General features: G+C 37.5%; 14 protein-coding genes across 16 annotated transcripts in view; 4 read left to right on the top strand and 10 right to left on the bottom strand.

Annotated features, from left to right (window-relative positions):
• Positions 1 to 529, bottom strand: part of LOC121784113 (agamous-like MADS-box protein AGL104) — a 3,826-nt gene extending 3,297 nt beyond the window's left edge. The window contains exons 1-2 of the mRNA XM_042182293.1: positions 345 to 529; positions 4 to 57 (exon numbers count right to left, since the gene is read on the bottom strand). Coding sequence (XP_042038227.1) covers positions 4 to 57; positions 345 to 529 — 239 coding nt within the window. The remainder of the gene's footprint in view (positions 1 to 3; positions 58 to 344) is intronic.
• A 17,465-nt stretch (positions 530 to 17,994) lies between these two features.
• On the bottom strand, positions 17,995 to 18,665 carry LOC121784114 (prostatic spermine-binding protein-like). The gene is made up of 2 exons (XM_042182294.1): positions 18,660 to 18,665; positions 17,995 to 18,564 (listed from the first exon to the last, which is right to left on the bottom strand). The coding sequence occupies exons 1-2, from the start codon at positions 18,663 to 18,665 to the stop codon at positions 17,995 to 17,997; spliced, it is 576 nt and encodes a 191-aa protein (XP_042038228.1).
• A 155-nt stretch (positions 18,666 to 18,820) lies between these two features.
• On the bottom strand, positions 18,821 to 19,798 carry LOC121784115 (prostatic spermine-binding protein-like). Its single transcript, XM_042182296.1, has 2 exons — positions 19,375 to 19,798; positions 18,821 to 19,104 (listed from the first exon to the last, which is right to left on the bottom strand). The coding sequence occupies exons 1-2, from the start codon at positions 19,796 to 19,798 to the stop codon at positions 18,821 to 18,823; spliced, it is 708 nt and encodes a 235-aa protein (XP_042038230.1).
• Positions 19,799 to 24,215: 4,417 nt separating this feature from the next.
• Positions 24,216 to 35,892, bottom strand: LOC121784116 (agamous-like MADS-box protein AGL104). The gene is made up of 11 exons (XM_042182297.1): positions 35,708 to 35,892; positions 35,350 to 35,403; positions 35,223 to 35,241; positions 35,064 to 35,125; positions 34,913 to 34,919; positions 34,587 to 34,648; positions 34,396 to 34,495; positions 33,740 to 33,790; positions 32,542 to 32,615; positions 32,374 to 32,460; positions 24,216 to 24,663 (listed from the first exon to the last, which is right to left on the bottom strand). The coding sequence occupies exons 1-11, from the start codon at positions 35,890 to 35,892 to the stop codon at positions 24,216 to 24,218; spliced, it is 1,149 nt and encodes a 382-aa protein (XP_042038231.1).
• A 4,561-nt stretch (positions 35,893 to 40,453) lies between these two features.
• LOC121784117 (leucine-rich repeat extensin-like protein 3) lies at positions 40,454 to 40,927 on the top strand. Its single transcript, XM_042182298.1, has one exon. The coding sequence runs from the start codon at positions 40,454 to 40,456 to the stop codon at positions 40,925 to 40,927; it is 474 nt and encodes a 157-aa protein (XP_042038232.1).
• Positions 40,928 to 43,278: 2,351 nt separating this feature from the next.
• On the top strand, positions 43,279 to 49,619 carry LOC121783302 (peroxisome biogenesis protein 22-like). The gene is made up of 9 exons (XM_042181333.1): positions 43,279 to 43,536; positions 43,871 to 44,107; positions 44,185 to 44,232; positions 46,102 to 46,158; positions 46,247 to 46,348; positions 47,243 to 47,308; positions 47,764 to 47,865; positions 48,768 to 48,884; positions 48,966 to 49,619. Exons 1-8 carry the CDS (start codon positions 43,453 to 43,455, stop codon positions 48,870 to 48,872), a joined length of 801 nt encoding a protein of 266 aa, XP_042037267.1. The 5' UTR covers positions 43,279 to 43,452; the 3' UTR covers positions 48,873 to 48,884; positions 48,966 to 49,619.
• A 3,208-nt stretch (positions 49,620 to 52,827) lies between these two features.
• Positions 52,828 to 55,604, bottom strand: LOC121783822 (syntaxin-132-like). Its single transcript, XM_042181999.1, has 12 exons — positions 55,408 to 55,604; positions 54,677 to 54,790; positions 54,543 to 54,599; positions 54,308 to 54,356; positions 54,147 to 54,235; positions 53,989 to 54,062; positions 53,878 to 53,920; positions 53,751 to 53,811; positions 53,548 to 53,573; positions 53,392 to 53,469; positions 53,221 to 53,301; positions 52,828 to 53,147 (listed from the first exon to the last, which is right to left on the bottom strand). Exons 1-12 carry the CDS (start codon positions 55,423 to 55,425, stop codon positions 53,043 to 53,045), a joined length of 795 nt encoding a protein of 264 aa, XP_042037933.1. The 5' UTR covers positions 55,426 to 55,604; the 3' UTR covers positions 52,828 to 53,042.
• Positions 55,605 to 67,345: 11,741 nt separating this feature from the next.
• LOC121784012 (vascular-related unknown protein 1-like) lies at positions 67,346 to 68,486 on the bottom strand. The gene is made up of 3 exons (XM_042182192.1): positions 68,143 to 68,486; positions 67,690 to 67,761; positions 67,346 to 67,576 (listed from the first exon to the last, which is right to left on the bottom strand). Exons 1-3 carry the CDS (start codon positions 68,401 to 68,403, stop codon positions 67,415 to 67,417), a joined length of 495 nt encoding a protein of 164 aa, XP_042038126.1. The 5' UTR covers positions 68,404 to 68,486; the 3' UTR covers positions 67,346 to 67,414.
• A 1,073-nt stretch (positions 68,487 to 69,559) lies between these two features.
• LOC121784857 (glutamate receptor 3.4-like) lies at positions 69,560 to 74,220 on the bottom strand. The gene is made up of 7 exons (XM_042183111.1): positions 74,062 to 74,220; positions 73,363 to 73,673; positions 71,697 to 73,027; positions 71,307 to 71,584; positions 70,971 to 71,002; positions 70,482 to 70,891; positions 69,560 to 70,272 (listed from the first exon to the last, which is right to left on the bottom strand). Exons 2-7 carry the CDS (start codon positions 73,631 to 73,633, stop codon positions 69,823 to 69,825), a joined length of 2,772 nt encoding a protein of 923 aa, XP_042039045.1. The 5' UTR covers positions 73,634 to 73,673; positions 74,062 to 74,220; the 3' UTR covers positions 69,560 to 69,822.
• Positions 74,221 to 77,939: 3,719 nt separating this feature from the next.
• Positions 77,940 to 82,161, bottom strand: LOC121785010 (glutamate receptor 3.7-like). Of its 3 annotated transcripts, XM_042183333.1 has the most exons (7): positions 82,020 to 82,161; positions 81,676 to 81,941; positions 79,978 to 81,278; positions 79,616 to 79,893; positions 79,507 to 79,538; positions 79,029 to 79,435; positions 77,940 to 78,658 (listed from the first exon to the last, which is right to left on the bottom strand). In XM_042183333.1, exons 2-7 carry the CDS (start codon positions 81,938 to 81,940, stop codon positions 78,224 to 78,226), a joined length of 2,718 nt encoding a protein of 905 aa, XP_042039267.1. In that variant the 5' UTR covers position 81,941; positions 82,020 to 82,161; the 3' UTR covers positions 77,940 to 78,223. The 3 variants fall into 3 exon arrangements, with proteins under 3 accessions (XP_042039267.1, XP_042039268.1, XP_042039266.1); XM_042183334.1 differs by having other exon boundaries at positions 79,978 to 81,263; positions 81,676 to 82,150; XM_042183332.1 differs by having other exon boundaries at positions 81,676 to 82,148.
• Positions 82,162 to 87,686: 5,525 nt separating this feature from the next.
• LOC121783514 (membrane metalloprotease ARASP, chloroplastic-like) lies at positions 87,687 to 89,469 on the top strand. Its single transcript, XM_042181606.1, has one exon. The coding sequence runs from the start codon at positions 87,833 to 87,835 to the stop codon at positions 89,168 to 89,170; it is 1,338 nt and encodes a 445-aa protein (XP_042037540.1). The 5' UTR covers positions 87,687 to 87,832; the 3' UTR covers positions 89,171 to 89,469.
• A 531-nt stretch (positions 89,470 to 90,000) lies between these two features.
• Positions 90,001 to 91,247, bottom strand: LOC121784118 (glycine-rich cell wall structural protein 1-like). The gene is made up of 3 exons (XM_042182300.1): positions 90,914 to 91,247; positions 90,501 to 90,839; positions 90,001 to 90,416 (listed from the first exon to the last, which is right to left on the bottom strand). The coding sequence occupies exons 1-3, from the start codon at positions 91,245 to 91,247 to the stop codon at positions 90,001 to 90,003; spliced, it is 1,089 nt and encodes a 362-aa protein (XP_042038234.1).
• Positions 91,248 to 93,449: 2,202 nt separating this feature from the next.
• LOC121784119 (dirigent protein 22-like) lies at positions 93,450 to 93,983 on the bottom strand. Its single transcript, XM_042182301.1, has one exon. The coding sequence runs from the start codon at positions 93,981 to 93,983 to the stop codon at positions 93,450 to 93,452; it is 534 nt and encodes a 177-aa protein (XP_042038235.1).
• A 19,902-nt stretch (positions 93,984 to 113,885) lies between these two features.
• Positions 113,886 to 117,453, top strand: LOC121784120. Its single transcript, XM_042182303.1, has 3 exons — positions 113,886 to 115,754; positions 115,833 to 115,997; positions 117,409 to 117,453. Exons 1-3 carry the CDS (start codon positions 113,886 to 113,888, stop codon positions 117,451 to 117,453), a joined length of 2,079 nt encoding a protein of 692 aa, XP_042038237.1.
• The last annotated feature ends 26,726 nt before the right edge of the window (positions 117,454 to 144,179 follow it).

A 144,179-nucleotide genomic window follows, 5' to 3' on the forward strand; every position in this document is an offset into this window, starting at 1 on the left:
TACCCTCCTCTAAGCTCATCTGGCCTGTCAACAAATCGAAGTAGTATATCCTCAATTCTGCAAGGAAAAAAATTAAAAAAAAAATAAAAAGAATTAGTTCAATTGTAACATCATGTATTAAAATTGTAAATCATTTCTCACTTTTAAAACTATTCAGATCTGAGTCATTCTCGTTACCCTAACTCTTCTTACTAAATTTTATTTCAAATAGGCAAGCATTAATTTTACCTCGTTGGCTAGATACGTAATCCTACTAATATCATCAACCTAACTCCATTTCTAGCATTTTTTCTTGCAATTAACATAAAAAATTAAATAAAAGATATATAAATAAAGATGAAAACCTTCCATTGCTAGCAAAACTAGCAAGGCGGCCGGACGGTGCAAACATGATGAGGGCGACGTCGGTGTCACACAGCACTGCAAGCTCGCCGGCCTTCTTGATGATGCCCTCCTTGCGCTTCGTATAAGTGAGTTGTCTGGAGGTGGGGTTTTCGATCAGCCTCATGGAGAGCTTCTTCCGTCCCATGGTTGGAGAGTCGCTGAGAAAAAAGGAGAAGGAGATGGGGAAGACTTAGAAAAGGAAGATGAAGAAGAGAACAAAATGTGAAGAACAATGTGATTTTTGTAGCGTTTTATGCAAATAAAAGGGTATATCTATGCGGCCACATTATGGAGGGCCAGAAATGGTATGTTAGTAAATATTGAAGTTATGAATAATAATAATAATTTCATTGTCTTATTATTAATGTTTTTGCTATTTTCGTATTATACATTTTATTATAGTATCATGACATTATTTTTTTTAAATTATCATTATTTCAGTTTTAACATATTTAATAATTATTAATTTTAATCTTCAAACGTTAATTCCGAATTTTGCTCCATATCACTACAATTACATTAATGTAACATATAATAATAATAATAATAATAATAATAATAATAATAATAATAATATTATTATTATTATTATTATAATTATGATTATTATTATTATTATTATTATTATTATTATTATAGTGTAAAACATGACACGACACTAGTACACTATACAATAAAATGAATTTCAATAATTAACTATAATATCATATTATAGTATATTTATTTAATCTTGTTAACAAAAACTGAAAAGGAAAGATAAGCAAATATAACAGGGTAAACATCTTCTAATTAGCAATAAAAACATTCCTTGGTTGAATTAAGTAAAGGGTAGAATAGTCCTAAATAGATGATACTTTCTAGGTACATTAAATTTCATTAGTCTCATCCAGTTATCTAGATGACCAGCTATAATATGACAATTTAGCACAACTCAATGAAATTAGCCTATAAAGTTTGTATGACCAAATGAAATAAATGTTGAGCTTAGCCATAGTGCAAATGCACTATTTTAGTGCATTTGAGGGAATCCGCTTTGGCAGCGTATTTGAGCTAGGTTTTCAATAATATTTTAAGAGGAAATATATACTCCCTACGTCCCATTGAAGATAACTCACTTTCCTTTTTGGTTTGTCTCAACTAAGATGACTCAATATTAAAATTGGAAAAACCTTTATCTCTACTTTAATCCTTCTCTCTTACTTTACTTTCTCCACTTCACACACAAAATAAAGTTGCACAAATTCTCGTGCCGCCCAAGGAAGGGGTCATCTTCCTTGGGATGGAGGGAGTAATTTCTAATTGATTCTAATTAAATATACAATATTGAAAAATCAAAACCAGATTTGAAAAGCACTTGGTTTTAAACATAAAATCTAAATGTGAGGGGGGTGGATGCTCCAATGGGTTTATGTCATGTGAATTTTGTAAATATTATTTTCTACTTTTCAAAGTGTATAAATATGCTATTTTTTTGTTATTGAATTTTTAATAATTAAGGTCTTTGTGTATTACTAGTAAAAATATTATTCAACCACATATAAAAATTATTAACAAACAAGCATTTGATTCAATTACACATTTTGTTTCGGTGCAACCTTTGTATCTAGATTAAACGCATGATTATTGCACTTTATTTTATTCGTATATTCGTATATAAAAAATTTAAGGTAATATGGTAAATGTCACACGCGCGTGTGTAACAATAGGATCAAATACGGATAAAATCACAATAGTACGACATACGACATTAAAATGCGACAAAAACATAACAATTATATGCAAGATCTAATGTGATGTGGCAATTTGACGCATATTTAACAATACTACAAGAGAGATCACATATGGACAAAACATAACAATGCGACAAAGTATTAGCTTCTACGAATTATTCTTGTATTTTACTTTATCGGAAGATTGTTATACTACATTTAAGATCTAATGCAATGTGGTAATCTAAAGTGTGACAATGTGACATAAAGAATGCAAAATGCGACAAAAACACAACATTTATATGTAAGATCTAATGTGATGACATAATCTCACATGTATTTAACAATATAACAGAAGATACTAGAAACATATAAAAATTTAACAATACGACAAAACATATCATTTATATGTAAGATCTAATCTGATGTCGCACTCTCAAGTAACAATACAACAAAAGATATCAGAAAGATAAATTAGTATAACAATAAAACTTGAATGTGTCAAAAGTATCGCCGTCAAAATATGGCTTTTGTATTTTACTTTATTCGTGAATTTAATAATATAACATAAGATATTAGAAACATACAAATACAACAATACGAATACGACAAAACATATATTTTATATGTAAAATCTAATGTGATGTCGCAATTTTGCGTGCACTTAACAATACAACAGATGATATCAGAAAGATTCAATAATATAATAATATGACAAAGAAAATTTAAATGAGTCAAAAATATCGGCGTAAAAATATGGCTTTTGCATTTTACTTTATCCGTACGCATTAATAAGACAAAACGAGACGCAGTACGTCATAAGAGTTTGAAATGTGACACATACATATATTCATCTAAGATCAAATGTGGGTATATAAGAATAATAGAACATACAACATCAACATATTAAATAATAAAATAACAATGTATAACTGATTGAAATATGAAAAAATCTTAGTAGATGCCCTCTCTCATCTTGTTATCTTATAGTTTCACTTTTGACTTGCTAAAAAAGTCAAGATAATTTTTATTTTCTATTGAGAAAAGATAAGTTAATAAAATTTTCCTGAACAATGACATAAAGCCTATGCAAAATGACGACGTATTATTGACCTCCAATTTTAGTTAATCCATCTACGGAGAAACACGTTTAGCTGAATCTTCACCGCTTCCATAAATGTCGTTACCATGCTCTTCCTTCTCATCCATCCAAAGAAAGCTGACATGCTTCGATCTGAAACCAGAGCCCCTTACATACTGAGAAGAATTATTTATATCACATTACATTTTATTATTATAAATTAATTGCACAAAAGAGTTCAAATATTATGCATTGTAGAGTAAATGATGATTACATCATCACTAAAGGTCTCTTATATGGTTCTTGTATACATAAATTAATTTTCACTACCAAAATCAGAAATGGAATGCATATCATTAAAGGTTATTGTGTCAAGCTTAAAATCACCTAACCTTAGGATGACGAATAACACTAATGTTGTATAACATTAAAAGGACCATAGTGAGATAAATCTTTATTGTTGGCTACTGAAAAACGAGATATGAGATATTATTATTTCTAAACTAATGTACATCTCCAAACACCGAAGAAACCACTAAGGGTAATTTTTTTTCAAAAAAATTGTTCTCTTATGTTAATTTTCTGAAATTGGGCCTATGTTGGCCCATTTGAGCAATCTTATTTTTGTATTTAAAATTTATAAGTCTCCCTTCTACCCATTGTTCTATTAACTACTAGTAATAGTTAATAAAAATTATGATATGATTATTGTTTAAAATTACAGGATTGACCAATATTTTATCTGCATTTATATTTTTGTGGCAATTTTTTCTAAACCATAATTTATTTTTGTTAGGAATAATTATTAAAATACATTTTATTATTTTTTTGACCGCACGTTGATCTAATCCTGGATACGCTATTGGTCCGTTGTGTCAGCGTTCTGTAAGAACTGTCGAATTGATCTAGAGTGTCATTGTACATTAGCTGACGTATCATTGTCGTGCACTCCTACGGCATCAAGTGTCCCCGTGTTCAAGACTTGATGTGCATATGAAACCATCGTTTAAATACATTTACACTCATTGTGGCCTCATTAGGGAAATAATCCTCAACAAGGTGTTGCATTTTCACGCTCTCAGCGAACATCACATAACCTCATATATTCCGAAAGGAATTACCTTATACATTGCATACTACAATATGAGGTGATCCCTTCCGCATATATTCCTATCTCAAATAAAATTGGTCTATCTATACTCTTTAACAATTCAACCTCATTATCTTCACATGTATTCATGACAGCTAAATTATAAACACATACTACTTGTATTTTCTTAGTTCAATTAAAAAACACATGAACCATACTCTATAATCTATTGAAAATGCCCATCCTACATAACATACAATTCAAATTTTAAATGAAACATTTCAACATTACCTGAAAAGGAAGTATTAATAGACTAGGGTGATATTCTAAATCTCGAATCATATAATTTTGTAGATTTGGGCTGAATAGTTCATTAAATTGAAGAATTGGGGTGAAATTTTGTAATATTGATAAAATTTCAATTTAATTACTTTCGCAATTTGAATAAGACTGACCCAAAATAAAATGTGCTGCTCTATGGATTAGATATATTGATAAAAGTGTGAACTTTATATGGAAAAATTACATTTTAGATATCCAAATTGAAAAAAAAAACACATTAAAGATGTCTGAATTAACAATTTCGGCCATGAATTAGCTCATTTTATGATACTATTTGAGTGACACATGAAATTATGTAATTTAATATTATATGATGTTGTTTCACTGTTTAAAACATGAGTAGTTTTGGTTGACGTTCGATAATGTCATATAAGTATGCTATCAAGTTATGTTAGTGCTGAAATCTCGATCAGTTGCATAATCAGAATAAATCAATAGTTAGTGCAAAAATTGAACTAATCGACAGATTGGTAATTTGTAGATGATGTTGAATTTTGTATGCGAAACTAAAATTTAGCAAAAGTTCAGAAATTTAAAGATAACTTACCCAAATACTCGTGGAGTATTATCAAACGTCATAGTATTATCTAAATGTCATATTTGATAAAAGGATAAATGCAGTAGTAGTAGTATTTAATTTATTTGAGTTAAAAATATATAATTACAAAATGCAAAGTGAACATACACGAATAATGTCACACTAAAAATAAGTCAACAAGTGCGTGCATGCATGTGTAGAAAAATACAATTTCATGAATAATAACAATATTTGTGTCACGACCCAATTCTCATTAAGGATAACAAGAATGAGTGATTCGCGACTCATGGGGGATTTAAGAAGCGGGGATAGAAAAGGGGTAAAATCTGAAGAACTTGTCGAAGGACAAATGTGATATTACCAAAATAACAGTCGAGTATTTGGTACAATCTCAAAATAGAATGTTTGATGTGTCAACTGAATCAGAGTTCAATGATGAGACAATACTATTCTCATTCAACAAAACACAGCGGAATAGGTCCCAACTGAACGACTTCGTGTATGAAGACACGAATCGTCGAGATATCCACAGGCTTATTTAATAGCATCGACTCCGATCAATCTTTACTCCATCCTGACATTCAACCTGCACGTTTATAAATACATGCAGGGCTGAGTACAGGAGTACTCAGTGGACACATGCCGAAAACAAAACATACAATATAAGTTGTCATCCATCCACAGTATCACCCGGGGGTTTTTCTTAAAAGGCCCGAGCATACTAAATTCTTTTGTGATCTTAAAAGTCCGACTGCAGTCTAAGTTCTTTTGTATTCTGCCATGTCTGAGAAACTAGTGTGCCGTGAAGGTGGCCACCTTCAACGAATACCCTCGCCGGCCAACCTCTCTCTAGGATGGCTCACAGCTCTTGTGCACTTAATTCCGAATAGGATTTGCGGTCCTATTGGGAACCGAATTCGTTACTAACCTTTTGGCATCGCCGAAAGTCTCGGCATATAGCCCTATCAGACAGGTCTCAAAAACAAATATTTTCTGGCATGACAACAACTTTAAAAGAGGCGATCACATTTTCATTTTTCAGAAAAGATATTTCATACTTCAAAACATTTGCTTTATATCCACACTATAGTGCTGGATATTAAAAGAAAGCCCACCTCTTGTGCTTATCTTCACTTAAATTCCTCGTTAGGCCTCTCTTGCCCTTGACTGTTTTCTTCCTTGAAAATAGCGTAACACGCTAATTAGTACTTGAACTGTTTTTCTGAAAAAGAATGCATGCATCCTACAGGATGGCATCTATCTCTTAGTCTCGGCTTATAGGATTTTTCTTAAATCCTAACTCGGCTTTATTGCTCTATAGCACTTAATAATTCTCTTTACTTCTTCTGGAGAAATTCTACTTTCTCAATAAAATACGGATTCTCAAAATCCCTCCTTAAATTTCTTCTTCTTCGGATTTTTCTTAAGGCTTCTTAAGACCTCTTAAGGCCGCCCATGGCGTCGCGGGGCGACGCCGGTCGGCTTTCGCGTCTCTGCTTTAACACCTTTCCATTTTTTTATTCCTTATTCGGGAATTAATATATTAAGCTCCAAGCTCAATTCCAAATTAAATTCCCATCAACGGCACTTAGACCTTAAGTCTAACCATTATTCATGCCTTGGCCCAAATCAAAAAAGAAAAAGGCCCAACCCTCAAATTTATATACTCCCTATCCACCGTGACTTTCTCTTCCCCCATTCTTTACTCCAATAGGCCCAACTTACTTTTTAAATTTCGCAGGTTCACTTCTCAGCAAATGAAATGGCCCTCTGCCAATTAATTAGTAGTCCACTTAATTAACTAAAAGGCCCATCAACAAAACAAAATGGCACTAGCCCAATTCTTTCCCCATGCCATCGGTACTCTTTCCCCAAATCACATTTCCTCTCAAATCCCTAAATTCATACCGCAACTTATCCCCTTCTTTTTCCAATTCTGCAATTGCAGATGAAAACCAGCGGCGTTCCTCCCCTCTCCTCTTCTTCTCGGCGACATCGCCGTCGGAATTCAGGGAGGCAGCGCCTCCGTCTAACGCGTTCTCTCTCTCGGCGAAATCACAGGAGAGCTCTCGGTCTCCCCGTCGCGCCGCTGACCAGATTCGCCGGTCGGCCCTCGCGAGGCAGTCACCACGCTCGCCGACAACTCACGGCGGCTTCGGTCGCTCCACGGCGTGCTCCGCGGCAGAGGGGTGGCACCGCCTCCTTCTCCCTCCGTAGCAGCCCGCAGCCGCCTCGCGCCGCCCCGGTCACTGCCGAAAACGGGCATGCTCCGAGACGCGCCACTGCCATTTCGTGCCTCTGCTCCAGCGGCGTCGTCGGCTCTCCGTGGTCAAGCTAAGTCCCTTCCCCCTTCCCCTTTTATTCCGTTAATTTCAGAGTTCTCGATTGATTATCGCTTTCGATGCTTGGGTGTTCAACGTTTGGGGATTGTACTGCTTAATTCTAGCAGCCTATATTGCCATTTACACAGCTTGATTCTTGATCACTGAGTCATTCTTATTGTTGCTACGAGATGAGATTCCTATTGAAAAAGTCTATGTTCTTGTGCTATCTTATTTGTTCTATGTGATGCGAGAGTGATGGTGTTGGGGGAATTACCTTGGTTTGGACAGTTTCTTCGGTTATAGCCTGATCTCTTGCTGCCCTTGCTCCTCTTCCCTCCCCTTCGCTGCACTTCTTGCGATAGTGTCGAAAATAGTATGGGAAGGAGGGAATGGTGAGGGGGCTGTTTATATAGCTCTCATAATATTGGCATCTTGTGCCTGATTTTTTTTTTGGAAGGCTGTGATGCTAATTTGGGGTTGTTTCCCCAGCTCCTTTGCAAGCTTGTTGTTTAGGCTCTCTGCCTACTTTGGTGTAATTCTTGAAGACAAAAGAGCTGATTCCTAGCTCTAATTTTGGGCGTGTACAGTGGCTCCTTCCACTATGATCCCTTGTTTGACTTCTTCTTTGGTGTAATTGGAATGGTCAATATGGCTGATCTCACAGCCAATTTCAGCAGCCTCTTGGCTATGCCATTTGCCTATTACTTCTATCCTCTTAATCGAGCTTGCCTCCCCCTCCCCCTTTTTTTGTGTTTCAAATTTCTAACCCCCTTTTTGGTGTAAATTTGTAGGTACACAGCTGCCCTCTTTGGCTCTTTGTGCATCTCCCAAGATCGAGGAAGATGGGGGAGAAAGAAGAAGGATTTGCTTACACAATTTTGTCCTATTCCCCTACTCATTCTAGTTTAGAGATAGGTTGAAGGTTGTACTTCCATTTTCATGAAACACTTGAATTTGTAGCTCAAGGAGTGGGGTGTAGTATTCCCTTAATTAAGCATCATGATGTAATAATTGTATGTATCACCTTTCTCAATGAAAGTATTTCATTTATACCTTATTCTTGGAATGAGTCTCTTTGCACTTTTAATTCTCCCAACAAGATACTTTGTTTATTTTTGAAGTCGGATATTAAAATGGAAAATTCTACACCCTCCCAAAGAGTATTAATCGAGCTAATAATCCGACTTAATTATAAATAAGAGGATTAAAAGTCCGGGGCGTCACAATTTTAATATAAAAAAGAACTGAAAACATAATTCGAATTTTTGTAAATGTGAATCGAAAAAATTAGAAACATAAATCTAATTTGGCAAGAGTGAAAGAAACAACAACGGCGAATGAGTTAAAAAAAGAAAAGAATTTCGCAAGTGAAAAAATAATTGAGGTTAAAGCACAAACCCAATTATTATCTTTTGTACAAATAATATATCAATAAAACTTTTTACAGCCAATTCAAGTAGTAAATGAATATTGAATATACATTGCCTCCACCTCTATTTAAATTTTGAATAAATAAATCATGCATATCATAGTTGAAAATGGCAGATTAAATATGAAAAGAAAAACGGATCAGAAATTTATAATATGCCGAGTCTACTCTTTACGAGTATATATGCATCAATTTGTATATTAGTATATTTTACTATCTTTTAAAATAAAAGTGGTTATTGTATGCGTAAAATTATTAAAGTTATTAATTACGTTAAACATTGTAATTTAGTTTATTAGCTTATTAAATTAGCTTAATCATAAGATATATCTATATATATATATAGTATAATAAATTAAACTAATCATAAGTTAAAGTGTGTGGACGTATGTGAGATATATATAAAGTTTACAAATATATATACGTATATATATTTAGAACATGTGTGTGCATGTGAAATAATTGTGTGAAAATGTGATAGTGATAGTATAGGTAAAAATAAAAGAAGATACATAATGCATGGATTCAAGTTTATATGTACATTAGGATATGCGTATTTAATGAGAATTGGGTATTTCAATTTGTTTAACATTCTGAAAGATTTTTATAATGTTGTATCATTTTTTATAATTTAGATAAATCTTTGGGTGGTGGTATAAACGTGGCATTATATGAAGTCTTTTGTGATGACACTTCATAAATAATATTAGGCTATACAAAGTTTCCGACTTGAACTTTTAGATAAATATATATAATATCAATATGTGTTAGAAGAAAGAGGGAGAGAAGGGTCACACAAGAGTACGATTAGCTAGACTCAAAGGGATAGACTTTTTCTTCAGCGGATATAAACGTGATATGATAAATGAGAGAAAATAATTTTGAAAGGAGTAGAGAGTAGAACCAGAAGCTCGGCTAAATTATTTGTCGGATTAAGGTGGTGAGGTGGTGTGTATATCACACTTTTAATTTTACATATGTTACGCAATTGATTGCTATATACTAGATTGGAATGAATATTTGGGTTGTATGATGTGAGCCTAAGGTAGTTATGCATGATTTGGAATTATTTTGTGCAATATGATATGGATATGTGAGTGGTGCAATTGATATGTTTTACATATGATAGTGTGATACAGACCAAACATGAGAACTCATCCCAAAAGACTATCCTGTTAGGAGAGAGAACTCATTTAGTCTATATACCACACATCAGTTGTTCTTACAACCGATGATGCAGTATTGGAAGATTAAACTTGGAGACTAATCAAGTTATATTTTTGGTTTTATTTATTACCTAGTTAATAGAATTAGTAGACGGAAAAAATATTAGGAGTAATTGTTTTCCTTCTACCAAGTTAGATTTTTCTTTTTTGCTTATTTTCCTTTTAGTTATTTTCCTTCTAGTTTTATTTTCTATAAGTTTAGAATTTCTCTTTGCCTATATAAAGGCCTAATGTTGATCTTAAAAGAAAGACTTTGATTAATAATAGAGTATTATTTTCGTTTTTCACATAAACTAGGGTTTCTTTGATTAATTCTCCGTTCAGTCTGTTTTCTCCATACGTTTTGCATCAACCGATGTGGAAATTGAGTCCGTAACATTCGATCCTCCTTTAAGCGCCAACGTCCTTGTTGGTCACGGCTGGTTCTTTGCCAGGCTACTACTCTGAGTTCTCGTTGGTCACGTCGGATTCTTTGTCCGGCCACCACTCCATGGGTCACCACTCCGAGTCGGCCCCAAACGTACTTGTTGGTCATGACGAGTTCGTTGCCCGGCCACCACTCCAAGCCGTTTGGGCTCTCAATGAAAGCACCAATTGATACAGACCAAACAGGAGAACTCATCCCAAAAGACTAGCATGTTAGAAGAGATAGCTCATTTAGTCTATATATGATACGATTCCCCAATGCACGAATGATGAGGCGGAGGTGGACGCGTCGGAGGAGCACGGGACGACTCCGCAATGCACGAACGACGCGTCAGAAGAGCTTGGAACAGGCGACGTAGCGCGCGAAGAGCAATCTATCGCGAGATCGAAGCCCACGAGGAACCGACGCCCTCCCGAGAGGCTCGGCGACTTTGTTCCTAAATAAGTCGTTTTTTTTATTTTATTTAATTTTATAGTTTTATTTGTCGGTTTATTTTATTGCAAAAACAATTGCTTTTGCTATTTAATTTACGTAAGTGTCGAGCGTAACTATAAGCTCCGTTTCGGGTTTTCTTTGTTGGTTCTTTCCCGAGATGAATTAGGATTAGGAGTCGAACCAACCCTAGGGTCCTTAGTCTATAAATAGGGCGTTTTGTTCATTATTTCCATCGTGAATAAAATTATTAATTTGGCCCAAGTATCGTTTACTATCTAAACCTAATTGACGCCCTGCCCGACGGGAGAAGCATCCCGCGCACAGGAGCTGATCAACGTCCGCCGACCCAACCTTGGGCGCCGGAGAGTGACTGTTCATCGACGACAGTGATCGTCGAAGCGTTGAGGGAGCAAAACCCTTAACATCTGGTGCTTTCATCCGTGAATTCATGAGTCGTTTCAATAATTTCGGTAAGTCTGCATGGGGCGGTAGTCGCCCGGATACGTTTCATAATGGGGCCTCTCGTCGCCCGAATTATAATATTCGACGCAACGAGATCTTTCAACGTCAGGAGACCGACGATGGCGAATTGGAGGGTCGCCCAACTGGGGAGTCGCTTCGTCAGGACCCCATGAACGAGAAACTTGATCGGTTACTTGACAAAATGGAGAAGTTCGATCAATGGAGGGATACTGCGGATCGCCGTTTCGAGAGTATGGATCGATCGGCGCCTCGCGCGACCAACCCCACCCTAGGGTTCGACGACGGGGACGAAGAGGAGTACGAGGAGCTCAGACGGGGGAAGTCGACAGAGATTGGCGCTCGCGCGAGAAACCCTAATTTTGAATTTCGCGACTATGCGCCGGATGAGAGGGTTCGACGCACGGCAAGGGGATACGGAGGCTCCGACTGGGACCCACCAGGGAATCGTTATGGTCGAACGTGTTGGGACCCCCCCCAACGATTTCAGCCAGCAGCTTCGCGATTGGACAGGAACCAAGTATCGATGAAACCCCCCCGGTTTGATGGGAGCGAGGCTACGAATTGGATTGCCAGAGTTCAGTATTACTTCAATCACCTCATGATGCCGGACGCACAACGCCTTCACTACGCAGTCATGTTGTTCGATCCCCCAGCATCGGAATGGGTATTTAATTATTGCGCGAATAACGAGTTTGTGACGTGGCAGGAATTTCTGGAGGACGTGCGACATCGTTTCGACAGACAGAGCTTCAAGGACTATTTTGGCTTGATCGCTAAGCTGACTCAGACAGGAACAGTTCTGGAATACCATGATACTTTCGAAAAGTACCTAAATCGGGTCCAGGGGGTTCCGGAGGCAAAACTGTTTACTCTGTTCGTGGCGGGCCTGAAACCAGAGATACAGGAACGTCTCACATTACACCGCCCAACATCTTTGGCGGCAGCCATGGCACTGGCATTAGAGATTTCGGATACACATTCGGAACGAGCAAGTCCGCATCCTAGTTCCACTTTCCAGCGCAGACAGTGGAATGGACGTGAAAACCGTCCCTCTGCGGGCCCATCAGGATCACAACTGCCGTCGACAACGGCAGCCGGAGTGAGCCCCGCTCAGGTTCAACCACAACGGCAGAAGGACCAGCCACGCCAGCCAATGATAAGGGTGTCACAAGCAGAGCGATCCGAACGATCACGGCTGGGTCTATGTTGGCACTGCCCCGAAAAATGGGTCATTGGGCACGTGTGCAAGCAGCGGATGCTTTGTTATGCGGACGAGGATGAGGAGGCGTTTGAAGAGGGCGAGTGCGATAGAGGAGATGAGGAGGCGCCGACGGAGGTGGCGCATATTCATTCCCTTGATGGAGGACGGCGTGTGAGACCACTTAGGGTGGTGGGTCAGATTCAGGGACGTGACATCTCTATACTTGTGGACACAGGAAGTGATAGGGACTTCCTCCACCCGGACGTCGCGGAGCGTCTACATCTGCCATTATCCCCGGTCCGCCCCTTTCGAGTCTTTGTAGGGAATGGAGCTGCCTTATTGTGTACTCACATAGCGAAGCAAACAAGGCTGAAGTTACAGGATGCCGTTTTCATGGTGGACCTTCATATTTTACCGATTCATGGCCCGGATGTGATTTTGGGAATGGATTGGCTGGAGTCGCTAGGCAAGATCTCAGCAAATTTCGCTAGCAAGACCTTGGAGTTCGTTCACAACGGCCAGCCGTTCACCCTCCAAGGTATCACGGTCCCACCGCGGAGACTGGCAGCTCATTCTGTAGTAGCATTGCATTCTTCATCAGATGTGTCCGTTTGTTTTGAGATAGTTATGTTGGATCTCGATTCGGAGACCCCGGAGTTGGAGGCGTTCCCTGCGGATTTACCGGTAGGGATAGCGAGGGTGTTGGAGAGTTTTCGATCGGTATTCCGCGTACCTACGGAGATGCCACCAATACGGCAATATGACCACCGAATCCATTTGTTACCGGGGTCCAAACCGGTTAATGTGCGACCTTACCGATATCCGTATTTTCAGAAGAACGAGATAGAACGGCAAGTACGTGAGATGCTGGAACAAGGAATTATTCAACGCAGCAACAGTCCTTTTTCGTCACCTGTCCTGTTAATAAGGAAGAAAGACGGTTCTTTTCGATTCTGCATTGATTACCGAGCGTTGAACCATGCCACAATCCCCGATCACTTTCCAATCCCTACAGCAGATGAACTCTTTGATGAATTAGGGAAAGCACGAATATTTTCGAAATTGGATTTAAGATCGGGCTATCACCAGATTCGGATGCATGAGGAGGACGTATTCAAAACAGCTTTCCGCACCCATGATGGCCACTTCGAGTTCTTGGTGATGCCGTTCGGATTGACTAATGCGCCTTCCACTTTCCAGGCCGCCATGAACTCGATATTTCAGCCTATGCTCCGTAAGTTCGTGATTGTATTCTTTGATGATATCCTGATTTACAGCCCCACCGTCCAAGATCACGAAGCGCATATATCAGCAGTGCTAGCAGTATTGCGGGAGCATAGTTTCTTCGTCAAACTGTCAAAATGCTCTTTTTGTAGCTCGACGGTGGAATACCTTGGTCACCTAATCACGGACGGTTCCCTAAAAGCAGATCCGACGAAAATTGAGGCGATGACAGCATGGCCTGTGCCCCGAACAGTCAAGCAGTTAAGAGGATTTTTGGGTTTAACGGGCTATTACAGGAGATTCATTGCTCATTACGCCTTGATTGCCGCCCCGCTTACTGATCTCCTCAAAAAGGAGGCGTTTTGTTGGTCACCGGCCGCGGACGAGGCTTTCCTGTCGTTGAAGGAGGCAATGACAAAGACCCCAGTACTCCGTTTGCCTGATTTTGAGAAACCTTTTTGCATTGAGACTGATGCCTCGGATTCAGGGATTGGAGCAGTATTATTACAAGACAATCACCCAATCGCGTTCTACAGTAAAAAGTTGGGACCACGTCGCAGGGTTGCCTCAACGTATCATAAAGAACTGTATGCTATTGTCGAGGCTGTTCAGAAGTGGAGACAATATCTTTTGGGCCGTGAATTCGTAATTCGCAGTGATCAGAAGAGTTTGAAAGAGTTGCTTCAGCAGGTAGTTCAGACTCCGGATCAACAGTTGTACGTGCGAAAGCTCATGGGATATAAGTTCACTATAGAGTATAAGAAAGGGAGTTTGAATAGGGCGGCGGACGCCTTATCCCGTCGGGAGGAGTCCCAGGTGACAGCCGACGCCGCATGTGTGGAGGACGACGCAGCTCAGTACTGTCAGGAGCTGATTGCTGTCTCGCAACCAATCCCCGAACTCCTGGACCTGCTTCGCCGAGAGACAGCCTCGTCGCCAGAAATGCGAGAGCTGACTGCGGCTATTCGAGGGGGAACGGCACCCCCACACCTTCACTTCGTCGACGGGCTGGTATACCATAAACGTCGCATTTTTGTTGGGTCCCGATCGTCCGCACGAGCCATGATACTCACGGAATATCACAGCTCTCCGTCAGCGGGACATCCGGGATTTGAGCGCACTTTGCGACGAATAGGAGCAGATTTTTATTGGCCGCGGTTAAAGAAGGAAGTTAAGAAGTTTGTGGAAGCGTGTATGACGTGTCAGACGACAAAATATTCAACGCAGAAACCGGCAGGTCTTCTGCAGCCGCTCCCGGTACCCACACAAGTTTGGGAGGACGTATCAATGGATTTCATTACAGGGTTACCACAGTCTAGAGGTTATACAGCGATTATGGTTGTGGTGGACCGATTATCGAAATATGCCCATTTCGCGCCACTCCCAAATCGTTTTGACGCTCTGCGGGTGGCTCATTTATTTGTCAATATGGTAGTTCGTCACCATGGATTCCCCGCGACATTGGTGTCGGACAGAGATCCGATATTTCTAAACCAAGTGTGGCGGGAATTGATGCGTTTAAGTGGAACCAAGTTGAACTTCTCTACCGCGTATCACCCACAATCGGATGGGCAGACGGAGGTTCGCAATAGGGGCCTGGAGCAATACCTTCGAGCATTCACTGCGGATCGGCCTTCTAAGTGGGCCAATTTCCTTCCTTGGGCGGAGCTTGCTCTTAACTGTTTTCACCACGCCGGATTAGGCGTTTCTCCTTTTAAGGCATTGTATGGTCGTGATCCTCCAAATTTGGTGTTTGCAACTCCATCGAATTCTACCCCCCCTTCAGTGGCCGAGATTATTCGTCAGCGGAGCGAACTTCTGGTCAAGTTGCGGCATAATTTGAAGAAAGCTCAGCAACGTATGCGCGAGGCAGCAAACAAACATCGTCGACACGTGGAGTTTGAGATAGGGGACTCGGTGCTGTTGAAACTTCGCCCATATAGGCAGCATTCGGTGGCTCGCCCCCAGTCGGCAAAATTGGCTAGGCGATACTACGGGCCTTTTGAGGTGATAGAACGCGTGGGTCCGGTCGCTTACAGACTACGCTTGCCAGAAGGGAGTCGAATACATAATGTGTTCCATGTTAGCCTTCTTCGGCCGTTTGTGTCAGGTGACGCAGAGGGAGTAGGCATGCAGCTGCCAACCGAGTTTTTTGGTGATCACCCAGTGGTCTACCCAGTCCGGGTGCTGGATCGAAAAGTCCTATGGCACGATGGCCGACCCATGGAACACGTTTTAGTACGATGGTCCGACGGGACCGATTCGCCTACGTGGGAGCCGACCGAGTTGGTGCAGAAACGTTTTCCTAATGTGCTCCTTGAGGACAAGGAGGTTGCTTTGGGGGAGGGGGTTGATACGATTCCCCAATGCACGAATGATGAGGCGGAGGTGGACGCGTCGGAGGAGCACGGGACGACTCCGCAATGCACGAACGACGCGTCAGAAGAGCTTGGAACAGGCGACGTAGCGCGCGAAGAGCAATCTATCGCGAGATCGAAGCCCACGAGGAACCGACGCCCTCCCGAGAGGCTCGGCGACTTTGTTCCTAAATAAGTCGTTTTTTTTATTTTATTTAATTTTATAGTTTTATTTGTCGGTTTATTTTATTGCAAAAACAATTGCTTTTGCTATTTATTTTACGTAAGTGTCGAGCGTAATTATAAGCTCCGTTTCGGGTTTTCTTTGTTGGTTCTTTCCCGAGATGAATTAGGATTAGGAGTCGAACCAACCCTAGGGTCCTTAGTCTATAAATAGGGCGTTTTGTTCATTATTTCCATCGTGAATAAAATTATTAATTTGGCCCAAGTATCGTTTACTATCTAAACCTAATTGACGCCCTGCCCGACGGGAGAAGCATCCCGCGCACAGGAGCTGATCAACGTCCGCCGACCCAACCTTGGGCGCCGGAGAGTGACTGTTCATCGACGACAGTGATCGTCGAAGCGTTGAGGGAGCAAAACCCTTAACAATATACCCCAACCGATGTGGGAATTGAGTCTGTAACATAGTGAAAGTACATGAATCATGTGACTAAAGAGGATCTGTGATTGCCTTGCACTAGATTTGAAATTATAGAGAGACCTATGAGTCCAATACAGAGGAACCTTTGAGTCCAAGTACAGAGGGACCTTCGGGTCATAGAGGAATCCCAGGCAGATACCAGACTTGATTTGCCACAGAATAATTAATTGAATATAGAGGCATATGCATATGGATTGAAACTGATTATGGTTATGGGTGCTGATTTAGAATATTTTGTAAATAAGCTAATAAATGAACTATAGTATTTGGATGGAAGCTAATAAATGATGGATTTTGTAACTATAGTATTTGGATTGTGATGTAATCAATATGTGATTTATTTATTCTAATCTGTATTTGTTTATTATAAGCACATAAGTTAGAGGGGTTGGGATGTGACATTTCGATGGTATCAGAGCGGGGATAGATTCCTGCTGGGCATGACCTTCATGGATACAATAGTAGATGTTTTGGTTATAAAGTGCATTTGAATTTGAATTATCATGAACTTGTGTTATCCAAGAGAGTGTGGTCATCCATAGTACATCAATGTTTAATTATACGAGTATTTAGTACTATTTGTTGTATCACATGGAAGAGATAGACAAGACATTTTTGTGAAGAACACAATTTACAGTTGGTATTGATTTTTTCTAAACTATGAAGAATGGATATCCAGTCATGTAATAAGTTCCAAAATGTTTACCTGAAAACGAGCATCATGTGAACTTATATAGTTTCGTGGACCTTGTGTCAATCTCTCGAAGCTAAGAATTTTTTTTTTTTATAATATGATTTCTTTAAATGTCTTTGTTGAAACTATTTTTGTGTTTATTTCATGTCAAAGGATTATCAAAGTGTGGAGTAGAGTTCTCTACGACAGAGTAGGAATTCCATACGATCCAAATCTTTATAAGGGCAACTTTTTTTTCAAATTGTTCAATGTAGTTGGTAAAAGTATTAATGACTTATGATGGACATAATTAAGCAATATGAGAAACTAAGAAAAATATGTTTTTTTTCACATATGATATTGGTCAATAATTTATTTGATATATGAGAATAATGAATTTTCGGCTCTCATTGCCATCCCTTCTTATTTTCACTCTCATTTTCATTCCCTTTCGGCTTTTCGTCATCCACTTTCGGCTTTCCGTCATCCTCTTTCGGCTCTTCCTCATCATCAATCGGGACGACTTCCTCATTCGGCTCGTCGTCCGCCCCTTTCGGCCCGTCGTCATCCCCTTTCGGCTCATCCTTCTTAGTATCACTCTCATTGTTATCCCCTTTCGGCTTGTCGTCATCCCCTTTATGCTTTCCGTCATCCTCTTTCAGCTCTTCCTCAACGTCAATCGGCGTGACGTCCTCATTTGGCTCGTCGTCCTCCCCTTTCAGCCCGTTGTCATCCCATTTCGGCTCGTCCTTCTTAGTATCACTCTCATTGTCATCCCCTTTCGGCTTGTCGTCATCCCATTTTGGCTTTCCGTCATCCTCTTTCGGCTCTTCCTCATCATCAATCGGCGCGACGTCCTCATTCGGCTCGTCGTCCTCCCCTTTCAGCCCATCGTCATCCCCTTTCGGCTCATCCTTCTTAGTATCACTCTCATTGTCATCCCCTTTTGGCTTTCTGTCATCCTCTTTCTGCTCTTCCTAATCATCAATCGGCGTGACTTCCTCAACCTGCTAGTCGTCATCCCCTTTCAGCCTGTCGTCATCCCCTTTTGGCTCATCCTTCTTAGTATCACTCTCATTGTTATCCCCTTTCAGCTTGTCGTCATCCCCTTTCGACTTTCCGTCATCCTCTTTCGGCTCTTCCTAATCATCAATCGGCGCGACGTCGTCATTCGGCTCGTAGTCCTCCTCTTTCGGCATATCGTCATCCCCTTTCGGCTCATCCTTCTTAGTATCACTCATAGTTATCCCCTTTCGGCTTGTCGTCATCCCCTTTCGGCTTTCCGTCATCCTCTTTCGGCTCTTCCTCATCATCAATCAGCGTGACGTCCTCATTCGGCTCGTCGTCCTCCCCTTTCGCCCCGTCGTCATCCCCTTTCGGCTCATCCTTCTTAGTATCATTCTCATTCTCATCCCCTTTCGGCTTTCCATCATCCTCTTTCGGCTCTTCCTCATCATCAATCGGAGCGACGTCATCAACCGGCTCGTCTTCCTCCCCTTTCGGCTCGTCGTCATCCCCTTTCGGTTATCCTTCTTAGTATCACTCTCATTGTCATCCCCTTTCGGCTTGTCGTGATCCACTTTCGGCTTTCCGTCATCCTCTTTCGGCTCTTCCTCATCATCAATCGGCGCGGCGTCCTCATTTGGCTCGTTGTCCTCCCCTTTGGGCCCGTTGTCATCCCTTTTCGACTAATCCTTCTTAGTATAACTCTCATTGTCATCCCCTTTCGGCTTTCTGTCATCCTCTTTCGGATCTTCCTCATCATCAATAAGTGCGACTTCCTCAACCGACTCGTCGTCCTCCCCATTTCGGGTCGTCATCCCCTTTCGGCTCGTCCTTCTTAGTATCACTCTCATTGTCAACCCCTTTCGGCTTGTCCTTCTTAGTATCACTCTCATTGTCAACCCCTTTCGGCTTGTCGTCATCCACTTTCAGCTTTCCGTCATCCTCCTTCGGTCCTTCCTCATCATCAATCGGCGCGACTTCCTCAACCGGCTCGTCGTCCTGCCCTTTCTGCCCGTCATCATCCCCTTTCGGCTCGTCCTTCTTAGTATCACTCTCATTGTCATCCCCTTTCGGCTTGTCGTCATCTACTTTCGGCTTCGTCACAGTATCATTCCCATTACCATTCCTATTCGGTAGCTCAGCCGCGGTCGTGATTTGCTCGTTGGAGTTGCTCTGGACGAAGACAGCTCGTTTGGTCTCCTTCATAAATCCTAGCCTTGCATTTGAATATGTAAAAATTGTGAGAAAGATACCGTGATTTTTATGGATGCCATTCTCTTCAAATTTGAAAAGGTAAATGAAGATTGTGTTTAATTTGTCTGTGATTTTGTTATAACTTGTTTAGACTTATTTATAGACTTGTAGTGTTTAGTAAAGCAATCAAGATTGATATCGATGCTGATTCAATTCTTGCAAGAACCTTAGAGTGCACCATATCCGGTAGAAATAATAAAAAAACGATTTGCCAACTATTTATAGTTGACATCCTTCAATGGTTGTCATTACTGATAAATAGTACAAGATAAAAGTTATTTTAAAAACCTAAGGTGAATCCATGTCATAAACATAGCATGAAGAACTTAGAAACACGTATGCTTAGGGACACATTAGACCGAGTTGCCAATGATATGAAGTTCCTTTCATCTTTGATTGAGTATGGCTTGACGTTTTGATTTGATGGTTTGGTGAAAAAGTGCATAATTAGTGAGTAGCTTGTTCGCCTTGAATCATGTTTATACCTTCTGAGATTTGAGCCTAATTTCTTTCTTGTGTGATTTATCTGCATGCATGTATATGTTTCTAGAACTTGCTCCTAGTCTGCCTAAGTTTACATAGTGTTTAAGTTGATAGAGGAGGATGTTAGGTCATCTTTTCTTAGCTACTTTTATTCCAAAAAATTTCGACCCTCTAAATTTTTTCCATTTGGAGCTAATTTTGAGACTTTAAGCTTATTTTTCGGAAGCCAAATAAATTGGGACAATTCCTTGGGTTAGTATAGTTTTAAAATATCTTTTGTAAAAGAATTGGAGAGATAAGGAGGAAAGTTATAAAAAGTAGTGTGCTTAATATAGAAAAAGTGCAAGTTGTGAAATAGAAGAAAATTCAAAATGTGTGCTTGATCTAGAAAGGATGCTTATGAAAAAGAAAAGAAAAGAAAGAAAAGTGATGAAAAAGAAGAAAAGAAAAAGAAAAGTTGTGATAAGAAAAAAAAAATCAAAGGATTGGAAAGTGAGTAGAAGTAGAAAAATAAGTGTTAGACGTGTCTTAGGTTTTTAGAAAAGTGGAGTCATTTTAACTCTATTTGGGATATTTTTGAGTCACTTTTTAGCCAAATAATCATCACCTACCAAAGAGCCTACATTACAACAAAAAATAAAGACATTTCGGACTTTTGATGCTTAATCACATCTAGTAGAGGAGTGATTAGACTTTGAGCAAGCATATGGTAAACTTTGCATGATGCATGATTTGAGGGCTTATACACATTATCTTTATACACTTTGAGAGTGAGAGATAAATCACTTCCCATCTTTAAAAGTTTGCCACATGAAAGCGCACGAATTCAAGGTGTTCTACAGGTTAGTAATGAAAGTGCACTAATAAACCTTGCTTGATTTGATTGCGTTAATTTATGCTTAATCTATCTTTTTCATACTTTGAGGCAATTATGACATCTAGTCCCTGTGCATTCTGTACGTCTATCTTGTGTCTTTATTTTTTTGTTTGAGGACAAACAAAAAATAAGTTTGGGGGGAGTTGATACGCTTGGATTTTGCACTGTTTTAAGGCCTTTATTTGGTTCGTTTTTAATGTCAAAATCACAATTCATGTCCATATTTTGCATATTTTTATCTATTTTGGTATTTTTACGTGTTTTGTGAGAAATGTATATATTTGAGCCTAAAAAGGCAGCAAAAAGTTGAACTTGGAAATCTGGTGCTTTCGAGACGCCCAACGGTCCTCTGCAACACAGCCAGCGACCGCTGGGGCCCAACGACCGCTGAGCCAATAGCGGCCCACTCCGGAGAAAGACGTGCTGAAATAAAGAACACGCCCAACGACCGCTCCAAATGGTCCAGAAGCTACGAGACGATTTCCAGAGACCGCTAGGATGAAGTGTAGCGACCGCTACCCAAGAGGCAGATGCTACAGATCAACATGCAGCGACCGCTGGCCAAGGTGCAGCGGCCCGCTGGAAAAATGCGGCGCACAGAATTTACGTACATTCTCCCCAAGATTTACCAAACTTAGCCATTTTTTGCCTTATTTGCTGATGGATGAATTTTCCCCTATAAATACCCCCTCAAACCTCTTCATTAAGGATCCTCTTTTTGCCATTTAATTCTAGAGCATAAATTTGAGAGTTCTTCATTGTGCAAGGGGTTGAAGAAGGAAGTAAGAGATCATCAAAGAGCTACAAGGATTCAACTTTTGGGTTTTATTTGCTTTAGCACTTATGTTCATTTTGTTTTCCCTACAATCTATGTTTTTAGCTTATTCAATTATGTGTAACTAAAATCATAGGATTCTAGGGATGTGTTAGTAACGACTTTGGTTATACAATTCCGTTTTCTATTTAATACCCGTTTTATTTGTACTACGTTTCTTCCCTAAGTTGTTGGATAATGCTTCACGTTTGAGTGACACATTCTGTGATGATTTAATATAACTTGCTACATAATCGTGAGAGGAGGTTGGCGAGTTAGGTCCACTTAGTAGACACTACAATTAGGTTCCCTTAAAACGGTACTGTTAATTGAGAGTCTGGACTTTACGAGGGTCTTAGGAGCTTTTGGGAGTTACGGATCTATGATTGACAACCGTAGTGTTAGTAATCTGCGCTTGTGCCGCATGGGCAAAATTTATGTGACTCGTTCTATCGAAGTAAAGACTGTGCTAGGGTATTGTAGTTGGAATTTGTATAATCATAACTGTGAACGCACATCCCTGGAATTCCCTTATCGCTCACATTTTACCTCTTTAATTACTTGCAATTAGTTGTGTACTTGCTTTTAAATTGTTTTTATTTTCAAAATTTCAAAAATTCTTCGGTTTTCCAAATAGTGAAAGAAGCTTAGTAGGAGGTAGCTAATTTGTGATTGTTTTCCCCATGTTCGATATCCCGGTACTGACCTCTATCTATGTTAGATCTACTCTGTATACTTGCGGGTTTATTTAGTGCTAATAAAAAGTGTTTCACAAGGCAACGAAAGATCGTGAAGATCAAAAGAGTGTTTATCACATGTCACTCGTTACTAAACATTGTTTTTATGAACCATCAAGTACAAAATACTACAATCATGCCCAGCGGAAGGAATTACAACCACATGGTCATATGTACGAAGACACATGCCATGAAAACCCTACAAAAGAGATTAGACAACCACCAACTCCACTCAGCCACCATTTTATCACTTTTCAACCTGCACATTTAGAAATACATGCAGGGTTGAGCACGGGGTACTTAGTGAACACATTGCTAAAAGATACATATATAAGAATGTTGGGAGGAATGACCTAATTCTGAGGCGCAGCGGATAAACAAACCTCCCCAATTGCAAGAATATGATGGAGCACAATACATAGCATGATGTGGAAAAATCAATAATATGATAATGAGAAGCGATAATTGAAAATATCAACACCAAGATTTTACGTGGAAAACTCTCTTCAATGTGAAGAGATATAAAACACACGAGACTCACTGGTCTACCAAATCCACTATCACCAGGGAGAGAATACAACCAAGAAGTTTACAATGATATCTAATCCTTAACAACACAACGAAGGCACTAGATAATCAATACAACTTCAACATAGATGAAACAAACATCTCAAGAAACTGCAGTCACGTTCGGAAATTTATAACTGAAGATCTAACCGTTCAAATTCAAATTCCTTCGGTTAGAATGAATAACCACGAGTCTTCTACCACCAGTTAAAATGTCAAGCCGATTGGATAACGTTTGGACCTCCGATCAAGACAAAACCCGAGACTGCGCAGTGCAGAAACTTGGAGAACACTCTTTTTCCCCTTCTTTCGTTCTACACGTTTTTCTCTCTCTCTTCTCTCAATATTGGCGGCTCCTACACTCTTGGTAGGTATTTATAGGTTCTCTATTGACCTATTTAAGTAAATAAATGAGTCAATAATATATGGGTCTTTTTTTCCACAAGTTGGGAGCCATAACCCAACAAATCTCCCCTCTTACAACTGTGTGGAGGATCTTGCCATTCCGGCAAGAGAACAACAAACTTCAAACTTGCATCTTCGCAAAATCTCGGTCATCAATTGACCAAACTCACAATGGTCACAACTAGTCTTCGTGTAGCCTTGTTGCCTCATCACAGACTCACATTTCTTGTACCATTGTTTCGAAGCATGCTTTAAACCGTACAAGCTCTTTTTCAACTTGCACACATAATCCTCTTTAACTTTCACCCTAAACCCTTTTGATTTCTCTATGCAAATTTCTTCAATCAAATAACTATGAAGAAATGCAGTCTTCACATACATTTGCTCAATCTCCAAATCAAGGCTTGCAGCTAGCCCCAACACAACTCGGATTGAAGACATCTTTACCTCGGGTGGAAAAATCTCATCAAAATCAACTCCCTTTATCTAACTGAAACCATTAACAACCAATCTTGCCTTATATCTTGGTTTGGAAGAGTTCTCTTCTTGTTTCAGTCTGTAGATCCACCTATTCTTCAAAGCTCTCTTACCCTTCGGTAACGACATCAAATCAAAAGTATCATTATCACGAAAAGCCTTCATCTCATATTCCATTGCAAGAAACCAGTTTTGCTTGACTACACCTTCCATAGCTTCTTTAAAGTACTCGGGCTCTCCCCCATCAGTCAAGAGGAGATACTCATTTGAAGAATATCTAGTAGACTGTTGTCTATCTTTGGTAGACCTTCTGGGTTCAACATCTTGTGGATCATTATTATCAATATTTGGAGGATTTTCCAAATTTTCATCTTGCTGGGCATCAGCAAAATCATTAAGCTGCATCTCAGCTTCAACTGCATTACCACCATCTGTAGTAGGCAAGTGTGGTATAAAACTTAGATCAATATCAATGAGGTCATCATGAGGTCATTATCATTCCATCACAGTAACACACGTGGATTTTTCTTAAAGACCCGAGCTTACTAAGTTCATTTTCATAAAGTTCGCCTGATCAGACTAAGTTCATTCCAGCAATCCGCCATATCTGATGGTTCATTGTGTGTCGGGAAGGTAGCCACCTTCCACGAGCACATTGACCGGCCAACCCTTACGATGACTCACGGTCCATTCCTTTGTGTACACTAACTCGAATAGGATCTTGGTCCTATTGGAGTCCGAATTCGATTTATTCATTCATTTGGCATCGCCAAACAGATAGGCATCATAAACAAATATTGTATGGCACGATAATATTTGAAAAAAAAGAAAGTGCAATTTTATTAAACAAAAATCATTTCATATATTTGATAATTTTATCCACACTTAATGTGTTGGATATAAAGCCCACCTCAAAGCTTCCAAATCTCAACAAAAACTTGACCCTGGAAATCAAACTCCGCGAACACGCCCTTCTTGAAAGAGGATATTGATTTCATTAGTCTTAAGTAAGCGTATAAGGTGTATGACATGAAATGATCCTACATGGAATATGCATCCTATGTTCGAGGTTCGATCAAGATAGCTTCATTCCAACTAAACTTACTGTTCTCTAATTTAAAAGAGACTTCAAAGTGGTTGACGAAAATTGAGAGAGAACTCATTAAGCTCATATGTGTCTATCTTTAAGAAATTAATTAAGGAGTAAAATAATTAAATCTAGAGGTTCAACTAGAAAGAAAATCATTAATCTTAAAATCAATTATATAATCACCCCAAACAACTTAACAAACAAACCCAAATACTCCCTCCGTCCCACAAAGATTGTCCAATTTTTCTATTTTTGTCCGTCCCACAAAATTTATCACATTTCATTTTTTACCATTTTTTATAGTGGACCCCATATTCCACTAACTCATTCCTACCCACACTTTATTATAAAACTAATATATAAAAGTAAGACTCACGTTCCACTAACTTTTTCAACTCACTTTTCATTACATTTCTTAAAACTCGTGTCCGGTAAAAGTGAGACAATCTTTATGAAACGGAAGGAGTATAAAATACCAATCCCAACTATTAAGTAAAGTAAAAGTTGATTCCTTAATTAGCCCTAAACAAAATAAATAAAAAGTTCAACTCACTCTTACTCTTCCAATTTTTTTTACCATAACAAAGAGGACCCCTACATAAACAAATAAACCCAAAAAGAGGCTCAAAAGTGTGGAGCCCAAAGAGCATCCGCAACGCGTCTCGCCCCCGTCTCGGTCTCTTCTCGGAGAGACGAGACGGCAGCGAGACGCCGATGCAACGCCGATGCAGCCCTCCGTCTCATCCCGGTCTCGTCCCCTGTCTCATCCCGGAGGGTGGGTTCACGAGACAGCTCGCCACATAGCGCGCGCTAGGCGTCGTCATGCTGATGCAATAAATCATTTTTTTAATTCAATTTTAATAAAAAAATTAAAATAAAAAACGGTAATATTACCGTTGAACGGTATTTTTTTATTTTTTATTTTTTTTTCTTTTTTTATTCTATAAATACTCATCTTTCATTCTCATTATATACACAAACACACATCTATTCTTCTCAAATCATCTCTCTTTCCTCTCCAATTTTCATCTCAAAATATCCGGCGACGGAAACTCTAGCGGCTCCGGCGGCTATGACTTGACCACGTTTGGCGACTGGGGGCATGTACAATGTCTTGGGTGCTTCCCGTTCCGGTTCGTCGACGCCTGGCACCCAAGGCTCGTCGACGCCGGCGGCGTACCAACCACCCTATTTTGACGTGGATGCATACTCTCGTCCCCCCGCCCCGATGTATGATCAATAGCAGGGATTATCCCAAATTAGGGAAGATTTTCCGGCTGAACCCACTCTGGAAGGAGGACGAGGCGGTGGAAGCTCCACTTTTTTATTATGTGTTTTTATTTTTTTTCCACTTTTTTATTTTTTTAGGATTTTAAATTTAAATTTTATTTTATTTAATGAATTGTGTTTTTATTAATTGAATTTGTTGGAAATAAAAATAAAAAATAAAATTGAATGAATAGTTAAGTGATGAGATGATTAAGAGATGGAGGGTTGCAGGTGCCGCCTCGGCCGGCATTGGCGTCGCCGGCGAGCGACGATGGCCGCCGCCACCTCGTCATTATCTCTCTATCACGGCTTCTCTCTCTATCTCAACTTCTCTCTTTCTCTCTCTTCTTTCTCTACTCTCTCGACTCTCTTTCTCTCCTCGTTGATCTGCCGGAGACGGCCACCGCCGGTCGCGACGGCGCCGGCTGACCTCCAGCACCGCCGCCTCCCTTCCCCCTTCCTCCTTCTTCTTCTTTACTTCGCTCTCGGTCTCCCTCTGTTCTGCCGGAGGCGGCTGCTCCCGCCGCTGTACTGCCGTCGCCGTTGCTGGGCTGCTGCCGTAGCTGCCGCCGGTCTGCCGAACGCAGCAGCTGCGCGCATGTGGCTGTCGAGAGGGCAGCAAGGTGTGGCTGCCTCGTGACATCAGCAGCGGCATCGTTCGGCAGTGGCGTCAGCTTTATCAATTCTAAGCTATACTCTCTTCTTATGGTTTCAAACTTAACACCTTCTTGTCTATTACTCCCTCCGTCCCACTTTAATAGTCTCGGTTACCATTTTTGAGTGTCCCACTCTAGGAGTCCTGGTTGGAATATTCCATAAATAGTATTAGGCCCCACATTCCAGTAACATTTTTCTACTCACATTTTATTATAAAACTAATATAATAAAGTATGACTCACATTTCACTATCTTTTTTTCACCAACTTTCCTTTATATTTCTTAAAACCTATGCCGAACTCAACCAGGACTCCTAAAGTGGGACAGAGCGAGTATTTGTTAAGTCTTGAAATCTTTGGAGGAGGAGAAATAATGGATTTAAATACTAGAGTATTTGATATGAAATTTTATATCAAAGTTGGTCCAAGCCGTGACAATGTATTGAAAAGAGTATTTCAAGAGTAATGACTAATGTGACTAATGTTTGGGTCTATTGATGTTGATAAGGAAGAGAATAGTTGGAAAGAAATTCAATATCATGGTGTGATTGAATTATGCAAAATGTGATGTAAAACTAGGAAATCAAAATGGTTTAGAGGTGGATACCTTGAGGAAAAGATGAAAGCAAGGTAGTGTGTAGAAACTTGACTTCCTTCTTCCAGTACTTACTTGCATCCTCACCATGAGATAATTTTTGTTTAGGGATTTTGTGGAGGAACAAAAGAATTAAGGGTAGAGATGGAGCACTATAAATAGTGGAAAAGGGTACATGGAAAAATATGGTCAATTCCCTAATTCATGGAAGCAAACTAATACACAAGAGATAATGACTTTTTGCTAAAAGGGGTAAGTTGGTAAATCAATCATTCTTAATACCATAAATGGCAAGAATATTATATCTTGTCATCTAAAATGAAAGCTACCAAGTACTGCGGTCGTTTGGAAACCGTGTGTCGTCATTTGAAAACCGTGCATGATGTGATGTGATTTTTGTCAAATGTCTCGTCTTGAATTGACATGCTTCTTATCCTTTCGTGTAGGTATCGGGGTTCAAAGCGTGACTATTGAGCAAGGTCCGGAGGGCATGGAAAGTATACTTTATTTTTATTCTAGTGTTGAACTCGATGTAAAAACGTCTATGAACTTTCATTTGAAACTCGAACTTCACAAACGGACTATAAGAAAATTAAATACTAATCCCTGCGTCACAAGATATTAGACTCGTATACCACTTTGGGGTGTCCCAACATACTTGAGTCATTTCTATTTATGATAAAAATCTACTTTATTACCAACTCCACTTACACTACTAAACAACACCTCCTAAATTCTTGTGCCAAAAGAAATGAGTCTAATATCTTGGGATGGAGGGAGTATATGTTTTGCATTCTTTATGTCACATTGTCACACTTTAGATTACCACATTGCATTAGATCTTAAATGTAGTATAACAATCTTCTGATAATGTAGTATAACAAAAACATAACATTTATATGTAAGATCTAATGTGATGACACAATCTCACATGTATTTAACAATATAACAGAAGATACTAGAAACATACAAAAATATACCAATACGACAAAATATATCATTTATATGTAAAATCTATTGTGATGTCGCACTCTCAAGTAACAATACAACAAAAGATATCAGAAAGATACATTAGTATAACAATACGACAAAGAAAACTTAAATGCGTCAATATTATCGGCGTCAAAATATGGCTTTTGTATTTTACTTTATTCGTGAATTTAATAATATAACAGAAGATATTAGAAATATACAAATATAACTATACGACAAAGAAATTTAAATACGACAAAACATATCTTTTATATGTAAAATCTAATGTGATGTCGCAATGTTACGTGCACTTAACAATACAACAGATGATATCAGAATATTTAAACGACTCAAAAGTATCGGCGTCAAAATAAGGCTTTTGTGTTTTACTTTATCCGTGCGCAATAATACCACAAAATGAGACGCAGTACGTCATAAGAGTTTGAAATGTGACACATACATATATCCATCTAAGATCAAACGTGGACATATAAGAATAATAGAACATACAACATTAAAATATTAAATAATAAAATAACAATGTATAACTGATTTGAAATATGAAAAATCTTAGTAGATGCCCTCTTTCTGCATTAAACTCATCTTGTTATCTTATAGTTTCACTTTTGACTTGCTAAAAAGTCAAGATAATGTATTTTTTTCTATTAGGAAAAGAAAAGTTAATAAAATTTTCCTAAACAATGACATAAAGCATATGCAAAATGACGACGTATTATTGACCTCCAAGTTTAGTTAATCCAACAACGGAGAAGCACGTTCAGCTGAATCTCCACCGCTTCCATAAATGTCGTTACCATGCTTTTCCTTCTCATCTCCATCCGAAGAATGCAAACCTGCTTCGATCCGAAACCAGAGCCCCTTACACACGGAGAAGAATTATTTATATCACATTACATTTTATTATTTTATATTAATTGCACAAAAGAGTTCAAATACTATGCATTGTAGAGTAAATGGTGATTACATCATCACTAAAGGTCAATTATTTGGTTCTTGCATAAATAAATTAATATTCATAACCAAAATCGGAAATGGGATACCTATCATTGAAGGTTAGAGTGTCAAGCTTAAAATCAGCTAACCTTAGGATGACGAATAACACTAATGCGGTATAACATTAAAATGACCATAATGAGATAAATCTTTGTGTTGGTTACTGAATGACGAGAGATTATTATTTCTAAACTAATGTACATCGCCAAACACCGAAGGGACCACTAAGGGCCAAGCCACCACTCCAGCTACGGCTTGGCCGGCGCCGGAACCCTCCCCCTAGTAACTGGGTGCTGACCCCACGCCGTTCGCACTCGTGCCCCATCTTTAATCTAGCTTCAGGCGGCAACGCCATTTTTTTAATAAAAGCTGCTTTCTTATATTAATCTTCTGAAATTGGGCATATGTTGGCCCATTTGATCAATCTTCTGAAATTGGGCATATGTTGGCCCATTTGATCAATCTTATTTTTTATATAAAATTTATAAGTCCGCCTTCCACCCATTGTTCTATTAACTACTAGTAATAGTTAATAAAAATTATGATATGATTATTGTTTAAAATTACAAGATTGACCAATATTTGATCTGCATTTATATTTTTGTGGCAATTTTCCCTAAACCGTAATGTATTTTTGTTATGAATAATTATTAAAATATATTTTATTATTTTTTTTACTGCACGTTGATCTAATCCTGGATACGCTATTGGTCCGTTGTGTCAGCGTTGTGTAGGAACTGTCGAATTGATCTAGAGTGTCATTGTACATTGGCTGACGTACCACTGTCGTGCACTCCTACGGCATCAAGTGTCCCCGTGTCCAAGACTATTGATGCGCATATGAAACCATCGTTTAAATACATTTACACTCAGTGTGGCCTCATCAGAGAAATAATCCTCAATAAGGTGCTTCATTTTCACGCTCTCAATGCACGTCTCAAAACCTCATATATTCCGAAAGGAATTACCTTATACATTGCATACTATAATATGAGATGATCCTTCCGCATATATTCCCATCTCAAATAAAATTGACATATATATACCCTTAACAATTCAACCTCATTATCTTCACAAGTATTCATGACATCTAAACTATAAACACATACTACTGGTATTTTCTTATTTCAAGTAAAAAATACATGAACCATATTCTATATATAATCTATTAAGAATTCCCATCCCACATAACATAGGATTCAAATTTTAAATGAAACATTTTAACATTACCTCAAAAAGGAAGTATTAATAGACTAGAGTGATATTCTAAATCTCGAATCATATAATTTTGTAGATTTGGGCCGAATAGTTCATTAAATTGAAGAATTGGGGTGAAAATTTGTAGTATTGATAAAATTTCAATTTAATTACTTTAGCAATTAGAATTGGACTGACCCAAAATAAAATGGGCTACTCTATGGATTGGATATATTGGTAAAAGTGTGGTAAAATTACATTTTAGATATCCAAATTGAAAAAACACACACATTAAAGATGTCTGAATTAACAATTTTGACCATGAATGGATTAACAAATTTTCCATGAATGGGCTCATTTTATGATACTATTTGAGTAACACATGAAATTATTTAATTTAATATTATACAACGTTGTTTCACTTTTAAAACATGAGTAGATTTGGTTGACATTTGATAATGTCATATAAGTCAGCTATCAAGTTATGTTAGTGCTGAAATCTCGATTAGTTGCATAATCAGAATAAATCAATAGTTAGATGCAAAATTAGAACTAATCGACAGATTGGTAATTTGTAGATGTTGTTGAATTTGGTATGTGAAACTAAAATTTAGCAAAAGTTCAGAAGTTTAAAGATAACTAACCCAAATACTCGTGGAGTATTATCAAACATCATAGTATTATCTAAATGCCATATTTGATAAAAAAGTAAAATGTAGTAATAGTATTTAATTTATTTGAGTTAAAAATATATAATTACAAAATGCAAAGTGAGCATACACGAATAATGTCACACTAAAAATAAGTCAACTAGTGCGTGCATGTGTAGAAAAATACAATTTCATAAATAATAACAATATTTGAATATAAAGAAAAACTGAAAACATAATTCGAATTTTGTAAATGTAAATCGAAAAAATTAGAAACATAAATCTAATTTTGCAAGAATGAAAGAAACAACAACGGCGAATGAGTGAAAAAAAAAAGAAGAAAAGAATTTCGCAAGTGAAAAAAATAATTGAGCTTAAAGCACCAACCTAATTATTATCTTTTGTACAAATAATATATCAATAAAACTTTTTTCAGCCAATTCAAGTAGGAAATGAATATTGAATATACATCGCCTCCACCTCTATTTAAATTTCGAATAAATAAATCATGCATATCATAGTTGAAAATGACAGATTAAATATGAAAAGAATATCTGATCAGAAATTTATGATATGCCGAGTCTACTCTTTACGAGTATTTTTGCACGACAATAATTATTGAGTTTTAATAGTACTTGCAATGGCATAGTTAAACAAAAATAAAATCAATGTTTTACAGTATTTGTTTTATTAAATTTTTATTTAAAATCAGCAACATCCAAACCTCAATGCTTCATATATTCCATGACTTATTCCACATCCTGCAGCTGAGCTTGATCCACTTTGATTTTCATCCATATTTAACCTCATCCTGAAAAAATCAATTTTAATTTGATAATTTAATAAGTATTATTCATCTATGTTATTTTATTTTAAAATAAATAAAAATTACCAGGCATGGTTTCCCTCAGCAGAGTGACCAGTCAATGAAACTGCATCATCCATTCGCATCGTTGCAGCCTGCACCTAAATATTTTTTTTTCATGTACTACAAATTATAATTAGGATCTGGTACATTTAATAAGTATTATCCATTTGCATCGTTGAAATTGAAATGGAAGGAATTGAATTAAAATTTAATTTCAAATCCTTTGTTTGGCAAAATGAAATAATTGATACGAAATTGAATTTGAAAAATTACACGTGCACACACCACACGTTGCACAATCATTAATTACATACACGCACTCACTAATAACATACTACGCGCGCACACACACTACACACAATCAATAAAAACACACTATGTGCGCGCGCATACACACACACTACATACAATCACTAAAAACACACTACGCGCGCACGCGCACACACACAACTCACTATATATACACACTACACCACTCACAATACACATACTACGTGTAATGTGTGTAGGAGTGTGCATGTGTGCAATGTGTATGTGCGCACGCAGTGTGCAAGAATGTGTGTGTGTGCAGTGTGTGTGTGAATGCGTGTGCAAGAATGTGTGCAGTGTGTGTGTGTGTGAATTTGTGCAGTGTGAGTGAATATGTGTGTAAGAATGTGTGCAATTTGTGTGAATAGTGCAGTTGTGTAAGAATGTGTGCAATGTGTGTGTAATTTAATAAGTATTTGAAATTCCATTACCTTTGATATAGAATTCAAATTGTGGAATTGGAGGATTTGAAATTGTAATTCAATCCAAATCTAAGAACTTTTATGATATAAAATGCTTCAATTCCAATTCCACACCTCCAATTCCGTATACCAAAAGGAGCCTTAGGTAAGTGTGTATAGATAAATTGAAAATTTAAGGTGTCTTTGCATCAAATACTCATGTTTATTGCACTTTCTATACATAAAAAAAAAAAGAAAGGTTATCTTCAATACAAAAACTTACAAACGTGCATATATCTAAGCTAATATATAAAACAAATGCGAATTAAATTTTGCTAGATACTTGATTCGAAAATTATGAAAATTAGAATTTGCGATTAAAAGATCTGGTTACAAACCCTAATTCTTGTGAGCCTCAGTTCGTTGAAAAAATTGATACGAGCTATTAAATAAGCAACATATATATATACATGTTACTCCATAATAAAAGAATATATCAAATATTGTGTTACCTCAACATTCTCGGTCCTTTCGTGACCAAGTTGATTGCCTAGCAGCTTGGCCTATAAACAAGATCAATGCAAAGTTGATTATCCAAATTAAAATTTTGAAAAAATATAGCACATGCAATAATAAAGTAGCTTTAAAATCACATCACATTGTTTGTTATTAATTTTTACTAAAACATCCTTGAATTCAGTTCAATTAACATCATATAAAGCTGGATTTTGCTCACTCAAGTTTATTTAGCTCTTAGATTAGAGTAAATCAAAGGAAAATATGTAAATCAAGAATGCATATTTCTCATTTATCTTTTTAAAAAAAGGTAAATGCACCCTCTGAAAAAGTAGTAAAGAATTTCAAGAAAATAAGATAAATAAAAAGAGGTAAAGTAAATAAATACCATATTTATTTTTTTTAAATTGAATAAGACATATAATATACACCGTCTGAAATATATTTCCCATTCAAGAATGAGTATTTATAAAGAAAAAATAAATATGATAGTTATTTCTCTTTTCCTCTTTACTTGAAATTGCTCATATCCTTATTCTCTTATTCATATCTATTCCATTGGAAATTAGTAATCAATGAAAATTTTAATGAAAATTTCTGTTGGCTGATTTCAGAGATCGTAAAAATCGATATTATAATTTAAAATAATTACCTTTGATGTCTGGATACGTTGAATAGCAGTTGTAAGAAACTGCTGGTAAACTCCTGCTTCAAGAGCTGAATTGATTTTTTTAACATTAGGTTCGTAATATCTGCACATAATTAAAAAATTAAAATTAATTATTTAATTATGAAGAAGAAAAGTAAAGGAAAATATATATTAATACAATTAAAATATCTAACCTCATTTTTTCCTTAGACTCACGTTGTTTCCTAGTGAGTTTGTCCAGTTTCCCTTCAAGTTCCTGTAATTAGCCAATTCAAATTAATATAGTTAAAATCAATAATATGTTTGTACAATCACCAATAACATTTAAAAAAGTTGTAGGACAATTTATAATTAAATGAAATTTACTTAATTAAATATTTTGAGGTATTCCTTGAAGATTGAAGAGTTCGTTTAAATAGTATTCAAAAGAAGACCACAGACACACATAAAATAATATATAAACAATTAAATTTCAATTTAAATTGAATTGAAGTATATGCAAATAGTTAGTGTTAATTACCTCAATACTGAAGTTGTTTGACCAGCAAATTAGCAGGTGAATGAAGATCCATGTCAAGAAACGAAACAATATCATTAAAAATAACAATAATTTGTTTTTGTAAGAATAATAGTTACTTTTAAACTTGTTAAAGTGAAGACAAAGTCCTTACACTGCTATCTTCTCCAGCATTTCACCTTCATACTTCAATTGTTTCAATTTTTGAGACAAAAACTACAAAATAAAATTGATTTGTCAATACTAATAAAAACAGATGAATTCTTCAATTGAAATACAACAATTTTTTAAAGCATGGGAAATCTGTATGCACCTCTTCGTGATTGATAGGCCTGCAATGGAAACAAAAATTGCTAGGAATCTTCTTAAAAATTTAAAGAAAAGAAATGTATTTTATGGAAAAAAAAAATTAGTAAATGGAAAATCTAACAACAACTTACCCTCCTCTAAGCTCATCTGGCCTGTCAACAAATCGAAGTAGTATATCCTCAATTCTGCAAGGAAAAATAAATAAAAATAAATAAAAGTTCAGTTGTAACACCATGTACAAATATACATAGATCTATTAAAATTGTAAATCTTTTCTCACTTTCAAAACTATTCAGATTTGAAAGTCATTCTCGTTACCCTAAATCTTCTTACTAAATTTTGCTTCAAATAGGCAAGCATTAATCTTACCTCGTTGGCTAGATACGTGATCCTACTAATATCTTCAACCTAACTCCATTTTTAGCATTTTTTTTCTTGCAATTAACATAAAAAAAATTAAATAAAAGATATATAAACAAAGATGAAAACCTTCGGTTGCTAGCGAAGCTAGCAAGGCGGCCGGAGGGTGCAAACATGATGAGGGCGACGTCGGTGTCACACAACACTGCAAGCTCGCCGGCCTTCTTGATGATGCCCTCCTTGCGCTTCGTATAAGTGAGTTGACGGGAGGTGGGGTTCTCGATCAGCCTCATTGAGAGCTTCTTCCGTCCCATGGTTGGAGAGTCGCTGAGGAAAAAGGAGAAGGATATGGGAAGACCTAGAAAAGGAAGATGAGGAAGAGAACAAAATGTGAAGAACAATGTGATTTTTGTAGCGTTTTATGCAAATAATAGAGTAAATCTATGCAGCCACGTTATGAGGCTAGAAATGGTATTTTAGTAAATATTGAAGTTATGAATAATAATAATAATTTCATTGTCTTATTTAATGCTAAAATAAATTGACATTATTACCCTTTCTACTTAATTATAGTATTTGAATTATATGTTTCTTTTTTATAATAATTTGCTATTCAGTTACTAATTTATTTTATTATATTATACGTAATCTTACTTTTATTTTTTTTACTAGTTTAGATTAATTTATATTAGTACTTACACTATAATTTTTACAATAGTTCGCATATATAATTGAGGTATTACAATTATTTTCACATTATCCATTGGGGACTTGATTCAGTTAATAAAAATTCAAATTTATTTAAATAGAGCTCAATAAGGAAATGTAAATTCGATTGAATCTAAGATCTCTTTAACTGACGATGAATTGTAAATTTGCACTATGCTAATCATATAATTGACTTACTATTTCTTAAATATTGATTTGTATAGTACCATATTATTTCACACCTCACTATTAACAAAGCTTGTTCATTTTTAAATTATCATACAATGTCACATTTTAAGTAAAGGCTAGAATAGTCCTAAATAGCAGATACTTTCTAGGTGCATTAATAGTGTGATCCAGTTTTCTATTAAAAAAACTAAATATGATCATTTAGCATTACTCAACGAAATTAGCCTATAAAGTATGTATGACCAAATGAAATAAATGTTGAGCTTAGCCATAGTATAAATGCACTCTTCTAGTGTATTTGAGGGAATCTGCTTTGGCCGAGTATTCGAGATTTGGTTGCTTAACAAGTGTTGCTTGGTTTTCAATAATCGTTTTAGAGGAAAAATATAATTTCTAATTGGATCTAATTAAATATAAAATATTGAAAAATCAAAACCAGATTTGAATAGCACTTGGTTTTAAACATAAAATCTAAATGTGAGGGGTGGATGCTCCAACGGCTCTATTTCATGTGAATTTTGTATATATTGTTTTCTACCTTTCAAAGGGTATAAATATGTTATTTTTTTATTATTGAATATTTAATAATAAATGTATCTTTGTGTATTACTAGTAAGAACATTATTCAACCACATATAAACATCATTAATAAATAAGCATTTGATTTAATTACATATTTTGTTTCAGTACAACCTTTGTATCTAGATTAAACGCATGAATATGAACTTTATTTTATTCGTATATTCTTATATATAAAATTTAATGCGATATGGTAAATGTCACACGCGCGTGTCTAACAATAGGACAAAATACGAATAAAAATATAATAGTACGACATACGACATAAAAATGCGACAAAAACATAATAATTATATGCAAGATCTAATGTGAAGTGGTAATCTCACGTGTATGAAACAATACTACAAGAGAGATCATACATGGACAAAACATAACAATGCGACAAAGTATTAGCTTCTAGGTATGATTCTTGTATTTTACTTTATTGGAAGATTGTTATACTACATTTAAGATCTAATGCAATGTGGTAATCTAAAGCGTGACAATGTGACATAAAGAATGCAAAATGCGACAAAAACATAACATCTATATGTAAGATCTAACGTGATGACACAATCTTACATGTATTTAACAATATAACAGAAGATACTAGAAAACATATCATTTATATGTAAGATCTAATGTGATGTCGCACTCTCAAGTGCACTTAACAATACAACAAAAGATATCAGAAAGATACATTAGTAATATGACAAAGAAAATTTAAATGCGTCAAAAGTATTGGCGTCAAAATATGGCTTTTGTATTTACTTTATTCATGTATTTAATAACTAACAGAAGATATTAGAAACATACAAAATACTATAACAATACGACAAAGAAATTTAAATACGAAAAAACATACTCCCTCCGTCTCATGTTACTTGCACTGTTGCTTTTCGGCTCTTCACAAACTCCTTACACTATTTATTGTTTAAGTTAGAATTAATGCATTTAATTAATATGTTAGTTTAAGTTAAGAGCTCATTTATTAAGTGATGTCTCATTACACTTAAAATTCTAATTTAATTACACTAAAAAATCAATCCTAAATTTACGGCCTAAAATGAAATGTGCGAGTAACATGGGACGGATGGAGTACCATTTATATGTAAGATCTAATGTTATGTCACAATTTCACGTGTACTTAACAATACAACATATGATATCATAAAGATACAATAATATAATAATACGATAAAAAAAATTTAAATGAGTCAAAAGTATCGGCGTCAAAATATGGCTTGTGTATTTTACTTTATTCGTACGCAATAATACGACAAAACGAGATGCAATACGTCATAAGAGTTTGAAATATGACACTTACATATATCCATCTAAGATCAAATGTGGGCATATAAGAATAATAGAACATACAACATCAAAATATTAAATAATAAAATAACAAAATAGCATAACTGATTGAAATATGAAAAATCTTAATAGATGCCCTGTATTAAACTCATCTTGTTATCTTGTTATCCTATAGTTTCACTTTTGACTTGCTAAAAAGTCAAGATAATTTTTTTTTCAATTGGGAAAAGATAAGTTAATAAAATTTTCTAGAATAAAGACATAAAGCCTATGCAAAATGACGACGTATATTGACCTCCAATTTAAGTTAATCCATCAACGGAGAAACAAGTTCAGTTGAATCTCCATCGCTTCCATAAATGTTGTTACCATGCTCTTCCTTCTCATCTCCATCCAAAGAACGCAAACCTGCTTTGATCCAAAACCAGAGCCCCTAACATATTGAGAAAAATTATTTATATCACATTACATTTTATTATCATATTTTAATTGCACAAAAGAGTTCAAATATTATACATTGTAGAGTAAATGGTGATTACATCGTCACTAAAGGTCTCTTATCTAGTTCTTGCATAAATAAATTAATATTCACAACTAAAATTGGAAATGAGATACCTATCATTAAAGGTTGTAGTGTCAAGCTTAAAATCTCCTAACCTTAGGATGACGAATAACACTTACCTGGTAGTATAACATTAAAAGGACCATAGTGAGATAAATCTTTGTTGTTGGTTAGTAAAACACGAGATATAAGAAATTATTATTTCTAAACTAATGTACATCGCGAAACACCGACGGAACCACTGAGGGCCAAGCCATCGCGCCAGCGACGGCTTGGCCGGTGCTAGAAAACCGCTGCTGACCCCACGCTGTTCGCACTCGTACCCCATCTTCAATCCAGCTTCAGGCGGCGGAGCCATTTTTTTTGCAGAAAAGCTGCTTTCTCTTTCTTATGTTTATTTTCTGAAATTGGGCCTATGTTGGCCCATTTGAGCAATTTAAAATTTGAAAGTCCCCTTTCCATCCATTGTTCTATTAACTACCAGTAACAGTTAATAAAAATTATAATATGATTATTGTTTAAAATTACAAGATTGACCAATATTTGATCAACATTTATACTTTTGTGGCAATTTTCCCTACACCATAATGTATTTCTGTTAAGAATAATTATTTAAATATATTTTTTATTATTTTTTGACCGCACGATGATCTAATCCTGGCTACGCTATTGGTCTGTTGTGTCGGCGATGTGTAGGAATTGTCGAATTGATCTTGAGTGTTATTGTACATTAGCTGACGTACCACTGTCGTGCACTCCTACGGTGTCAAGTGTCTCTGTGTCCAAGACTATTCATGCGCATATGAAACCATCGTTTAAATACATTTACACTCAATATGCCTCATTAGGGAAATATTCCTCAACAAGGTGTTGCATTTTCACGCTCTCAATAAACATCACAGAACCCCATATATTCTATAAGGAATTACCTCATACATTACATACTACAATACAAGATGATCCCTTTCGCATATATTCATATCTCAAATAAACTGACCTATCTATACCTTTAACAATTCGACCTCATTATCTTCACAGGTATTCATGCCACCTAAATTATAAACCCATACTACTAATATTTTCTCAGTTCAATTAAAAAACACATGAACCATACTCTATAATCTATTGAAAATGCCCACCCCACAAAACATAGGGTTCTATTTATAATAATATTCTCTCACTAATTTAAATGAAAAATTTCAGCATTACCTCAAAAAGGAAGTATTAATAAATGTAGAAACATCCAAAAATCACAGCGTATTCTCCTTCAATGGCCTTCACGTGATAACTTCCTCAATCGTCTCCTTCACTCCACCAATGCACAAATCCAAGAAGAAGAAAAGAAAATAATACATACATATATTATATATACATACCTACAATTGCAAACCACCATTTCTTTCCTCTATGCATAAATACAAAAAGCACACTCACACACCAACTCATCATTGCCCCCACAAATTCTCAATTGTCTTTCCTTAACTGCATAATTTCAGCAAAAATTCAATTCACCAATAGAAACTCCAACCGAAAATTCGATTAAAATGTGCTTCGTTGGCAAAGCCACGAAGATCTTCGTCTTCATCGTCGCGATTCTCGTCGTCACCGGACTCGTCCTAGGGTTCACGCTGCTCAGGCATCACGGAATTCGCAAAAAATCGAACGATTGCAGCTCAGATTCGTGCACGGAGACTGCTCCGATCGTCATCCCCTCCCCCGATTCCAATCCGAGCCTAAATCCGCCCGCTACTTCTAATCCTTCCGGCAACTTCAATCCGCCGCCGCCGCCGCCGAGTGAGAGCTCAGGCTCGAGTGTTCCGGATTCGCCGCCGCCGCCGCCGAGTGATAATTCAACTCCTAGTGTTCCAGATTTATCTCCGCCTCCTCCGGCATTGTTTTCTCCGCCTCCTCCGACGGCTTACCCGCCGCCTTCAGCAGTCGTCTCGGTGGCTCCGCCTCCGACGTTTACTCCGCCCAATCCAGTACCGGCGGCGCCAGGTCCAGTGAATAATTCATAATTCTGCTCTTTTTGATTCGTTTATTGCTTATTAATTTGACATCTGCTTATTTTTTCGAGAATTTTGTTTGTTCTCCCATTGATCTTCGATGAATTGATATTGTACAGTAGAATTGGGATTTTTCTATTTTTTCAGAATTTTGATAGAATTGGATGATTTTTTTTCTACTAAAAGACTAAACCACGAATAAATTTATTTATGCAGCTATTTTTAAATATTGGAGTATTTGTGTTCATGTATATTTGGATATCTCAATATATTTTGCCAAAATAATTAATCCTTGATATTTTATTTTTCACATCACTGTCCAACTTTGGTAGTTTGATGCTTTAATCTAACAGAAAAGTTAGTTGTTTTATAAATAATTTTTAACTTTAGTAAACAATTTTGTGGTATTCAAATGTTAGATTTTCGTGACATTTGTAAATTTGTAAATTAAGGAAAGGAATGGTAAAAACAGTCAAATTCTTAGAGGATGAATAATTATCAGTTGCAACTAAACTAACGACATATGCAAAATTGTTGATTCAATTATAAATTGTATTTTGATTGCTTCATTACTAAAATATCAAATGAGGATGAGGTCCCATTTTCTATCTTGGGGTGTAATAGCCAAACTATTTTAATAAAGTTTTTCAATGTTTCAAGATTATTAAGCATGAAGCATCTATTCATTCTACTTTTTGACAATAAGTAGACATCATTTCAATTAGGTGGTCGCTTCGCTTTAGCAATATTCTCGTTTGTATATAATTGTGCTTTTTCTATTATTGTATAAATAAATGAAGGTCTTGACTAGTTTATATATCCGCAATATGAAGTATACAAATTTTGGTGATTCTGAACAAATTTGTGCGATTCTACGATACTGATTTATAACACATATTATTAATTTTAATGCATCAAACATACACGGTATTAATCTCATATTTTATTCCACACTAATTAGAGATAGGGTATAGAAATCTCAAAGATTGAGGAAAAGGCTATATATCATATATTCATACAACATTTCTAGCAATCAACCTTCGAATCCAAAGCCTCTTTGGCTAACTGGCTAAGAAAACTCAAATTCCACATGTAAAATTTTTTATGCTCATCGATTTTATTGAAGAAATAGATGTATATATGAGTACTTATTTAAAGTAGCAGTTGTCGTACCAGATGACAACTACCTAGTTGTTATTATGGGAGGGGATCCTCTGCTGTACTGAAAAGCACAGCAGCCCCTGCTGCCTCACACAAAACATTAAAATAATATATTTATTTAATTAAATTTATTTTTATTTATTTGATTATTTTATTTTTTGGGTGAGGCAGCAGGGGCTGCTGTGCTTTTCAGCACAGCAGAGGATCCCCACCCTTGTTATTATGCCCCGACCTAGTCCACGTTATGTGACACAGTCGTTGATAGAGACATCGCCACAATAGAGGGTGATGGCATGGGCCGAAGCTTCGGGAAAATTCGAGAAGACTAACCTAAAAGCCCGTGGGATGGGTCTTGAGATAGAGTTGGCTGAAGTGGTCATATTACTCATATCCATAAATCAGTATAGAATAAAATCAGTGTAAAACTTAAATGCCAATTTTGACAACAGAGTCGATTTGTTTGACATTTCTATAATTTTTGTATGATCTTTAGGAAAAATATTATCAAATTCTACCAATGAAAGCCTTTTGATATTAAATATTCTAAACAATATTTTAAAGTTCTAAAACGAATTAACAAGCTCAAGAAAAAATATTACAACCATGTCCAAAAATCACTCTAAAATTTGAAATCTTAATCAAAAGTAATGAAAATTCTCAACCAACATAGTACTACTAATCTTCGCAAATAATTCAATTGCTTTTTTTTTCATGTTCTAGTTTTTACTCCATATCTTAATCAATCTCTTAATAATTAATCCCTTCATCTCATTCCAAGTAAAGTATTTTTTTTCCAGACACAATGTTTTATGTAGTATTATTTTGTGTATTAATTGGACTAAGAATAAAGTACAAAAATAAATAAATTAAAGAGAGCTGAGTTTCTATTTCAAAATATAAGGAGTATATGTTACTTTTGAGTGAGACACCCAAGAAAAAGAATACACATCACTTTAAATGAGACAAATTTTATCTCTTATTTTTATTTCATTTCCAGTTTTTAGTACTCCTATTTGTTAAATAATCTTGAATACATAGTTTAACTAAAAATACAAAATTTATTTAAATAATTACATATTTAAAACCATTTACAATATTTAATTTTACAAATTATATAATTAAAAATCCTAAAATTACATAACTAAAATTGTGAAAAGCATATGATTGAAATTACATTAAATTCCTATTGCATATCCAAATCTTCTTTATTTTTTACTCATCAAAAAAATCCTGAGTGTATCTCCCTCGATCTGCTAGCTAACCTTCGCCACTGTTCAATAAATCCTTGAGCTACAAATGCAACTTCAATTTTAGCGCAACTCAATCGGTTTCTGATCAATTGGTATAGGCAGAACACAAATCTCTCTCAAATCGCAATGGCTGATAATGCCCAGGACGATCTTCTGCAGTTGATCAAACGTGTTGGAGCTTTCCTCTCTCTCAAGTTTCCCCGCGACCTGGTTCGTTTCGATTCTCTCTCATCCAATTTTCGTCTAATTTTTCGCTTTTGACCGTTTTGCGAATTATCGACCATCATTTCTGTTTTGTTTAGTGCCGATATGTTTTAATAAATCGATTTTTCATGTGTTAATTTGTGATTCGTGCCATCTATTTTTGGGGCTAATTTTCAATATTGGATGCTGGTGTAAACTTTGAAGTGGGGATTAGTTAATTGTTGTTAAAACGTATAAAAGGACTAAATTTGATAGCTGGAAGAGTGTTTTTTATTGATTATGCTGAGTTGTTGATTTGGAATCGTTTTGGCTGACAAAAAAAGAGAATGTTACGTTGCAGGATTCTCGATCAGTTGGGGCCATAGCAGGGTTAGCATTTGCTTTGGTGTTCACTTGGAGATTATTGAGAGCACCTAGTGAACCTCAAAGAAGGCAATCAAAACGGCAAGCTCCGTCAGCGAGTAGTTCTGGTGTTCGTAGTGCTGAGACAGTGAATGTTTCGTCTCAGGGGGCTATCAATCTTGCAGAGGATTCGAGAACCCAGAATGCTATCGATGAGTTCTTTCAGCCTGTAAAAGTCGGTTTTCTCTTCACCCTTTTCAGTTGTTGGTAACTTGGTAAAGAGAAAAAGTGACATTTTTCATCCTACTGCAGCCAACCCTTGGACAAATTGTTAGGCAAAGATTGAGCGAAGGAAGGAAGGTAATGTTTCGAACAATACTTTTCATTGGTAGTGTAACCAATCTATACTTAAATGTCCCTTTTCTATTCTATGCGCTTGTTATGTCGTGTGCTTACTCAGCTTTCAAACATTGGAGTCTCTTTATTCTTTTGTTTGAGCATATTATCTTTGCCTAATATATTTATGCTTCCTTAAAATGTAATCGGAGTACTTTGATATGTCTTGTTCCCATGTTAACGGGCCATTAATTTGGGATGATGTTGAAGAATGAAGCAATGAAGACGAAGTTGTTGTCGACACAATGATTCTAAGAAAATGTAATAAGAATGCTGATAGATTCTCAAATGAAGGCCCTTTTCCTTCACAGAAAGCCTCAGCTACACTTGCAGGCCCTACAGGCTACAAACAAACACAATAATCCAAAGCATAGTCCCGTCAAAACTCAAGGACAACTATTTACCATCCTACTAGAAAATAAGTAAGTAATATAAACATAATTGCAATAACTAGCACCAACAGCTCCACTCCTCCCATCTTCTGGTAACCACCGCCCACTCACTCTCCCAATAATCCAACATCAATAACATCTGTCAACACCCTTTTCCTTCCCGATCTTCAATCTTTTCATTCACTGTAATGGAGACACTAACTTCCCCTCCATGAACCTTCTGCACTTCGACTTCTCCTCCACAAACCTCCTGCACTTTGGCTTTTCCTTCATAGCTCCTTCATGAGTAATGCGTATCAAATGACATCTACTAGCATTCGGCTATTGTAAAAGTTTAAAATTTTCGATTTTGGGCTACGCAGGACCTATTATGTAACTTTGAGCCATCAAGAGACTTTCCTAGACTGACCGGATGAATTAAGTTACTTGGAGAATTTTTATCAGAAAACCTTGAGATGACCGTGCAGCCGAAGAAATGCTGCCTAAGATTTCGTTATCATCCCTAATCAGATGATACTTTACGATAGAGTTAACTGAACTGTAGTGTACTGGTGTTTGCGACTCATGCTTCATGGCTGAACTGTTGTTACATTCATTTCTGTAAAATGTGTTACATTCATGGCGCACGAGGTGAGGCTGGAATGGCCCCATGGTGGCTGGGTCGAGTGAGGTGCAGGGGATGTGGCTGGGGTAAGGCTATGGCGTTGTGACAAATCAAAGTGCACACATTTATACCTCTACATCCTACACCCCCTCCTTTGGATTTGATCCTCCCAATCTCTCTCTCTCTCCCTCTCTCCTTCTTTAATTTGCCAAACCTTGGGGACCTATACTCATTTATATCTCTTCACCCTCCTTTATAGTTGATCCTCCGAATGTCTCTCACGCAGTCCATAACTGCTTGACAACATCAGTGTTGTTAATGTCTGCTTTACTCCATTTTCACATTTCTCTATTAATGTGTCAGATCATGGGGACACCATATTCATTCATACCTCTACACCCTCACTAATATGTACTATACTCATTTGTATCTCTACACCCTACATACATACAATTTCGAACCATTAATGCAAACTTCTCTTCTTCAAATTGCATTAATGCTCCCCGATTCATGGGACATGCACCCCATTGCCCCACGCCCTGGATTTTACCTAACCCCCCCGGTGTGCCCCACACTCCTAACAACACTGGTACATTTTTGGTATGCTTTGGACAGGCATTCTGTCAATTATCAATCAAGTTTGATTGTCTCTATGTGTGTGTAAGTGTGTTGTGCCTGAGAGTCTGAATTGAACAATGTTTGGGGTTATTAAATAAAAAATGGTGTTAAATGTGTGATTCATGTCAGAGACAGCAATATTGTGGTTTGGGATTTGTGAAATACTGACCTCCATGTAAATTACATTCACCTTTTTTTTCTATTACTTGAATTGTGCAGGTAACATGTAGGTTGCTTGGTGTTATTCTCGAGGAGAACACTCCCGAGGAACTACAGGTTGTTATATTCATCTTCAAGTCTATAGCATATCAAAATCATCATTGCAAAATTACTGATTCGTGTGGTTAACGAATTTCTTTCCCAGAAGCAAGCAACTGTAAGATCATCTGTGCTGGAGGTGCTGCTTGAGATCACAAAATTTTGTGACCTTTATCTGATGGAAAGGGTGCTTGATGATGAGAGTGAAGTAAAACATCCTGTTCTTATTGTTTACCATTCATTTATTTTCATATGGTGAAACTCTTTTTCCAGTTGAATGTTGATTTCATTATCTGTGATAATTGAAGAACTTCTACATCTTGCAAGAATCATGTCAATACATCTCTCTCTTCCTGTTTATTATGATGTTAAAAAAATCCTAGTACTACTTTTTAGTCCCGGCTTATACTTTTTGGTCTTACAACACATTAGGATGTACTCTTAAAGAAACATTTATTTCTGGGGTTTACTTATTAAGAAAAATTATCTTGTTTCTCTTATTGATCACTTGGATTTGGTTTAACCACATTTATGTCTTATAGATTGTATAGTAGCTTTGTTATCTGAACTAGTGTCACAAATTTGTTTTGTACGAATGATCTGTATTTATGTTGTGTGATGTTATGCCTCTACTCGCTAGATTATATATTGATGCCTATCTGTTCGTTTCTTGATATTATCTTTCATCTATAATCTTGTCCTCAAATTACTTATTTATTTGGTTTACTTATTATGGCTTCAAAATGCTGATGACATGAACAAGTAATTATACTTCTAGGTCTTTCAATAATTGTTTATTTATTCTGACTTTCAAAAAAAGGAAAAATAACAACAAAACAGTACTCCGGACTCTTCTTTTTCTACAATCTTTTATTGAGATATGTTAGGAGCTTTTCTTGGTGCAGTCAACCATCTTAATTATAAGAATAGTATCTCTTGAATCCCATATAAATGGGGAACAAATCACCATGACTTAGAAGTTTGGTGTGTGTTGTTCATTTCTCATTATGTGGTGTATTTTTTGTTTTATGTTTGCTATATGGTGAAATTTACTCCAAGTCCAAGATCACCAGTTAGTTTTTTGTCATTTTTGTCATTGCAGAAGAAAGTCCTAGAGGCCCTGAAAGATGCTGGGTTTTTTACATCAGGTGGCTTAGTCAAAGATAAGGTACTCGTGGGCCTTCAATTATTTTTCTTCTTATATACACCCTCTGACTATGAAAAATAGTCTCATTTTTCCATTTTGGTTCGTCCACCAAAATCAGTCTCATTTCTGTTTATGGGAACTTTCCACCACTTCTCTCTCTCTCTCCCCCCTGCATTACCAATGGTGCATTAAAACTCGTGCCGTCAAGGCGTCAACAAATGAGACTATTTTTCGTGGACAGAGGGAGTATTTGATAATCTGTGCTATTATCTGGAGTACAACTTGATTTAGGTGATTGTTTGTTGGAAGAATAACCATTTGAAGGTGTCAGTTGAAAATTTGTTGTGTGGTTATGCAGTTAAGAAAAATTAATGTGCATTTATGTAGCATTACATTGTTCTTAGAAACTTTCTTATTCTTGTCCACAAGGTAAGTTTGTAAGCTTGCATGCAGCTCTTACAGAACTGAGCTTGCAGGTTCTTTTCTGCGGCACGGAGAATGGACGGACATCTTTTGTCAGACAGTTGGAACCAGATTGGCACATAGACTCGAATCCTGAAATTACTACCCAGTTAGCTGTATGTTCCAACTCTTCCTTAACTTTTGTTGTCTTCTGTTCTATCCAACATAAGATAAGTATTTATCTTGGTAAACTAATGAAAACTTGAAGAAAGAAGTCCATGAAATTTGCGTTAATCAGATATACTCCTTTTTGGTAAAGCCTATTATAACAAAGTAGAAACACCTTTTTTGGTCTGAAGTAATCTTAATTTACATTTTAGATTTTGTTACTTGATTTTGACCATAAACTAGTTCTTATTCTTCTGATAAGTTTAATAATCAGTTTTTTTACTTTTCATCTAAGTTGAATGGAGAAAGGTGATATCTTGTACAGTTTTTTTCAATAGTTTGGAGTTCAACATCTCTGCTGTTATCTATATGTGGATGTTGTGTTTCTACTTTTAGTATGTGAACTGTGATGGAAAATAGGGAAAGACATATCTTGACTAATAAATGTTTAGTCGCGTTTTTCTGATATATTGTGAGTTCAACATTATTTGTGATTTTTCTGAGACACTGCGGATCCTCTGCTTATACTGTCTATTGCATTTGTTATTGTTTAAACTAAGTTCTGGTTTTCTGAGTAAATATTATTTGCGTCGTATTATCGCCACTGATAATAAAAGAATCGTATTCTTTCTTGAAATAGGGGTGCCGGATTTAAGAAAACCGTACATTCAACAAAATACACATTTGCTATGATTCTATTGGAAGAAATGGATACATATAACTTTGTAGGATGGCTTTTATGCTTAATCATTCCTCCACTTCTTTTTATGAAAATATTATTTCACATAATAGCTTGGCATCTATTGTCTTCTTTGTCTTTTAGGCTGCATACATCGTGGTTACACCTGTTTCTTTGGAGTATCGTTTCACATCATAGCTTGAAATTCATTATCTTCTGTATCGTTTTCAGAGATTCATAAAATATCAGCTTCACGTCTCATCTGTCAAGCTCGAACGACCTGCCTCTAATGTCTTTACAGCGCCATCCTTGGAACAGTTCTTTGGATGTGTCTAATGTGCAATATAGGTATTCATTGTTGTTTATTTATTTGCTTTTTATCCTCTCTCGGGTTCATTGTTATTTACATTGTTCGTTGATCACCTGCAGTTGCTGATATTCAGAAGGGCAGCATTTTATTGTCTTAAAAGCAACAAACCCCGTGATACAAACAAGTACAGAACTTCACCCAAAACTGATTCCTTTTCTCCTCAAAACCTTCAGAAAATTTCGTCTGTGTACTTTTATATGGTGTAGCATTATTTAGAAATAACTCCATTCCGTGGAAATTCCAACCTTATAACAGTGTTAGGATTTAACCCCTGTTGTATTTCGTGTGACCATTGTTTATGCCATTCTGATTGGCCCTGTTTCATCGAGAGGTGAAACCCAATGCTCTCGTCTGATGCAGCAGGAAAGATCGAAATTTGCTCTCTGCCATGAGAAAGATCAGCACAAGTTGTTATTGATTTAAACAAAAGCGTGTTCCCAGGTCATGTTTTTGTTTAAGTTTGTACGCCTCACGCTATCTATCCCGTTTCCATTAGTTTGACCGAGATTGCCCGTTGATTAAGCTCTGTATCGACCTTTTTTGTTGCTGGTCTGTGAAAGCCCTTGTAGCATCAAATTGGGAGGTAAACTTTGTTTGAATTTGAATGTTAAATGTCGTCTTATTCCATCTCTTTGCTGAGACTCAACTACTGTTTGTGTTAAGATGGTTGTATATGAGTTTTATTTTATTTTATTTATATTGCACTATCAAAAGTTTGGCCCGAGACATTATATCTTGGTCTGTCTTTATATCAAGATCGTATTATATCTCATGATTAACGAACCGTATGCCACTTAATTATTTTCAATCGGACGAAAACTTCAACTTATGATTACTCGTTAAGATGCATATTTCCATCAAATACATTTCACAATTGAAATACACAACTGAAATACGCGTATTATAAGGTACATTTTCAAAATCAAGAGAAATACATGGAGTATAAAACAAATGTCCTAACTTATGAAAATTGGCTTGCAAATTAATTTTGAAAAGCTTATGTACTACTACTATTTCTTCCACGGTTTGAGAATAGAAAGCACGATAATGATTGCAATAGCCAACATTAAAATAATGGCAATCATCATGCATTTTCTTGATTTTTTCTGCAGATCTTTTGCTGTTTGAAGAGCATCCGTACCCATGGTCACGTGATCCACTGCGTTTTTCACCTATAACCATAATTCAACAAACGAATTAAATAATTAAACAAAGAAAACAAGATCAATTAACTACATCAATTACTTTTCTTTTTAATTTATCCCAACAAAAATATCATATTTCTATTTTTTAAAAATAATCATTAATATATTCTGTAATCATTATTACTTCAATAAGTATTTTTTTCATCTCTTGTTAATACATGTAATTATTTTTCTCTCAATCTAATTAACACAAATTTTCTGATCCTAGAATTTAGTTTATGATTACTATAGATTTACATGGACCTTAAGTTCATACAAAATCCAAAACAAGATATGGGCCTTAAATCTTACTCCTACAAAACAATTCCTATCCAAAACCAAGCCCAAGCGTTTGAGAAAAGCAGAACCTTCTTTAATTTATTGGAAAATTATAAATTTATTATGAAAAAATAAAATAAAGAAAGAAAGAATAAAGAGATGCTAATTTGTTATTTTTTGGTATTAGTGGAAATATTTTTTGAGAATGTTAGGAATATATATTTAGTTCACTAAAAATTGCATGCCAAGTTCTTGAAAGCAAAGCAAAGATGCGAACTTGCCAATGTACAATATTTAAATTAGTAAGACATTTTTTGTCCAATCAATAGGTTCTAAGTTCAGTCTTCTGTGACAAGTGGGTATGTTGTGTGTTTGAGACTGAGTAGTAACTCACAAAAAAAGCCAAGGCATGAAGAGAGTACTTTTACCTTAAAATTAATGATATGATAAAAATATAAATATAAGCTCTAAGAGCATCCACGTCTATGCTATTAGGCAAGAGCATGTATGTGGATCCGGACTCACTTTTATTCACTTTTTACTTTTTGCTCTTCTGCAAAAGCACAACACCCACATCCATGTTCTTCAGCAAGAGCATGCTCAATGGTCCCACCATTCGATTATTCAATTTAAATACTTCAATTACTAAAAATAATCCCACAATATTAAAATTCATTAAAAATACCCGAAGCACTGTTACAAATTACAAAAAAAATAAAAATTACATAATTAAATCCTAAAAAATAAAAATTACATACTTAAAATCCTAAAAAATAAAGAGTGAACTACAAAAATGGTCCATGGACTATGAGTTTATCTCACCCATAATCCATGGATTTTAAAAATATCGTCAGACATCCCTGAACTAAGGGTTGATCTCGAAAATGGTCTTTTTCACTGTTTTCGGTCGAAAATACCCTTGGGGTGGGCAATTTGGTCTTTTTATACTTTTAACATTTTAAATCTGATATTATTTCAGTTATGTACTAAATCTGATATTATTTCAAAATTATCATTCTTCTCCCCCTTTTGTCATCCTTCACTTTGTTTCTTTATTTCAATATTAGATTTAATTTTACAAAATTAAATTTTAAATTTTATTTTTTAAATATCAATAAAAAATTTTAATTATAAAAATTATTAAATAATAAAAATTAATAGTCATAATCAATATTTGATAGTGTCTAATATTTAATCAATAAGGTATGACAACGCCTTAGTTTTAATCAATATTTAATAGCTTTAATCATAAATAGATCATATAACACGATTTATTCTAAAATAAATATGCATTTAATGTAAGACTAATATACTTTTCGTTTATTAATTTGAAAACAATCAAAATTTAATAGAAAATTTCAACAAAAATACTCCTATATAAAATTTTTAGTAGGATCAAATTTTTAGTTAACTTCATAATATTCAATCACAAGCAATTATAACAACCGAACGAAGGCTAAATAGAATAGCTCTTATTTTTCCATCATGATTAATATTATTTTTCTGTACTTCTTCAATTCAGCTGAATATTATATTAAATAACAAAAATTAATAGTTTTAATCAATATTTATAGTGTCCATGAATTAATAGTTTTAATTAAAAAAATTTATTGATATTTAAAAATCAAAATTTAAAATTTAATTTATAAAATTAAATCTAATATTGAAATAAAGAAACAAAGTGAAGGATAACAAAAGGGAAGAAGAATGATAATTTTGAAATAATATCAGATTTAGTACATAACTGAAATAATATCAGATTTAAATGTTAAAAGTGTAAAAAGACCAAATTGCTCAAACCCCCCAAAAGGGTATTCTCGACCGAAAACAGTGAAAAATGACCATTTTCGAGATAAACCCTTAGTCCAGGGATGTCTGACGATATTTTTAAATTCCAGGGACTATGGGCGAGATAAACCCATAGTCCAGGGACCATTTTTGTAGTTCACTCAAAAATAAAAATTACATACATAGATGAAAATGTGAAAATGTGAATTTTGAGATAAAAATAATGAAAAATAAATTAAAAGTGAAGAAAAACAGATATATTTTATTGGGAAGTAGGAAAATATTTTTTTTACTTTAAAACTGATTTTTTTATATTTTTTGAATTTTTTTTAAAAAAAAGGAAATAGCAAACGGCTTTGCTGTTGGACAATCAATACATGCCACGTCGCCCTGCTGTTTGGCATGGCGGTGCTCGATGCTAATAGTAGGGTCGTGCCGTCGGCAAGAGCACAGCGGCGAGCAAGGTACTCGTCGTGCCGACGGCACGGCGCCTGCTCTTCCGCATGAGCACCGATGCGAATGCTCTAAGGCAAGCAATTGGCTATCCCTTTGTCCTAGATATTATACTCTTTCGTAATAATGTCGTAGAAACTATTGACCACTTATTTATACACGTAAGTATCAATAAATTTCTCAAACGCATTCAAACAATTTTTTCGCTAACTAAGGTTTATTGGTAGCTACGTTTTTTGCACTATGGACCAAACTAAGAACTATAATAACTCCAATTACTAATGGCAATGCACATGCAGTTTTCTCGCGTTCTGAAGCGCAGTGACTGAACATGGTCGACTGCGTTCGTTACCTGAACGAGAGCCTCGTCAACATGCAGCAACACACACCACATCTTTCTATTCATACCCCAATTTTGCATATATCTAGGAATCATATAACATCATTACAAGTTTGGGAAAACAAATTAACCTGGCTCTCAATGTTGTCCAAAATGTCTCCTTGAGCTTCGACTAGCACGGCCATATCTAAGTAAATCTACAAACAGAGATCAACGCATGTCAAGAATATCGTAACGTGATCCAACAACATTAGTTAGATCGCGGTGTACCTGATGAAGGCCGAGAAGCTTCTTCTCGATCTCCTTTACAGCATCGTGCCTCTCTTGAATCTCCTCCAAAGTGTTCATCACCTACACAATGTGACACATAAAAACGTAAAATATTTCGTTCTTCACATGAATAAATATTTTTTACTAGTTCTCAAAATAATGAAAAAGTACCTGGCCTCGTCCGGATTGTTGCATCGCTTGCTGGAATATCTGTTCACTGTTTCCGGTTTCAATGAGAGTATTGATAGTCTGTTAGTCATCGAGCTCCAAAATGAATATCGTCGACATGTTGCAGATTTCAAGTGTTGCATTGCAAGGACGGCTTACCTCTTCATCCGGTCTACTTCCAGTAACTGAAGGACGAAAGAATTCAAGGCGTACGCATTAGATTCAAAAACATGAAACGAAACAAATATCGAAAGAAAATACTCCCTCTGTCCCTTAAAATACGCACTTTCAACTAACAGTCTTAAACAATTTTAAGGGACGGAGGGAGTAAACATAAAAGAAAAAATAAATACGAATATGACCTGTTACTACTCGTCGCTCAACAACCTCGCGATACTCCTCTTCAATCCTCTGTCTCAATGTCTGTTCAAACAAACAAAACATCTCAAAAACTCAATGTGTCGAAAAAGAGAATCATCATCAACGGACCTGAAACTCAGTCATGAGGTCTCTAAATTTCTTCATCAAGGCGCTGCAGGGAACGAGGCGTTGTTAAATTACGCCTACCAAAACATAGAGAAGTTACATTTATATACTTACCTTGTCATGTTTGTTCTTGACCTATCAACGGCTGTTCCCTTTCCGCAGCCAGGCTTCTGCCGGTTAGTTAAGTTCTGAGAAGCATTCGGATAAATCAGATCACAGCACAGAAACAGCCAAAGAGAGATACTGAGATGTGAAAATGGTATGAGCTATACATCTTTGTTCATTGTCTCGATTTTCACTTTTATACCGCGTGCTATCTTTCCCACTTCATCGACATCTTTCTCCATCCGTTTCCTGATAGCTGGAACGAATACGACGTGCTACATTAGTACTAAAAATCTATAAGGCATTATGAAAAGGAGAAGGATTGCACCTTTCATTGAAGATGCTTTTGTAACCGATTTTGACTCCTCGTTCGCTTCCTGACAAAAGGATGGTATGCATAGAATCAAACGACATACCAAGCAATAGTCGCTTAAGAAAACACGATACATATTTCGCTTGCAAGTGTCGTCTACAGATGAAACTACATAACCTACAATAGTCGTTTAAGATAACACGTTTCACTTGTAAGCGCATAGTCTATCAATGAAAGGCCGTATTCATACCTTAAGGTTCTGTAGCAAACCGGAGAGCTTGTCCACATGCTTCTCGATCTCTTGTATCTGCCAGCAACGATAAGGATGAAAATCTATGTAGATAAAGAGAAGGAAACGGACCATGACTTCTTTTTGGCACGCACCTGCTTATGGAAGGATTCCAGAGCCACATCAGAGTTACTCCTAGGAAGCCGAGGGCCCATCTCGATGTCGGATTCTCTGGACGTGTTGCCTTTGGCATCTCCAACGAACGAGTCCTGAAATGCACGCAAGACTCAAATGACTAGTCAAGCTTCAAGAACCATAAAAACACATTATGTCTCATTTATTAAGAGAATTTCTCTTGTAACATTTCAAGAAAAGCACAACCACCATAGCTCACAAAGCATAGTATTTCTAAACTAGATTTTTGTTTTAAGCTAAAATCATAGTGTTTCTATTTTACTCCACAGCATTTTTTCTAGTAAATATGAAGCTAATTATAGTCAAACAACATGATCTTAGCATTTGCAATATAATAGTAAAACATAACAGAAAATATTAATTCATACTACATTAGATAAAACAGAAAAAACTTGACATCAACAACATGATCAAGCAAACAAACCACCTCCAAATATTTAAATATTAATTCTTAAACACTAATAAAAAGTATAAGTAAATAAAAATTTAACTTTGTTTTTCTTTATACAAAATTTTAGACTACTAACTCGAAACATACAGCAATATATATGAATATTTTTAATATCATTTCACCTAATATTCAGCTTAAACATAAATTCTTAAACTCTATATTTATAATACAAAAAAAACAAAAAATTACTAAAATCAGCAGGCAAAAACAACAAAAAATCAAAGAAACAGAAACACTAACCGTGAGAAGATCGTTCATATTCAAAAAAGCTAGAAAATGGTTTTTTGAAAAGTGGAGAAGAAATAAAACTGTTTGTTGGAATTTATTGTGGGGAGCATTCGGCCGGCGACGGGAAAGACGAGAAAAAGAGAATAAAAATTGGAGTTTTCACAGTTTTTTTCGATGAAGAAATTAAGGAGGCCGATCAAAGCGTTAGAATCGACAATCAACACTAAATTAGTAGTGTTTAGTCAAAAACAAAGATGGATTTGGACTCAATTAACGACTAATCCCAGTGATTGTGACGTGAATTATTATTGAATATCTGTCGTGTGAAGACAACGCTAAGAATTTGTTTGGTTCGTGAATTTGTTGTATGCTTTATTCGTCTATGAATGGTTGTCCACAAAGAATATTTGCTAAGATAAAGAGAGAATTTATATTCTAGTTTTGGAAATATACCCCTTCCTCTCATTCTACACGATCTAAAATTTATTTTTAAGTTTTCCCATTTACAATAAAATGTTTTAAGAAGTAGAAACAAATGAATTCCTTTATTACAAAAGATTGCTTAATATTAATGCTCGGAATATTTGAGTCATGCAAAATGGGAAAACGTGAATATCAAATATTTTCGTTAGAACCCACTATCAATATTTGATTTGAAGTGCACTCTAAGTAAAGTCACACGTAACTAGTTCAGCTTTTGAACTATGCATTTGAGAGTGGTAAATAATAATTCATGCAAAATGTTTCACCTTATTTCATATTAATACAAAATGTTTGAGTTTACATAATCTAACAAAAAGATTCATTCGTATTTCAGTTTAGTACATTCCGTTAATTTTTGTTTAAACGGAGTTAACTTTTTACTTAAGTGACGTTGTTGGTTATATTGGGCTGTTATGTGGTGGACTATTATTTGGGCCTGGGAATTAATTGGCCCGATTGATGTGTATTGGGTCTGTGCTTGTCCTAGCCCAATTGGCTGCTGATATACCCCCACTCCTCTCACCCTCGCCGCATTCATTCGACATTCTCTCATTTCTCTCTCTGCTCTCTCGAGTCTGTTGTGATTCCCTTGCTTCTTTCTTCTTCTCCGATGAATCTCTGGTAGTTTACAATGATCTATCACGGTTATTATAGTGATTGATGTTGTGTGAGTGTGGAAGAAAGCAACTGGTTCGGTTGCTTGTGTTCTGGAGAAACTAGGGTTTCTGTTTTGAGAGGTTTTCTTGAGTTTGTGGTCGGTGAGGGTTTAGATCCGGTGTTGAGGAGTGTTTTGGGGTTGGTATCCGGTGTGTGAGGTTAATCACTTGAGGAACCGGTTGTGCTCCCTTGGATCTTGGTCTTTGGTGAATAGATCTGTACTATTAGCGGGTGGCTGAGCCATAACTACGAGATCTATTCGAATCCTTTGTGTTCTCTCTTATTTCTGTATGTTTTGTTTAGATCCGAGAGGATCTCTCCTTGTCTACTAACTAGGGTTTTCAAGTGTGCAGGGTTCTCGGAGGCTTGTGGATGCATTCGGTTGATGATTGCATGGTCCGAGATCATTAGCTAGTTACCATTGTAATAGCTAGTATTTGTATTTGTGTAAATCAGTCGTGTGGGTGATAGTTTGACTGAGCTATCTTGTACAAGACCAAAGAGGTCTCAGTAATTAGTGAATCCGGATAGTCTGATCCCTGCAGATGCAAAAACCATATACCAATATTGAAATTTTTTGTATCAATATGAAACAATGATAAAAAATTTTGTACCAACATGAAACAATTATGAAACATTTTGTACTTCACAAGACAAAGAGTTAACGACACTCAAACAAAAATAACGGAATATACTAAACTAAACAAGAATGATACTTTTTGTGTGATTTATGTAAACTTCAAACTTTTTGTACTAATATGAAACAAAAGTGAAACATTTTGTATGAGTTATATATTTACCCCAATTGAGATCATGACAAATCCCTTGTGTAATTTGTATATTGTTCAAAGTTTTCTTATATGGTAACTAGTGTTACACTGCTTAATTGATTTTTCTATTTGCAGTAATTTAAAAATGTGAATTCACATTTATCAAATGAGAAACAATATTATTATATATATCTAAGTTCCAAACACACACATATATACACAATAATAATTTAATATACCAATGTAAACTCATATAATAAGTTTCAATCTCTGCTACGCTTGTCGATTATGAAAATGAGACAAAGAAATTATGCATTGGGACATGATTGATGTCTGCAAATCCAAGTTAAAACATCTTAAGTTAGATCAACTCATTAAAGTGAAAATTGATTTTTTGGAATTCTTAATTCTAGCCAACTCCATATTTTATTGTTGCTGCCGGCCTACGAATAATCAAATACGTAATTACTTAATTCTTCAATCTCTCTTTAAAATATACAAAAATAAGAGATATGAGACAACGTCCAAGTCCAACGACATTATTCTCCTTGACATTAATTAATTTTTTTTTATTGAAAATCTAGTTTGATTGACGGTTAGAATACTATATTTTCGTGAGTAAATCGATATTTGAGGCAGAATTGTGATCTTTTTTAACACAAGAATTAGGATTGTTCATTAATTACATAACAAATAGTCCTTTGCACTTTGTCACGGGAATATTACGGGAAGCATGCTGCATAATGTAATAAAGTCTAAAAAATTTGGGCAAATATTTCTATATTTAATTAGACTATTGAAACTTCTTCTTGTCCTAAATGATAAATTGACGATTCTCTAACTCCTCTATGATAAGATCTTTTAAAGGATTCCCTTTTAGGCCACTCACATATATGTTTAGCTAGGGTTGAGAGCTGTCTAGCCTTGGGTCTGTCCCTATGTTAGTTTTGGGTTGGGGGTCTGCCTAATCCCCACAGTAATGTCGCGTTGTTTGCCTCCAGTCAAATCTCATCGAGCTCTTGGAGTTCGAGCTTTCTCTCCTTTTCACACTTGCTTGGCTCCATGTTCATCTTTTGAACAATCAAATATGCGAGAAGAGACACGTCTTGCCAAAAATGAGGCGATATGGAGACATGTCAATTGACGTTTGGTACACTGTCGATGAATTGAGAATAAAACTCATATTTAATTTAAATAAATACTGTGTACATATACAAATTAATTTACAAGGAACACGACACGATACTTTTCTAACTAAGAGAATGAATTTGCTTGTAGGTAATTAAGCAAACCAAGCATGTTCCACTAAAATCATGAAAGATTGTCAATAATCTCATCATAGTCGCCGTCAAAACATGTCAAAGTTATCGTTAAGTGCGAAGGCGTGCATTTCTTGAAAATGAACTCATTCAATTGCGAGTCACTTTCCTTTTTAGGATATCCCACCATAATCATAAGTAAGTTATTTTCCTTTTAAATACAAATTATATATCTTACTTTATTCTTCTCACCTACTTTATTCTTTTTATAACTTTACTTTTCCCTCTCTGCATACTTTACTCTCTCCATTTTAATTCTTTCGATATCAACTTTTAAAATTCCGTGCCCAAAAGAAGTAACTAGCTTATGGTGGGACGGGGTTCTTTAGCGACTATTCGGGCCCACCCCCAAAAACACTAAACCAAGAAAAAGAATAGTTAAGCAAAGCTGGCTTTCATGTTTAAAGCTTAATTATTATTAAAGCATTGGTCCCTGAAACTTGTATTCTTTTCTATTTGAATTAATTGGTTAGATTATATCCTCCATACAATATGAGCATTAGGAATGTCAATTCAATCCGAAACTCATTAAGTGACCCAAATAACCCGATAGTTTCATTTGATAAAAGTAGGTTTTTGGAATAGGTTTTTCTCATTCACACTAAAGAGTACATTCTACACGCCTCTTTATAGGCTAAAGATTACAAACCAGTGTAAGATCATTCTCCCAAATTTAATCTTCTATACAAGGTAAAATCAATTAATTTAATTCCTAATCTCCTCATTTAATTGTGATTGCAGGGAATCGGGTCCTTGATTCTTGAGGATCTTCTCTCCAACACTCCCCCTCAAGTTAAGTAATGGGATCCCCAATACTTAACTTGTCTAGTACACTTCGAAACGAGTGTGAACTCACTGCTTTTGTTAGGATGTCCGCTAGTTGATCCTCTGACTTGACGTATGGTAACTCCACCACTTTTGCATCAATTGTATCCTTTATAAAGTGTCGATCTACCTCAACATGTTTGGTTCGGTCGTGTTGCACTGGATTTTCGGATATGCTAATAGCAGCCTTGTTGTCACACAGTAGGCGACATGGTTGGACGGACTTGAGGTCGAGTTCGGTCATAAGTCTTCTGAGCCACAAAACTTCAGTCAATCCACTCTTTATCCCCCGAAATTCTGCCTCGGCACTTGATAATGCCACCACCTTCTGCTTCTTACTCCTCCATGTCACCAAATTACCTCCCACAAAGGTAAAATATCCCGAAGTCGATTTTCTGTCATTTGGATTTCCTGCCCAATCTGCATCCGTGTAGCCATGGATCTCTAAGTGCCCGTGTTTCTTGAACAATACTCCATGTCCCGGTGTTCCTTTCAAGTACCGCACTATTCTTAACACTGCCTCCCAGTGTTCTTCTTGGGGGGCATGCATAAACTGACTTACAATCCCAACGGCGTAAGCAAGATCTGGTCTGGTGTGTGATAGATAGATGAGTTTTCCGACCAATCGCTGATATCTCCCCCTGTCCGCCAATTTGGCTCCTTCCCGAATCTGAAGTCCATGATTTTGGACCATTGGAGTGTCTACTGGCTTGCAGTCCATCATCCCTGTCTCTGCTAGGATGTCAAGCACGTACTTCCTCTGATTGATAAAAATTCCTTGTTTTGATCTAAGTACCTCTATTCCTAAGAAGTACTTCAAGTGACCAAGATCCTTCATCTCGAATTCCTTGGACAGATTCTTCTTCAGCTGGCCTATCTCTTCCTCATCATCTCCTGTAATAATCATATCATCAACATAAATGATGAGACATGTAATCTTACCATTCCTCTTTTTCAGGAACAGGGTGTGATCTGAGTTGCTTTGGTGGTAGTCATATTTCTTCATCACCTCAGTGAACCTCCCGAACCATGCTCTAGGAGATTGTTTGAGTCCATACAACGTTTTTTTGAGCTTGCAGACGTCTCCGCTTTGGAAGTCTCCGCTAAACCCAGGTGGGGGAACCATATAGACAGGTTTGGATAACTCTCCGTGTAGGAAAGCATTGGTGACGTCGAACTGATGTAGGGGCCAATCTCGATTAGCTGCTATCGAGAAAAGTACTCTTACTGTATTAATCTTGGCAACTGGTGAGAAGGTTTCTGCATAGTCGATGCCGTAAGTCTGCGTATATCCTTTTGCCACTAGCCTCGCCTTATATCGGTCAATAGAGCCATCGGGTCTCCTCTTGATTGTAAATACCCACCTACATCCCACAGTTGATGCTCCTTTTGGCAAGTCACTGACTTCCCAGGTCTTGTTCTTTAATAGAGCATTCATTTCTACGGTCATTGCGTCTCTCCAATGTTTAACCTGCATTGCTTCTTCGGCTGTATAGGGAATCTCCTCTTCCTCGTAAAGGGCAGCCTCAAATGCCCTAGCCATCTTGGTTAGATTTCCCTTCACAAAGTTTGCCACCGCATACTGGCTTTTCCTCCCGATCTTTTCGGGTGAGAACCGCTTTGGTGGTACTCCACGAGTACTTCGTGGTGGAAGTATATATCGACCCGTGTTTTCATCCAAGGCTGAGTCTATAATCTCTGCATCAGTAGGATCAGTAATAGAGATACTTTCTTGAGGTGTATCAGGAATTACCTCAGGTGCCTCGGATATCGGTTGAGGAGAGACACTTGGAGGCGGTTGTTGATGAGACTCTGTTGTGGTTGAGATTTGCTCGGCGACAGTGCTAACCTTTTCTGTTGGGTCCTCTTTGGAGAGATTTGACTCAGGCACAAACCAACTTAGGTAGTCCACTGTGTTTCGTGACTCACTCTCCCCCTGACTACCAAGGTGGGTGTGGTAATAGAATTCTGTTTCCAAGAAGTTACAATTCATTGTGGTTACTACCCGTTTTGTAGTTGGATCAAAGCATCTATATCCCTTCTGGTTAATCCCATATCCCACAAAGACACACCTAGTTGCACACGGGGATAGTTTTGTTCTTTCATGTTTTGGAATATGGACATAGACAGTACATCCGAAAACTTTGGGTTGAAGGTTGAGGTGTTCAGGTATTTTGGTGAGTTTGGAAAGGATATCAAGGGGAGTTTTTTTGTTTAGGATTTTAGTGGGAAGTCGGTTCATAAGGTAAATGGCGGTGGCAACAGCTTCGGGCCAAAAGTGGGTAGGTACTTTAGATTCAAGCATCAATGCTCTGGTAATTTCGAGGATGGTTCGGTTTTTTCTTTCTGCCACCCCATTCTGTTCTGGTGTATAAGGGCAAGAGGTTTGATGGATTAGGCCTTTTTGGGTAAAGAAGTCTGTCATTCTTTGGTTGACGAATTCACGCCCATTGTCGGATCGAAGGGTTTTAATTGTGGTTTGAAATTGGGTTTGGATGAGGTTAAAGAAAAGGATAAATTTATCAAATACCTCAGATTTGTGTTTTAGGAAATAGATCCATGTCATCCTAGTACAATCATCTACAAAAATCACAAAATATCGCAAACCATTCCCCCCCGGCAATAGGTGCAGGCCCCCACACATCAGCATGCACAAGGGAAAAAACAGAATTCATACGAGTATGCGTAGATTTAAATGATTGTCTGTGGCTCTTGGCCAAAACGCAAGTCTCACAAGAAAAGTCTGTTGGAATAGAAAGTTTAGGAAATAATAACTTAAAATAACCAGGAGATGGGTGTCCCAGTCGTTGGTGCCAAAGCCAAATTTCTCTGTTAGTGGACCCGTGAGCCAGCATCGCACTGCCTTGTTGAGCTATCTCGTCCACATAGTAGAGTCCTTGACTTTCAGTGCCACGCCCAAGTATCCTCCTCGTCCGAATATCCTGCAAAATACAGAAGTCGGGGTGCATCAGTAAGGTGCAATTCAACTCTTTCGTTACATGGCTTATAGACATCAGTCTCTGAGACAAGGTCGGGACATAGAGACAGTTTGATAATTTCAAGGTTGGGGATATTTCAATGGTACCCGCCCCCGCCACAGTAATCAATTCACCACTTGCGGTCTCGATATAAGATTTAGTAATACTACTAAAGTTAACAAAATCATCTTTATTAGGGGTCATAGTGTCTGTGGCTCCACAATCAAATATCCATCCTCTTTTGTCTCCCAAATTATCCCTTTTAACGGTAAATGCAGCGGAAATACGGTCCAAGGGCTCAAATTGATTTCTAAGTAATATAGGGCTTAATTGCTTAAATGGCCGAAAATCTGGGGGTTTTTCACAATAATTCATAATCTGGGGTTCATTATGTAATTTTCCAGGAGTGGGGTGGCTGGCATGCAATTTCCGGGGTGAGCATTCTAATTTCATAGAGTCCAGGGGGGGTTTGTAATTTACTGAAACTTAATTCTATATTTGGGAAATTAGGGTTAGGGATTTCATCCCCTAACCCGTTACCTCCTTCGCCGCCTCCCCAATTTCGATTCTCTGTTCTTCCGGCAAAATTGCCGGCGCCGATCAGTCCACCTCCGTTCCCACCTCCGCTGGGGGCCTCCGGTTCCTCCCTCTGCTTGCCTCGACCGGTTGTCGCCTCCCGATTTCCGATCACCATTTTCTCCATCTCTCGGTTGACCGAGATTCCGGTCGCCATCTTGGCTTTCGCCGTTTGCCTTTCCTCCCACCATTCGGGATATCCGTGCAATTGAAAGCACGTTTCCCGTGTATGCTTTTGCATCCCACAGTGAGAGCACCAAAGCTTTGATTTATCCACCGGTTTGTTCCCCGGGCGATGAGCGGTGGTGGTGCTGTTCTGGCGTGGGGTTCCGCTTCGGTAGCCTTGTCGTTGCCCCTGCGCCGCTAACCCATGTCCGATTCCTTCTCCTCCGTGGCCGTGGGTGCTGGTTTTTTGGGATTCCGGTGGCCCTAACCGTCGTCGGGCCGCCTCCTTCTTAACCCACCCGTATGCGGTTTCCAGTGGGGGCGGTGACACCTCCTTGAGGATGTCGCGTCTGACTCCTTCGTGCTCCTCGTTAAGGCCGGCCAGAAAGCGGAGTAATCGCTTGGTGTTGGTGTAGACTCTGAATTGATTCACCCCTTTCTCACAGCAGTCGACCGGTTGCTTCTGGCACCGGTCGATGTTGATCCACATACCGTGGATTTTGCGGTAATACGTCTCGAGATCCATACTCCCCTGTCTAATTGTGTTTGCTTGATCTTCCAGGTCATACATGAGATAGAGGTCGGCCTCGCTCTCGAATGTGGTGGCTAGGCTATCCCATATAGCCTTCGCCGATTGGTGGTGGGCAAAATCTGCTATAATATCGTTCTCGATATTATCCACGATCCAAGAAAAAACGATTAGGTCTGTTTCTTCCCAATCGTCGTAGTCCTTGGTTCCCGGCAGTGGTGGAGCCGGCTTTCCGGTTATGTGGGAGTAGCCTCCCCTGCTCCCAATCGCAACCTTCATTAGCCGCGACCATAACGGGTAATTCCATCCATTGAGTTTGAACGCAACAGTTACGTTCTTACTCGCTCGAATCTTACTGCTTGATGACTCTGATTCTGATTCTGTCGGTTTCTTATCGTCTGACATTTTGATGTTTGTTGGGATACTGATTTGGGTTTGTTTGCTCTCTGATTTTGGTGAATTGGCCGAGTTTGGTATGGAACGGGCAGTGATGAAGCTATATTCTGAGCCCTAGTTCGAACCTGCTCTTGATGCCATGATAAAAGTAGGTTTTTGGAATAGGTTTTTCTCATTCACACTAAAGAGTACATTCTACACGCCTCTTTATTGGCTAAAGATTACAAACCAGTGTAAGATCATTCTCTCAAATTTAATCTTCTATACAAGGTAAAAATCAATTAATTTAATTCCTAATCTCCTCATTTAATTGTGATTGCAGGGAATCGGGTCCTTGATTCTTGAGGATCTTCTCTCCAACATCATTAAGTCAAACTTGCAAAATTTTAACTAGAAAAATCACAACTTGAATTGCCCTCAACCGAATAGCCCACAACCTGGTATGAATAACCCCAAATGAAACCGAACCCCATAGGGTTAGCCCAAAATGAGATAATTCTCATTATTTAATTTTCAATTATAATTACTTAGTTCAAATTTTTAAAAGTTAGTCCAATAATTTTTTTCAAATACACTTAAAAATATATTTTGATTTGATAACATTAACTTTATTTATTTTATTTTATACTTCATCCCAAAATAAGTGTTTTATTTTGCTATTTTCATTCGTCTACCGATAAATGTTCCATTTGTTTTTTTACTATTTTTAGTAATGTATCTCACGTTCCACTAACTTTATTGAACTCACATTTCATTATAAAACTAATATATTAATGTAGAATCCACCTTCCACTAACATTTTTTCCTCTCACTTTCTACTACATTTTTAAAAATCCGTGCCTAATCAAATTGGCCTTGCATTAGTGGACGGATGAAGTATATTTTTTCAATTCTAATAACTTAAAACATCATTAAATTTATAAATTGTGTAAAATATTTATCGTCAACGTCATTATTATCAGCATCATTCAATTAATTTATTTAAATTTATAAGGAGATACTACCTCCGTCCCACAATAAGAGTCACATTTCACTTTTACCATAAATGGTAAGTAAACCCCACATTCCACAAACCAATTCTACTCACATTTTATTATAAACCTAATATATATAAGTGGGGCTCATAATCCATTAACTTATTCAACCCACTTTTCTTTACATTTCTTTAAACCCGTGCTCACACTAAATGTGACACTTAATGTAGAATGGGGGTAGTACATAAATTAATAGTGCTACGTAAGGTATGCAGTTCTCGACATACATAAGTCAGGTGGTCAAGAGACTTATGTCTTTACCATGCTATTTTTCTAGAGCCTTTAAATTTATCCAATTATTTTGCAAAATCACTAGACTAATAATAAAGTAATTAATTATCTAAAAATATCTTTTTAAATAAAATTTTGGAAGTATAAAACCTTTTTTTTCTATAGACCAAATTACTCGGTATTCCAAATCGTTGATTTTCTTTTATACTACTAAACGGTTAAGTGAAAAAACGCATGCAGCTATACAATTCGAATATAAAATTATGATCATGTCTGAAAAAAAACTAAATTTAATCCAACAAGGGCCAAAAATTATACTGCTACTATATCAAGTCATTTTAAATGCAATGAACTGATAGAATAATGACTACCTACCAGCTACAATAAATTTGTTTTTCGTTCAATTCAGCAAGTGGTTAATAATGATGTGATATTTAAATCCATTTCAAATAGAGTATAAACTTACATATCGCATCACACTTCATAATTCTAACCAATCGGTCATAAATAACAATTCGTGCCAAAAAATAGTTATTCGGTTCAATGCACTAAACAAATAAATTAATAAATAAAACACATGAATACTATTTAAAAAAACAATTAAATTAATATTGCTACAAATAGCCATCGTCATACATCTCATCTCCTTGGTAAATCTACTTGTTTCAATTTTAATTAATTATCTTATGAGAGAAAAAACAAAATAAGGGATAAAATAAAGAGTCCAAATAATTATCTAAGAAATGCTGAATCCAATGAATGTTATTAATCCTAAATAATTGCAAATTCATCTCCCTTGATCCCTATGCACATAGTCTGAAATCATAATTTTAGTTACTATCCGTTTTGTATTAGTTGAATCCAACTAGAAATAGAGGTTAACCACATAGTAATGCTGGATTTAATTAATTTGTAGATTGGAGTTATTGTTTTAATGAAAATAATACGGCAATACTGTTAGCATTTCTATAAAAGGTAAACAAAATAAAATCATGGTAAAAACTAAAAAGGAAGAACAATTAATAGTGGGTTGGAGTTAACGTGCATTGGAACAATCTTTGATTAATAGTTTCAACAATGAAAATTGTGTCGATTACTTTTAGAAAAATATTAATACTTTCTTCCGTGGCAGAGGTAATTTATGCATTTTAGCAAAAAAACAAATAATTAATGCGTTTTAGTAAAATAAAAAAAATATTCTTGTTAGTTTGATAATCTTGAGAGATCCTTTCTTGTTAAGACGTCACATTATCATTAATTAGATCGAAAATCCTCCACCACTTGTAATTAAACGTGGAAACAGTTTGGCCATCATTTAGCAATAAAATATTAATTAAGTTTACTCTAAATTTATTACCCCCTCCGTCCCAAGGAAGATGACCCCTTCTTTGGGCGGTACGAGATTTTATGCAATTTTATTTTGTGTGTTAAGTGAAGAGAGGAAAGTAAGAGAAGAAATAAAGTAAAGAGTAAGGTGTTTCCGTTTTTGGTAATGAGTCATCTTGGTCGGGACAAACTAAAAAAAAGTGGGTCATCTTCAATGGGACAGATGAAGTATAATTGAGTCTAATTAGACTACCATTAATATATTTATGAGGAGCCAGATTTTATTTTTCTTTTGAGGAAAGATTGTTTTATTTAATGGATCAAAACGAAATTTACACAAATTCAGGCTGTGATTCACTACAAACCCTTATTATATTTGTGACGAGCTCAAGTTGAGTTCAAAGCTTTTAGGATTAGTCGTTGGAATAAAGCAATCAAATCAAGCAATCCTGTCACAACACGAGATCGAAACAAGTGTAAAACTTTTTATTCAATGCATGAGAGCTAAATAGATAAATTTGATGTATATGCTCTTACTAACAAGATGTATTTTCTTTTTTTTTTATTTTCATTTTTACATTCACCATGTGGAAGGAAATGTCGATGAAAATTATTAGTTAATCTAACCAAATTTCTTTTATTATCATTACACACTGTAATATATACTAGTAGTATGTTACTAATTTTGACATTAAAGTGTGTGAAAAGATCGATACAGAAACTATAGTAATTAACCAATATAATTCATCAAAGCTGACATTGGCACTAAACATAATCCTCTCTTCCTTAGCTCCATATATTGATCGCTAGTTTCGTTGTCAATAACAATATTCTTCGTATTTCTCTCTTCTCTTTCAGGTTTCAAGAAATTCTTTGAATTTGACTGCTGACCCTAAAAGAATAGAATTAAATAAAATTAGTTAAAAGGGCACGATCATATTAAAAAAAACTTATATACCCTATATATATATAGAAGTAAATTAATCAAATACTACAAGTTGTTACCATGAAATCGCAGGAAGCAACATCATCCATCTTTCTGTGGTTGACCTCCATATGCTTCATCATCGTGCTAACCTATTCAACAAAATATTAACATAATTAATTAATCTCTTTTTCAAAAAAATAGGTGCAAAAATTTCAAAATTAGGAATGTTGCTTTGATTATAAATAAACCATTACATCTTTCCCTTTTTCGAAAAAAAAAACTACTGCCAATTTTCTAAAACCAACAAACTAATTATTCATGACATAAAAATCTATCTTAAATCAAACTAAAATTTACCTATCTCTTGAAACAAGAAACTCAAAACAATTTTCTAAAATCAATAAATTAATTATTTTCTCACACACACCTACATACATCGTATTTGTAGTAGAAAAAATCGAACCAAGAATTAAAAATAAAATAAAATAAAAAGAAATACTATAAAGAAAAGAAGGATAAGTGATGATCACCTTAGGGCTATGAACGGGAGAGCTAGCCGTATCCTCTAAAGCATCGTCGTATTCATACGTGTATTTCCTTCTTCGGTTCAACTTCTTCAAATTCAGCTTTTTGATTGTATCGGAGGAGCCATTCCACGCTGCGTCCGAGACCATAGAAGAGCTACTTATGAAGGTGTCGTTGTTGCAAGAGAAGTCCTCCAAATACTTGGTCCATCCGCTCTCCTCCTCCTCCTCGATGTTTTTCTCGTTGATCGACGAGTTCATCGCCATGGATGAAAGCTTGAAGAATTTTTGTGGGATGTGAATATTTCTTTGGAAGAATTTTTAGGTGTTTAGAATGAGAGAGTTGAGGATGATTGTTGATGAAGGAATTTATAAATTGTTTGGGTGTGAATGTAGGGAAATAAGGGTGCCCACAAAGTGGAATCCTAGGGTGGGACCCTTTGGAGTCGAGGTAGTTAAGATCGGTTGGGAGAGTGGGGATTTTCAATTTTGAATTAATTAAATTGAAAAAGTGGCAAGAAAAGGAGTTGGTTAACAAAAGTGTTTGTTTTAATTTTTTAAAGAATATTCTTAAACTATAATGCAAACATTAAACTTGTAATAATTTTGTAGTTTAAACTTACTAAAATATTATAAATGTGATGTTTATTTATATTTGAGGTATGGAGTAATTAATACTTCATCCGTTCCATTGAAGATGACCCACTTTTCTTTTTAGTTTGTCCCAACTAAGATGACTCATTACTAAAAACAGAAATACATTTCTCTCTACTTTATTCATTATCTCTTACTTTACTCTCTCCACTTCACACACAAAATAAAGTTACATAAATTTTCGTGTCGTCCAAGTCATACATAATGTAAAATCATACTCCATACTTCAATGAAATTAATTATATTACTCCATATGATTTGCCATTTATTGTTGTTGTTGATTAAATTCATAGAAACTAATAAATAAATTGGTTAAATTTATGGTTATAGAATATCTTCCATCAGTACCTTATAAAAATATTATTCTCAACCCAGATAGATGTGGACGATCTTTAGTGAACGATTGCTAGTATGAACATTAAGTTATTTCTATTTTGGATAATTTGTGTGGATAAACACCAAGTACGAGATCTTGGTGATTATTTATTTCTAAATGTATAGAAGTAATTAACAGTGAGCATACAATGTTGGTTATACACAATGTTGGTTATATGCTGTTACGATTTGTCAGTATGTTTGAGTATTTCGTAACATAATTATAGGTTTATAAAATTGATCAAACTTCTTGCACTATTTGGCAGTTATCTCTGAACAAAATATGAGATTAGTAGGTTTCAAAAAATAGGTGCTGTATTTTAGATTAGTGGAACATAATGTGGCATGGTTAGTGGCTATATTTTTTAAGCTGTAGAACTAAAACTCAACAAGATAAATCAAAACTATAATAAGTGAATAATATCACTAATTACAATAATATACACCTCTTCTATATCACATTTCTTTCTTTTTTTTCCTTCTCTAACATATTTTGCTAGTATTATGTTGTATAGCATAAGTACTAGATTCTTTATCACCAGACATGTTCCAATCTCGTATTTCACTTCACAACCTAATGCACGTGCGCAGCACGATAAAACACGAGACTGAAACACGACAGAAGAGAATAGACGAATCGAGCCCCGAAACAAACCTTCAACTGCCCTGTCCATCACAAACTTGGCTCGGATGCCTCTTCGAATCCCCACTATTCTTCCTGAACAGCTCCTTTATCTCCGTCTCTTTCTTGTCAACAAAATCTATGAGGTTCTTGAAGCTCGTCGTGGGCAAGATGCGCCTGCTCGGCCGTGCTGGCTCGGCTGCCTCGATGTTCTGCTGCACCACCTCGCTGCTGTATCTGCTGAACTGCAAGCAGACTCTGCAGAAGAAGACGACCAAGGCGATGAAGCAAGCAATGCCGCATATGAGGAAGAGGCCCCAGAAGCTCTTCAGCGAGAGGCGGTTGTCGTCTATGGGGTTTGTTTGGACGGAGCATGTGTCCTTCGAAAGCCATTTGTCGTGGATTCTTTGCAGCTCACCGTTCTCGGAGAGCTCCAGGATCGCGGTCGAGAGGTCGATTGCGAGTGGTGAGTCTCGTTGGAATGCCTGCGGAAGCATCAGAATTCGGTAAATAATTCAGATTTTGGTTTTGTTCTGCCAAACCAGAGAGATCTGAAAATCCAAATTTTGGAGTTCGCAAGATTCAATATTTCGGTTTGGTTTGGTTTGGTTCGATCAATAATATTTGCTCATTCTCAGTGAGGATAGAAAACAAGGCGAAAATGGAGAAAACTGTGATAGAGAATAGTACTTACGAATCCCCATCCGCTCTTGGTGAACTCTCTTCCGACGATGCTGAATTGGCACTTAGTGCTGGCGAGGAAGAGCTCGACATAAGGAAGCTCATCGACAATGGCAGCGACGCCACCCTCGTTCGGACCACTTTGAAGGTAGCGAACGTAATCGTCGTGGCTCTTCATCACCCGGATTCTCGATTGAGCTATATTCAGCTCGTTGACAAGGTAGTTATATGCGAACGAGCCATCTTGGATACCAATAGGGTCGGAGCTCGAGATCAACGAGTCGATTCCTTGAACTCTCGACGAGAGCTGTTGCACGGTGAGGATGGATGTCAAACTAGCTGTGTAGCTTGAATTGATGATCAATACCACAAAGAGCCACAGGATCAAAACAAGACGCCCCAGCGTGCTCACTGTGTTTTCTCCTACATAAAATCGACTCCAGTCAAATTTAACCGTTGTAGAAAAAGACTGCGAAAGCGTACATTAGCGAAAAACACTTACTGTGTGCAAAAAACATCGTGGAGAAGCTAAACCTGAAAGGGAAAGATATGAAATGAGTGGCATTGCTCACAAAATCAAAGATGGAATATACTTTCAAATCAAATCAACTATCAAGGAAAGTTTTAGGCTAATTTTAGTCCTTTTTGTTGCAACAATGCTAGCTCGTATGATATTCCCATATCGCCCATGGTGACTCGAACCCCGACCTATTTGTTGGGGGAAAGCGTCTAACGATCTAAATTGCACTTCGTAGTGTCAATTCATTCTCTGCTTTATCGTTATCGGATGCATTCATCGAAATAATATTTGGGAAGTGAAGATTGGGAGAATACTAACCAGAAAACCGTCATGATCTGTTGCCTTGGAGGGCCACGGAACTCAGTATTTGTCCGATGCTCAAGAATCCAAACGACAGTTCCGACAAAGAGAAAGAAGATGCCAGTGACACCCCACATTTGCCAAGTGAACGGCATAAGGAATGACCACGGCTTGGATTTGACCTGCTTGACAGGGGCGAGCACGACAAGGCCGGATTCCATGAAAGGCTGTGTGAAGTCCACCATCCGCGTCCTGTTTGTCGTGATAGTGATGTCCCCGACTGCTGCGTCATATTTCTGCACAGACAAAGTAAACCAGTCACACACACAGAGAGAAAGAAGTTCATCATCTCTATAAAGAATGCCTCGAATTCAATACTGGGAACAGATTTAAACAATGGACACTCACATTTTGTGCTACATCGCTCACAAGATTGCCAAACGAGGGGTTCCGTTTACCGTCTCCGTACATGATATATTGATGAGGAACTGCGTAAGGCAACAAGTCGACAGCAGCTTCAAATACATCGATGCAGTAGCCTCTGGCCCCCAATGGCCCTTTATCTTTCGTCACAACATCCGGATATGTTATCCTGTAAGGCACAGCGATCTGCAAAGGCTTCCCGTTATTTGGAAAAACCCATCCTCGAGGCTTCACTGTAGTCTCTCCCGGCCATAGGACACTATAGAGACGCTGGTCACTCTTGTTGGCTCGTTCTGCGTATAGTTTTTCCGGGGGAACGACGGACAGACCTGAGTGATTCGACCAAAAACCGATCCTCCGAATTCCAGTCCCACCGATGTTGAGAACATCGAACGCAGGGCGGACCAAGTTCTTGTCTGAATCAAACTGAACTTGTCCACTCAAACCGGTGAAGTTTGACGAAGTGAGAAGCTGCAGTAGCTTAGGGCCTTGGTCAAAGATCTGGAGGGACGTCAAACGGAGGGAGCTATCTTTGGTGTCGCGCAGTTTTGGATCGTCTGAGAAACTGATATTCCCACCTGCAAGGAAGAAAGCATCGAGAGCCCGGGCTACTAGCCACACAGAATCGTAAGCATATAGAGCATACGAATTGAACATCGGGTACTCTTTGTTCTTGACCTTCCCCCATCGAGAACTGAACCTTGTCTTGAGATCAGAATCCGGAGTATGGTGACGAAGCGCGAGCACGCCTTGCAGATGATCCGCGGTTTGGGGTTCAATCGTTTCTTTGGAATCCAAAACACAAGGAAGCCAATCAGTAGCAATCCAAACATAGCTCTTGCTCATCATTCCGAGCCTGTTTGCTACAGCAAATATATCAAGACCGGTATCAGGATTCACGTGCACAACATACACTCGCGACTCCATCAGGTTCACCTCAACCAACAAGTTGTCAATGTCGCTCCTGGGAGCACCTGGAGTGAGCGCAGCCTTGTAAGAAATCTTGGCACGTTTCTTTGACAGTGCGTCGCCCAATACAGAAATCCCGTTCCTGCCGTTATCATCATCTACAAAGATGGCAATCACCTCCCTCCATTCGAAATACTCGACCAGATCAGCAATCGCCTGCATCTGGTAGTGATCATTAGTCACGCCACGGATGAAGTAGGGGTACTGCAGAGACGAGAGAGTGGGATCCGTGGAAAATGACAAGAGCGGGACATGAAGCTCATTAACAACGTGGGAGATCACATGTGCTATCCCAGACGATTGTGGACCAAGCGCCGCGACAACTTGCTTCCCCACAATCTGCATTGCTACACGAGTAAGGACAACCTGTCAAAGATGCCTTATTCCCCCTCATGCTCCACTAAAACTATGCACCATTCATTCATGCCTGAGCTTAGACAATAAGGAAATTTCTCAAGATTTTCTAAAGAATCTCTAGATTATACTAATAGAAAAAATGGCCTACTACATCAATATTCCTTCTATCCCAATTAACATCATTATTACACAATTTGTTTTTCAAGAATTCTCCATAACATAACCAATCCACACACCATTAATCAAAATTCACAAATTAAAAAGCAAAATATACCTTTAAAACAAAACCATCCAATCCAAGAGCAAGAAAAAAAGAAAAAAATACCTTCAACTATGCCAACAAAGCCACTGCAATTAGTATCCTGCAAAATAATATTGATTTTGGTGTCCTTCAAAATGGTGGAATCAGAATTCACATCTTCAACAGCAGCGGAAATTGCTGGCCCCAAAGACCTCCCAATATAAGAATTGAAAGTGTACAAAGCCCCAATATTCACAACACTAGAATTCCCATTCTGGGCAACCACTCCCACAGCAGCAAAAACACACAAAATCAACAACACCAGAGCCCGCCTCGCCGCTTCACATCCCTCCATTTTCCTTATCAAAGAAAGACAACACCTCACAAGCTCAAATCTTCAAAAAAAAAAAACACTGCGTCAATACATCAAACACTTCATGTGTACAGTGATTGCACAGCAGGTAACCCACAGCTAATTTAAAATCAAGCAGAAATTGACATCACTGGATCATAAAATTGGGAGCTTTAGCCACTAAACAAAGGATTTCAGTCCAAAAATGGTGGGGTTTGGGAGTTTGACTGGAGAAACTTCCTCATTAGCAGAGCAATAATTCCCAAATTATTAAATAGGGACGAAAATCAACTTGAAATTTTGAGGAATTTTGATTTCCACATGGGGAAAGGATTAATAATTAAATCATGTGTGAATAAGAGAATCAATCTGAAACATGAAAGTACGGCACAGAAATAAGATGAGGAGATGACATAAGCAGCAATACATACGAAAGAAAAATTGATTAATTAATCATCGAAAGCTCCATTTGTTGAGCTGAAGAAGAAATCTGCAAGTTTTAGCTGCTGGCTGCTTCACGTAATGAATAGAACAAGGCAATAATAATAATTTAAAAAGTCCAAGAAAACTTTAACAGTTAACGTCTGCTGTTGGTGGGTCGAAGAAATAAATTCATCAAACATATATTCGATTTTCAGATATTTTAATTTAGGGGATAAACTTCGAATAATTTAGGAATTTGTATTTGAACTGAATACTGATGCAGTAATTTTATTATTACTACTGTTTGTTGTAATTTTTTTTTACTTTTTTATAAGAATTGATCAAATTCTAATGCATAATGAAATCTAAATTTATGTGAAGATTTTAATTTTTCTTTTATAGTTTTAATGATTTAACGTTATATTAATATTATCTATATACAGATGTTGTTTTATTCATATACGAGATGAGACTATTAAAGAAAATTAAAATTTCATGATTTAATACTCTGATTTAGACGACTATTGTCACAAAGAATTAATAATAGTGTTTACCATTTTAAGATGTGATATAATGTCGATGTTACAATAATTTCGTGCATGTACCTTGTAGAAATTTATTACTCCTACCAAAAATTGACTTGACCTTGACTAGAAAAAATTGAGAATTGATTTTGCAAAAAAAATTGAAAAAGGGAACGTTATAGAGTTTAGTGTAGTATTAATATTACAAAATGTGAACTAGTCGATAATTAGCCATAAATTGTCTCATTTCTTGGATGTTAACAAATTATACTACTTTTAGTACTTAACTTAGTCTACATATAGTAAAAAACTATTTGGAAAATACCCATTTCTAGATTTTGGAAAATGTTAGCTCTTTTTATCATTTCTTTTTTCAAGTAAAAGGGGTAAATAGTTCGGTAAAAGTTAGGTCATATAGCTATTTAATTTTTTTAAAAAGAATATTTAAGGGGACAAAACTCAGTTTAAAGTATGAAATTTACATTGAATAATGAAGAATAAGAGAAAGCAATGAGGGCTCTAGTGGCCATCTTCTTGCAAGATGAGAAAAGAATTTGATTCTTGAATTGTTTGAAAGGAATTTGAGGTTTTGTACTAAAAAAGTGTTACTCCCTCCGTCCCACAAAGATGGTTCCACTTTGACCGGGCACGAGTTTTAAAAAATGTAATAAAAAATGAGTTGAAAAAGTTAGTGGAATGTGAGTCCTACTTTTATATATTAGTTTTATAATAAAATGTGAGTAGTAATGAGTTAGTGGAATATGAGGTCCACTACTAAAAATGGTAAAAAGTGAAATGAGACAAATTTTGTGGGACGGACGGAAATAGAAAAATGGGACAATCTTTGTGGAACAGAGGGAGTATTTGCTTTTTAAACACTCTATTTATATATCACGTGAGATTCTGTATTTTGGCGTGATTTAGTTTTCTATTTTAATCTACAAATTCATTAAGTAAATTATAATAGTAATAAATTTTAAACTACGTAAATAGTGCAAATAATATAGTAGTACTTTTTTTTACTGTAATCTATTCAAAATGAAGTATAAATGTAAAATTGTTCCATTTTTCATTATTCGAAACTATACTAGAAACTAAAAATCGTGTTTGAGTCATGATCGATTAATTTAATGCTTTTGTATAATTGTTCGATTTTTTCTTAGAGCTCGAGTTTTAGTCAAAGTTATGAAATTATACTAGAGCTCGTAATTCTTGTTTGAGTTAGATTATTAACAAGTTTTAAATATACTCTTCAAGAGATTTTTGTGTCTCTAAAAAATTAGTGCAGAACTTTATTTTAACGAAAGCAAGAATGTTAGTATATATCACTGAGAAAAATAAATTATTTAATCATTTCTTATAAATGGGGTCCTCTCCTGGCGTGTGATACATGCACGAGGGTTTACTCAAAAATGAGAAAATGGCTAAATTAAAGTGATTTTTATATAATAAAAGGAGTTACCTCTTTGATTTGATGAGCATGTTAGACTTTTTTTTTGTTTACTTACATCATAGGAGGTTTCTATTTTTTTTGGGATAAATATATACACGAGTAATATTCTTAATCACATGTCGCATTTCACGTCCCAAGACTAAAAATGAAAATTTCAAGTTAATTTATAAAGAAAACATTTATCATACAATACCTTAGAATTTTATTTTATCAAGGAAATATGAGATTTTTTTGACAAGTCAAATAATAAAATATGCATGAATAAACAAATAAAAAGCTTCACTGTCATGAGGTTGAGGATCAAGGTTTCCCAATACTCATTTTTTTCCCACAAATATATAAATAGAAAATAAAATAAACAATTTTACTTGCATAAAGAAAACTTGATCTTTTGGAGAGGCCACAATTTGGATGAGGATCATATGATTAGATCAAGTGAAGATATTGCAATAGATGTACGCCACAAATTTCTTTCTTCTAATATTAAACTCTATAATTTATTATTTTACACGATTTTGGCCTCGAAGGAAATAATAAATAAATACATGGAATAAGATGCATTGTCAAAGACGGTTTTTAATTATATTAAGCACGTAGTAATAAAAAATTAAAATTAAACACTTTGGATGTTAACATCATAATTATATTCCAATTTGGAATCTACTATGTGGACAAAATCATTGGATGGTGATGTTAGTAGATATTATTTTTTTTTAACAAACACTATAAAGAAAACTATGAGAGGATTTCCTCATTCTCCACTTATTTATGCATCATGACTTTTTCCTACATTGATTAAAATGTATTTGCCTATATGTTGAAATGTAGTTACCATTAAAAAGACTAAATTTTGTATTTGATCATATGGAATTATGGATTCACGCAATTCATTTGATCATAAATAGCGTGCATGAATTTAATTATTATGATTTGGGTGTATCTCTAAATCAAAACCAAACAAATACTATTTCTAAGATGGCTTGTCTTAATATTATTAAGGGAAATAAGTGGAAATAAGGAAAAGAAAACGACTTAAACTTGGAGACAAAAATTGAGCAGACTTAAAGAGTGATGAAAAGTCTATTCAAATATGTATGGGCCGCCATGTTTAAAATAAATATTCTCATATCTCATTTTTATCTCCAACTAAAATTCAACGGTTGGTAGCAACATTTATCATATTTTACTTACTTCTTTATTGTATTTATTAACGTGACACCAGTACCATGGTTTTTTGTATTTATTATATGATCCGTATATTCAAACTCAGATATTTTATCTTGTTAGATTATTAATTTAAAATTGATAGTCAATATGTCCCTTCTACATTTTCATTTCTTGTAATATTTTATTGTTATCTCATTCTCTTAACTATCCTACATTTATTTTAGGGATCGCCAGTCGCCAGACAAAATATAATAAGTCCAAGAAAGATCATAATATGAGATGTTTATATATGATTTTAGTTTGAAATAAAATAATACTCTATCAGTCCCATAAGAATATGCACTATTTCCTTTTTAGTCCGTCCCATAAAAATATGCATTTTCCAATTTTGAAAACTCTTTTATCTCTAATGAGGTGAGACTCATTCACCACTAACAATACTTTAATTACGTTTTCTCTCTGCATCTCTACTATTTTACCAATTAGGCATTAAAACTCGAGCCGAACCAAAAGTGCATATTCTTTGAGGACGGGGTGAGTATCTCTTAATGGTCCACCATGTACAAAAATAATAAATTAAATAAGAAAAATTTTAATCTTAAATAGTACAAAGGAATCACCCCATAAAATCTTCAAAATCTTATCAAATCCTAAAAAAACAAAAATAAAGCCATCCCCGAAAATCAGCTATATCAAGTGGTATGAGAGATGTTATGGAGTTGATATATAGCACTATATGAAGTTGGAGAACAATATACATTTTACTATACATCTTAGATTCATCATTCCAAAGCATGTAACATGCATACCAAAATGTAAGAAGTACTCCTACACATGGTTTGTTTGGTCACACCAAAAATGAAGATTTCCTACACCACTAAACCAAGTAACCAACCACACATGTGTCATGACTCCTACATTCAAATCACCACACCACATATGTCTCAAATTCGGCCATGTATAACTAACTTAACCACTTTTTCACAAAACAACAAACTACTAAGAAAATTAAAGACTTTCCCTAATCTACAACTCAACAACACTCACTTCAACTGTAGTTGCATTTTCTTGAGTAAAAAATCTCTTGATTGCCTCTTCTTTCTCATCAACAAACTGCAAGAAGTTGTGGATGGCTCTCGAAAAGACGAAATCCGAAGAGCTCGAGGCTGCAACCGAAGAAGGGTCCCTCTGCAGCTGCCTTCTCTTGTAGTCTATGTATTGCCTAACAGCTCTAAATAGGAAGACAGAGAAAGCTATGACTGCAGCTATCCCAGTCAGAGAGTAGAGCACCAAGAAGCTGTTGAGGTGAAGCTCGTTGGGCTCGGGCTTCTTGCCCTGCTCCCCCGGACAGCCTGATTTGCAAAACCATCTGTTGTTGATCTTCCCGAGCTCTCCACTCTCCGTGAGCTTGAGTATCGCAGTGGAGATATCGACTGCAAGAGGAGAGTTCTTCTGGAAAGCCTGAGATATGTATATATAGGTATATGATCAGTTGATAACTATCTTAAATTGATAACAGCTAACTAAATGTAGTCGACATACGTTGTCTTCTGTTGACATGTAAATATACATGCCAATATACATGTCAACAGAAGACATGTATGTCAACTATATTTAGTTGACAAATGTCTCGAGTTAACATCTATAACATAGGTTGTTCACATAGTCAGTTATCAATTTAAGATAGTTGTCAGCCTAACAGACCCTTTGTATATATATATGAATGAATTCAACCAAAAGTTGCATTTGATGCACATAGAAACAACCAGTCATTGCAATGTTTCGAGGGCTCATTGAACGGGTTGCACAATGCATAGGAACGAGAACTTACAAATCCCCAGCCGCTCTTGGTGAATGGCTGCCCGGCCATGCCATAGTCCTTCTGCTTGGAGAGGAACAGCTCCACGTATGGAGTCTCATCGACAATGGCAGCGACGCCTCCATTGCCTGGGCCGCGTTTGAGTGCAGCCTCGTACTCCTCTGGTGAACCCAAGGAGATGAGCCTAGATGGATGGATGTTGAGATTGTTGGTCATGTAGGTGTAGGCAAATGATCCCACTTGGTACCCTATTGGCAGTCCACTCGTGATCAGAGAGTCGAGCCCTGTTATACTTGTCGACAGCTGCTGAACCGTCAAGATTGATGACAAGCTTGCTGTGTAGCTTGATGTGATCACTAACAGCAAGAAGAGCCACACCACCATCACTAGCTTTCCTGCAGCGCTTACCGTGCTTTCGTCTGCATTTAAGAGGGATGTTAGAAGTGATTTGTGTAGTGTTTTTGGTTTTAATCAGAGAATGAATACTTACAATTTGATTTGAATAGAGTGGAGAAGCTGAAACTGCAACATAAATTCAAGATTTAGAAAATGAGTTAAGCAATTGGTGATTTTGAGGATTGAGTGGGTTTTGAGCTTACAGAAACATTGTTCTGAGTTGTTTCTGAGGGGGGCCTCGGAAGTCGTTGTTGACACGATGCTCGAGCATCCAGATGACCACGGCTATGACGATGAACGAAACTGCAGCCGCGCACCACAGCTCGAGGCTAAATGGCTTGATGAAAACCCAACCATTTGATGTAGAGTTGCCTAATGGAGCCACAATGGCAAGGCCTGTGGCAGCAAAGGGCAGTGTGAAATCAACTAATTTTATTCTGTTTGTCACAATTGCTATATCACCAACTGCAGCATCCAAAACCTGAGATTACAAATTCAGAAAAAAAAGTCAGAATTAATCTATGAAAAAGATTCTCAATTCTTTAAAATTGGGGTAGGTTTTTACATCATCTGCAACCAATCTAACTAGCTCATCGTAGCTCGGGTTTTTGAGGCCGTCCCCAAACGAGACGAATCTGTGGGGGACGTCGTAAGGGACGAGCTTGAGCACTTCGAGAAACAGATCAATGCAGTAGCCTTGAGCAGTGCTGTCATTATGCTGAGAGACGAAGTCACTGAAGCTGATCCGGTTAGGGAACCCGACTCTCAGTGGCCTCTCGGAAGTGGCCACCACCCATCCACGCGGCCTCTGGGCCACCCCACCGGGCCAAGTCACACGGCCAAGGCTCTGACCATTCCCCCTCACAAGCTCAGGGCTTTGCACAGATAAACCAGTCACATTAGACCAAAAACCAACCCTGACATATCCATTTTCGCGCACGTTCAAAACCTCGTACTCAGTCGCAACAATATTGCGCGAGTCATCAAACCGGACCTGCCTGAGCAAGCTGGTGAAGTTTGAGGCCAGCACCAGCCTCAGCAGCGCCTCTCCGCCATCGAAAACCTTGAAATTTTCAAGCTCATGGAATCTCTCAGTAGAGGAGAATGTGATCTCTCCGCGCTCTTTTAGAAGCTTGTCGACTGCATAAGCAACGAGCCACACCGTGTCATAAGCATAGATCCCATATTCAGTTAATCCAGAATGTTTTGACAACCCCTTCTTCTGCATTTCCCCCCACCACGCCAGCAAGGCCTCCCTCTTGGGAGTGGGAGCCACACGCGGGCGTAGTGTGACAACCCCTCGAACGAGATTGAACGAATCTTCATCACCACTGAGAGAATCTAGACTAGAAGTCAGCCAATCAGTTGCAAGCCACACATAATCTGCTGACACCATACCAAGATTCTCCGCGATTTGAAAGAATCTCAGTAACGGATCAGGCCTAATATGCACGACATACACACGAGGGCCTAGTGACTTCGACACGACCAGAGCCTCGGAGATCTCACTGTGGTTGTAGTGAGGAGATAAAGGGAGTTTGTGAGAGATTGTTGACATCCTTGTGGCGAGAAAGTCGCCTAGTGCAGCTACCCCGTTCCTGCCATAGTCCGTGTCCTCAAACAACACGATGACCTCCTTCCATCCGTATAGGTCGATCACATCAGCCAGAGCAAGCATCTGAGTGGAGTCGGGCGGTGCTGTCCTGACAAAGTAGGGGAACTGGAGGGAGGACAGGGCCGGATCCGTGGCTGCGTAGGAAATCACCGGGATTTGGAGGCCGTTGGCTATGTGGGAGACGATACGCGCTATGGCAGACGACTGAGGGCCTATGATTGCCACTACCTCCTTCTCTATAACATTGAATGCTGGCCAAGAAAAACAATCACAATATAGCTAGAGATTTTGCATTTTTCCTCTTCTAATTAGTACAAAAAGTGTGAGATTATACACACACACAAACACACACAGAGAGTAGACAGTGAAATTACTCAAAGAAAGCATGAACAGAATCATTTACCAACATCAGAAATTTAAAATTAAAATTACAGCTAACAATTCAGCAAAAATAACTCTCTCGCTGACTCTCCATGCCTCTCTCTCTCTCTCTCTCTCTCTCCCACACACACACACAGAGTAGATATTCCAAGAAGACATGATCAGAGTATAAACAAACACCAAAAATCAAAGTTTTAGGTCAACAATTCAGCAACAAAATCTCTCTTCTGACACACACAAAAACAGAGAAAGGGAAGGAGAGGGAACCTTTGATGGAGCCCATAAAAGCACTACAACCGAGGTCCTGCATAACCAACTCCATTTGAGTCCCATTGAGAATTGTAGGGTCTGAATTCACATCTTCAGCTGCCATTTCCATAGCTATCTTAGCACCTCTTCCAATCACAGACTCATAGGTGAAAACAGCACCAACTTTCACCACAGGAGCCTTCTCACAACACACACTACCACTATGAAGAAACACAGCTTCTAAAACGGCAAGAACAACTCCCGTGACAGAAAAAAAATCCATTCTTGAAAGAAAAAAAATTCAAGAATTCACATTCCGATTAAGCAAATGTTGTAGGAAAGTGTGGTAGGGGCAGAAATACCTGAGAAATACTACAAAGCATGATTGTGATTTTGTGAATTTTGATGGCTTTTTATTGTGAAAACATTTTTTTTCATTTACATGTGCAATAAAAGATTAGATTTTAAGGAATCTAATTCTCATTGGACTAGAATAAAGTTTTAAAAATTGAATGAAAGATGGATATATTCGGCAAATGGCATCCAATCAATATAAAGGTGAGGCAATAGTAGAAAGCTTTACTCCATAGAGCAATATTAAATTAGGTGGTCATGCCCATTTTACTCTGAATTTTTGCATGTTTACTTTGCTAAATTCCCATTACCTAAAAGCAACTTTTTATGCTTCAATTAAAGGTTTAATAATGTAGTATTTTTTTATGTTGTTTAGTGTTTTTGGCACTCCTTTATTTTCTTAGATGATAGTACTATGAATTTGTAGTTCATGCCGCCGTCAAATTTAACATGAGGCCACCCGCAACGCGTTACGCGGGTGGCCCGTATTTCGTTCCTGCGTGACGGAACCGGGGCGAGACGAAACGCGGGACGGCTCGCCACGCGCCGAGGCGACGTGGCGCGCTCCCAGGCCATGCGTGACGCCCACTCGCGGGATTTGGCACTCCTTTATTTTCTTAGATGATAGTACTATGAATTTGTAGTTCATGCAGCCGTCAAATTTAACATGAGGCCACCCGCAACGCGTTACGCGGGTGGCCCGTATTTCGTTCCTGCGTGACGGAACCGGGGCGAGACGAAACGCGGGACGGCTCGCCACGCGCCGAGGCGACGTGGCGCGCTCCCAGGCCATGCGTGACGCCCACTCGCCGTCCCGCGAGTGGGCATCGTCACGCTGACGCAATAATTCATTTTTTTAAAATTCGGATAAAATAAAAAATGTGAAACGGTAATATTACCGTTAATAGCCGTTTTTCCTTTATTTTATTTTTATTTTTTTACTCTATAAATACTCTTAATTCATCCTCATTTCACACACAACTACACATCTCTTCTTCCTAAATCATCTTCATTTCCTCTCCAATTTTCATCTAACATCTCATCACAAAATGTCCGGCGACGGAAACTCCGGCGGCTCCGGCTCGTGGGATCTCAACGCGTTCGGCGACTGGGGGAACATGTACAACACATTGGGTGGTTCCGGTTCGTCGACACCGGGCACCCAAGGTTCGTCGACTCCGACGGGTACCAACCACCTAATTTTGATGTGGATGCATACACTCGTCCCTCCGCCCCGCGGTATTCGCAGGGACTCTCCCAAATTAGGGAGGATTATCCGGTTCAACCCACTCTGGAAGACGGCCGAGCCGAGGGAGAAGGCCGAGGCAGGGGAAGTTCCAGGGCGGAGGCGGACGAGGAGGAGGAGGATCTAGGCTGGCATCCGTACGGCCCCAAAGAAATGCTGGCGGTGTACAACGCATGGATCAGCGTCTCGTACAATCCCATCGTCGGGAATCAACAACCCGGGAAGTGCTTCTGGGAAAAGGTCACTGAGGCCTACCACGAGATTAAGCCGAAAAAGACCCGCCGCCGCACATATAAGATGTTCCACGCTCACTATGACCGAGTCGACAGAGAGGTCAAACGATTCTGCGCCATCTACAAGCATGAAGCGGCTCAGTACCAAAGCGGAGCCACGGGAGCCGACATTCTGAGGTCGGCTTTGCGGGTCTACTTCGAAGACACCGGCAAACAATTCAAATATGTCGATGTTTGGGAGGTCGTCAGGGACGAGGAAAGGTGGGCCGGCGGTGTGCGGTCCAGCTCGGGCTCAACCTCAAAGTGCACGAAGCACACGACGAGTGGCCAATACTCGTCTGGTGAGGGCGGTTTGGGCAGCGGGCCACAAGAGTTTGCCTTGCAGGAGGAAGAGACCCCGACAGATGATGCCGGGGGGTCCTCGCGTGGGCGCCGTTGGCCGCAAGGGAGAAGTGCGGCGAAGGAGGCTAAAGGGAGGAGGGGCCGAGCCGAAACAAGCCAGGCGGGCTCGGGCTCGGGGGGACCCTCGAACTCCCTTATGTCCATGTACATGACCGCCACAATGGCGGACACTTCCCGCTTTACGCCCACCCAATACCAAGCCTGGCTTAACGGAGTTACGTTTATGGCGGCACAACTTGGCATTCCGCCTCCTCAAGGCTTCGGTGCACCTCAACTGCCTCCTACGGGGGATGATTCGCCGGCGGAGTAGTTTTTTTTTATTTTCTATAAAATTGTATTTTAAATTATGTCATTTTTATTTTTTTTGGATTTTAATTATGTCTTTTTTTATTTTTTTGAATTTTAAGTTGTATTTTTTATGTTGTAATTTTATTTTATTTTTAATGAAGTGAGTTTTTTTTTAATAGAATTTGGTTGGAAATAAAAATAAAAAATGAAATTGAATGAATAGTAATTTAAGGGATGGTTTAAGGGACGGTTAAGGGACGGAGGGTTGCAAGTTCCGTCCCTTAGTTAAGGGATGGAGTAAAAAAGTACAGTGGGTCCCGCGAATAGTAATTTAAGGGACGGTTAAGGGACGATATAGTGACAGCGTTGTGGTTGGCCTGATGTTAGTATACTGTAGTGCATAATGAAATATTAAGGATAAAAAACAAATAAATGATGTGTGATAAGGTGGCCCATAATCCATTTATTTCCTTTATAGCATCCCCATCCGTGCTCTTGCCAATGAGCACGGACGTGGGCCCGGACCCACTTTTACTCCCTGCTCTTAGGCAAGAGCACAACACCCACACCCGTGCTCTTCCGCAAGGACAAGCTCAAGGGTCCCACCATTCTATTATTCAATTTAAATAAAAACATTTCCACAAAATTAAAATGCATTAAAAATATCCGGAATGCTATTACAAATTACAAAAAAATTAAAAATTACATAATTAAAATCCTAAAAATTTAAAAGTACATAATTAAAATCTTAAAAATTAAAAATTACATAATTAAATTCATAAAATAAAAAAAACCCATTTCTCGTGGTCGAATTTCACCCAAATGTATTTGATTAGGTCTTCTTGTAGCTCAATGTGGGCTCGGGTATCGCGCATTGTGTTCCTTGTTTCGATCCTCTCGCCCACCGTCGTATGCACACCTCGGCGTGGGGAAGACCTCGCGGTTGAGCTTCCGGCTTCATCCTCGTTGTAAAAGCTAGCTGACATCGGTCCTTCGTCAGTTATAATCATGTTGTGCAAGATAATACATACGTACATGAAGTCGGCGATATTTTTCACGTACCACAGCCGAGACGGGACCTTCACAATGTTGAATCGGTCTTGAAGGATCCCAAAAGCTCTTTCGACGTCTTTCCGAGCGGACTCTTGACGTTGTGCAAAAAGAACCCGTCTCGGGTCTTGCGGGTTGCTGAGCGTCTTCACGAAAGTCGACCACCTTGGGTAGATACCATCAGCGAGATAGTAACCCATGTGGTATGCATTTCAGTTGAAGGTGAAGTCGATCACCGGTGCTACACCATTCAAAACATCATTGAAGAGTGGTGAAGAATAGAGCACATTCAAGTCGTTGTTGGATCCGGCAATACCAAAATATGCATGCCAAATCCATAGGCGGTAGTCGGCGACCGCTTCAAGGATAAGTGTTGGGCCGCCGCCTTTGTGGCTGCTTAAGTGTTGCCCCCTCCAAGCAGTCGGACAATTCTTCCACCTCCAGTGCATGCAGTCAATGCTGCCAAGCATACCGGGAAAACCATGGACGGTTTCGTGAAGACGAAGCAACCGTTAGCAATCATCGGTGGTGGGTGCCCGAAGGAATTCCTCACCGAAAGTTGAACGAATGCCGTCGCAAAAATTTTTAAGGCAAAGGATTCCAGTTGACTCACCGACATGCAAATACTCGTCCAAGAGGTCAGCCGTTTGCCCAGTAGCAAGTTGTCGGATGGCACACGTACACTTCTGCAACGCCGAGAGACTTTGCCGACCGGTTGCGTCTGTACTTGTTTGAAAGTATTCAACACGGGCGGATAATGTGTTGACAATACGCATAAACAAGCGTTTTGACATGAGAAAACGGCGCCGAAAGTAATCTTCCGGAAACTGTGGCTGGTCGGAAAAATAGTCGGCAACCAGCCTTTCGTTGGCTCCCTCCCGGTCACGATGGATGTAGCGGCGAGTTGATCTAGTAGGTCGAGGAGGAGGGGCGGGGGTATTCGCGGTGACATAGGCTTCATAGGCGGCACAATATTGTTCATAGTATTCTTGTTCTTCGCGCTCCGCTTCCGCAATGAGATTGGTGAAATCCATTTGAGAGGGTTTGAGTGAGAGAGGAAGATGTAGATAAGTTGTATGAAAAAATATGAATGAGATATGAATGAGAGATGATTTGATGTGAAAAATAGATGATAAATGTGTGTATTTATAGATGATTTTGGGAATAAAAAAATCAAAAAAATTCCAGAAAAATTACAGAAAAACGGTAAAAAAGCGGCCATATTTTTGGGAATCTGATTTTTTTTTTAATTTTTGGTATTATTTTAGATTTAAAAAAAAAGAATTTCCAATGGAAATGCCGTTGGCCAATTAGAATGCGCCACGTCAGCTGCTCGCTGGCACGGACGTGCTCGATGCATCGAGCAGCGCCGCACCAGCGGCGAGAGCGTAGCGGCGGACAGAGGGTGTCGTGCCGCTGACACGGACCGACGAACGCCGTCCTTCAACCGCTGCGGATGCTCTTATGCCGTGATTAGTTCCAACTAATTCAATACTCCAAGACGAATGTAGGTGGCGTCAGAGTTGGAGTTGGAGTTGGAGTCAGGGTTGGGGTCGGTTCGGGGTCCACTACTGGCTCACGAAGGCCAGAATGCTAGTACTCTCATTCTAAGTGACTTGTTTTCACATTCTAATTGATACATTTTCTACTATGAAAATATCATTATTTCTACTTTATCATCTCTCTTCTGTTTTATTTTTTTCTTCATTCAATTCCTCCGTCCCATAGAAATAAGACTAAATTTACTTTTTCGTCCATCCCATATAAATAGTCCATATTCATTTATAGAAACATTTTTCTCCTTATATGTTACTTTATCATTTACGGACCTCACCATCCACTACTTTATTTTAATTACTGCCTCCGTTCCACTCAAGATATCCACATTTTTAGTGACACGAGAGGAATTTATTTTCAAATATAGAAAGTGGACCATCTTGAGTAGGACAAATTAAAAAAAAAGATTGATATCTTGAATCATTCGGAGAGAGTATTTTTTTTTCTCTATTATTTTACCAATTACATATTAAAACTCGTGTTATCTCTAATTAGTCACGGAGGGAGTATGGACATAGGGAACATTATTTAGGTTTTTTAATTTGCTGCCGACCTTAAAATGCGGCAGTTAACTGTTGATTCATAATTCATTTCTTTATGAAACTAGGGGAATTCAATCAAATGTTGTGATTTATTTGGCAAACTTTATTGGACGACGTTGTTTTTGTCCACATAGATATTTCGGTTGCCACAGAAACGGTGATTTCACCAAAATAAAAAATATGAATAATTGCGAATTTACCAAGTATTGTATTATTGTTCCGTTAAACTTGACAATTTGGGTAAAAAACTTCACAATTAATTAATAAATAATAATAATAGTAAAAGAAAATTAAAAGAAAATGAAAAATCATTGCGCAGAAGTTGTTGAATGGATGGCAACATGTTATTCAATTCACCTCCACAAAATCCCAAGTTCAGTTTATCCATTCAATACTACTTGCTCTCTCAGCTCACTCTCAGCAACAAAAATCAACGCCACCACCTTAAATTAACTTAATCTTCTTCCCTATAATCCTCTCCAAATCAATCCCATAATCTCAGAATGATTGCAAATCTCTCTTTATCCCCTCACCAATTCGCCAGATTCAGCACCTCACGAATACCCATTTCCGATTTTCCCCCCAAATCCAAAACCCCTAATTTATTCAAACCTCTATCTTCTTCGCCATGCTCAATAATTCACAGAGATAGTCCGATTCTCTTCAGGAGCAGAGGATTACGAGATGCTGCAAGGAAAAAGTTTCGAACTTGCGCGATTGGCGGGCTTGATTTTGGTGCGTTCGAGAGCGCTCAATCAGTTCTCGAAGCAGCTGCGGTTTTGACTGCAATCATCGTAGTTCACGAAAGCGGCCATTTCTTCGCAGCTTATCTTCAGGGGATTCATGTGAGTAAATTTGCAGTTGGTTTTGGTCCGATTTTAGCTAAATTCAATTCCAAAAATGTTGAGTATTCACTTAGGGCTATCCCTCTCGGTGGATTTGTTGCGTTTCCTGATAATGATCCCGATAGCGATATCCCTGCCGATGATGTGAATTTGCTGAAAAATAGGCCGATTTTCGACAGGGTTGTTGTGATTTCTGCTGGTGTGATTGCCAACATTGTGTTTGCTTATGTTATCATCTTTGCACAAGTACTGTTTGTTGGATTGCCTGTGCAAGAATCGTTCCCCGGTGTGCTTGTGCCGGAGGTGAGGCCGTTTTCGGCCGCCTCAAGAGACGGTTTGTTGCCCGGTGATGTGATTTTAGGCCTAAATGATGTTGAGCTTTCAAGAACCGGTCCTAATTTGGTTTCTGAGGTAGTTGACGTGATTAGGAATAGCCCGAATAGGAAGGTAGTGTTCAAAATTGGAAGGGGGGGTGAGAATGTGAAGATCAATATCACCCCGGATAAGAATGTGGATGGCACCGGGAGGATTGGAGTTCAGTTATCGCCTAATGTGAAGCTCACAAAGGTTAAACCGAGGGATCTGTTTGAGGTGTTCCGTTTCTCTGGCCGTGAGTTTTGGGGTTTGTCATCTAATGTGTTGGACAGTTTGAAGCAGACATTCATGAATTTCTCCCAGTCTGCTAGTAAGGTTTCTGGGCCCGTTGCCATTATAGCCGTTGGTGCAGAAGTTGCAAAGTCAAACACTGATGGCCTTTACCAATTCGCGGCTATTTTGAATCTGAATCTCGCTGTGATAAACATTCTGCCTCTGCCTGCTTTGGATGGTGGATCGTTGACATTCCTCCTGATAGAAGCAGCTAGAGGCGGGAGGAAGCTCCCGTTTGAGTTGGAGCAGCGGATCATGTCATCTGGGATTATGCTGGTTATAGTCCTCGGGGTTTTCCTTCTTGTTCGTGACACGTTAAACCTGGACATCATCAAAGATTTGTTATGATTTTTGGTCAGGTAAATGCTTCGTTTCTTGGAATGTTCGTATGAGGAGTGGCAAATGATGCATACGCTGGTCGCTTGTTACTGTTGCTCCCCTTAAAGACCATACGATAAATCCCCTTTTCATCTGGATCTTGAGCCCTAATTATGGTTGTATATTGCTCAACACATTAATCTAAATACATAGATTTTTACTATATATCTGTTTTGAAATGATGATCTTTGTATAGTTTTTCGGGGTCATGTGTATCATTTTTGTGTGTTGCTGCCTAAGCCTAATTTATTACCCGTGCTGATTAAATACTCTTGTTCTCGAAATGCTTATGCTGCCGATGTATTTGATGCTGGTTGTTAGGTGCTTCGTTGTTGTTGTTGTTTAATTCATCTATGAGGCTCCGGGTAGGCTCACCCATTAACCTAGTGAGCACATCTATATGATTGCTTTTACACTCATCTTTCTGTTTATTGAAGGACATTAAATTTGTTGGTTGCAATATTTCTCTGAGATAGGTAGGTCGATAATTGTGTACATGACTTATTAATATATCGGTTCATAGAGTAAACTTATGGAATTATTATACTCCTATGTCAGATAAATTGCATATCAAGTTTGGAATAACAAGTGAGAAGTGCTGAAGATGATTCAAGAAAAGATATATTTTCATTGCATGAAATTTACTACCTTCTATTTGTTGTTATAGAAGGCATTAATTGATAACGTAGAGGAACTCTAGAGATACGAGTTTCACAGACGAGATATTCTATTTCGAAAATAAGAAACATCACAATGTTTGATGACTATGCGATGTAGTAAGCATTAACATAGTTTTATGTTCATGGGCCGCCTTTGCCGCCGGAGCCGCTTCCAACTCCAACGCCCGTGCCGGAACCACCTCCAACACCTACACCAATCCCAATGCCGATACCAACACCAACTCCTCCACCGTGCCCTCCACCGCCACCACCTCCTATGCCGCCACCAGATCCTCCTCCTAATCCTCCACCAGCACCACCACCGAACCCACCACCATGTCCTGAACCACCACCTAAACCTCCGCCGCCACCACCTCCTCCTCCTCCTCCACCTCCACCTCCACCGCCCCCAGCGCCTCCGGCACCAACACCCCCACCAGCACCAAATCCACCACCATGGCCAGATCCTCCCCCTAGACCACCACCTCCGCCTCCACCCCCACCGCCTCCTCCTCCCCCTCCGCCAACTCCACCCGCGCCACCTCCAACACCACCTCCTGCTCCAAAGCCTCCACCCGATCCAGAACCACCCCCGATCCCGCCTCCACCACCTCTTCCTCCTCCACCACCTCCTCCAAGACCTCCACCTCCACCAACTCCACCACCTGCTCCAAATCCTCCACCCGAGCCAGAACCACCTCCAATCCCGCCCCCGCCACCTTTTCCTCCTCCACCACCTCCTCCAAGACCACCACCTCCCCCTGCACCCCCACCAATCCCACCACCTGCTCCAAATCCTCCACCCGAGCCAGAACCACCTCCAACCCCGCCTCCACCACCTTTTCCTCCTCCTCCACCTCCCCCAAGACCTCCACCTCCGCCAGTGCCCCCACCAGCTCCACCTCCAAATCCTCCACCCGAGCCGGAGCCACCACCTAGTCCTCCTCTTCCACCTCCACCTCCAAGTCCGCCACCTCCTCCTGCTCCACCACCCAAACCGCCACCTCCACCTAGTCCTCCTCCTCCCCTGCTCCACCACCAAGTCCGCCACCACCTCCTGCTCCACCACCCAAACCGCCACCACCGCCACCACCGCCAAGTCCGCCACCTCCTCCCGCTCCACCACCACCACCAAAGCCTCCACCTCCTCCTACACCACCACCATGTCCACCATGTCCTCCACCAGGACGGCCACCATAACCTCCCCGACCTCCTCCCCGTCCACCCCAACCGCGGCCACGACCATAGCAGCCACGCCGGCTATACCTACAATCATCTCTCCAACCCTCCTTACCAAGTTTCCCATCACCAAGAATCTCTACACTCAAATTCAACACCAAGATAAGGAGAAGTGCCGTTACACACGTCCATTTATGAGAAAACCCCATTTTCCCTAAAATCCAAGGTGTATTAGTAGTGTTATCTCACTCAACTCTGCATGCCGCTTATATACACAAAGAACACATCTGCCCCCAATTAATGCACACATTGCTTGCTTACATCTACGCGTTTGAGCAGATGGGAAGTGGCGGGAGAGCATTTATTGTTCAAAAAAGTCCATTCAGATTAGGGTTTTTAAATGGTAAAATTTCATCTAGTTAAACCTACCGACACACTCATCTCTCTCTATCTTTTTTAGACATAAAAACATGGGTCAACTTAGCTAGGATATTTCTATGTATCCTTTTAAATCCTTACTTTCTAAGAGTAATTAAAAGGTGTGGTTGGGATAGTGAAGTGGAGATCTAATATAATTAATGCTGTGCTATCTAGTATTGTAACTTTTTTATTTAAATTTTGTGATGGATTTGTAAGAGATGACTTGTATGAAGAAGAAGAAGACATCTCCCTTTTAATTAGAAAAGTATAGTAACTATGGTGAATTGTGGTGAAGCAAACCATATCCCACATCGGAGAATGGACAAGAATTGCAAGCATATAAATGGGCTACCCCAACTTTATTAGTATGAGGCCTTTTGGGGAGTACCCCAAGAGCAAAGCCGTGAGGGCTTTGCCTAAAGCGGACAATATTATACTAATGTGGATTTCGGGTGTGCACCACCGGTTACCCAACAGTAACACATGGAAAATTGTAAAATTAAATGTTCATGCTTTTGTTGGTGTTAAAATCATATCCTTATTACTACTAGATAACATACTTCTTGCATAAATTTAAATTATTATAACAAATAAAGAACTAAGATGATATTTATTAAAAAGTACTCTAAATTTTTTAAAGTATAAGTACTTAAAGTGTCCATTTAATTTCTCCCAATAAAAGAAAATTACATTTAATGATTTACAGTTAGATGGAGAAATATATGAATCTGACCTGTTCAAATACCCGACTTAGTCCACCTTGACATTAATTTCTCACATGCAACCATTTATTAAATGTAGTAATGCTAGAACTGTATAAAAGCAATAATATATGTAAAATATATAAAAAATATTAGCAATAATACTAGCTAGACTACTAATAACATAACAATTATTATGATATAAAAGAAGATTTGTTTATCAATTAACGAATTGCAATAAAGTACTTTTGCATAAACACAAAATTAAGATAGACGGCAGTCACATTAATTTACAACCAAGATAATTGAAAAGAAAGTTTGAAGCATGCAAAATCAAAACATTAATTTGAGCTATAAATTTTATTCATTGTTACGAATCAATCAAGAAAACGATTGCTAAGTACAAGATAAACGATACATGAATTTACGTGGTTCAATATTTCGATCTACATCCACTAAAAACAAGAGAAATATTCTTTATTCGTGTATCACACAAACTACAATAGAGAAGGTAAAATATGTGTAGCAAGAATAGAAATGAAACGCCCAATCTAATCTCCAAGTCAGGCTTGCTATCAAATGAATCTTGATCTCGAACGAATTTTACACAATCTAACTGACTTGGTACGAGTTTTATGAAATGTCAAGGAAAATAGATTGAAAAAGTTAGTGGAATGTGGATCCCGATTAAAATGAGTAAGGACTCTGTTTTGTAATGTGGATTAATTTCCTCGAAACAGAGCATGCAGAATTAAACATTAGTATTCAAATTCATGTTCTAAAATCCAAAAACACAAAGTTATTGATTCAGTATCTAAAAAATCAAAATCACCAAAATAAAATTCTAAAATCCAGAAAGAAAATTCTGAGTTCAAAACCTATTTACATATATGTTTCAATAAAAAAACTAATAAAATAAGTTCAACCCCTATTTACATATATGCTTAAGTAAAACAAACTAATAAAACAAACACAGGTTGATAATGTGTTGATATTTTATGTAGACATTATTTGTCATTTGTTGACATCAAATCTTGAAATCTAACGGTCCAGATCATCTATTGACACTTTTTAACGAATTGCAATTAATTAACACTTTTTAAGAGCGACGATAGTCTCATTAATTTACAACCAAGATAATTGAAAAGAAAATTTTAAGTACGTACAACCAAAACAATTGAATTTGAGCAACAAATTTTATTCATTTTGATAGACAATGTTGTTATTGATGATATTGAAATATGAGACAAAAATTGCACTTCAAAAGAAAATTTTCCTTGGCAAGTATATCTAAAAGTGTACGACGGTAAGATTGCATTGGATGAGGGCATAGTGACTTGCGTGGTCGTATGAAAGAGTCTCGAAAGTCGCGTAACCACGAGCCAATCGAAATTTTCCCGTGCCTCCCACCACTGCCACCTCCCTCACCCGCTCAAACTGGGCACTGGTCCCTTGTATTTCTAGTGTGCTGCCTTTATACTTGTCATTAATAAAAACAATTGATATAAGGACGTGGGTGTTAGACCCATCGAGGGCTGACGTCACGTATATACCTTGAGCCCGAGCAATCTGGGCCGAGCTTTCCTCAAATCCTTCTGTTATTGGATCGTCGGTGCAGAAAATGGCTCCAAATTTTGTGAAGCTAAGCAGCCCGTGTGACGGGTCCGTGATCTCGACAACGGTCGCATTGGGCCCGCCCGAATAATCTTGGAAGTAGACTGTCATTTGGATCTCTTTGAGTTTGAGTTTAAGAAGCCCTAAATCATCTGCTTTCGAAAATGTGAAAAATGCAAGAAATAAAAATAGGTATAATTTGATTGCCATAGGCGTAGAAGTTGTGAACTCAAATTGAATAATTGTGTTCTGTGTAATTTGATTTCTTTAGTTCTGAATATATTTATAATATTAGTAGCTGAAAAGAGCCAAAAGTTAGCATATAGTATGAATTAACTATTAATTAATAGCAAGTGAAGCATCCAACGAGGTTTAGGATGGATTAATTAATTAATTAATTTCATAATATACCTTCTCATGTATTTTAGTTGTCGGAGGAATGTGATTAAGTATTAGTTTAACAGAAAGCATGCACCGACAAACAGAATGTAGAATCCATGTTGAGTATTCAATTAGACCTCTGTTTTATTTTCCTCCGCCTCTTATAAATTGATAATTAGTTTATTTTTTTGTGTTAATCCAATCCAGCATTTTCAAGCAGAGAGGCTCAGGAAACTGAATCTATTAGAAGTGTGAGACTAATTGGACTCAAATTGGGATTGGGTCTGGGAATTAATTCAGCTGGGCTGAATTAGTTAGTTGGCCCACATCTTTAGTAATGGCCCAAGTTGGCTGTGGCTCGTTACTTACTGGGAGCCATCCGAATGCTGCCGCGTGGCACTCCATGAGGATTGTGATTGAAGGCCGTTGGATCCAGGGTTGTGTTTGTTTACAGAAATAAGTGCTTAGCTCCCTTTCTCATCCATTCATTCACTCTCTCTCTTTGAAATTTCTCTCTCCCTTCTCTCTCTCTCTCTCTCTCTCTCCCTATGATCTTTGCTGATGATGTTCTCCGGTCTCTCCTTCTCTTCTCTATGTGAGTTCTGAGTGAGGATCCATCAACTCCTGTGTTGATCGGCTGGTTTGGTTAAAGATTGAACGGTTAAGTTTAGATCTGTTCCAAGGAGAAAGATCTTCGGGCGATTCGTTAAGATCTATGAGATCCGTGACTCCGTGAGTCAAAGGCTGTGTGTATGTGAGGTGATTCGTTGGTATCGTGTTGTAGAAGGTCCGTGCGAAGTAGCAATCGGTGGATCCGTAGGGTTTGGGGTTCGATTGGTCTCACGGTGCTCCCTGTGACTTGTTGGTGAAGATAGTGGAGGTCTTTGGCCATGTGAAGTTGCTTGTGCAACCTGAACCATATCCTTATCTTCTAGCTTGTCTTCTGTACTTTGTGTTCATTTAGATCCGAAAGGATCTTGTTATGGTTTTACTGACTCGGTTACTTAGTGTGCTGGTGACGTGGAGGTATAACTAGAAGTCCGATGCAGAAGAGCATCAGACATTAGCCAGGGTTTTCTTTCAGGACCTTGTACTTATTAGTAGTTTGTAGTTTTGTACTCTTCTTTTATATTTCGGCTTGTATCTTGTGAGATTAGTCATCTCAGTAGCGGTATAATAGCAAAAGAGGTCCCGATAATTGGCAAATCCTCTCGATCTGATCCCTACAAGAAGGAATTTAATTAACACCTTTTCTATAAAAGAGATAATAATATTCCTTTAATCTTTTAAAAATAGAAATTATTTGTATTTTGATCCATCCTTAACAATAGAAACATATTTGGGCCCAAATTAAATAACTTCTCCAAAATACTCTAAAGCATGGCCTAATATATTTCTTATATGGGCCCAAAACAAATTAAATTGTTACTCCAAATTACTCAGAAGGCCGAAATCATACTAATAGGAACCCGAAAAGCAGCCTTTATTCAAATTTCACCAAATGAAGAAATACAAACAGGCCCACCAACATAAAAGAGTAGAAGAAGAAAGATAATGCTTAATTCTCTTCATACTAGCAAATAGATTGAGAGTTCAAATAATAGGGATATCATCACCCATTGCCCAATACATAGAAGTAATTAACTTCCACCTAATTAAGATTTAAACTAGCCCAGCAATACAACAGCGGCCCAGACCCACATCCCGAATCCGAGACCCGGTCCAGCGATCCAGAACGAATTAATTATCTACAGATTTCTAGTCCGTCACTAAAATAAATTCAAACACGCTTTTGGGCAAAGAAAATTTAACGATTTATAAATAATACTCCCTCTGCCCACAAGAGTATCTACTTTCTAATTTCAGAAACTCTACCCATAACGCAGCTTGTTGCGGGCTCGGCCTCGTCTCGCCGAGATGAGCCAGCATTGCAGACTTCTCATCTCACAAAGGGGCTCACTGGGTAGGGGAAGTTGGCCAGACAGCGCGCCACACTATCATAGAACTATTTTTTCTTTCAACTACCCCGTTTTGTTCAGGTGTACGGGGAAAACTGGTTTGATGGATAATCTCAATTTATGTAAGCCATACGCGTGAGCTGAGTACCAATATTTGCAGCGAAGTTGTGGGCAATTGATATCACGGTAATCTCCATATCTCAGTTTATTATAGGCTTGAAAAAGGTTTAGAGAAGGTAAATTTCCCTCTCCATTAGTTAAGGAAAAGATTTGGCTTTACAAGGCAATATCTTCTTTCCTTCCTTGAATTTCCGCCTAAATTCAGCACTTGACAGCATTACGTGACTTTCGTAGAATGACCATAACATTCTCCACAGAACTCCGATTGAGATTATCAAGGTACTGACACCAAGCTCTTTCGAAGATGAAGAGAATGGTATGTAGCACGCCCTGGTCGGACTCTAGAATCGCCGAAAAAATGGGTCAGACTTCTGTGCGCGAACAGTCCCAGCGGGCCGATGGACAGCTTCCTAGCTCTCTGGACTGGTTTTCAGCGACTGCTGGCGTGCGCCAGCAGCCCGCTGGGTTGCGCTCTGTTGCATCTTCCAAATTTTGCCCTTTTCATGCCGTTTTTCAGCTCTATTTTACACATTTCCTACAAAACACGTCAAATTACAAAATTGGATAAAATATGCAAATAATGGACGTGTAATGCAACTTTGACACTCAAAACGGACCAAATAATAACCTTATAACAGTGCAAAATCCGTGCTATCACGCACCCCGACCTCTTATAATTAGGTTGAGCCTTCTTTGAATTCAGAGATAATCAGGCGTTTGTGCAAAATATAGCACTGAGCCTGGAGCAGTTAAGACCATCCAAAATACCTCAAATCTCATTTTTGATAATTATAATTTTTCAGTCATACTTCGAACCCATATCCATTGTTACATTTTTCTACGGAATAACATCAAATATGTTGTAACTATTGCAAAAAAAAAACAATTATGAGTCATACCAAAAAATGGTGTAAATTTTGAGTTTTGCACACAATTTTGGAGATGACAAAGTGATACGATGTGGCATCTTAGGAGTTCATATCAGTATCGTTTGTTAGGAATTCTTGTATTCATCTAATGAGCGCAGCGGAAATTTGAGACAAGAATAACAGATCTAGATTCATAATTATATTGTAAGTTGAGTACGTAATGCACAACAGAACTAAATCTTACTTGTTGTGTTGTTTTCTTCTACGATTGTGTCCTGCAAGTTGAATCCACTACTATCGAGGTCCACATGTATTCTGATCCGATGCAGGAAGAGTTCCTCGGTACAATCGTTCTATAGAGAAAGCTAGGAAATCTCTTGTGAACGTAGCGCCGCTTTTCTCTCTTAGAAAATTAGGTTTTCTGTATTTTCTGTTATCTACAATAGAGCATATATATAATAGAATAATTGTAACATTGGACCAAGCCCAATATAATTATTTCCTATTAATCTAATCTAGCCCATTAATCTTTCAATCTCCCACTTGGACTAGCATTAGATATAATACACAGCTCTAACATTGTACCCTTGAGTGGATCAAAATACATATATAGTGTGACCCTTTAGGCCCTCATTATCGATGACGATCTAATCGAAGTCTGCACAAAACTTCTAGACTGCGTTGGCAGCGTAGCTCGATATATGAAGGATGTTTACGTGAATTCGGTAAACAAGCCTTTACACAAAGTTTATAGTAATATCCTTTCATTCATGAACCACCCGATTGAGCCTAAGATTTGTCATGTGGCATCCAAATAGCTCAATCACTTTATCTTATCTTTATTACATGACCCATTTGATCATATTCAATTACTTTAATAGAATATATCTTTGCATTTAATATAGAGAATTTTAGTGTTCTCTTTAATTTCTTATCAAGGAATGAATCTCATTCTTGGCCCAACTACCATTTCCATTTATCTTATGATGTACCCAACACAAGTCCGTGTCTCAATCCTCCGAGGGGAGGCAAAGCGTTGTACAAGGTCAAAGCACACCACTCAACAAACAAAATGTGTAATGACCTCAGATCCAAGGACTATTACATACTTCATGTACTAATAAACTGTAGACACTTAACAAAACAGTTTAACAGTAGGGTATACCAATAATCTCCAAAGTATACCATGTGTCCATCACGAATATCTAATATCTCATAGCTGTGAGAACAACTACATTCTCGAAGAATGTGATGCAAACCACATGCTAACCTATAACATATCATCAATATCCCATTCTTGATGATCATTGGTTAGGGCTATTTTAGAATTATACTATATCATTAATGTCTCACACCATTAACGACAGTCATAATTCAAGGGAACAAATATCTAGAATAAATACAAACATTTTAAACAATTATTCCAATAAGTGCACAAAACCCATAGAATTAAAATTTTCATATAATGTGATCAAGTAATATTGTCTCAACATAAAATGTTTCTAGGACATATAAAACTGTAACTCCCACTGATTCAAAGTCATCTACCAACATGCTCAACACCTAAGCTCTCAAAGTGCTTGTTGTGTTTTGCTATATATAACGGTTTGGTGAAAGGATCAGCCAAATTATCATCAGTGGGTACTCTTTCTAATTTTATGTCGCCTCTTTCAATTATTTCTCTGATCAGATGATATCTTCTGGGAACATGTTTGTTTCTGTTCGTAGCTCTGGGTTCTTTTGCTTGCGCAACAGCACTAGTGTTGTCACAATACAAAGGTATTGCACTATTGGCTCTCGGAATGACACCCAATTCTTTAACGAACTCTAACAAAGCAACAGCTTCTTTGGCAGCTTCAGATGCAGCAATATACTCGGCTTCGGTGGTGGAATCGGCAGTTGTACCTTGCTTGGAACTATTCCAACTCACTGCTCCACCATTGAGGACAAAAACATATCCAGACTAAGACTTATAGTCGTCATGGTCTGTTTGGAAACTAGCATCAGTGTACCCAGTAACTGATAACTCTGGTTGTCCACCATAGACTAAGAAATATTCTTTAGTCCTCCTAAGGTACTTAAGAATAGTCTTAACAGTTTTTCAATGTTCCTCATCGAGATTTTGCTGAAATCTGTCTGTCATGCTAAGCGCATAGACCACATCTGGCCTAGTGGATATCATGGCATACATAATAGATCCTATGGCAGAAGCGTATGAGATCCTTTTCATGTTGTCTCTTTCTTTGTCATTAGAAGGAAAATCCTTCTTTGACAATACAATGCCATGTCCCATAGGAAGAAAACCTCTCTTAGAATTTTCCATTGAGAAGCGCCTTAGCAACTTGTCTATGTAAGTGGATTGTGATAATCCTAACATCCTATTTGGTCTATCTCGATAGATCTTAATTCCAAGGATATAGGAAGCATCACCTAGATCCTTCATCATAAAAGAACTAGACAACCATCCTTTCACGGATTGCATCATGGAACGATCGCTTCCCATAATCAAGATGTCATCAACATATATGACGAGGAAGATAACGTTTCCATTCTCGCGTTTACTATAAACACATGGGTCCTCTTTGCTTCTGACAAAACCAAATGATTTGATTGTTCTGTCAAAACAAATATTCCAACTCCTCGAAGCTTGCTTAAGTCCATAGATGGACTTCTTTAGCTTGCACACTGCATTCGGCCTTTCTTTCGATACAAAACCTTCAGGCTGTGTCATATAGACATCGCCTTCTAATTCTCCATTGAGAAATGCGGTTTTGACATCTATTTGCCAAATATCAAAGTTGTAGTATGCAGCTATTGCAAGTAATATTCTAATGGACTTGACCTTAGCAACTGGCGAAAAGGTTTCATCATAGTCAATGCCTTCGCGTTGACTATAACCCTTTGCCACTAACCTAGCCTTGTAGGTTTTTACTTTACCATCTGCATCTCTCTTCTTTTTGAAGATCTATTTGCAGCCTATAAGGTAAACCCCATCTGGCAAGTCAACTAGTTCCCAGACTAAGTTGAAGTACATCGAGTCCATTTCAGATATCTAGGCTTCAAGCCACTTCTCTCGATCGGTGTCTGACACCGCTTCGGTATAGGTCTTAGGCTCATCGTCATCTAAATCAACTTCATCATCTTGGTTCTCAACTATTAAATTTATTCTCTCAGGTGGACGACGAATCCTCCTAGGCCTATTGAGTTGGTTTTCTTCTGGCTCGGGCTGTTCATTCTGATTGTGAGTAGGTTCAGGAATATCACTATGATCTTCTTGAGGTAGAGGTGATGCAACTATTGTATCATCTTGTCTTTGATGCATCTCATTGTCTTGAGGAGGTTCTTCGAGAGTCCCTCTAAGGTCTCCTCTAATAGTAATTTCCCCTCCCAATAGATCATCAAAAACTCCCACTGAGTTATTGTTCAAACCATTTGACAATACCTCAATCTCAATGTTATCTTGTGGTTCTTGAATTTCTTCAAGATCTACAATGTTGTGACTTTGTTCCTTTAAGACATAATTGTCTTCAATAAACTTCACATTCCTAGAGATTATCACCTTGTGATCTCCAGGGCAGTAGAATTCATATCCTCTAGTTTGTTTAGGATATCCCACAAAGTAACACTTCTCACTTTTATATTCCAACTTATCAGTCATTTGTTTCTTAACAAAAGCTGGACAACCACAGGTCCGCATATAGTTAAGACAAGGCTTTTTGCCATACCATAACTCATATGGTGTTTCCTCAACTGATTTAGATGGAACTCTATTCAGAATGTAAATAGCAGTCAATAAAGCATGAACCCAGAGAAATAAAGGAAGCCTAGCTAAACTCATCGTGGATCTAACCATATCTAATAATGTTCGGTTTCTCCTTTCAGATACTCCATTCATTTGTGGTGTACCAGGAGATGTCCAGTCTGACTGAATTCCATGCGATTTCAAGTAATCAAGAAATTCTTGGCTCAAGTATTCCCCTCCTTGATCTGATCGAAGAGTTTTGATACTTTTCCCAAGTTGTTTCTCAACTTTACACTTAAACTCTTTAAATTTCTCAATGGCCTCAGATTTGTGTTTCATAAGATACATATATCCATACCTTGTCAAATCATTAGTGAAAGTAATGAAGTACGAATAACCACCTTTTGCTTTAGTTGGAAACGGTCCGCACACATATGCGTGGATCAACTCTAGTACATCATTAGCACGCACTCCTTTCCCAGAAAGTGGCTTTTTAGTCATCTTTCCTTTGAGACAGAATTCACAAGCACCATATGATTCAAAATCAAATGAATTTAGATAGTCTAACTTTCTTAATCTCGCTATCCTCATCTCATTGATATGACCAAGTCTACAATGCCAAAGATAAGTAGTATTATCCGTATTACATAGCTTAAGTCTTTTATTTTGCACATTGAGAATATTCCGTTTGCATTCAAGCATATATAATCCATTCTCTAAAGAGGCATTTCCATAAAACAATCCATTATTAGAAAACGAGCATTTGCTGTTTGCAAAATGGAAGGAAAAAACCTTCGATGTCCAACATTAGAATGAAAATAATATTATTTGAAATAACTGGAACAAAATAACAATTATGTAAATATAGTCTATGTCCTGAGGGAAGATCTAATCTATAAGTTTCCACGCGTTCGGCAGCAACTTTTGCTCCATTTCCAACACGTAGGTCTACTTACTCAGACCTCACTTTCCTGCTGTCAATTAAACCTTGCACATTATTACAAATGTGTGAACCACAAGCGGTATCCAATACCTAGGATTGTGAGTTATTCATAGACATATTTATCTCAATGACAAACATAGCTGAGCTCTCACTCATTGCACATTGTGCCTTGAGTTTTGGGCAGTCTCTCTACCACTCCATGAAATTTGACCTAGTCAATTTGTTTGTTTCCATCATACACTCATAAGATAAGTTTGACATATTATCTGAACGGAAAATAAAACGAAAAGCAAATTAGAAAAGCATACAAAGATCACATTCGCATCACTAATCAAACAAGGGTTTATTGTATTGATTAGCTCCCACTAATTTTAACATATATTATGCCCCCAAACATAAAATACGAATTTATATCAAATATAAATTTTAGTGGTCCAAGATCCAAGTCTATATAGTTGTAGCCTCTGCGAGGGTTGATGACTACAATAATATCACCGGATAGGCCTTCAAGCCAATTGTAACAACAATTTTACAATTCTTGGTTCATTAATCTAATTAATATGCGTCCATAACTCATTTGGTTGCGAGGGCTACTCAAAATAATTTAAGCAAGTCTCCCCATCACACGATGCCAACCATGCATCTATGAATGAGCATAAACCTTGTAGATTTAGAGTAAACGCGAGGGTGTAAAACTCGTGGTCGAAAAGAGGAACATCAAACAATTGTGATGGACGACACATTTGTTTTAAAAAAAAACAAGACTTATATTTTATGGGGAAGAGTGTGATACTAGTTTTGTGAATATAATATATAATATTAAATTTCAAACAATTACTGGGCGCCGCCTACCCAGACATAGTATAACACGGACTACAAATACTGGGCGCCGCCTACGTAGACATAGTATAACATTGACTACACATACTGGGCGCCGCCTACCCAGACATAGTATAACACGGACTACACATACTGGGCGCCGCCTACCCAAACAATAAAACGGTCTCTAACTACTATAGTTAAATAAATAAGCATAAATCAAATAGCATGCTTATCACATAGGATTCAAATAATGCTCAATGAATAAAATCAAATTTTATTTTCTAATTAAATGTGGACTTAAAATTTATGTATTAATTCTAAATTAACATAATCACATAATTAATATTAATTCCAAATTAATATTAATAATATATTTATTATTATTAGTATTCAGTAATCGAATTAATGAATTTAAATAATAATCTATATTATAATAATTGTACATGATTAATTCAAAATTAATATTACATACACTATCATTATTTAAAATAATAACAATGAATCATAATTTATTAATCTAATTAATATATTAACTCTCTCACTACATCGACGAACGGGGTGTGCTTGACGGAAACTCTAGATCAGATGGTTTCTAGTGGTGTGCTGAGCCCGGAACTCGCCATTCAAGTTCTTTTCCAATTCGAAAAGGTTCTTATTTACGCGTGATTAATGTGAAAGATTTTCGAAAATTTTGTTTTGATTCAAGATTCGAAATTTTGAATCTAAAGCAGTTTCTAAAAACCGTTTGTTTCCATAAATTCATCACAATTACAATAACATGATTAATCCACATGTAATTAGCAAACATAATAAAATAATTATGAATCGAGCCCCGAGCTCTGATACCACTAGAAACCATCTGATCTAGAGTTTCCGTCAAGTACACCCCGTTCGTCGATGCAGTGAGAGAGTTAATATATTAATTAGATTAATAAATTATGATTCATTGTGAGGTACCCCGCTTCGTACGTTGGGGGCGGCCGCGCCGTGGCTTGGACCGGCTTCATTATCGTCGTTGGCCCAACTAGTCAGTTGTACACCTTCATCTTCGACAATAATGTTGTGCATGATAATACATGCGTACATTATATCAGCAATGCAGTCGACATGCCACAAACGCGTTGGACCCCTAACTGCCGCCCATCGAGACTGGAGCACACCAAATGAGCGCTCCACGTCCTTGCGCGCCGACTCCTGTCGTGCCGCAAAGTAGGCCTTCCTCTCATCTGATGCGCATCGGATCGTCTTCACAAAGACGGGCCACCTAGGGTATATCCCATCCGCCAAGTAGTAGCCCATATCATGTTGGTTGCCGTTGGCGACAAAACTGATGGCCGGACCGAGTTGAAAAGGGGCGACGAGTTGAAGACGTTGAGGTCGCTGTTCGAACCGGCTACCCCAAAATACGCATGACAAATCCACAGCCGGTAATCAGCTACGACCTCGAGGATCATCGTGGGATTCTTTCCCTTGTAGCCGGTCGTGTAGAACCCTTTTCAGGCAGTAGGGCAGTTCTTCCACTCCCAATGCATACAATCTATGCTGCCTAACATACCCGGGAACCCATGCTTCTCCCCGTGCATCTGCATCAGCTCCTGGCAGTCTTCGGGGGTTGGGCTTCGAAGGTACTGCTCACCGAATATTTCAACCACGCCCTGACAAAAATACTTCATACATTCAAGGGCAGTCGTCTCGCCGATGTGGAGGTACTCGTCCCACATGTCTGCCGCGCCTCCGTAGGCCAGCTGCCTGATTGCCGCAGTGCACTTTTGATTAGGTGTGTGGCCGGGTCTGTCAGCCGCATCGTTCCTGAAGCGGAAACACAGATATCGACGCTCCAAAGCGTCGACAATACGCATAAACATGGCCCTGCTCATCCTAAAACGCCGCCTGAAAAGGTTGGCGTTAAACCGCGGCTCCGGTGCGAAGTAGTCTTCGTATAGCCGCTGGTGTGTAGCTACGTGATCCCGGTCAATCACTGCTCGGCGGTGGACAACGGGTAGAGGTTGAGGTACCGCCGGCTGCGAGGCCCGTTGTAGCAGCCGGTCTATCTCTCGGAACGTATAGGCATCCAAATGTTCGTTCAAACTCCGATCGTACTCCTCAGCATCCCCACCACTACCATTACTACTACCACCCGCTTTACTCATTTCGCGTTGTTGTTGATCTTGTACAGAAATTAAGATAGAGAGTGTACTCGTTAAAACAAGTGGTGCGAATGAAAATGTCTTGCAAATCGCGTATATAGTGTTTCGGAAAAAAAAAATTCGCTCGCCGGTTCCTCGCCGATTGGGAGGCTGCAATAGCGGCGAGCCGATCGGCGAGAGAATCGGCGAGCGCCCGGGAATCAGCGTACCCTCGCCGAAATTCTCGCCGATTTGGCGCTCGCCGGCTGCAATAGTTCGGCGAGCGCCAAAAATCGGCGAGCCGCTCGCTCGCCGACCACTGGAGATGCTCTAAAGCAATCAAGATTGATATTAATGCCTATTCACTTCCTGCAAGAACCTTCCACTCAATCATTTTGTGAAATATTTTGAGTGCATCATATCTGGTAGAAATGGAGTAATAAAAAACGACATGCCAATTAATTATAGTTGACATCCTTAAATGGTTGTCATTACTATCAATACTACATGATAAAAGATACGGAGTAATATTTTTTGTTTAGTGAAGATATTTAATTTCCAATTAGTTTATATTAATTTGATGTTGTGTTTCACATTATATTATATTTATGTGCTCAACATTAAAGGAGTATATTGTAGGAAAGGGACTACAGGCAAATTATATATGAATATTTTGTGGGAAATTAATTTATAGTATTAATTTGATATTGTAATATACCGTTCCACGGTAATAGACACATTTCATTTTCTGCACTCGTTTTGAAAAAATGATATTAAATATTTAAAGTGGAGAGATAGTAAAGTAAGAGAGAGAATAATGTAGAGAAAAGTCTTATCTACAATATTCTCTCTCTTACTTGACTTTTTCTCCACTAAAACTATTTATAATTATTTTTTTCAAAATAAGTCCGCAAAATGAAAATGTCTCTATTACTGTGGAATAGAGGAAGTAGTATTTATGTCCTCAACAATGAAGGAGTATATTGTAGGAAAGGGACTACAGGCAAATTATATAGTATGAAAATTTTGTTGGAGCATCTTTAAAGGGACTCATATAGTGTTGAGTAATATGATAACTACTTTAATTTGATAAATTTAATAACTAATTAATTTATATTAAAAATATCATCAAAATACTGTTGGAACATCTTTAAATGAGATAGTTTTGTTAAAATGATAGTTAGCTTAATTTAATAAGTTTGATAACTCGACATATATTAAACATGTTAACACAATTTAAATTGATCATAGGAACAATTATTGATTCATCCGACTCCGAATGGCAGTCTCATTTCTTTCGGGCACGAGTTTTAAGAAAAGTGGGTGGAAAAATGTTAGTGGTATATTATATTCATTAGTTTTAATAAAATATGGTGGAATGAGTTAATGGAATGTAAGACCTATTGCCATTTAAAGTATAAATGGAACGAGACTCTTATTCGCAGACAGACTAAAATGGAAAAAAGAAACTCGTATTCGCGGACGAAAGAAGTATTGTCACGACCGCACTTTCTAAGGATAGAAAGCCCGATTGATAACGACTAGGGGAGGATGGAAGAAGCGGGTAAGAAAGGTAAAAACGGTGGCACAACTAAATTTGAACTGAAATAACTTGGAATATATAAATCAGAGTGCATGAAACAAGAGAATGAAATTTCGACTTTTACATTGCAGCGGAAGAGTCAAGAGCAGATGACATCGTGTATGGAGACACGAAGCATCCAAGTAATATTCTATCGAAGGATCTTCATTTGTCTGTGCTCAACACCGCCCGCCGTTATCACTGCTCAACCTGCACATTTTTAAAACATATGCAGGGCTGAGTACATAGTGTACTTAGTGGACACATGCCGAAATATATTTTACTGAAAAACTAGTTATGTCAAGTTACTCCTGAGTGGACTCAGGATTTTACTTAAAAGATCCGAGAACACTAAAACATTTTTCCTTTTCCTTTTTCAAAAGCGATCTGTCAATCTATTTTCTTAGAACATATGACGTATCTTTAAAGTAACTCCAGGTGATCCGCGAATTCACTAACTCCTGGTGAACCGGAATGTATGGGCTCATTCCACTTACATACCTGTATTCACTAACTCCTGGTGAACCGCGAATTCACTAACTCCTAGTCTAGTAGGGACATCGCCCTCGCTAGACAAACAAAGAGGCAAAGTTCAAAATAAAACCTGGCTTGACATAACCTTTGCAACTTTATTTTTCTCGTAAAATATTTTTGAAACATAAACTCATTTTCTATCGGTCAAAGCCGAACACAATATCAACAAAGGCTGGTAGTTCACAAGCACTCGTAGAGTAACACATAACATCGTATAATAACATCAAGCAAATAACACTTTTCATAATACTTCACATTAAATAGCAAGCTCACACTTAACATCACATCTTAAATAGAAGCCCATAAAAATACTTCTCATAAAACTGTACTTTTAACAGAAAGCCCACATCGTTTGCTTAAAACTCCTTAACTTGAATTCTCCTGACTCCACCCTTAACTCGCGGAGATAGCCTTTTTGAAAACAAACAACGTACTAATAAGACTCGAAGAATTCTTAAACTTTAATTTGAATGCATTCCCCTAATTAATCATGGCCCAAGAACTTAATTAGAATCTTGGCACAAAACCAACTTAATTTCAGCCCCTTGTGAATTAATTCCATCCTTCATATCTTCAATTTCCTATTCTCCGGCCCAACCAATGAAAACTCCTTGGCCCAAAAGAACTAATTAACTCTATCTCCGGCCAATTACAAAATAACTGAACCAAACTAGAATTAATTCTGAGCTCAACTTCTCTTATCCCTCTTTGATTTATCTTGGCACACTGATCAATTATTCCAGCCCAATATGAGAATACAAATCACAGCCCATCTTCCCTTATTCTAATCTTTCCACTCAATAATGTAAGATAGGCCCAACTTGGAGTAATTAAAAACTACAGGTCCCAGCTCCTTAATTAATTAGGGTGGTTAATTAGGGTGGCCCAATTTATTAGTCCATTCTCTCTTATCTCCCTTTGTTTCTTACAGTAAGTTAGAGAAATCAAATCCCCAAATTTGTGAGCCCTAATTCCCAAACTTAAACCTATAAACATCACATCTCTCTTCTCTGGGCAGTCACATTAATTTACACCAAGATAATTGAAAAGAAAATTGAAGTACACGCACAACCAAAACAATTAAATTTGAGCTATTAACATATCAGACGAAAATTCCACTGCAAAAGAAAATTGTTCGTTAGGTTGCATTGGATGACGGAATAGTGACGAGTGGTGGGAATACGGGTATCCGTGGATACCAGACCCGAAAAAAACCGGGTACCCAAACCCGAAAATTATCTAAATGTCTATCCAAAATCCGACCCGATATATTTTCAGGTACTCCAATACCCGCCCCGGGTGTATATATATATATATATATATATAACCCTATAACCCCTAAATATCGTAATAACCCTATAACCAAATCTGGACCACACATATTTCTAATCATGCGGTTGAGATTCAAACTTAGATTTACTTCATAAAAAAAACGGGGGGTAAAACTGTCATTTCTCTCATTTAATTTCTGAATTTTGCCAAATATCACGTAAAATGATAAAATGATAGGTTTATTGCATAGAATGATAGTTTTGAAATTCAAACTTAGATTTACTTCATAAAAAAAAGCGCGGGGGTAAATATGTCATTTCCCTCATTTAATTTCTGAATTTCGCCAAATATCACGTAAAATGATAGGTTTATTGCATAGAATGATAGTTTTGCCGGATAGAATGATACTCTGAGTTGATAAAATGATACTTTTGACTGACTGATAAAATGATAAAATGATAGGTTTATTGCATAGAATGATAGTTTTGCCGGATAGAATGATACTCTTGTAATAGCCGAGACTTAGATTTCTCGGGAGTTATGAAATAAAATACTAGAACTTTTATTGACAAATGAAAGAGTATTTTTATTTCTTGAAAAAGGGTACAATTACAATTTTCAGAATCTCAAACTAAATTACAATCTTTGACAATGAAAATAAAAGTCGAGCTACACTACTACATTTAGAAATCCCTAAGGGCTACTTTGGCCTTCGTCATCGGGCCGTCTCGGCCCCAGATCTTTCAAACGAGCCGGGAGGGCGAGACCACGAGGGAAGACAGCCTCGTTGGCCAGTCGCAACTCCTGCCATAGCGCACGAAAGAGAACTAGTTGCATGAATAGAGACTGTTGGTGGATTGTGATAGCTCGGCACCAAGCTCAGCAGTTCGCCACCAAGCTCGGCAGTTCGGCAGGGAGCTCAGCAGTTCGCCACCAAGCTCGGCAGTTCGGCAGGGAGCTCAGCAGTTCGGTACCAAGCTCGGCAGTTCGGCACCAAGCTCGGCAACTCCGTGATCTGGAGAGAAAGATCAAAACATGAAGAAGAGCTCGGCTGTTATGACAACTCGTTTCAACAGCCGTTAGATCTCCTCAATTGTTTACAGAGACAACAAGAGAAGTGTATTAAGAAAGGGAAGGGGAAACAATACCTTTCAGAAATGTGAGTGAGTGTTGGACCGAAAGAGGCAAACTCCAGCCAGCAGGCTCCCCTCCAGCTAATACTCTGCAAAGCTGCAGGTAACAGCCCTTGCTTCCCCTACCCAAACCGGTTATAGTCCGGAAATCAGCCCCCACAATGCCACCTCTAGTGTGCACCTGCAAAAGAAGACAAAATTCATGAATGAATCAGAGTACAAGGCAGCACAAAACACCAAAATCAGTTAAAGGATGCTGCAAGGTCAGCCAACACTCAACCTCTGCAGCTTTCAATTACAAGATATGTGTTTATATACACATTCTAAGCCCCTCGGTTACTATACCACACCACAACACCTTCCACTTAGTAGCAAAGTAACAAGCTAAAGAGAGGGAGGGAGAACCGAGAGAAAGCGGAAGGAATCGAGCAAGAGTAAGAGCAGCCTCACTCAGCAATCACAAGAGGTAAATCCTCCAAACCATACTAGCATCATGTAGTACACAGTAGATAGCCAAGAATGAGAACTTAGGAACACATGAGCTCAAGAACATAGGAGTATGCCTTAGAACCCCACATCAGAACATAATCAGTAACATAGAAACGGCTACCACTGGCTCAACCCCTCCATGAAATCAAATCAATCATAGCAGAATGTAAGAAAATCCCCTAATGCTCAAGTCACAGTATCTTTTTCGCAAGCTTCACTTAACAACACTAGAAAGATTTAAACAAGAAACTTAGCTTCGGAGGGTGAATCGATGGTGATCCCGCCGAGGAACGGAGGAGCGCGGAGGGTCGCCACTTCCCTTCACTGGCGAGAACGAGACGGAGCCGATGGATGGGAGCACGGCAAGACTCGCCGTGGTTGGAAGGGACCGACGCGGCGAGGATATTCCCAAATCAGGGAGAGAGTTCGCCCTTGCAGGGATGAGCGAGGGTGAGACAACGCGTCGCGCGTCATCGGACCTCCGCCGGAGCTGGAGCTTCGCGGAGGGAGCGGACGTCGAAGAAACTAGGGCCTTCTCAATTTGGGGTTTTAATTTCGGAGAAAGGAGGAAATGAAGAATGGGGAAAAGCCGATGGAATCGGCTGATTGAGGAAGGGAGTATGTTTTTTTGGGCCTCCCCAATTTAAAATATTTGGGCCAGAAATTATTTAAGTTGGGCTAGATTTAATGTGAAGGGAGTCTTTGGGCCTTTCCATTTCATCTTTTGGGCCTCTTTTAGAAAAGAAGATAAGGAAAATGCATTTTGGGCCGAGATTAAATGAGCGGGCCGAAAGTTAAGGCTGGGCCAGAATAATTAGTTCCAACCGAGTCCGAGAATTTAATTACTTGGACCCGGATTCTTTTGTTGAAATCTTTAGTTAATTCCAAGAATTTATGGTATTAAATTCCTAAGCTACGGAAGAAAATGAAAAGAATGTTCGCCGTAATAAAATAAAAGCCAATAAATAATTAAGCGAACTCTTAGCCCGGAAAGTATTTTAAGATATTCAAATTAATGCGGGAAATAGTTTTCGGCCAGTTTCCGAATAAATTAAATCGCAGATTTAATTAAGAATTAAGATTTCCTAATTTTAGAAGAAAGGAAATAAAATAATAAAGGAGCACGCTTAGGCATGCATTCATGTAAAATCAGTAAATTTTTAAGCCTAATTCAAATATACGAATTTTTGTAAAGGAACGTCGTCGCTCGACGCATAATCTCAGAACAGGGAAGCACCTATTTTGCAAGAGTTAAGCAATTGAGGTGTGGGCTTCTTTCCTTTTTATTTACAGAACTCTATGAGAATAAGTGTGAATATTTGAATGAGTTGTCATGCCATATTTTATTTTGTGATTGCCATTCATGGTTAAATCGAATTCGGGTCCCAGTAGGTCAGTAAATCCTACTCGGACTAGTGTACACATAGGGACCGTGAGCTAGCGCTAGGTTGGCCGGTCCGCGGGTCGTGAGCTAGCGCCAGGTTGGCCGGCCCAGTGATCGTGGAATGTGGCCACATTCCCGATTCACACAGCTTGATATGGTATATCATCAGAAAGTTAAAAGACTGCAGTCTATTTCAGAAAGAAATAACAGATTTTAGTGACCGGGACTTATTTTCAGAAAAACCCCGCGTTCACTCAGTTTGGCTGACAACTAAAAGAAATAGTTTTCGTCATAAGCCACTGAGTATACAAAATACTCAGCCCTGCATGTTGTTTTCCTTAATGTGCAGGTTGATCGATCGGCAGAGGAGGTGTTGGGACTGAAGATAAAATAAAAGAAGGGTAGCTAGTGTAGTATGTCTCCATACATGTTATACTTGTCTTGGAACTCTTCCGCTGCATAGACCTAGCTTTGTCTCAGTAAAGACAATGTCCCACATTTCACTCTGATTTAATAACTTGCTATCTTGATGACTGTTAGACAGTATTTTCCTTAATCTCAGTAATTATGATGATGTGTTGAGACAGTTTAGTATTTTTAGTCGCGAAATAGCTGCGCTTTCTTTGACTAGGAAGATGTGGTCGTGACAGAGTGGTATCAGAGCACTTTTCTTTCGCTCTGACCCAAGAACCTTCTTTCTAAGCCTCAGTCCAGAACAGTAGCACTAGGCTAGAAAGTGAACAGAATGATCAGTACAAGATCCCAACACCTCAGCTCGACACGATCAACTGCACCAGAAACAGGGGTCGACGCCCGCTCGTCCAGAAAAGAGAATTTTGAAGAAAGAAAATATTTTTCCATTTTGAGAAAGAAAATGAAATTTTTTTTTTCAGAAAAAGAAAATAATTTTCACAGCCCTTATGGGAACGAAAATGTTTATTTGAAATGCTTGCAAGATGCAACGTGATAGCTGATACTTTGCATGAGATATGCTTACTGTATCTGTGTTTTATGAGCTTGACATGAATGAATAGATGTCATGGGGACTATGTATGTGAACCTAGAGTGCTTTAGAGAAGTACCTTAGGTGAGACATGCAAAATCAAGTATTAGCAGAATGAGAACTTGTTACCGCCTTCCACGGCGACGAGACCAACTGAACTCATCAGTTAGGGAGAACCCCTAATTCCACAGAATTTCAAAAAAAAAAAAATCAACAACGAACCAGAAAGTATCGTTGCAATACCAATAAACAGCAAAGAAAGGAAGTCCATTCCTTTGAGCATACAGATAGTACATATATAGATATATGTGTATACCAGCCGGTTATGAGACATAGCCACAGACAAACCTAGTACGACCTCTTCGAGAGACAACGACTCAGTTCATACCATCTTTTTACAGCTTTTCGCATACTTGTATATGCATACTTTCAGTTACGAGCCGTTTTGAGGGCTTTTCTTCTTTTATGTAGAGATGGCACGACAGCGTTTTACCCACCGACGCCCACTCCGGACAGGTGCTGATCCAGATGCGGTGGTACGTTACTACAGGACGTACCGGCGTTGTCATGGGGACACTCTCGCCGAATTCGTCGCCCATTATGGTAAGCTATGGGAGGAGGCGAATTGGCATGGGGTGAAGACCTACGAGGGCATCGTGAGACTGGTGGAGTTGTTCCCACCGGAGTGGCAGGGGTGGATGGCGACTACAGCCCAGTTGTACACTTCTTCGCGGCCTCCGACCTATGAGCCGATAGGAGACATGCCGGGCTTCTTGAGTGCAGTCTCGGCAGGGTGTTTCCACTTTGGGAACGGGCCCCCGCCAGACATGCAGGCCCCGGGGAGTGAGCGGTTCCGTAGCCTGCCACCTTTGACCCTGATGCGGGCGGTAGACGGAGTGTTCGAGGAGGGACAGTCGTCCCGAGCTCCCGGCCGTCGCAGAGGTAGGGCAGAGATGGGAGATGTGTCGGGGTCCAGCGACGAGGTTGAGCAGTTAGATAGCGGTATCGGGGGTGGAGAGAGTGAGGAGGATCCAGAGGAGGAGGATCCAGAGGAGGAGGATCCCGAGGAGGAGGATCCCGAGGAGGACATAGTAGGGGACGATGATGATGACGAGGAGCCGCAGATTGGCAGTCTCACGGACCAGATAGTGGGGGTCAACCCTCCACAGCCCCTCGAGCCACCACCAGAGATTCCTCCACCACCCATGGAGCCATTTCCCGAGGAGTTGGAGCCGCCCCTCCACCCAGTAGATGAGGCGTTCTACAAGGGGCTATACTACTACGCCAAGCATGTGGACAAGGATTTCGTCTCCGACCTCGACGTACCAGTGGCGCCTTGCATGGCCCCAGAGATCCCGCAGCCGGTCGTCGCCTCCGAAGGCGAGGAGGAGGTATGGTCACCTATAGAGATGCCCCTCCCTGGGACGAGCCACGACGACCCGATGTGGATCGACAGTGACTTGGAGTAGGGGTCGGTCAGGCGGGACATAGCCGTGCTAGCTTAGTAGATTAGTTTCCCTTTCTTTTGTAAGAACTGCAGTGATGTCATATGTAAAAGATATTAAGACCTCGTGAGAGGCAATTTTCCCACTTTATGATGAATGCATATGATGTACCACTTTATGACTCCTATTTGATTTTGTTAAACATATGCATGAAAGAGAATGCATGAGATGTGAAACGAATCCTAAGGAAATATAAACTCTGTATTGATGAAAGTGAATAACTAGTACTGATATCGTATTATAAACAGAATGCCTCCCAGAAGACAAGCAGGCAGGCCGAGAAGGTACGCGCAAGTACCAGAGCAGGTACCTAGGAGAGACCAGGCTGGGGGAGCAGGAGCACAACCGCCACCTCCTCCACCACCGCCTCCTGCAGTGCCGGAGAGGCGAGTGGAAGAAACATTTCTCAAACAGAACCCACCCGTGTTCAATGGTCTGGGGAATCCTGCTGCAGCAGAGACCTGGGTGCGTGCGGTTGAGCGCATCTTTGATTTTCTTCAGTGCACCGACAGAGAGCGACTCTCATGTGTGAAGTTTCAGCTGGTTGAGTCCGCCGACTTCTGGTGGGAAGCCAGGCGAAAGGTTATGACTCGTGAACAGTTGGAGCACCTGACCTGGGGGGAGTTTAAGAATGAGCTGTACGGCAAGTACATCCCCAAGAGCTACCGCAAGGCCAAAGAGGTGGAGTTTTACAGTTTGAAACAGGGAAAGATGACAGTGACCGAGTACGATAGGTTGTTCTGTGACATGTCACGCTATGCGCCTGGACTAGTAGACACGGACGAGAAAATGGCCGAAAAGTTTTGTACTGGCCTGAGATCGGAAATAAGAATGGCTCTGGCCAGTCATGGAGGTCTGTCTTATGTCGAGTCATTGGGCCGGGCCCTGGACATTGAGGCAGCTATGCCCAAAGAGAGGCCGACGACACATGTCACCACTGCTCCACCGCCGCCACAGCAGCAGTTCCCTCGAGAAAAGAGGAAATGGGAAGGAGACCGAGTCCCGACTGATGCTAAGAAACCACAGTTTGCCCCTAAGCCACAGCAGAACCGTTGGTACCAAACTGCCCCGACTCCAGCTGCGGAGCGCGGAGCCCAGGCACCTCTATGTGCGAGATGCTCGAAGAGACATGACGGCGAGTGTAAGGCCGGGACTGATGGATGTTTCCACTGCAGGCAGAAGGGACATTTTGCCAGAAACTGCCCGAACAAGACAACTGGAATGGGAGGACAACGTCCGCAACTGCGGGCACTCCAGGCCGAACCAAGGAGAAAGAATGCGATACTCCCTGCACCACGTCCTCAGAGACAGCTACGCCAGAGACTTCCCCCACAGGCAAGAGCCTTCGCACTGCAGCAGAAGCAGGCCAGGGCCGAGGAAGGGAAACGGGAGCAAGGCAATTTGGCAGGTATGGGAACTCTCCTCAACGTACCTATCGCCATTTTGTTTGATACCGGTGCATCACACTCCTTTATATCAACATCTTGTGTGGATACTTTGAACTTGCCTACGGATGTGATGGAACATAGTATGAGGGTGTCCTCACCCGTAGGAGGCCTTATAGATACCACACGAACGTGCTCAAACATAAAATTTTCCATGGGAAACCTGAACCTAGTAGCTCATAACTTACATGTGATGTTGATGTGGAGCGTCGACATTATACTAGGAATGGATTGGTTAGCCGAGAACTACGCCACAATCCGTTGTAAGGAGAGACAGATAGCACTACAATACCCTGGGACAGAACTCGTAATCTTTCATGGGATCTCCATGAGGAAACGAAAATCGATTATTTCTGCCCTACAAGCAACAACCATGATGAGGAAAGGATGCCCTGCATACCTCGTCTATTTGAACGAAGAAGAGAAAAAGGACAAGAAAATTGAAGACGTGGCAATAGTACGAGAATATCCTGATGTATTCCCAGAAAAGCTACCAGGCTTGCCACCAAACAGGCAATTGGAGTTCAGCATCGATCTGGAACCAGGATCAGCTCCAATATCGAAGGCGCCTTACAGAATGGCACCAAGGGAGTTAGAGGAACTCAAAATGCAATTACAGGAACTACTAGACCTGGGCTTCATTCGACCCAGTGTGTCGCCGTGGGGCGCACCAGTACTTTTTGTAAAGAAGAAAGATGGCACCTTAAGGATGTGTATCGACTATCGAGAGCTGAACAAAATAACCCTCAAGAACAAGTATCCTTTACCGAGAATCGACGACCTCTTCGATCAGCTGCAAGGAGCTGGAGTTTTCTCGAAGATGGATTTGAGATCGGGTTATCACCAGTTGAGAGTTCGACAGGACGATATACCAAGGACTGCGTTCCGCACCAGATATGGCCATTATGAGTTTACGGTAATGCCTTTTGGGCTTACCAATGCTCCAGCTGTGTTCATGGACCTAATGAACCGCGTGTTCCACCCGTACCTGGACAAGTTCGTTCTGGTCTTCATAGATGACGTGCTCATCTATTCGAAGAACGAAAAGGAACACGAGGAACATTTGAGAGCCACCTTGGAAACGTTAAGAGCCGAGAAACTCTATGCTAAGTTCAGCAAGTGTGAGTTCTGGCTCAATGAAGTGAATTTCCTTGGACACATAGTGACAGCAGAAGGGATCCGAGTAGACCCCGCTAAAGTTGAAGCCGTGCAACGTTGGCAGTCACCAGCAACGCCCAATGAAATTCGAAGTTTCCTAGGTCTGGCAGGATACTACCGAAGATTCATTGAGGGGTTTTCTAAAATAGCAAGGCCGATGACTCAACAACTCAAGAAAGGAGTTAAAGTCAACTGGACCCCAGAATGTGAAGCAAGTTTCCAATTGCTTAAGGAAAAGTTGACCACAGCGCCAGTGCTAGCCGTACCAGAGGCGGGAGTCGACTATGTGGTGTATACCGATGCATCGAAGGTCGGACTCGGGTGCGTGCTGATGCAGAGGGGTAAGGTGATAGCATATGCGTCACGCCAATTGAGGCCGCACGAGTTGAACTATCCGACGCACGATCTGGAATTAGCAGCAGTGGTCCATGCGCTGAAGATTTGGAGACATCACCTCTACGGAGTTCGATGTGAGATCTTCACAGATCATAAGAGTCTCAAATACTTTTTCGAGCAGAAGGATCTGAATATGAGACAGCGCAGATGGCTGGAACTAGTCAAGGACTACGACTGTGGTATAAACTACCACCCAGGCAAAGCCAATGTAGTAGCAGATGCCTTGAGCAGAAAGACAACGCCTCAAGTAGCTGTTTTCCTCACACAAGAGGAAGAGCTCATCCGGGAATTCGCCAAGATGCGACTGGAAATAGTAAGAGCCCCGGAGACAGTGGACAGCAGAATTTCCACCTTGGTCACAGAACCAGATTTAAGAGCCAGAATCGTGGAAGCCCAGAGAGACGATGACGCTCTAGAAAAGATCCGTCTCAGAGTAAGGACGGGAAAAGGGGAATACTACCGCGAAGAGGCGGATAATGCTCTCACTTTCAAGGGGAGATTATGCGTACCCAATGAGGAGACACTCAGAAATGAGATCATGAGTGAAGCTCATGAGACACCCTATACTGCCCATCCTGGAAGTACGAAGATGTATCAGGACTTGAAGAAGCAATTTTGGTGGGATGGTATGAAGAGAAGCATAGCGTCGTTTGTGGAAAGATGCCTGGCTTGCCAGCAAGTGAAGGCTTTGCATCAACGACCCTATGGAAAGTTGCAGCCTCTCGAGATTCCAGAATGGAAATGGGAGCATATAGCAATGGATTTTGTGACAGGATTGCCAAAATCACAACGGGGAAACACAGCCATCTGGGTTGTAATCGATCGCCTCACCAAAAGTGCTCATTTCATACCAATTCGTATCACATACGGTTCAGACAAGTTGGCACAGATTTACGTGCGAGAGATCGTACGTTTACATGGTGTCCCAGTAACGATCACCTCAGATCGAGATTCAAAATTTACTTCTAGATTTTGGATAAGCCTACAGCGAGAATTAGGCACTCAGCTGAATTTCAGCACAGCGTTCCATCCACAGACGGACGGACAGTCCGAAAGGACGATCCAGACATTGGAAGATATGTTAAGAGCTGTAGTGCTCGACCGTGGAGTAAGCTGGGAGACAGTACTTCCACTTATAGAGTTCGCCTACAATAACAGTTACCAGGCAACTATTGACATGGCTCCATACGAGGCATTATATGGGAAAAAGTGCAGATCACCACTTTACTGGGATGAAGTTGGTGAGAGAAGGATCCTCGGACCGGACTCGGTAGAGGAAATGATAGAAATTGTCCGACAAATCCGAGGGAGAATCAAGGAAGCTCAAGATAGACAGAAATCCTATGCAGATGCTCGCAGAACGGATTTACAGTTTAAAGCAGGAGACAAGGTTTTTCTGAAAGTATCCCCATCAAAAGGGATAACCAGATTTGGCGTCAAGGGCAAGCTGAAACCGCGTTTTATCGGACCTTACGAGATCCTAGAAACAGTCGGCCCTGTGGCGTACAGATTAGCGCTTCCGCCAAGCTTCGGGAATGTTCATAATGTGTTTCATGTATCACAGTTGAGGAAGTACGTGTTTGACCCCAAACACATAGTGCACCAAGAAGAGATGGTGTTAGAACCAGATTTGAGCTATGAAGAAAAGCCAGAAGCAATTCTGGACAGAAAAGTTAAAGAACTGCGAAATAAAAATATTGTAACAGTGAAAGTCCTTTGGAAGCATCACGACCGCAAGGAGGCGACGTGGGAGCTCGAGGACCAGATGAAAGAGAAGTACCCACAGCTTTTTGCCTAACCGAGACAAAATTTCGGGACGAAATTTTTGTTAAGGGGGGTAGAATGTAATAGCCGAGACTTAGATTTCTCGGGAGTTATGAAATAAAATACTAGAACTTTTATTGACAAATGAAAGAGTATTTTTATTTCTTGAAAAAGGGTACAATTACAATTTTCAGAATCTCAAACTAAATTACAATCTTTGACAATGAAAATAAAAGTCGAGCTACACTACTACATTTAGAAATCCCTAAGGGCTACTTTGGCCTTCGTCATCGGGCCGTCTCGGCCCCAGATCTTTCAAACGAGCCGGGAGGGCGAGACCACGAGGGAAGACAGCCTCGTTGGCCAGTCGCAACTCCTGCCATAGCGCACGAAAGAGAACTAGTTGCATGAATAGAGACTGTTGGTGGATTGTGATAGCTCGGCACCAAGCTCAGCAGTTCGCCACCAAGCTCGGCAGTTCGGCAGGGAGCTCAGCAGTTCGCCACCAAGCTCGGCAGTTCGGCAGGGAGCTCAGCAGTTCGGTACCAAGCTCGGCAGTTCGGCACCAAGCTCGGCAACTCCGTGATCTGGAGAGAAAGATCAAAACATGAAGAAGAGCTCGGCTGTTATGACAACTCGTTTCAACAGCCGTTAGATCTCCTCAATTGTTTACAGAGACAACAAGAGAAGTGTATTAAGAAAGGGAAGGGGAAACAATACCTTTCAGAAATGTGAGTGAGTGTTGGACCGAAAGAGGCAAACTCCAGCCAGCAGGCTCCCCTCCAGCTAATACTCTGCAAAGCTGCAGGTAACAGCCCTTGCTTCCCCTACCCAAACCGGTTATAGTCCGGAAATCAGCCCCCACAATGCCACCTCTAGTGTGCACCTGCAAAAGAAGACAAAATTCATGAATGAATCAGAGTACAAGGCAGCACAAAACACCAAAATCAGTTAAAGGATGCTGCAAGGTCAGCCAACACTCAACCTCTGCAGCTTTCAGTTACAAGATATGTGTTTATATACACATTCTAAGCCCCTCGGTTACTATACCACACCACAACACCTTCCACTTAGTAGCAAAGTAACAAGCTAAAGAGAGGGAGGGAGAACCGAGAGAAAGCGGAAGGAATCGAGCAAGAGTAAGAGCAGCCTCACTCAGCAATCACAAGAGGTAAATCCTCCAAACCATACTAGCATCATGTAGTACACAGTAGATAGCCAAGAATGAGAACTTAGGAACACATGAGCTCAAGAACATAGGAGTATGCCTTAGAACCCCACATCAGAACATAATCAGTAACATAGAAACGGCTACCACTGGCTCAACCCCTCCATGAAATCAAATCAATCATAGCAGAATGTAAGAAAATCCCCTAATGCTCAAGTCACAGTATCTTTTTCGCAAGCTTCACTTAACAACACTAGAAAGATTTAAACAAGAAACTTAGCTTTGGAGGGTGAATCGATGGTGATCCCGCCGAGGAACGGAGGAGCGCGGAGGGTCGCCACTTCCCTTCACTGGCGAGAACGAGACGGAGCCGATGGATGGGAGCACGGCAAGACTCGCCGTGGTTGGAAGGGACCGACGCGGCGAGGATATTCCCAAATCAGGGAGAGAGTTCGCCCTTGCAGGGATGAGCGAGGGTGAGACAACGCGTCGCGCGTCATCGGACCTCCGCCGGAGCTGGAGCTTCGCGGAGGGAGCGGACGTCGAAGAAACTAGGGCCTTCTCAATTTGGGGTTTTAATTTCGGAGAAAGGAGGAAATGAAGAATGGGGAAAAGCCGATGGAATCGGCTGATTGAGGAAGGGAGTATGTTTTTTTGGGCCTCCCCAATTTAAAATATTTGGGCCAGAAATTATTTAAGTTGGGCTAGATTTAATGTGAAGGGAGTCTTTGGGCCTTTCCATTTCATCTTTTGGGCCTCTTTTAGAAAAGAAGATAAGGAAAATGCATTTTGGGCCGAGATTAAATGAGCGGGCCGAAAGTTAAGGCTGGGCCAGAATAATTAGTTCCAACCGAGTCCGAGAATTTAATTACTTGGACCCGGATTCTTTTGTTGAAATCTTTAGTTAATTCCAAGAATTTATGGTATTAAATTCCTAAGCTACGGAAGAAAATGAAAAGAATGTTCGCCGTAATAAAATAAAAGCCAATAAATAATTAAGCGAACTCTTAGCCCGGAAAGTATTTTAAGATATTCAAATTAATGCGGGAAATAGTTTTCGGCCAGTTTCCGAATAAATTAAATCGCAGATTTAATTAAGAATTAAGATTTCCTAATTTTAGAAGAAAGGAAATAAAATAATAAAGGAGCACGCTTAGGCATGCATTCATGTAAAATCAGTAAATTTTTAAGCCTAATTCAAATATACGAATTTTTGTAAAGGAACGTCGTCGCTCGACGCATAATCTCAGAACAGGGAAGCACCTATTTTGCAAGAGTTAAGCAATTGAGGTGTGGGCTTCTTTCCTTTTTATTTACAGAACTCTATGAGAATAAGTGTGAATATTTGAATGAGTTGTCATGCCATATTTTATTTTGTGATTGCCATTCATGGTTAAATCGAATTCGGGTCCCAGTAGGTCAGTAAATCCTACTCGGACTAGTGTACACATAGGGACCGTGAGCTAGCGCTAGGTTGGCCGGTCCGCGGGTCGTGAGCTAGCGCCAGGTTGGCCGGCCCAGTGATCGTGGAATGTGGCCACATTCCCGATTCACACAGCTTGATATGGTATATCATCAGAAAGTTAAAAGACTGCAGTCTATTTCAGAAAGAAATAACAGATTTTAGTGACCGGGACTTATTTTCAGAAAAACCCCGCGTTCACTCAGTTTGGCTGACAACTAAAAGAAATAGTTTTCGGCATAAGCCACTGAGTATACAAAATACTCAGCCCTGCATGTTGTTTTCCTTAATGTGCAGGTTGATCGATCGGCAGAGGAGGTGTTGGGACTGAAGATAAAATAAAAGAAGGGTAGCTAGTGTAGTATGTCTCCATACATGTTATACTTGTCTTGGAACTCTTCCGCTGCATAGACCTAGCTTTGTCTCAGTAAAGACAATGTCCCACATTTCACTCTGATTTAATAACTTGCTATCTTGATGACTGTTAGACAGTATTTTCCTTAATCTCAGTAATTATGATGATGTGTTGAGACAGTTTAGTATTTTTAGTCGCGAAATAGCTGCGCTTTCTTTGACTAGGAAGATGTGGTCGTGACAACTCTAAGTTGATAAAATGATACTTTTGACTGACTGATAAAATGATAAAATGATAGGTTTATTGCATAGAATGATAGTTTTGCCGGATAGAATGATACTCTAAGTTGATAAAATGATACTTTTGACTGACTGATAAAATGATAAAATGATAAAATGATATGTTTATTGCATAGAATGATAGTTTTGCCGGATAGAATGATACTCTGAGTTGATAAAATGATACTTTTAGCTTATACATGTTAGGTTTACTGCATAAAATAATAGTTTTGCCGGGTAGAATGATACTTTCAGCCGATAGAATGATAGTTTTGTCGGGTAGAATGATACTTTCAGCCGATAGAATGATAGGTATTTTTGGTGTATAAAATGACATTTTTGTTTAATAAAATGATACTTTTACCTGATAAAATGATAATCTAACCGGATAAAATGACAGTAACCTTATAAAAATGATAGTTTAGCTGAAGAAATTGCATATAAGCTGATAAAATGATACTTTAACGTGACAAAATGACATAAAACTGATAAAATGATAGTTTTGCCGGATAGAATGATACTTTCAGCCGATAGTATGATAGTTTTGCCAGGTAGAATGATACTTTCAGCCGGTAGAATGATAGTTTTGCCGGGTAGAATGATACTTTCAGCCGATAAAATGATAGGTATTTTTGGTGTATAAAATGACATTTTTGTTTAATAAAATGATACTTTTACCTGATAAAATAATAATCTAAGCGGATAAATGACAGTTAGCTTATAAAAATGATAGTTTAGCTGAAGAAATTGCATATAAGCTGATAAAATGATACTTTAACGTGACAAAATGACATAAAACTGATAAAATGATAGTTTTGCCGGATAGAATGATACTTTCAGCCGATAAAATGATAGTTTTGGAGGGTAGAATGATACTTTCAGCCGATAGAATGATAGGTATTTTTGGTGTATAAAATGACATTTTTGTTTAATAAAATGATACTTTTACCTGATAAAATGATAATCTAAGCGGATAAAATGACAGTTAGCTTATAAAAATGATAGTTTAGCTGAAGAAATTGCATATAAGCTGATAAAATGATACTTTAACGTGACAAAATGACATAAAACTGATAAAATGATAGTTTTGCCGGATAGAATGATACTTTCAGCCGATAGAATGATAGTTTTGCCGGGTAGAATGATACTTTCAGCCGATAGAATGATAGGTATTTTTGGTGTATAAAATGACATTTTTGTTTAATAAAATGATACTTTTACCTTATAAAATGATAATCTAAGCGGATAAAATGATAGTTAGCTTATAAAAATGATAGTTTAACTGGAGAAATTGCATATAAGCTGATAAAATGATACTTTAACGTGACAAAATGACATAAAACTGATAAAATGATAGTTTTGCCGGGTAGAATGATACTTTAAGCCGATAGAATGATAGTTTTGCCGGGTAGAATGATACTTTCAGCCGATAGAATGATAGGTATTTTTGGTGTATAAAATGACATTTTGTTTAATAAAATGATACTTTTACCTGATAAAATGATAATCTAACCGGATAAAATGACAGTAACCTTATAAAAATGATAGTTTAGCTGAAGAAATTGCATATAAGCTGATAAAATGATACTTTAACGTGACAAAATGACATAAAACTGATAAAATGATAGTTTTGCCGGATAGAATGATACTTTCAGCCGATAGTATGATAGTTTTGCCAGGTAGAATGATACTTTCAGCCGGTAGAATGATAGTTTTGCCGGGTAGAATGATACTTTCAGCCGATAAAATGATAGGTATTTTTGGTGTATAAAATGACATTTTTGTTTAATAAAATGATACTTTTACCTGATAAAATAATAATCTAAGCGGATAAATGACAGTTAGCTTATAAAAATGATAGTTTAGCTGAAGAAATTGCATATAAGCTGATAAAATGATACTTTAACGTGACAAAATGACATAAAACTGATAAAATGATAGTTTTGCCGGATAGAAATTGCATATAAGCTGATAAAATGATAAAACGATATTGAATACAATCCTATATATATATATATATAGTCCAATTATTCACAAATCCACTCTTAAAGACCGAACCACCGAACCATACCAAATTAGGGTTTTTAGATCTAGTTTTTTATGGATGAGAGGCACAAATTTATCAATTATTTTCGCCTTCATCACAAGCCTATTTTAATTCATCCGAAGGTAAATAAGTCATGCTAACATGTTACGAAGATTTATCTTTATTCCAGTAGGTTTTTACTTCATTCCAGTAGGTTTTTACTTTATTCCAGTAGGATTATTACTTCATTCCTGTACGTAAATGCGGTTTCTCCGTCGCGTGCAGTTCTTTCTCTCTACAATATCTATCACCACCGCCACAACGCTGATATGGTGTAATAAACACATGGAATGATGTAATAAATTATTGGAATGAAGTATGTGTAGAAGCATTTGAAGTCCTACTGGAATGAAGTAAAAACCTTATCCAATGAAGTAATAACGTTTCTGAATGAAGTAATAAACGCACTTGAATAAGTTGCATTTTAATGTAAATAAAGTAAAAACTAAGGTCAATGAATTTAAATAAAACATATGTTGAATCATTTTTAAACCTACTGGAAGAAAGTAAAAACATGTTGTAGTTTCAAGGTATTAAGTACGGAATGAAGTAATAAACCTATACAATGAAGTAAATGAGCTGCTAATGAAGACCGAAAAATTTACACAGCAGCACATCTCATAAAAAAAACTAGATCTAATGGCCCAGATTTGGTCTCTAGTTCGGTCTTTAAAATTGGTTCGACATTGATCACAACTCTAGTCTTAAAAACCGAACTAGAGACCAAATTAGGGCCATCCATTTTCTTAATCTTGTGGTTAGGATTAATTTACCATTATTTCATTATTTTTTCCCAAAAAAACTTGTTGAAGGGTATTTTGGGAAATCAATTCATTTACAAACATAAAATACGTGTTTCCTCAATTTATCTCTCAATTTTTCGATCGCCGCTCTTTCATTCAATCTTTATCGATCTCCTTCTCGCAATCTCCTTCATCTTCATCGATCTCCTTCTCGCAATCTCCTTCAATCTTCATTGATCTCCATCGCCGGAAAATTGTGTTGCCTCAATTCATGATCGCCGGACAATTGCCTCAATCGCGATCTGCCTCAATCGTGATCTGCCTCAGTTTTCGCAATCTTCTTATTCTCATCCATAGAGAATTCCATACGTGAAATTCATCAGCATCTCGATGGAGTAGGAACGACACCGACAAATTCTGCGGTGGATGAGAAGCTTCGATCTCAATTTGCCGTCGGAGGATTTGCCTCCGCCGGTGGAGTAGTACGACAGCGACAGCATCAAAGGTGGGATTTGATGAATTTCCGTTAGAATTTTTCTATCTCTCTCTCTGAAATGCTGGAGCTTTTATTTAAAATACTAATTTAGTTTTTTCAATTCTGAATTCTGGTCAAATTGAATGTTATTTTGATACCTGTAAGTTTTTAGCTTGAATTATGAAATCCTAACCAATTTTAGCCAATTCTGATTTTTGAATCCTAGCCAATTATAGCCAGTTCTTAATCTGATATATGTTTTTAACATTGATGATGTGTTTTAACATTGATGAACAATCTCTTGTTGAACCTTGTTGATGGATATTTTTTCAATTTTTTTCATGTCTGTTGTATTAACAAATCTATAATGAAGTAACAGTTTGGCTGAATGAAGTAATCCGCAGGTTGAATGAAGTAACGTGAACTTAACTGTGTTGTATACATAAGTTTGTGTATAGATTTAGTTAATATGAACCAAATATCTAGTTGAATGAAGTAATAACATGTTCAATGAACAAATGCCGGTTATTATGAAATGATAATATAAAGTGTATTGTATGCATAAGTACGTGATCAATTGTACTTATGATGAATTAAATTACCTTTATAAATGAAGTAATAACATGGATGAATTTCTGGTTGAATGATAATTTTTGTTGTTATTGTTGTGGTGGATGAGGCTAGGCAGGAATGATTTGCAAGCAGATTTTTGTTGTTATTGTCGTAAATGTGCCAAATACGGCGAGGTTGGTCGGCGTGATTCAATAATTGTGACAAGATACATGAGAAGAAGAAGAAGTGCTTATTTCCTTGTTGTAAATTATTTCATTCCAGTAGGTTTCGTACTCCATTCCTGTAGTTATTTACTTCATTCTTGTTGTTTATTACTTCATTACACTTTGAATTTGAATTTGTTTAAATATTTGACAAACTTTAAATCAAATAGACTGTGTGAACTGTGAAGTGTTTTATTAATGAAGTATTTATTCTTTATTATGACGTATTCGTATGTCAAGACTGAACATACTTCATCCCAATAGGTTCATTACTTCATTGTAGTAGTTTATTACTTCATTATAGTAGTTTATTACTGTGCGTGAACTAAAACCGTTTGAATTTTCTCTAAAATAGTCAACTATTCCAATAGTAAGTAAAAGTTGTAAACCACACCATCCTCACTATATAAACCCCATAACCAATACAAACTCTCCATCACAAAAAAGGAAAAAAAAAACACAAACTTGTCCAATACATGAAATCATCCAAAATTGACACACCAACACATCTCAATGAGCTGAGTCGTGATTCTGGGCACCACCGCGTGGGGATGGACTGCAAAAATGTCTTCATCATCATGTCACCGTGCCTCAACTACATCTCCCGACACTCTTCATCTCGCTCCTCAAATTTGATTTCTCACCCAGCTATGAGTTGAAGTATTTTTCCCCAACTTTTTCTTGACCTATATACAAGAAACACATAATTACAATTCAACATTTGAAACATAGTTTATATTACATCATTAAAATAGTTTGTAACTTCATTGAAAAGAATATGTAGTTCATTTGTATGTGCAAACAACACAGAAGTCAAGTTCAATCCTAATACCCTAAACCCACACAACAAAGTAAATAGGTAGTTCATAATTAGAGTTTGTTACTTCATTATCATGTTTTATTACTTCATTTTATCAATTTACTACTTCATATGTTTTCACAGTAGGGCATGAAACTTCATTACTATCAATTTACATACCAGTTAACTTCACTTTTTACCTAGGTTATACTTCACTTTTTAGCTATGTACACAGTTATATGCTTTTATATGAGCTACAGTTATAGATACTTCATATAATAGGTATTAGAGTTCATTACTTAATACATACTAGTTAACTACACCATGTCAATTCAATATTTCAAAATAAAAATAGCTTAGACTTCACTTTCTACCTTCCGGAATAGAATTTTTGGTCCCTTGAGCTGCATCCAATTTCTGTACAGATGAACCTTTTGCTACATAAAAAAATACAACACATTAAAAATTAGATAATGATCAAGATCTTACTTAATCATATGAATTCAATACTTCATTCATCTATGCTTTAATTTCATTTTTTACCTTTGGTAACAGGTTTTCCAGTAGGGATTTCAGAACTACTTGCATTCTTCATAATTGGAGAGGAAGTTTTACCTATACATGAGGTTTGTTAGTTAATACAAAGTTAACTTAATCATATGAATTCAACACTTCATTCATCTATGCTTTAATTTCATTTTTTACCTTTGGTAACAGGTTTTCCAGTAGGGATTTCAGAACTACTTGCATTCTTCCTAGTTGGAGAGGAAGTTTTACCTATACATAACAAACACACATAATTAATATACAACATATCATCCACAATTATAGATCGTTCACTTGGAATACTATGTTACTTCATTATTAATTGTTATTACTTCAATTTTAGAGTCACTTACTTCATTATAATGTTTTATTACTTCATTTCAGTCATAAACCCTACTGTTTAAATAGAGCATTTATATTACTTCATCATCATAATTTATTACTTCATCTTATCGATTTACTACTTCATTGAAAAGAATATGTAGTTCATTTGTATGTGCAAACAACACAGAAGTCAAGTTCAATCCTAAAACCCTAAACTCATACAACACAGTAAATAGGTAGTTCATAATTTGAGTATGTTACTTCATTATAATGTTTCATAACTTCATTTTATAAATTTATTACTTCACTAAATAGAATATGTAGTTCATTTGAATTCAATTAATATGAAGTTAACTTAATCATATAAATTCAATATATCATGCATCTATGCTTTAAGGAGACTTTTTTACCTTCGCTGTGAGGGATTTCAGGAGCACTACTTGCATTCTTCTTGGGAGCAGAGGAAGTTGTACCTATACATAACAAACACACAAATTAATATACAACATATCATCCACAATCATAGATAGTTCACTTGGAATACTATGTTCCTTCATTAAGTGCACATTAAATATAAATTTATTTTTTACTTTTGGTAGCAAGGATTTCAGTAGGGACTTGAGGAGCACTACTTGCATTCTTCTTGGGTGCAGAGGAAATTTTTCCTATACATAACAAACACAGAAATTAATGTACAACATATCATCCACTTAGTTCACTTGGAATACTATGTTACTTCATTATTAATTGTTATTACTTCAATTTTAGAGTCACTTACTTCATTATAATGTTTTATTACTTCATTTCAGTCATAAACCCTACTGTTTAAACAAAGCATTTATATTACTTCATCATCATAATTTATTACTTCATCTTATCAATTTAGTACTTCATTAAAAAGAATATGTAGTTCATATTAATGTCGAAAGAACACAGCAGTTTAGATTAATCCAAAAATCCTAAAACTATGCAATACAGGAAATAGGTAGTTCATAATTAGAGTATGTTACTTCATTATAATATTTTATTACTTCATTTTACAAATTTAAATCCTAGGTTTTACCTTTTGGATCTGGAATTTTGTTTCCAGGATCTGCATCGAGCTTGTGAGTAGCTTGTTTGACCGTCTTTGATTTAGCCGGATGCTTGCGAGTATATTGTTGTGCTATTTTGACAAAAATCAGAATCAAAGTTAGGAATTAGATGAAGTAAATGAAGTAAATTAAGTGTAAGATCTTTGAAAAGCTTCAAAGCTGTATTACCTTCACCAGAAGTTTGGCTGGAACGCAACTAGTGGCCAGAATTTTTCGTCGAAGATTTTCGAGTATCAACCATTTCGAAGAGGAAGTTATTGAGTCGTCGATTTTGGCAAAGAAGCAGCGTTTGAGCGTCGATTTGCAGTAGAAATGAGAGTCGATTTGGAGTAGAATATGAGCGTCGCTTTGTAGAAGAAGATTCGTCGCTTTGTTGTAGAAAATTCGTCGATTAGTAGAAGAATTCTTCGATTTGGAGAAGTATTCTTCGATTTGAAGAAGAAAAGAGCTGGGAGAGATGAGAATGAAGAGGAGCAGCGTGAATGAGGAGAAGCAGGGGTGATTTTTTTTACCCTAGATGTAATTTGACCGAAATACCCCTAATTTGAAGTATATTGCTTATATAATGAAGTAGCGAAATTCATGAGACATGGTTTAATCTCATCCATTAAAATCTAGATCTAAGGGCCCTAATTTGGTCTATAGTTCGGTTTTTAAGACTAGAGTTGTGATCAATGTCGAACCAATTTTAAAGACCGAACTAGAGACCAAATCTGGGCCATTAGATCTAGCTTTTTTGATGAGATGTGTTGCTGTGTAAATTTTTCGGTCTTCATTACAAGCCCATTTTACTTCATTGTATAGGTTTATTACTTCATTCTGTACGTAATACCTTAGAAACTACAACATGTTTTACTTTCTTCCAGTAGGTTTTGATATGATTCAACTTATGTTTCATTTGAATTCATACTTTATTTACATTAAAAAAATGCAATTTATGCAAGTGCGTTTATTACTTCATTCAGAAACGTTATTACTTCATTGGATAAGGTTTTTACTTCATTCCAGTAGGACTTCAAATGCTTCTACACATACTTCATTCCAATAATTTATTACATCATTCCATGTGTTTATTACACCATATCAGCGTTGTGGCGGTGGTGATAGATATTGTAGAGAGAAAGAACGACACGCGACGGCGAAACCGCATTTACGTACTAGAATGAAGTAATAATCCTACTGGAATAAAGTAAAAACCTACTGGAATGAAGTAAAAACCTACTGGAATAAAGATAAATCTTCGTAACATGTTAGCATGACTTATTTACCTTCGGATGAATTAAAATAGGCTTGTGATGAAGGCGAAAATAATTGATAAATTTGTGCCTCTCATCCATAAAAAACTAGATCTAAAAACCCTAATTTGGTATGGTTCGGTGGTTCGGTCTTTAAGAGTGGATTTGTGAATAATTGGACTATATATATATATATATATATATAGGATTGTATTCAATATCGAATTAATTTTAAAGACCGAACTAGAGACCAAAAATCTCAGTCATCCGATTTTATAATCTTGTGGATATAATAAATCATCTAAAGCTTATTATTTTAATTCCAAAAATTAGATGAAGGGTTGAATTGGAATACAAATACTGCAGCGGTTAGTTTTTTTCGTTAAATCATGCGACACAAATTTGGAATTTATCTTCAGAATCGATCGTCTTCAGCCATCAGTCACACCTTCAATTACATCTCCATCGCCAATTCACGCTAGAAATTACATCTCCATCACCAATTCACGCGTGCAAGTAGATGAACACGTTTCCATTCTGCGGATGCAATTAGCGCACGCCATGTCTTTATTTCAGCGCTTGCAATTACATTTCCATCGACTGCAATTCAATATATGCAATTCACCACCTGCAATTACATTCACCATCTACAATTAATCTCCACTGATCTTACGCCTGCAATTACATCTCCATCATCAATTCATGCTCACGCTCAGTACGCCTGCAAGAAGATGTAATAGCTGTGAACGTGATTCGAAATTCATTAAATTGTCTACGGAATTTGCTGAAGTGGTTGTTTTGTAATTCGAGTAACAGTGGATATTTGTAGTACATCGCTTCAAAAATGAACTGAGTCTAATATTATTATGAACTGTTAGCAATGAATATTGTGGATTGATATGTGTTTGTTACGAATTTCGACCATGAACAGTAATTATTTTTGTTCCTACGATTTTTATTTGTAATGAACTGTTTTCTGAAATTAGATGAATTGTTTTCTGCAATTAGATGAATTGTTTTTTATATAAGTTAAACTTTATATGGTTGCGAGTTCTAATATTACTTGTTGTTATATCAGTGAAACACACCAAATCATTGTCTAATTTCATGCTAAAATATCCATAATATGATTATGGAAAATAAGATCTTCCAAATCATGAATCAAATTTGAAAAAATTTATTATTTCCTAATTTCATGCTAAAATATCTATATTATAAGTATCGAAAATTAAATCCTCAAATTGTGTCTCATTGTACAAATTTCACCTCCATTGTCTGAAATCCATCAAAGCTAAATTAATCATCTATAAATCGACGAACATCAATGAAAATATTTTTTTATTCTTGAAAAATAACACATTTTTTCAAATGTGTAGTATATGAACTAAATAATGAACTCAATGAACATTAGAAATAAACTGAATGAATGGTAGTAATGAACCAGTAATAACCTTTTAAAGTATACAGTAATGATAGCAACAAGGTTAACTATCATTGTACCTATCATGAACTAAATAAACGATGGAATGAACTATATTCAAGAAACAATGAACTAAATATTAATATACTCCATATTGAAATACAATAGTAACAATATTTTCTAATATAATATAATAATGTACAACGTATATCATTATAATGAATCAAATACACATTTTTCGATGAATCATTTTAAAAAGTGCCCAAGTGGTTCATTCAGTTTGAATGTTGAAAGCGTTGTGCGTAGTTGATTCAATGCAGGTATCTCGTTAGTGGGAACCGATTTGTTTACATAAAGAACAGTTACGGCTTTAGTGCTGAACCAAATGCAAGAAATACTACGCAATGAAAGAAAGCAATGCATATTATAAAGTATTAACTTCATCGTATAATGTTATAACTTCATCATGTAACGTTGTAACTACATCCAAATAAATGAACCAAATTTGAACCCTTCAAAAAAAAGAACCAAATTTGGAATGCCTCGAATTTGAAGGAAAACATTACATCTTATATTGTAACAATTTCATCTTTTACTTCTATTACTTCATCTTATAATGAAATAACTTCATATACAACATAGCAGCAGATACAATAGAAGCATTATTGACTACATATCTGTTCACAAATTCAGATAGAATCTGTTCAAAAATTCCGATAAAGCACAATCATCTTTGACTCTTAAATGAAAATAAGAGTATCTAATCAACTTTTTTATTGTTGAAAACATCATACAAGTTAAGTTACAACAGACCACAAACAGAATTAAGTTACAACAAACCACAAACAAACAGAATCCAGAGCATCATAGAGTCAAAAAAATACTTCAGCTAATGTTGAACATACTTCATCTTATAACTTGATAAATTCAGTGACATCGGTCGAAAATACTACATTCAATAAATTCACCCAAGATTGAATGAAAAACAAAAACTTTAATCAACCAAATCAAACAAAAAACAGTGAACAAAATTAAAATTCCAGAATTGGGGATAGCTCACCCGAACGGTTTGGTTCCATCGGGTTTGAGGTGGACCTCGGTTTGGTTTTAGGAGGATGTCCCCATTCAATAAATTCACCCAAGATTTACGCCAAAAACAATTTTACCCTATTTCACTCATATACAAAATTACTAAGCTACCCCTTGGCTGAACTAATTAATTCACAGGATGAAGTACAGAATTAAGATGTAGAAGCTTTAGTCTCATCCATTAAATTTAAATCCATTGGCCAATATTTAGTCTCTAGTTCTACACTAAGGAGGTGTTGTGCATATAAAGGGACCCGAGTTGTATTCAATGTCGAACCAATTTTAATGACCGAACTAGAGAACAAATCATGTCCACCCATTTTTATAATCTGATGGTCATAATTAATTCTCTCAAATATTATTAAATATTGTCTACATGTATTATAATATTATGCAAGTAACGTGTGGGGGCTTATATTGTAATGGTAACTTTGGCATTTATTTTGTTTTCCTTGATTTCAGACAAGTTAATATGGCAATGATTTTCACACGATTTTACTGCACTCTTCATTTGCAATTCAATCTTCTAATATATTCAGACACGTTAATATGATAATGATATTCACACGATTCTAATCCACTCTTCATTTTCCATTGAATCTCTCTATATAAACTAATCCCAATTCCATTCATTCGCAATCATCAACTATCATCTCTCTACTTCTTCGTCTTATTTGGTTGTATGGATTCGTCAAACAGCTTTACGCCTAGAACGGACTTTACTAGTACATCAATGGACGACTCGAGCAATCCTTCTCATACAACTGAATTTTCTCCCGAAGCAGGAAACATACGTGGAACTACTTCTACAGAAAATATTAACGACAATCATGGGTCAATATTTGATGAGTTACAATCTCCGGTTGGCGGCTCACTTTTTGATTCTGACTCCGAATCATCCGAGGATATATATATACATATATATAGAGGAGCATTATTCTCCTATTCATCCCTAAGATCCTTTTCTCTTCTTAATATTATCCGTTAGATCCTATGCATCAACGGACCACATTGATGCTTAAATTCTAGTTCCGCGTTGCATTATAGAACCTTTCCCTATGCATTATGGGGGTAATATAGTAAATGCAAGAAAATCGAACCACCATATTTTTGGCAATCGCGAATTTTAAGCGATTTGAAAGCATCTGTCTCTTCAACCTCTCTCATTCATTACTCTCTCACCCGATTCCACTCTCCCCACTCCCTCCACTCTCTAAAACCCTAGCCGTTCTGCAAGGGTGAAGAATTGACAGCAGCCGTCCAAGATTTCGGCGATTACAATCCACCGGTGGTAACATCTACCCCAAAGCGACAATCGTTGATACGTTTTGTGTTATATTCAACAAATCGACTAGGTATGTTTGACCTGTGATTTTGGTTCTTTTTTGTTTTGATTTTGTAGACACGAAAAGTAAAAAATGTAACTTTGCATATGCCGTGGCTGTTTAAATTCAGAATTAACTAGTTATTCGTCCAAGGTTGTCTCTGATTATCACTGGTAGACAATGTGTTTGGTTAAAAAGGCATGGATTCAGGTCTCTTATATTTTTGGTTTATGCTAGATCCAAAATGCCGAAAAGAGGTCGTCCGCGCTCTCAAGCATCACAGGATGCAGGTATATTTCCGTCGCTACTTCTGCTTTTCAATATCGTATTTGTTGATTTTGAGGAATGGTATGTGCGTGTCTGTTTGTTGCTCATTATACATTGTAAAAAGGGAATAACTGTACCATGTTACTTAATTGTGTTGAGGTCAATTGCTTCGTTAAAAATCTGTATGTGTTTATATTTTTTGAATATGCAGTGCATTGTTTAGATGTCTAATGTCATAACTTATAGTAAAGAATGCATTTTAGGGGTATTGTGTGTAGTGCTTATGCTATGCAGTCAAGAGTATATACATATATTGTTTGGTTTGATTAGTGCATTATGAATATGTTTCAAGAGTCATTATATGCATTATGTTGCTTTTAACATTGGGTATTGTTTGTATTGGTTTGTTGCCTCAGATTGTTACAGAGGATTCAGTTTGATGATTAGATAGAAATGGTTAAATGTGAATTTACAATGATCATTATTTGCTTTATCTTATGCATTATGGGTAAGGTTTGTATGCATTAATTGTTCTTACTGCATCATGTTTTTCTTGCTGTACGTATTTATCCCCATTAATCTCAAGCGATGTTGTCTTTTGAATATGCAGTGTATTATGTCAAAGTATAATAGCATACTTTGCAGTATATGTTGCATTTTAGAGGTGTATGTAGTGTATTGTGTGTTTTACAGACTAATTTCAAGAAAAAATTTTATGTGCATTATTTAACTTAGACTGTGCATTATGTACCATGATATATGCATTATAGTTAGTATATTAAGCATTAATATACTAACTATAATAAACTGTAGTTTTAATTCATGTACTTTTTTTGATTAAAACATGCATTATTTGCAATGAGTGTTACATTATTTGATGAACATTATGCATTATTTCCCAATGAGTTTTACAGTATTTCCAATGTCATTACAGTGGGCATCAGAATTTCGTCAAGTGAATTTCAGTAGTATATTAGGCAAACCAGATGTAGTGTTTGTATTTGTGTGCATCCCCAGATAATAAAATAAATACCAGTATGTTGATTAGATTGATAATCACATAATATGATGTTAATTAGCATTACTTGCCGTGTCTTTTGCATTATGGGTTAAGTTTAATTCATTATTTGTTATGACTTAAGCATCATATGTTGTGATATATGTATTAATCCTTAATTAAACTCAGTTCATGATGTGTTGTTTGGTCCATTTCAGATAAGCAGCTTAGAGTCGATATAGACGATGCTGTCGACGACATTATTCCCGTGGCGCTTGCAAATAAATTTAGGCAGAGGTTAGCCGAGATAGCCCCTAAACCAGTCCGCACAACACCCGAGGTGCCGCAAACCAATCTAAGGCAACGAAGTATTGGAGGGATAGACCTGCCAAGTTCAATTTCGAACAATGGGTCGGGAATTATGGGTTGTAGTGAGTGATGGTTTCAGATATATGTTGATGGAGCCTACTGACTTTATTGAATGCTAGGGAGGCTTTGCACTTTATAACTTAACTTTTTTAGAACTTTTTACAATCTTGATTATACTGCACAATATTTTTGAGAATATGCTTTATGAATGTGAACTTACAAACTTTCAGCCGAACAGTTTGTGCATGACGTTTTTTAAGATGAGATTTAAACTAAACGTGGGTGACATTATTTTGCAATCAAGTGTGTATTACGTTATTTATCTATATAGGTGTACGATTAACTCTCATATTGCTTAACCTAAACCGTATAATGTACAAATCATTGTCCATAATGCATTGTCTACACCAAATAATGCATTTATATATTATACACTAACTATGTTAAGCCATATACAGAATACGACTCAAAATGTTGTGCATGATATATGCATATAAAGGCATTATTTGTAATAGATTATGCATTATTAAACTTTGTGTGTGTTTTTGGTTGAATTGGTTTTGTGGTAAGTAACATGGATGAAATTGTATAGTTTATTTCGCTAATTTGAGTTTGGGATATTAAATTATATAGCTACCACTGTCAGCACGTATCAAATTAAAAATTAGTGTGCATTATGTTAATTGTCTATATAGGTTTACGCTAAACTATCATAATGTTTAATGTAAACTACATAATATATAATGCATTGTACATAATGAAATTTCTACACCAAATAATGCACTTATATATTATACACGAAGTTTATTAAGCTATATACAGAATTCGACTCAAAATGTTGTGCATCATATCTTTATATAATGGCATTATTTGCAATAGATTATGCATTATTAAACTTTTTGTGTGTAATTGGGTGAATTGGTTTTGTGGTAAGAAACATGGATGAATTAGTTTCTGACGTTAACTTGCATTTGGGGTATTAATTTAAATAGCCACCACTGTCAGCACGAATCAAATAAAAAATATGCATTCCCTGTGTTATGTAATGCAAAGTTTTGGTAAAGGCGATACAGATATAGGAAACCGATATGTGCATTATTTGATAACAATATTGCATTAGGCGCGGACAAATGGTCATTATTTTGACTGTTGTGGGAATATCATGTATAAACGGCCTCTCGGGAAAGAGAGATTTAGTGAAACTAATGCTTATAAACAGAGTAAGTGACCGACATAAAATCCACTCATAGACCAAAAACATGTACTAAAGAAGCTTGTAAAACATGGAATTCTATTACAGCCATTCGACTAATAAGAAAAATAGGATCCAAAAAAAGAACAGTGTTATTTTGTTTATAAAACCTGAGTCAAGCTGGATTTTTCCCCTTCCGCGCATCTTTCTCCATATTCATCTCTTTAAGGACGGGACAGTTCCTGGAGTCATGATGACCTAACTCATTGCACGCCTTGCACCGTCTAAGAGGCCTTGTCGCATCCTTTATAGCCTTTTATCTCTTTGAAATCAGATGGCTCGCCGAGCTGCTTGCATGACCCTTGCGTGACCCTTCGTCTTCACGATTTTCATAGATTTATACGGTAAAATATTCAAATTCGACAATTACGTGATTTATGTATACGTCAAAGGCACACTATTATTAAACGTTTTTTTGGGGTGTACGTACTATACCCTACCCCCTAGGCTTATTAAACCCTAGGTGAAAGAAGAAACGTGTGCAAAACATCAAAACTACTAACCGATATTTAAGACCTAAAGGAATAAGGCATACTAGCGGTCCTTCAAATATTCGTAGAACCTATACATTACAAATAACAGATTATGCATTATACAGACAATATAATGCATTAGGCATATTCATTTGGTGCATTATTTAAACCAACTTTATTGAGTAAAATATGTACATTGGAAACTTACGTGATTTATTTTTAGGTCAAACACAAGCTATTCTTATACGTTTTTATTAATGAGTAGGTACTATACCCAAGCCCCTAGGATTATTAAATCCTTACGGGAAATAAGAAACGTGTGACAAACATCAATACTACAACCCGATATTTATACCATATACATTGCAGCTCACGTATTATGCATTATATAGTCAAAAAATTTCATTATACTTCATCATTTTGTGCATTAAATGTATCGTTTAAAACGGACAAGCCGAGAGCTAAACCATGAAGGAATGTTTCATAATCACTATCGCTCATTCTTTACTTTATCTTATACATTGCATTTCATATATTACTCATTATATATTATACAAAATTCAATATACATTACTATTTGGTGTATTGTTAGTATCGAATTACAGTACTACACTAGCCACGCCTTTATCTACACCCACAAGGACTGATACATACTAACATCATCATGGTTTTGTCTATCACCCTACACTAATTCTCTAGCCCCCAAAATTGGGTAACCACAGGCCATGACAAGAACCTTAACGGAAAACAATTGAAACTTGGCCAAATTTATTTCCCATTACATCACAACACACGAAATACGTGCTCACTAAGCAGCACAGGAAGATTAACGGATCTGAATTGTTATTCATACCTCCGATACCTAGACAACAACACGCATACGGAGAAAAAACAATTGAATTACCTTCTTCCATTATTGACAGGACAAAGATTGCAACAACGCCGGCGAAGCAATATAGTAAAACCAATAATCCGGCAAACGAGACTCGACAATTGCAATGTCTGGAATACTAGAATGAAAATTGCAAAGATGGAAGAAGGAAAAATTGCGTTTGAACGCGTGAGAAAAAAGAAAAAAATGGCAAGATCATTAAGGGAGGAAATCATGGAAATTTCCATAACCACCAACATTTTGTTTCTCTATTATACCCCTCCTCGTATTAAAATTGATTAAAATGTAATATTTAATTTCAATATTTTCGGCCATTGGATGGAGAAAATAAACGGTTGAGATCACGAAAGAAAAATGAGGAAATATGCAAAAAGGAAATGAATACATCCCTATATATATAGGGGTGCGTTAAAATAATAACCATATTTATGGTGATAACCTAATAACCTATCATTTTATGGGTCAAAAATATCATTTTTACTAAAAATAATATTTATACACTATAAAATGATATTTTTTCAGCATGCATAGAATGATACTTTTAATCCATAAAATGATATTCTATTTTATAAAATAATACATTTCGTCCATAGAAAGATAGGTTATTAGGTTATCACCATAAATATGAGTTATCATATGATCACATCCCTATATATATATATATATATATATATATATAGGGATGTATTAAGATGACAACCCTCTTTATTGTAACACCATACCACCATTTTATGCCGTTAGATCTGAAGATCGTGTGATTCTCAAGCTGTCACGTGGCAGCCTATTTTAATTAAATTGGAACATATAAAAACACTGAAGGACAAAATTGGAATTCTTTATTTTCAGTTTGTTACCAGATTTGCTCTTCCTTTATGAATATTGCAGTGTTACATGTCTGCATCATTCGTAATAGTTTTTTAACTTACCAGATTGCAGTATTACTCTGTGAATATTGTAGTGTTACTCTATGAATATTGCAGTGTTTGCATCATTCGTAATAGTTTTTTACCTTACCAGATTGCAGTATTACTCTATGAATATTGCAGTATTATCAAGTAGTATTTGCAGTTTACATCAAATCTGTTTTTGAGTTAAATTTTTGGGAATTGACACTAAAATACCCACGACTGCAATATCCAACACATAAGACTGCAATCCAAACTCTATTTCATCAATTCAGTCCTAGGCGTCCATCTTATAGATCTAAGGGCTAGGATTTGTGGTATGTTGTCACTCTAAATATGATGGCACCCTAATGCACCCACACACACACACACACACACACGCACATATATATATATATATATATATATATATATATATATATATATGGATGTATTCATTTCCTTTTCCTATATTTCCTCCTTTTTCCTTCTTAATATCAGCCATTAGATTAGAGAAATGGACGGTCAAGATCAACATTGGGTAATTAATCCCGTGTTGCATTATTTGTCCTATTTTGTGCATTATGAGGGTACAATAGTAATCTAATAATGGCTGGAAACCGCTACGAATAATGCACCACATGGTCACGAGTAATGCATATAATTGACTATATAATGCACAATATGTGAACTGCAATGCATACGAATAAGATGTACCATGTTATGATGTTTGGACACACGTTTATTGTTTCCCCTAAGGGTTTAATAAGCTTAGGGGCTAGGGTATAGTACGTAGACACGTATGTAATCTTCACATGGTAACGAGTAATGGATATAATTGACTATATAATGCACAATTTGTGAACTGCAATGCATACGAACAAGATGTGCTGTGTTATGATGTTTGACACACGTTTCTTGTTTCCCCTAAGGGTTTAATAAGCTTAGGGGCTAGGGTATAGTACGTACGCATTAATAACAATTATAAAACGATACGAATAATTCACCAAATTGTCACGAGTAATGGATGTTATTAACTATATAATGCACAATATGTGAACTGCAATGCATACGAATAAGATGTACCATGTTATGATGTTTGACACACGTTTCTTGTTTCCCCTAAGGGTTTAATAAGCTTAGGGGCTAGGGTATAGTACGTAGACATTACTCGTGACAATTTGGTGAATTATTCGCAGATACCAAAATGTGGCAGTTACTTTTCCGTCAAATGTCAATAATAACCCTGTAATGCATATAACCACCTTCTATAATGCAACACGGAACCAGTTTTATAGAATCAATCTGATCCGTTGATACCTTAGATCTAACGCGTAATATTAAGAAGGAAAAAGGATCTAAGATGTGAAAAGGAGAATAACGCTCCTATATATATATATATATAGAGTTTTGATCCATGCAAAACCATTCTTAATACAAAAATGCATAACCAAACATACAAAAGTCATTTTTAGGTCATTGTAAGCTTATTTTTACGTCATTATATTAAGGATGACATGAAATGATCTTAACATGACCTCAAACCTAAAGTTTATAATATGACCTAAAACTGCTTTAGAATGACCCTCCGTGTTTTTGTTTAATTATTGACCATTGGATTGCCAAATCTCTTGGTCAGGATTTGGTCTGGATTTTGTATTGAGATCAAGTTTTGTATTGATCATTTTCCTATATATATATATATATATATATATATATATATATATATATATATATATATATATATGGTCCTGTTAGGTTGATAATTTTTAGCTTTATTGAGAATTGAGATGCATTTTCAGCCACTCATCCACAACATTTTCGAAATGTCAACTGCAAGTAGATTATGTCAACTCGGGGGTATTATCGTTAATAGTTTGCACATCAAATGTCAACAACTTATAGTTGACAATATATGTGTGTAGTTGACATGAATTGTATATGTAGTTGACATGAATTGTACACATAGCTGACATTATATGTGTGTAGTTGACATGAATTGTATAAAATGTATTTATTGAATAAAATGTACCATGAAATTACCATTCTGCCCTTTCATAATTAATTAATCTAAAAATATTTTCCATGTGACAAATTCTGGACTACTCATTTAATAAAAATGAGTTGCTGATAATGCATATCAATTCTCAATTAGGCTAAAAATCTCAATTGATCACAACCCTATACTCGCCAGCAATAAAAACAACTGACAACATTACATGGTTGGAGGACCCATCCAGAGCTGAGGTTGCAAACAACCCTCGGCCTCTTGCAATTATGGTTGAACCTTCGTCGAATCCTTCGGTAATTCGGTCGTCCAAGCAAAACATATCTCCGAACTTGAAGTAGTTTTCGGTCCCATTCGATGGGTCTGGTATCTCGATCACGGTTGCGTTTGGGCCGTTGGTGTAATCCTGGAAGTAGACCGTTAGCTTTGTCTCCTTGACATGGCCTAACTTTGCATTTGAATATGTGAAAATCGTGAGAAAGAGAATTGAAGCTAATGTGATTTTGTTGGATGTCATAGCCCAATAATATGAGAAGACAAATTAGATTATGTTTGATTTGTAACTGAGTTTGGTGCAATTTAGCTATAACTTTCATGATGTATTTATAGCGTCGATGTTCGAGAAAATGAGCATGTAAGTAGCAATGCGAAAAGAATAATTGAAGAATTTATATTACTCGGTATAGGAACTCTTTAAACATAAAATCATTTAAGTAAGTTTTGATTAAGATTTTCCAACTAAATAGCTGCAAGAAATTTCCAATGAATCATTTTCTTAAGTGCAACTAGCTTTATTTAATTTCACAAGACGACGTCATTACTCAATACTAGAGAAACTATAATAGTATTTTTTTTCTTTTGATTTAAATACATTATTGACCCTATATTAACCAACATAAATAAAAAAAAATCGTTGATTTTTCATACTCAAGTAGGTTATTGATGCTATATTAAGCAATATAAATAACAGAATCAATTTAGATATGCCAACTAGCTAATTATAGTTGACACTCATAGCACGATGCCAATACTTAGGCCATGTTTGGTTGCCAGGATTCTGTCTGGGAAAGTAATCTGATTCCTTAAATTTTAAATTCCTGTGTTTGTTTCCGTTTTTAATCAAACTGGGAAAGTAATCAAAATCCTGAAACAAGGAAAGTTAGTACAACTTTTCAGGATTCTGAATCCTAACTTTTCTTAGGTATTCTTTTTCCCAGTTGTAGGATTCTTACATATTTAATGCAATATAATACAATTTATTATTATTATTATTATTATTATTATTATTATTATCATCATCATCATTATTATTATTATTATTATTATTATTATTATTATTATTATTATTATTTATTAGAATATTTTAAAAATAATTTAAAAGTATAAACCATACTTAATTTCAGGATAATAAATAACTATAATTCAAATTATCATAATTATAACTATATTATTAATATTTATTTTTATTTTTATTATCATATTAATAATAATAATTTATTAAATACTTAAATATAATTATAATAATATAATAATTATTAATTTATAAATTAGTAATTAACAATAAACTTGTAGTGAAATTTTAAATTATAAAATTTATTCAATTAAAAATTATGTAAATATAATGATAATAATAATAATAATCTTATTTATTATTATATTATTATATATTATGATGTATAATCCATATTTAGACTATCCATCGTAATAATAAATAAAATAAGATAATTATTATCATTTGTAATTAATAATTTATTAAATAATATGTATTATTATTTTTTATAAATAAAAAATGATAAGTATATTTTTAGTTTAGTGTTTAAATCAAATATATACTTTCAAATCTTGATATTTTCCAAACACGGGAAAGTAAAGTTATTAGAAATCATATTCCCGGGAATCATTTTCCCAGGAATCATTTTCCTTGCCAACTTTACTTTCCCGCCAACCAAACATGGCCTTAATACTACTACTCTGTCCTTTAAAAGGACATAAAAAATACCTATTTCTTTGAAAAATAAAACTTTTAAAACGTCACAAATTTAATGCAAAATTGGTAAAGTGGGAGAGACGATAAGAAAAATGAGTAAATAAAGAGAGAGGAAAAGATAAAGTAGTGTAAATAGTGTTAGTGGATTGTGGAATCCATATCCTAAAATAGAAAGTTTAGAAAGTTTCTACTTTTAAGGGATGACTTAAAATGAAAATATAGCTTCTACTTTTAAGGGACGGAGGTAGTACTAGATAAGAAAATATTAATTTTTTTTAAATTACGTATTCTTAAATTTTATACTCCATCCGTACCACTTTAGGAGTCCCAGTTGAATTCGGCACGAGTTTTAAGAAATATAAAGGAAAGTTGTGAAAAAAGATAGTGAACTATGAGTCCTACTTTTTTATATTAGTTTTATAATAAAATGTGAGTGGAAAAATGTTAGTGAAATTTAAGGCCTAATAACATTTATGGAATATTTCAACCGGAACTCCTAAAGTGGGACACCCAAAAATGGTAAACAGGGACTCCTAAAGTGGGATGGAGGGAGTATTAGATATTAATTATAAATAAAAATTTTCTATAGTTAAAGTATTAAACTAATCATGAGATCTAACATTTCTATTATAATTCATATATATTCATGGGATAGTTTTAGAATTATATGATATAATATTTAATATATGAATATTTATATTCACATTTATCTTATTGCAATTATTTCTGAGACAATTCAAATGTAACTGGGAATTTTTAAAAATATAAATTAATACAATAATTTAACAAAAATATAAATCAAATGATGTTAAGAGGGTCCGTTGTCAACTCTCCTGTCACCGATGGCCTGAGCTAGGTGATAGATTTTTATAGATTAATTTGTTGTGATATTGAGTTTGACATAATTATAAAAGACTCTTCATTGGCATCGTGCCCAAGGTGATAGAATTTTATAGATTAATTTGATGTGCTATTGTGTTTGGCATGGTATTCATTTAATTATGTGCTCTACATATTGGAGTTATTGTAGGAAAGGGACTGCATGTACGAACCTTCCATTGAATCATTTTGCCAAACATTTAGATTGCACCATATCAGGTAGAAATTTTAAAAAAAATCAAAATAGACGTGCCAACTAATTGTAGTTGACTATTTTTTGTTAGTTTGATTGTTTAAAAAATTTCCGGACTTGTTTAAATAACTGTGTTTCGCATTGTATTAATTTTTATGTGCTCAACGATATTTATATTCAAGCTTCTAGATACTCCTACACCAGAGGCTCGGTTATGTCCACCGAGTGCACGTTCTCACTATCCCTCGGCCATTTCATCGCTTCGTCGATGTTGAAAGTGAATCGTTCTCCATTGAAGTCCAGACTATTCTTCCCATTGCGGACGTCGATTATTGTGCTGGCTATAGACAGGAGCGGTCTCCCCAATAGGACTCCACTGGACTCCTTCGCTGCTGGCTCTGTCA

Source organism: Salvia splendens, chromosome 21 (assembly GCF_004379255.2).
Source record: "Salvia splendens isolate huo1 chromosome 21, SspV2, whole genome shotgun sequence".
NCBI classification, from domain to species: Eukaryota; Viridiplantae; Streptophyta; class Magnoliopsida; order Lamiales; family Lamiaceae; genus Salvia; species Salvia splendens.

Coding starts and splice junctions, on each gene's coding strand:
- LOC121784116 (XM_042182297.1), bottom strand. CDS start 35,892: ATGGGACGGAAGAAGCTCTCAATGAGGCTGATCGAGAACCCCACCTCC. Junction 33,791..34,395: donor AACGTATCCAGACATCAAAG/GTAATTATTTTA, acceptor TCTTGTTTATAG/GCCAAGCTGCTAGGCAATCA. Junction 32,616..33,739: donor AAAGGACCGAGAATGTTGAG/GTAACACAATAT, acceptor AAAAATATTTAG/GTGCAGGCTGCAACGATGCG.
- LOC121784857 (XM_042183111.1), bottom strand. CDS start 73,633: ATGGAGGGATGTGAAGCGGCGAGGCGGGCTCTGGTGTTGTTGATTTTG. Junction 73,028..73,362: donor CTTTGTTGGCATAGTTGAAG/GTATTTTTTTCT, acceptor TTACTCGTGTAG/CAATGCAGATTGTGGGGAAG. Junction 71,003..71,306: donor CAGATCATGACGGTTTTCTG/GTTAGTATTCTC, acceptor TTTCCCTTTCAG/GTTTAGCTTCTCCACGATGT.
- LOC121784117 (XM_042182298.1), top strand. CDS start 40,454: ATGTGCTTCGTTGGCAAAGCCACGAAGATCTTCGTCTTCATCGTCGCG.
- LOC121783514 (XM_042181606.1), top strand. CDS start 87,833: ATGATTGCAAATCTCTCTTTATCCCCTCACCAATTCGCCAGATTCAGC.
- LOC121784115 (XM_042182296.1), bottom strand. CDS start 19,798: ATGAAGGAGACCAAACGAGCTGTCTTCGTCCAGAGCAACTCCAACGAG. Junction 19,105..19,374: donor ATGGGGAGGACGACGAGTCG/GTTGAGGAAGTC, acceptor GATAACCGAAAG/GGGATGACGACGAGCCGAAA.
- LOC121784120 (XM_042182303.1), top strand. CDS start 113,886: ATGCCTCCCAGAAGACAAGCAGGCAGGCCGAGAAGGTACGCGCAAGTA. Junction 115,755..115,832: donor TGTCGCCGTGGGGCGCACCA/GTACTTTTTGTA, acceptor ATAACCCTCAAG/AACAAGTATCCTTTACCGAG. Junction 115,998..117,408: donor ATGGCCATTATGAGTTTACG/GTAATGCCTTTT, acceptor ATTTTGTGACAG/GATTGCCAAAATCACAACGG.
- LOC121785010 (XM_042183333.1), bottom strand. CDS start 81,940: ATGGATTTTTTTTCTGTCACGGGAGTTGTTCTTGCCGTTTTAGAAGCT. Junction 79,894..79,977: donor TTAGATTGGTTGCAGATGAT/GTAAAAACCTAC, acceptor TTGTAATCTCAG/GTTTTGGATGCTGCAGTTGG. Junction 78,659..79,028: donor CCAAGAGCGGCTGGGGATTT/GTAAGTTCTCGT, acceptor TACATATCTCAG/GCTTTCCAGAAGAACTCTCC.
- LOC121784119 (XM_042182301.1), bottom strand. CDS start 93,983: ATGGCAATCAAATTATACCTATTTTTATTTCTTGCATTTTTCACATTT.
- LOC121783822 (XM_042181999.1), bottom strand. Junction 53,812..53,877: donor ACCTCATGACTGAGTTTCAG/GTCCGTTGATGA, acceptor TTGTTTGAACAG/ACATTGAGACAGAGGATTGA. Junction 53,574..53,750: donor TGAGCGACGAGTAGTAACAG/GTCATATTCGTA, acceptor TTCGTCCTTCAG/TTACTGGAAGTAGACCGGAT.
- LOC121783302 (XM_042181333.1), top strand. CDS start 43,453: ATGGCTGATAATGCCCAGGACGATCTTCTGCAGTTGATCAAACGTGTT. Junction 46,349..47,242: donor TGCTTGATGATGAGAGTGAA/GTAAAACATCCT, acceptor TTGTCATTGCAG/AAGAAAGTCCTAGAGGCCCT. Junction 47,309..47,763: donor GTGGCTTAGTCAAAGATAAG/GTACTCGTGGGC, acceptor CTGAGCTTGCAG/GTTCTTTTCTGCGGCACGGA.
- LOC121784118 (XM_042182300.1), bottom strand. CDS start 91,247: ATGGGGTTTTCTCATAAATGGACGTGTGTAACGGCACTTCTCCTTATC. Junction 90,840..90,913: donor TTTGGGTGGTGGAGCAGGAG/GTGGTGGCGGAC, acceptor GTGGTGGAGCAG/GAGGAGGTGGCGGACTTGGA. Junction 90,417..90,500: donor TGGAGTTGGTGGAGGTGGAG/GTCTTGGAGGAG, acceptor GCTTTGGAGCAG/GAGGTGGTGTTGGAGGTGGC.
- LOC121784012 (XM_042182192.1), bottom strand. CDS start 68,403: ATGGCGATGAACTCGTCGATCAACGAGAAAAACATCGAGGAGGAGGAG. Junction 67,762..68,142: donor CTCCCGTTCATAGCCCTAAG/GTGATCATCACT, acceptor TTTGTTGAATAG/GTTAGCACGATGATGAAGCA. Junction 67,577..67,689: donor TTGCTTCCTGCGATTTCATG/GTAACAACTTGT, acceptor CTATTCTTTTAG/GGTCAGCAGTCAAATTCAAA.